Source organism: Dromiciops gliroides, chromosome 2, assembly GCF_019393635.1.
Source record: "Dromiciops gliroides isolate mDroGli1 chromosome 2, mDroGli1.pri, whole genome shotgun sequence".
Taxonomy (NCBI): Eukaryota; Metazoa; Chordata; class Mammalia; order Microbiotheria; family Microbiotheriidae; genus Dromiciops; species Dromiciops gliroides.
Genome location: NC_057862.1, coordinates 212,462,271 through 212,606,449, shown reverse-complemented (window position 1 = coordinate 212,606,449; position 144,179 = coordinate 212,462,271). Strand labels below are relative to the sequence as shown.

Below are 144,179 nucleotides of genomic sequence, written 5' to 3'. Positions count from 1 at the left end.
ATGTGTATGTGCATATACATATTTATTTTCATCTTTATATGTTGCATATAATATCAATATATAAATATATTTACATATTTAAGTGTGGAATACATATGAATACACATATACAGTCAATTTTCAACACTCTCAAGTTTAATTTTCACAACTTCAAGCATTTGGGTGATTTTATTAGCAACCTCATTTGCACTTTTGAGTTAGCAACCACACATATTTGTGGCTATGCGGAGGAGAGAAAAAAAAAATGAGAAGTTCCATGCAGGTAAGTTTGTGGACCAGCTGGTATCCTAGTAGGCACTTCACTGATCTTAATCACCTTACTCTTGTAAAGAACTCCCCCTGTATTCATTGTATATTTTTGTTTGTCTTTAAAACTCAAGTTTTGTTTTGCAATTATGTCCACAAAGCCTAGTGCAAGTCTTTTGGGCTCTAATCCCAAGAGAGCAAAGTCAGTGATATGACTTAGTGAGAAAATAAAAGTGTTAGAGAAACTTCACATCAGAATGTCTGTAGCTTTTGCAGGTCTAATCAATCAGCTGGCTAGAGACATCTAAGCTGCTGATCCCATCACCCATTACAGCCTCAAGGTTAAACAGCAACTCACCACTGCTATGCTCCCATACTCAGGGACCCTTAAGGATTTCAAACTGCTCAGGAAGCAGAAGTCACTGATGGATTATTTCAAGCTGGAACATCTTTCACAATCTCCAATGCCATCTACCCACCTTGAAGGACAGAGTATCGAGATCTCATCAATCTCGGTGTCTTCTAACAGTAGCCACTAAAGTCCCAGCAACCTCTCCCTTGGTTTTCAGAGGGCTGCCAAAATAGAGAGGTTTACAGCAGTATTGTATACAGTATAACATCCTTACACCACCATCTTACATAGTGGAAGATAAGATTCAGGTTAAAAAAATGTTTTAGTTTCTGGGGGGCAGCTAGGTGTTGCAATGGATAAAGCACCAGCCCTGGATTCAAGAGGACCTGAGTCCAAATTCGACCTCAGACATTTGACACTTACTAGCTGTGTGGCAAGTCACTTAACCCTCATTGCCCTGCGAAAAAAAATTTTTTTTAGTTTCAAGAATTATGTTTACTGTACAGTATTTATGGTACTATAGATTTCATGTGTTGTGAAAAGTGAATATTATCTGAAGAGAGTGTTTTATTATTGAGATGTTAGCACAAAAGGTCACAGAATCCTAGGGAATTACTAGTGAGAAAAGATGTTTTGCATGTTACCAATTTTATTTTGTGTACTACCCTTACTGTGTTAGAAAAAGTGCATGTTATCAGAATTCATGTTTTGTTATAAAGAATTGTATTCAGAAAAATAGTTATTTCTAGCAAAAGATTATGGTAGTCATGGGAACCTAACCCTCATTTCCCATAGAGTCAGACCCTTGACACTTACCAGCTATGTATGTGACCCTGGGCAAATCACTTAACTCCAATTGCCTCACACACACACACACACACACACACACACACAAAATTCTTATGTAATGGGGATTTGGTTCGTGCCTAGACCACCTAAAAGGATATCATTCATGTGGAAGACTCTGGGGAACTGCTTCTAGGAGACCAAGAGATAGCCTGGAACATGTGTGGACATTCCGTGTTAATGCACCAATTGGTTGGGGGAAGCTTTTTTCCATCGTCTATATGACCAGAAAGATCGACATCTTTAAAACGGAACGACTCAGCAACACAGTAGGCCTCACCTGCATTTGAGTCTGAGACTAAAGGATTCTACTCATAGTAGGTGACACCGGTGCAGTCAGTGGGGGAGGGTGACAATCACCTCCTTTTTCCCCCTTTAGGGAGTGTGGCCCCAAAAAACTTGGCTTTAACTCCCCAATCCTCTCAGGGTACCTAAAAACCCTGGGAGAGGAGAGGAAGAAAATGTAACAAACCTGATGCTGAGAGAGCAGAGCCAGAGTCAACCCATCTTACCAATACAATAGATAGGATTACAAAGAAAACCAAACATATTGAAATAAAGATGTAATTTTTTTTTTGGCTGTATTTTAACCATCCAAGTTCACAGATCTCTTGAAATCTATGTCAAGGATGAATTCCTGCCATAGGGGTTGGGGATCCAACATTCACCGCTTGGCAGGTTCTCTGGCAGACTTCTAGCACTCCAGCAACAGCTGAACCTGACCTCAGAATTGGCTATACTCTGAGAAACACTGAAAGCTTTGCAGGAAATAAAATCCTGGCTCTCAAAACAAACAATTGACTGCTACCTCCTGCTGGAATAATGAATGACCCTGACTTTTGTACCTGACAGGCAGAGGATGTCCCAGGGTTTCTGGTTTGAGAGAAACTATTTATGGACCTCCATCCCCAGGAACTCCCCATATCTAAGGCTAAGGAGGTCTTTGTAGTATCCCAGAAAATCAAAGGTTAGTACATACCAGGCATAGAGGGATGACCCAGGCAAATACATGGAAGTAATAAGGGGAATTCTTGATTTATTCCATCCTCACTTTCTTCACAGACAGCTGCTTGCTGCTTCATGAGAAATTAACTCTTATTGGATAATGTAAAGGATTTCCAACCGCCAAGGAAGCTTTTAACATCTCCCTTTCAGCCAAAATAGCTGACCACCACTTATTTGAGGTTCAGAGAGAGGCATGGAGCCATAGAGGAATCTGCCACCTTCTTCAGGAACCTAAACCAGACAAACCTTCCCTAATTGAATAACTTAAGCAGATTTTAACAGCATTTATTTGTGATGAATTAGCCTAAATGGAGGGAGCCATCAACATACCCATGATCATCCATAAATATACTACCCATATGGTGTACCAATCTTCTCTTATGGCCAAAGCTGTGATATCTCTGGCATTCTCTCAGTCCTCCTGCTGACTGTACAACATCTGACATGAACAAGCTTGTCTATTTCTCAAGGGTAGCAGGTCCAGACCAGTTCTGCTCCCTACGCCTAAAGACCACCCAAGAACAAATCAAGGAGGAATAACCCAGAGCTTACTGATCCACGGGTTCCTGCTACAGAGACTCAGGGAAACCTTTATGAATAGGTTAACAACCAGCTACTGATATTTTAACAATCAATTCCAAAGGAAACATGAAAAAAAATGGTTAAGATGATGGGTGGACATCTCTTCCAGGGAAAAGGGACTCAAAGATGTTGGGGAGGGTATTTTCTATTGACATACTGAATTATTTCCTCCAGTCAACATCTGAGGAATATTAGAATACTTGTAATATACCTAGTCTGACTGCCCATTTCTTGTACTTAGCACTGGTCAGAAACTAAGTCAGTGGAGTGCTGTCAGTCCAGGGGTATAGATTTGTGTTTCCACCAACCCTTTCATTTTACAGATGAAGAAACTAAAGCACAAAGATTAAGTGCCTTGCCCAAGTCTCTGAGGCAAGATTTGAACTCAAGATTGGACTCTAAGTCTACCTGCTGTACCACCTACTATTATTACTATATATTCGCATTGTTATATAAAGAAATTAGTAACCACTAAATCTTTTATATTAAATTTTAATCTGGCTCAATTTGAGGAAATTGGATGTTCTCAGAGAAAATAGAAGATGAAACACAGGATAAGAAGTGGTAGAATACTAACGTCTCTGCTTAAGGGTAGATGTCTCAATCCCGGTAGTACTGATCTGCTATAGGATTCCACAGATACTTCAAGGTGACAAGTAGAAGAAGTAGTAAGCAGAATGGGGATTTCAAATATGAAGTAAGCCATAATTTCCTAGATTAGAGACATTTTACATGTCATGGGAGATGCAGAGGAAAAGAAAAGTGACTTCCATAGAATTGAATCCTTTATTGGCTGCATACCTAGGATCCCCATCATATACCTGTCTCCAGTGGAATAATTTTAAATCCTTTTTAAGGATACTAATCTGTGCAAAACTTACATGCCAGAAATCAGGGACAAGTCTAACTATTCCCTCCCTCCCCCTCCATTCCACCCTATAATTCCTATTATAAGTGGGAAATAAAACCTCATATTAATGTTACACTAAGTTACTTTTCCAACCAACCACTCTATAAGAGAATACAATATAGAATAGTTATCAAGTGTTTGTAGAATCGTGGTAGAATACTGGGCAGTAAGAGAAAAGAAAGAAAGGTATCCAAATATAGATTTTCAGAGCAAATTCTGTGCTTCTGTATTCAGAGTATATGAGAAGCAAAGGGTATTGAGCACAGATCATCAGTGCCAATTATGTTTTGAGAGTGTATGGATTAGGTCAAAGGGGTAGGCAATTATTAATGCCCTTGCAGTTGGCTAGAGAAAGTAAGGCCCTAGGTCCTAGTGCTGATTCACAAAGAACCATATCAGCATTTTGGGAGCTCTGATTACCAACCTCTGGCAGACATAATATCAAGTTGGCATAAAATCCCAACTATTAATGATGGTAGATTTGCCTAAGGCCCCATAGTCTAAAGCAAAGGTGTCAAATTCAAAGCACTGAGCCAAAGTAGGGACAACACCAGATTAAAATATAATTGAAAATGTTTGACAAAATAAACAAAAATACAACATAACACATATGGGGGCAGCTAGGTGGCGAAGTGGATAAAGCACCAGCCCTGGATTCAGGGGTACCTGAGTTCAAATCCGGCCTCAGACACTTGACACTTACTAGCTGTGTGACCCTGGACAAGTCACTTAACCCCCATTGCCCCACCAAAAAAACAAAACAAAACAAAAAAACATAACACATATAATATTAATTTTTTATTTCCTAAGTCAATATATGGCCTTCATGATTTTTTTCTATTGGAGTTTGATACCACTGGTCTAATGTACCTAGCTCTAATTACAATGCCTTACTTGGCTTTAGCCTAGGGCACATTGGTCTTCATCCATGTGGGTCTTTCTGCTATTTTAGGAGGTTATAAATAAAGGTTATTAATTTTTTTTAATGACCAAAAGATTCTCTCACATACAGATCACGTCATTAGGAAAATAAAACCCCAATATTATGGACATAGATTTGGGCCTCTGCTGTAGCTAAACTATATGTATGTCACACAGAGACACTGGTCCTCTCCATTTGCCCTTCCCCAACACAGAATAAATATATAGGCATGCAACACATAACAGTTGTTATGGGAGAAATATTTCCTTTTGAACTCATGTGGTGGGTAACTGCTGCTGAAATAAACCTACCACAATGCAGAAATTATTGTACAAAAAATTAATTATTAATGACTATATCTAATCTGGAAAATTTTATAATTTTGGATTTATAAAAAATTATGATTATATGAAAAATGATAGGTTTAGGAAAATTATAATTGGGCTGTAAGTCCCTTCGTGGTCACCATTAAAATGTAGAATATTTTAAATGACTAGCCCTAATTTGGGGGGCTAATCTGACTGGAGGACTAATCTGGGGACCTTTGACTAACTGGCTATGTGACTTCGTTTAATTTAATGTGGGCCATTTATAAAGTTCCACCACACTGCTCTACTCCCAAATTGATAAACTAAAGTTAAGAAGGCTCTTAACTAAATAATCAAAACAGAGTTTATTTATGAGATACTATTGAAAATTAAGAATACAAAGAAATAAAATGTACAACCTGACTGCTTTCCTGCAGTCTCTTTCCACTGCCTCTCTTTCCCACCTGCTGCACTTCAAACTTCTTGAATACAATAAGGGCCTTAGCCTCTTGACTCAGGGCACTCAGGTACTTTATTCTAACTCCTCTTAATCTTCACTTTCTCCAACCTATACCCGGTGCTGACCACTTCTGTGCTCTCTGCTGCCTCCTGTTCAGTCTGTCTTCTGCCACCTTTGCTCCTAGTCCTGCATTGCTGTTCATCTCATCCCTGCCCCGTCTCTCCTTTCTAATCTTGTCAGCCACCACTTGACCTCTTCTCAGCCTCTCTCCCCCATCCTTGTCCAAACCTCTGAGTCTTGTCCGCAGGCCTCCAGTCCTCCTGCCAGCCCCCGTACCTTGTCAGCCTCTCTAATCTCCTCAGCCTCTCTCATCCGCCCCTGTCCGACTGAACCCTCTATCTGTCTAACTCCCAGGTCTATATATACCTTTCTTATCTCCACTCAAATCTAGGGGCTTTTTGCGCCCCCACAGACCAAGCTCATCCGCCTACCAGGGCTGCAGCTGGTGGGGGGGGGGGGTGTGCTCTCAAGCGTCATGCGCCCCAGCACAGGCCACGCCAGAGCCCAGCATCTCTCAGATACCTCTGCTCAGGTCGGAGGGAACTGGGGGCTTTTTTCCCCCCAGCTGTCTGACCTGGCGTCTTGTACAGCCCACAGGGCTTTTTGACTCAGCTGAAGCTGAGGGGGAGGGGAAGAGACCCTGAAGGCCTAAGGCTTTCTAATCTCAGCCTAAAGGTAGGGTCCCCAAATCAAAATAAATTTCCACATTATAGAGATTAAAAAATTAGGTTTTATTATGCTTAAGCACAAATTCAGATGGGTAGAAAAATAATACCTGAGCAGAGATTAGTATTTTCTGACAAACTTTTATAAAGAAAATTACATAAGAGAGACAAAGAACTAATTCTTTTACATATTGCAATCTCATAAATTCTCTTAGGCCATAAGAGTTTTTTAAAACATCCAAAGAAAGAATTTATATTGATTGAACACAGATTGAAACATGCTATTTTTCACTTTCTTTCATTTTTTTCTTTTATTTGAGTTTTCTTATACAAAATGACAAATATGGTAGTTTTACATGACTGCACATGTATAACCCATATCTGATTGTTTGCTGCCTCAGGGAGGAAGAAGGGGAGGGAGGAAAAGAGGAATAAAAATTGGAACCCAAAACTATAAATAAAAATGTTTATTTTTTTAAAGCCTAAAAAAAAAAGCATACATAAATCCATGCTTGCTTAAATGTTATAAAAATCAAACAAACTTATTTAAGCAAAGTAATAATCTCATACATTCCCTAAGGAAACAAACCAAGTTAAACAGATTCTTTAGGTAAATTAAGTCAGGTAATAGATTAAACTCTACCAAGAGGGTTCACATAGACTGAGGGAAGAGATTTACATGTCTTCAGAGTCAAAGTTAGTAGAATCCCTTCCTTAAATCAAATTACTTGGGAAGTCTTAACTCCTTTTTTGGCTTTTTATCTGAGGAATGTTAAATTGTCTTCCCTTAACACTATTATTCCAAGAGTCAGGTCTTGGTGAGGTGAGGTTAATATTGTAAACCCAGGCAAAAGCTCTCTTGATGGAATTTAGATTTAGATTTCTTTCCCCAAACCAGTGAATGCAAAGGCCAGTTCTCCTCTCTGAGATTTAAATCCCCTTCTTCCTAAAAGAGAAAGAAACCAGAGAAAGATAATGCCTATGAAAATTAAAGAAAGGTTTTATTTAGCAGGGAAGAACATTTAACACAATCATGGGTACTGTGCAGCTATTGCTGCATAAGGATGCCAGGTAACAGATTGCTAGGATTTACATACAAGTTTTTGTTTGTTTTTGTCAGGGCAATGAGGGTTAAGTGACTTGCCCAAGGTCACACAGCTAGTGTCAAGTTGATGTAGGATCCAAAAAGGGGTTAATAGAAAAACCTAAGACACAAGCTCTAATTCAGATATGAGCTCTAAGAGGAATTCAGACCCCAGTTAATGGATAACTTACAAGTCAGGATGCTAAGTTCTCTTACCCACATAAATCAGTACTCATAAAGGGAACAGAGGGAGAGAGGCCATGAAGACCTGAGACTATAACAATGATAAGATGATAGGCTATAGAAATGTAGACTAGAAATAAAAGAAAAATGAAGATGTTTTGAAACTAAGGATGGGAACCAGAAAGAGACATGTGCAGAAAAGATCAAATTTGTCCCCAAATTCACCTTATGACATGTAAAACCCAAAAACACACCTCCATGGGAAAAGGTACTCGCCTGGGGGGGGAGGTGGCTCAAGCCCCCAGGAACTCCAAATTAGGATAAACCCTCCCCTGTACCTCCCTAAGGTGGAGATTATTATAAGGAGATTGATAATCAATTTAGCCATACTATAAATATAACTATCTTTTTTTCCTTATTCGAGAGATACCTTTCCACTTTTCTGGTTCTCTCCCTGTGATCACTCACAGTATTACAATAAAACTTGGTAAACTGAGTCACTGAGTCTTGTAATTCTTTTGGGACGACTCATGATCAATTTGACCCCAAATTCCATCCTACATCAAAGTGTTTGACGTCAGATTTGAACTCAGGTCCTTCTGAATCCAGGCACCTAGCTGCCCCAGAGTTATATATAGTTTAAACAAAGGCAAGTGGATAGAGCACTGGCCCTGTAGTCAAGAGGACCTGATTTCAAGTCTCACCTCAGACAGTTACTAGCTGTGTGACCCTGGGCAACTCACTTAACCCCAATAGCCTCTGTTGAATATTAAAATATAGCTTTTGTATCTGCCTGCCTCCTACAAACAGATCAGAGGAAATAATGATTAATTTATCCTACAAATTAATAAACAGATCAGAGAAATGTTTAATTTCTCCTACAAATCAGAGACAGACAGAAAAAACATACCTGTCTTCCTACAAAAACAGATCAGAGACAGATAGAAAAAAATAATATCAGTTTAATATTTTATTGTCCCAAGAAGAAAGGTAACAAAATACATGATCATGTGGAGACTTCCCTCCTAAGAGAGAAGCTCAAAGGACTCCCCATTTCTGAGGGTATATATGGTTTTAGTCCACTGATTACAGGGCATTGTCAGTTTCAATAGTATGATACAGAAATCAACCCAGAAGCAAAAAGTAGTTTAACAATTTCAGTTATAATAAATATGGAGGAAATACAGAAGCCTCATGATAAGACTACAGGATTCCAAAAAGGGGTTTGGCAAGGATGAGGACACCCAGATGTTACCATAAGATAGGGACTTACTATCCTGAGGGAAAAGAAGTCACTAGGTAAGGTCTTTTATCGGCTGGCTATCTGGGTTCAGTTTGGAGTTCAGTTGAAGGACATTTTGCTCCTATTAATCCTATTAATCTGATGTAGGAGGCAAAAAAGGGTTAATAGAAAAACCTAAGACCTAAGCTCTAATACAGATATTAGCTCTAAAAGGGAGTCAGATCTCAGTTAACGGATAACTTATGTTAGGTTCTCATACCCATAGTGATCAACATCCATAGAGGTGATACCATAGGTAAATTAGGAGAAAAATAAATAGTCTACCTTTCAGATCTTTGGAAAGGAGAGCAGTTTATGATGAAACAAGAGATAGAGAATATTATGAAATACAAAATAGATGACTTTGATTACATTAAGTTAAAAAGTTTTTGTACAAACAGAAGTAATACATCCAAAATTAGAAGGGATACAGAAAGCTGGGAAACAATCTTTATGGCCAGTACCTCTGATAAAGGCCTCATTTCTAAAATATATAGGGAACTAAATCAAATTTATATGAATCCAAGTCATTCCCCAATTGAGAAATGGTCAAAAGATATGAACAGGTAGTTTTCTGATGAAGAAATCATATTCCCATATGAAAAAATGTTCTAAATCACTATTGATTAGAGAGATGCAAATTAAAACAACTCTAAGGTACCACCTAACACCAATCAGATTGGCTAAAATGACAAAAAAGGAAAATAATAAATGTTGGAGAAGCTGTGGGAAAATTGGAACACTAATGCATTGTTGGTGGAGCTGTGAACTGATCCAACCATTCTGGAGAGCAACATGGAATTATCCCCAAAGAGCTATAAAGCTGTGCATACCCTTTGACCCAGCAATACCACTCTTGGGTCTTTTTCCCAAAGAGATCATAAAAAAGGGAAAAGGACCCACATGTACAAAAATATTTATAGCTGCTCTTTTTGTGGTGGAAAGGAATTAGAAATCGAGGGGATGTCCATCAATTGAGGAATGGCTGAACAAGTTGTGGTATATGAATGTAATGGAATTCTATTGTGCTGTAAGAAATGATGAGCAGGTGGAGTTCAGAGAAACCTGGAAGGACTTGCACGAACTGATGATGAGTGAGATGAACAGAACCAGAAGAACATTATACACAGTATCATCAACACTATGTGTTGACCAGCTGTGATAGATTAGATTCTTCTCACCAATCCAATGGAACAAGAATGTTCCAAAGGACTCATGATGGAAAAAGCTCTCCAAATCCAGGGGGGAAAAAAAAAGGAACTGTGGGATATGGATGCTGATTGGACCATACTATTTCTTTTGTTTTTGATGCTGTTGGTTTTCTGATTTCAGGTTTTTCCTTTGTGCTCTGATCCTTCTCATATAACATGACTAATGCAGAAATATGTTTGATGTTATTGTGTATATTTAATCTATATCAGATTGCCTGCTGTCTAGGGGAGGGGGGGAGGGGGAGAGGGAGGGAGAAAAATTTGAAATTTGAAATCTTATATAAACAAATCTTGAAAACTATTTCTACATGTAACTGGAAAATAATAAAATACTTTTATTTTAATTTTTTAAAAATGAAAAAAATACAGATACTAGCTCTAAAAGGGAGTCAGATCCCAGTTAATGGATAACTTATGTTAGGTTCTCATACCCATAGTGATCAACATCCATAATGGACTAGAACGGGTCAGGTCAAAATAACAATAAAGGAAAAAGACAACCTATAGAAATTCTAATGAAAAATGATTATCTTTTGAAACTAGCCATGGGAATCAGAAAGAGACATGCGCAGAAAAGGCCAAATTTGTCCTCAGATTCACCTTATGATGTGTAAACCCCAAAAACACACCTCCACTGAAAAAGGTACCCGCCTCAGGGGTTGGCTTAGGACCCCCAGGAGCTCCAAATTAGGATAACACCCTAGGTGGAGAATATTATAATGAGTAGGACAGGCCCTCCCTTGTACCTCCCCAAGGTGGAGATTATTATAATGAGACTGATAATCAATTTATCCATACTATAAATATAACTGTCTTTCCTTTCACTATTCGAGAGATACCTTTCCAATATTTTGGTTCTCTCCCTGTGATCACTCACAGTATTGCAATAAAACTTGGTAAATTGAGTCACTGAGTCTTGTAATTCTTTTGGGACAACTTACAATCAGTTTGACCCCAAATTCCATCCCACATCAAATCCAGGGTTTCATAAAACTCCTCTTGGATAATAAGGTACTCCCATCAAATCCAGGTGATCCATATATTCATATTAACACCTCAAACATCCGGGGCCATCTCTAGTCATCCTGATCTATATCTTGCCACTGGACCCAGATTTCTCTGGAGAAGAGAATGATGTTGGTGAGCTTGAACAGCTCTGCCTCACTTAAATCCAATTCACTGCAAATCATGACATCACCTCCTGGTGTCATGATCCTCTCGGAGAATGAAGGACAAACAATAACAAAGGCAGGTAAGGAATTTGGAGAGAGAGGTGGAATTAGAAAAGCCCACTCCCAAGGGGAGGGGGGAAAGGGTGTGAGAAATTCCAAGGGTCAGGGAAATCAGAAGACATCCTTGGCTCAAGGCCTTATTAGGAGATAGCTAGATTTCTCAAAAAAAAAAAAATAAAAAGGATAATTTCAAAGTTAAGGGAGTCACTCACTGAAGATAAGGTTGTTTCCAAAAAGACCATAAACAGGCTATCCTGCAGTCTGATAAGTCTTTGACTGGCTTTAGAATGACTGCATGTCCAACTAGCTTTATTCTAGGTTTCATCACATAAAGGATTACTGGTGTGTTAGCCAATGTAGCCAGTCCTCATACAATTGTTCTGATTATCAGGGGACTCAAGCAAATTAAGGTATCCATTTTCACTATAGTTACAGAAGAGAGGCTTTCAATTAACCAAAAGTTGCAAGAGGGATGACTCTGTGAGGCCCCCAAATAAACATTAATAAAAGGAAATCAAAGATGAAAAATTACTATCACATAGTCCTCATCGATCATAAATTTGATATCAAAGAGAAAACATTTCAAAGATATGAATTAAGAGCAAAAGTTATAAACAAACTTAGAGAACAAAAGCAGAAGTCAAGACATCTACAGGCAGAGAGAAACAGGTCAAAAGAGTTGAAGAATTTCACTGGTTCAAGCAATCTTTTGGTGAACAATTCAGTACCTCTTAACTGCTACTCTGACACTACAGTTTAAATCTTTATTCAGAATGCTCATGCTCTGCCCAATTGTATAGTTTGCTTTTTGCATCAGACTCCCCTCCATCTACCATCCCATCGTTCAAAAAGACTGACTAATTCAAAGCTCCTGGTATAAACAAAATCCATGCTGCACACTCTTCCCAGTTTAGTGATCCTGATAGGTCCAGTCTCAGAGCAGAAAAGGAATAATCTTTCTTTAGGACTGCAAATCCCAGAATTTCATTCAAATCTCAAATACTCCACACTCAGGTCAGTAAATCTGCATGTATTCAAACACATTGTTATGCAATGATCTCATGTTTAGAGTAGCAATAATCCACTAAACTTTATACGCAATTGAAACATTAGGTGATTTTTAAAAAAAAATTTTTGCAGGGGAATGAGGGTTAAGTGACTTGCCCAGGGTCACACAGCTAGTAAGTGTCAAGTGTCTGAAACTGGATTTGAACTCAGGTCCTCTTGAATCCACTAGGTGATTTTTTAGCATTCTCTAATCTCCAATCCACCTTTTTGTCAATGCCACAGGAAGGTGGAAAGGGGTCACCAGGACAGAAGGTCATTACGTATTTTTCTTTGTTTCATGAGTAACCATGGCCACAGGATTCACCACCAGTAGTCAGCCTACATGCTTATCATGATTCTTCCTAAGAAGCAGATATTCTGTTGCTGAAACCATACTTGAAGCCTTTCCAACATGGTAGAACCTAGCAGGACTTGTTCTTCATTAGCATACTCAATTCTTAGAGAGTTCTGGATGACCCCGATGAGGAGATGAGGCATTGGAACCAGACTTGGTGGAAGACATTCTTCCCTATTTTTATTTCTATTATTAGTTCAAATTTAAATCCACTATAAGCAAAATTCTTGTCTTGTGCTAGTAACTATGTCACTTTATTTAACTTGGAATTTCCTTTTATCCAAAATAGTGGCTTCATTTTGAGATTACCCTGTCCTATTCCCAGCTCACTTCCCTCTTATTGTTCCCTTTTTTCCTTTGTTTACCTGAAACACCCATCTGAAACATTCAATGATCTAACCAATACAGTAATATAAGGATTCTCACATTTTGTTAGCAACTGCTTTATCTTGATTTGAGAAGTGTGAATATTTAAAAATACTTATCTTGTTTACTTAGAGTCTTGGCTGCTGTTCAAAGGCTTCCTTGAAGTGTATATGTATCTCTGCAAACTTTTTAGCATCTAAATGCTTTCTGAAAATTTTGTATCTCATCTTCATGTAGAATGATTAATTATGTTAGGGTGGTCAGTCCAGGTTTATGGCCTATCCTTCTCAAATGTTCCTTGATATGTCATTTTTTTCCTCCCTCCCTTGTTTCATAGTATAGTGTTTGAGTTTAACCATAATGTATCTAGGAAAGTTGGAACCTGGATTCTTTCTTCCTTGTTAAACTCCTGCAGATTTTTTCTAATTGTATATTTTCATTTGTTTTTATTAATTTGGGAAAGTATTATTGACTGATTTCCTGGAATATATTATTGAGATTCTTTTCTTTTCTTTTCTTTTCTTTTGCAGGGCAATGAGGGTTAAGCGATTTGCCCAGGGTCACACAGATAGTAAGTGTCACGTGTCTGAGGCTGAATTTGAACTCAAGTCCTACTGAATCCAGGGCCAGTGCTCTATCCACTGCCACCTAGCTGTGCTCTGAAGATTCTTTTCTTTTTCTAAATTTTCTGGAATGTCAATAATGCTGTGGTCACTTTAGTTTAACCTAATATGTCTGTTACTTGTATCTGCATGCTTTCCTTTTCTTTTAATAATCAGTCAGTCAATAAGCATTTATTAAGTGTCTACTGTGTACCAGGCACTGTGCTAAGTGCTGGAGATACAAAGAAAGGCAAAAGATAATCCTTGTTCACGGTCTAATGAAGGAGAAGCTATGCAAATAACTATGTACAAACAACCTTTAAGAGGATAAATTAGAAATAACAGAGGGAAGGCACACTAGACAAAAAAAATTTTCTTGAACTTTATGCAATGTATATTTTTTAAAATATGTTTTAAGTTAGCTTTAATTATTTTAACAATTTTAAATTGGGGCAGCTAGGTGGCACAGTGGATAGAGCACCAGCCCTGGAGTCAGGAGTACTTGAGTTCAAATCCAGCCTCAGACACTTGACAACTTACTAGCTGTGTGACCCTGGGTAAGTCACTTAACCCCAATTGCCTCACCAAAAATAAATAAAATAAAAATTTTAAATTGCACAATTCTTTTGCCAGTATAAAAAAAGTAAATCATTAATTTTTAAAAGCCACACTATTGCAATATTAATTCCATTTGGTTATTTTTTTACAGATCTGTACAATGGAATAGCAAAGAATTCCTCAATCCTTACCACATAGACATTCTGATCTATAGGAAAGGCATACTGTAAAAGGTAAGAGTTTAGCTGAAACTTGAAGGCAACTAAAGACGCTAGGAAACTGAGATGTGGGAGAACATTCCATTGTCAGGTGGTCACCCCACTATCCTCTATAAATGCTTTGGCTTTTCTTCTGTTAGAGGAGGAAAATGTCTCTAACCTGGGGCAGCTAGGTGGTGCAGTGGATAAAGCACCAGCCCTGGATTCAGGAGTACCTGAGTTCAAATCTGGCCTCAGACCCTTGACACTTATTAGCTGTGTGACCCTGGGCAAGTCACTTAACCCCAATTGCCTCATCAAAAAAAAATATATCTCTAAGCCATCTCTTCCCCTTGAGGTTAAGTCTTTGACTTCCCTCTAGGTCACTTTCTCTAGCACCAAATAAAGGACTGTTTTAATTCTAACTGGACTTCGTGCAAGAATGTAATTCTTTACAGAGGAATACCTAAGGACCCAGGACCCCCACACCTTTTCCACATGACAGAATGCCAACTATTCTTTTTTTTTTTTTTTTGCCAACTATCCTTTTTTTTGGGTGAGGCAATTGGGGGTTAAGTGACTTGCCCAGGGTCACACAGCTAGTAATTGTTAAGTGTCTGAGACTGGATTTGAACTCAGGTCCTCTTGACTCCGGGGCCGGTGCTCTATCCACTGCACCACCTAGCTGCCCCCTTTGCCAACTATTCTTAAGAGATATTATATTGGCCAGGAGATTGCCCAAGTTTTCACCTACTTTCCATGAGATAGCTTTGTGATGCTCTGCTATATGTTTTCTTTGGACAACAAAATTTGATAGCAAGAATTTTTCCTAGTTGGAGTTTCTAAGAGCAAACTTGAGAGTGTAAGGGGCTAAAATTCTAGCTAGAATATCTAAAATCTAATGAATGGTGGCCTTAAATTAGAAGCTTTAGAAAGAGTTTAGACTTTTAAGTATTTATTAAGGTACAATCAGAATCTAGTGATTAGAGAGAAAGAGGCCAAGATTCTTTCATCTATCTAAGGGAGCCAGCATCTCTGCTCCAGCCAAGCCAAGGGCCCGGGCAAAAAAGGCCTTGCTCCCTCCTTCCTCCTCCCAGAAGCCTCTTGTTAAACAGGAAACAGGGCCATCCACACACACAGCTCCATGCTAATTGATTGGAAGCCCTGATTGACAGAACTAACAGGAGGCTCTACAGATGCAAGTTCAGGATGCTGGCCAAAGTCACATGGCTTCCAAATCACATGCTCTCTCCTCATGGCGGAGCCTCCCCACAATATAGCCCCCCCAGCAGGGGGTGCCATTTCAATTCTCACAAGAGTCAGGCCATTGCCTGTTCCTCACTTTCTCTGGAATTCAAAATCATGACTTTACTGCTGTCTCATCCTAGAACTTCCTTCAGAGCTTGGGGTCTCCTCACTTGGAACATCCTACTATTCAACCTGGAATATCACTCCCCAATGTCCACCTTAACCCTTCTCCAAATGTTGATTTCCTTCTGGAATTTCCATTTTGTAAAGGGGTTTAGGCCATTCTGCCTTCATTCCCCTCCAAGCCCCAATCCTGACTTTCAGGACTTAAAAATCATGCCCTTATGATGGGTACCTTCATTCCCTTGTTCTCTTAACCCACTTTTCAAGTACCTTTTGTGTTGTCTTTCCCCATAAAAATAAGAGCTCCTTGAAGGTAGACTGTCTTTGTTTCTGCTTGTTTTTGTGTTTCCATTCCTTAGCACAGGGTTTGGTGCATAACAAATGCTTAATAAATATGTTTCTTTCCTTCCTTTCTCTAAGTATTTTTGAATGGAAAATCTAGCTACATAATTAGCCTCCTTCAACTAATCCCTCAGCAAAGCAATGTACTGTACAAGTCTATCCATCTTCTGAGACTTCAAAGTACAAGTCTTGTGTTCTCCTAGTGTTGGGGGAACTTGTGACCTGGATCAGGGGGCTAGCTCACCCAAGAATTGGAGGCTCATCTGTAAAATAAAAAGAGATTTATTAAGAGAGAGGAATATGGCTGGGCAACAGATCACCATGGTGACTATCCCACTGGAGTAAGAGAAAACCTGGACTTTTGTGTCTTTACAAAACAAAGGGGAGGGAAGGGCAAGATAACTTGGAGGGGATATTTGAATAATGGGGTATCAGTAGGATATGCAGCTTCTCTCCATATTCTGCATATCATCTTGCAGACCTTGATATTGTTTATGAACATAGCAGAGTCATGCTCAGTCACATGTTATTCTTGAGGTGCTTTTCCCTGGGGAAAGTTTTAGGGATTCCTTGGGGGTTGGGATCTTTAGGTGTGAGGAGATGGGGGTTGGGCTCCTCTCAGTTGCACTAAAGGTCTGTCTCTCCTCCCCCCCCCAACAAAATCACATGATTCAGGGAAACCCATGGCTGGTCATGTGGGGGAGGAGTTGAAAGGCTGTCCTTGTGTCACCTCCCCCATTGGCTACACTGTTCCAATTGACTAGTTTTTGGTGCATGGATTGTAATCCTTGAGTAATTGAGGAAGAAGGGGAGGGGCCAGTCGTGTTAAGAGATAAAAAGGCTTGTGAACCTCCATTTTGTTGCCCATTCCACTAGGGAATGGCCCGTTCTCACGAGAATGACAATAAATAAGCCTTTGACACATCACCAACACTGAGTTCCAGAAGTTTTTGGAGTTCTGTTTCCTCACATTAGGTTTCTTGGAGTCCCACTGCATTCCCACAACACTAGGGCATATATTGAAGACAGAGGAGAGGATTTCTCAAGATTTATACACACACACACACACACACACACACACACATACATACACATACACATTTGATGATTTACATGGTTACAAATGACACTACCAGAAGAAAACTGAAGTTTTGGGCAAGTTTATGAAATATGGGCAAGAAACTAAAGCCCATGAAGGCACCAGTTATTATTTTTCCTCACTCTTGTCAATTGAGGCAAGAAAGGTAGACAAGTAAAGTCAACTTAGGAAATGATCATCTGCCTAAGAAGATTGTCCTTGAGAATGGGATTTAGATTATGGTTAATACTATAGGGTCAAGGGGCAGCTAGGTGGCACAATGGATAAAGCACCAGCCCTAGATTCAGGAGGACCTAAGTTCAAATCCAGCCTCAGACACTTGACACTTACTAGCTGTGTGACCCTGGGCAAGTCATTTAACCCTCATTGCCCCACAAAAACAAACAAACAAACAAAAATAATATAGGGTCTATAGATTACTGCCTAGAGATACAGTATTCCTAATAAAGGCTGTTAAGAAAGTTTTTGTCAGATGTCTTACAAATCTAATTAAAGAAGCTTTAAACTAACAAGGAGAGAGGAGACTATGTGTACATACATACATATATTCATGTATGTATTGTGGTAATAATTATTTGTGGTAAAGATTAATATCGAAAATTTTAGCTGAATCATTTGGGAGGGGCCACACCTGGCCCACCCTGAGATTATATATACTACTGAGAAGTACCTCCCCTTTTGGGGAAGGAAAAAACGGAATGCGACCAGAATGGAGGGAACTTCTGGGAGGTGGGGCGTGTTCAAAGGTCTCTGGCGGCCTGGCAATCAGTCTGGTGGTGCTCGGTGTGACAGCGTCGTGTTAGCGGTCTGGGTCTCAGCTTGGCGCTGGAAAACTGTATACTGACCCTGGGGTCAGTGAGTCACTTATGGAAAACTCTAAATTCCTTTGAACTAGCTTAATTGGGAACTGTCTGGGAGTGAATAGGTTAAGTTTAGAATATTTCTCTGTATTTCTATTTTCCTATTTCCTTATCTTTGATGTTTATTAGTTTCCCTTTTGTTGTTTAATTAATTCCCAAGTAGTAAAACCTGATCCTTTAGGAACTAAAGCTCAGAGGCTCCTTTTCTTATGGGCCTGGGAGGAATATATAAAAAGGAAAGTTCAAAGGGTAGATTAAACCTAAAAGAGTCCTTCATGTTTCTGGGACCACAATATTAAGGCAAGTCACCCTAATAACGCTCTGTATGTCAAATTTTGGCCCTCACAGTATATATACATACATACATATATATATACATATACACAATACATATTCCCAAAGTTAGATACTTTAGAGAGCAGCCACAAAGAAAGAAGCAGAATATCAGCTAGATATTCCTAAGAGACAAAATTCAAAAAAGAAGTCAGTATTAGAATGTAGTATTAGATTGAATCTATACACAAATACCCAAAGTTTAGACAACAAAGAAGAAGATTTAGAAGTCCTAATGCAAAGGGGGACATTTGATCTCATAGTTACTACTAAGACTTTGTGAGATGCAAGGTATCACTTTCAAAAGAAACAGGATAGGTAAAAGGGGTAGCAGGTTAAGAAGCTATATTCATTTGAGCAAATCCAAGAACTCAAGTTAGGAAGCTTGTTGGAAAGTATTTGGATGGAGATCAAAGAAGGGAAAAACAAATGTGATTTGTCATTGGAGTATACTACTGAACACTTGGACTGAAAGAAATATATGCAAATTTTGGCTGTACTATATCTAGCCTGGCACCGAGGCATGATAGTGGTGATGGGAGACTTCAATCCAGATATCTGCTAGAGTTCTTGCCTTACCAATAACAAAGCAGTAAATAACTTCTTGACTTGCCTTTGTGATAATTCCATCCTTCAAAAGGTGAAGAAACCAAAAAGGGTATATTCTATTTTGAATCTGAGTCTCACTAATAGGAAAAACTGGTTACTGAAATGAAAATAATGGGAATTGGGGCAGCTAGGTGGCACAGTGGATAGAGCACCAGCCCTGGATTCAGGAGGACTTGAGTTCAAATCCGACCTCAAACACTTAACACTTACTAGCTGTGTGACCCTGGGCAAGTCACTTAACCCCAATTGCCTCACCAGAAAAAAAAAAGAAAGAAAGGAAGGAAGGAAGGAAGGAAGGAAGGAAGGAAGGAAGGAAGGAAGGAAGGAAGGAAGGAAGGAAGGAAGAAAGAAAGAAAGAAAGAAAGAAAGAAAGAAAGAAAGAAAGAAAGAAAGAAAGAAAGAAAGAACCTCAGGGTAAGACATCATTCCATGCAAGATTTTGTGACAGAGAAGGAAAAGGAATCAGAATATTTTCTGACACATACCCTAGATTTTAGGAAAAACACAATTTAAGGGGTTCAGAGGAAAAGTACATAAGACCACATGGATAACTAAAACAGTTATCCCTAGAGGCATGGAAGATGTTCAAGAATGAAATACTACAGACACAAAAGAAAACATTTCCTTTGGGGGGAAAAAAATGGGATTTGTCTGAACCATTTAGATTTTTTTTTTAAAAAGTATAGAAGATAGAAGTTTGAGTAACAAAATGAATATAAGAACATGTCATGGTACTGTAAAAATAGTATCATGATGTTAACTTTCAGAAATCAACTGAGGCAAAAGAGAGAAGATAAGGACGACAAAAAGGGGTATTTTGGTTTTTTAATTATCTTGGGAGGAAAAGGAAGCTCAAAGAAGGGATAGGACCTTAGCTTGGGGTAGATGGGATGATGGTAACTGATGTAGGAGGCAAAAAAGGGGTTAACAGAAAAACCTAAGACCCAAACTCTAATTCAGATATGAGCTCTAAAAGGGATTCAGACCCCAGTTAATGGATAACTTAAGACTTGAGAATTCATTAACACAAGTCAAGGCCTAATTTCTTGTTACCCACATTAGTCAGTATTCATAACAAGAACATAAAGAGACAGGTCATAGAGACCTTAACTATAACAATGATATATCAACAAGGCATAGAAACTGATAAATGAAGATATTTTGAAACTGGACATGAGAATCAAAAAGTGACATGCTCAGAAAAGGCCAAATTTGTCCCCAGATTCACCTTATGACGTGTAAACCCCAAAACCACACCTCCACGGAAAAAGGTACCACCTTGGGGGTTGTCTTAGGAGCCCAGAAACTCCAAATTAGGATAATCCCTCCCTGTACCTCCCTAAAGTGGAGATTATTATAATGAGACTGATAATCAATTTATCCATACTATAAATATAACTTTCAAGGCAGCTAGGTGGGGCAGTGAATAGAGTGCCAGCCCTGGAGTCAGGGCTCAGACATGTGACACTAGCTTTGTGACCCTGGGCAAGTCACTTAACCCCAATTGCCTCACCCCCCCAAAAAAATAATAATAACTCTCTATCTTTCCTTATTCGAGAGATACCTTTCTATATTTCTTTTGGTTCTCACCCTGTGGTTAACAGTCTTTCAATAAAACATGGGAAACAGTGTCACTGAGTCTTGTAATTCTTTTAGGACGCCTCACAATCAATTTGATCACCCTAAATCCAGCCCACATCAGTAACTAACAGCAGAAAAAAAAGTAGAAATTCTTATTTTGTTCCTCAATGTTATGGGGCCCCTGGGTACCTCAGAAGTTTTCTGTGGTACATCAAAGAACCTTCTCCTTGAGAACTAAACCAAAGGACAGATACATCTAAAGAGAGAAGTGGCACTGGAATGGAACTGAGTTAGCCCCAGGACCACCACCCTTCATTCCAGTCTCCCCCACCCCTCAGGGAGATAAGATTAGGTGTGGTTGCTGCCTTTGTGGCATGAGGAGGACAGAGATGGCTTGAGAGATCCAGAGCTGCGCCTCACCTACCTGTTTTCCTCATAACACTTTTTCTCTGCAAAGGAAAATAACCCTGGCACTAGAAATGACAGAACAAATATGACTAAACGGGAGATAATATACAGGAGAAGTCTGGAGATGGTAAGAGATCTTTTAGCTGCCCTTGATGAATTCAAGTCACCTCTTCTAGATGAGCTACATCACTGGGTCTTGAAAGAATTGGCAGCTATGATTGCTATGCCATCATCAGTGATGTATCAAAGCTTATGAAAAATGGGAGAGGTACCACAAGATTGAAGATGAGCAAATGTCCCAGTTTTCAAAATCAGGAAGAAAACTGGGTCTGTAAATTATAGGCTAATGAGCTTGACTTAAAATCCTAGGAAAATCCTAGAAAGCACCATTAAAGAGATGTTTGTGGGGGAGGGGGGATAGCTAGGCGGTATAGTGGATAAAACATTGGCCCTGGATTCAGGAGGACCTGAGTTCAAATCCAGCCTCAGACACTTGACACTTACTAGCTGTGTGACCCTGGGCAAGTCACTTAATCCTCATTGCCCCACAGAGAGAGAGAGAGAGAGAGAGAGAGAGAGAGAGAGAGAGAGGTGTTTAGCAAACATCTAGAAAGGTAAGTGAAGATTACATCAAGATTTCATCAAGAATAGGTCCATGTCATGTATAACCTATATTTAATTGCTTGCCTTCTCAATGAGTGGGGAGGGGAGGAAGGCAGGGAGAGAATTTAGAGCTCAAAATTTTTTAAAATAAATGTTTAGGGGCAGCTAGGTGGCACAGTGGATAGAGCACTGGCCCTGGATTCAGGAGGACCTGAGTTCAAATCCAGCCTCAGACACTTGACACGTACTAGCTACATGACCCTGGGCAAGTCACTTAACCCCAACTGCCTCACCAAAAAAAACAAACAAACAAAAAACAAAGGTTTAAAATTGTTTCAACATGTAATTAGGGAAAATATATTTTTTAAATGCCAGATTAACTTCATTACCTTTTTTGATAGGATTATTAACCTAATAGATGAGGGGAATTGTGTGGATATAGTTTACCAACACTTTAGGAAAGCTTTTAATAACGTAATATCTTCCTATTTAATATCTTTATATTTTATATTTAAATCAAACATTTAATAATTTATTTTTATTTCATATTTAAGCCAAATATTTAATATATTCATATTTAATATCTTCCTATTCTTATGGAGAAGATGGAGGTTAGATGATATAATCAGAAAGATTCTGAACTGGTTGAATAGTTGGACTCAAAGAGAAATTATTAATGGTTCAGTGTCAACATGGCAGGAGGTTTCTGGTGGAGATCCTCAGGGTTCTGTAATTGGCCCTATGCTGCATAACATTTTTATCAATGACTTGGGTAAAAGTATAGATGATACACTCATCAAATTTGCCGATGACACAAAGCAGAGAGGGCTAGCTAACACTGAATGACAGAGTCAGGATCCAAAAGTGTCTTGACAGGCTAGACTCTAGGCACTATAGCATTGAATTGAATCTAATAAGATAAATTTCAATAGGGATAAATGTAAAGTCTTACACCTGGATTAAAAAAAAAATCAATTTCTTAAGTGTAAGATGGAAAAAGCATGGATAAGTAACAGTTGTTCTGAAAAGGATCTGGCACGGTTTAATAGATTATAAGTTCAATATGAGCCAGCAGTATGATGTTGCAGTCCCAAAAAAGCTAATGCAATGTTGGGTTGCATTAAGAGAGGTACAAAAAAATTAATTAATTAAATTAAAATTAAAAAGAGAGAGAGATACAGATTCCAGTAATAGTAAGATTATATTCCTAACATACACTGCCCAAATCAAACCTCATATAGAGTACTGTATTCAGTTTTGAGAACCACAGTTTAAGAAGGACATTAATAAACTGGAGTGTCCAGTGGAAGACAATCAGGATGATGAAGGGCTTTGAATACATGTCATATAATGATTGGTTGAATGAATCAGATGTGTTTAGCCTGGAGAAAAGACTCAGAGGATCTATGATACAGTCTTCAAGTGTTTAAAGGACTGTCATGTGGAAGAAAGATTAGATTTGTTCTGTTTGGCCCTAAAGGACAGATTTAGGAGCAATGGGTGTAAATTGCAAAGAAGCCAAATTAGTCTTAATTTCAGGAAAAACTTCCTAACAATTTAGCTGCTTTAATATATAGTGAATTATAGGTCTTTGAGCAAAGACTACATGGCCACTTGTTGGGCATGTTATAGTAGAGATTCTTTGGGGATAAGAAACAATGAGGTTCCTTCCAGCACTGAAATTCTGTGGTTCTGTGATTGTGAGAATTCAATAGGTAGTGGTGGCTCCCTCCCAAACATCAATGGTTACAGAGTGAAGCCTATGGCATTATGTCTGATGGAAAGTTGTGTGCTGACTGAGCCTTCTACTTAAACCTCAGTGTTCCTAGAATATTTATCAATGGGTGATAAAATACTTGGCTGGAAATTTCCTTGAGGATATTGGAGTGAAGTTCTATGTTTCTTGATTCCCACTAAGACTAGCTCCTTCTTAAATAAATTGCTCACAAAATCTCAAAATTCATCTGAATTAATCTTGATAAACAAACTATATACAAAGTAATACTTCTTTAATACAAAGTACTTTTTTTTTTTTGCAGGGCAATGGGGGTTAAGTGACTTGCCCAGGGTCACACAACTGGCAAGTGTCAAGTGTCTGAGGCCGGATTTGAACTCAGGTACTCCTGAATCCAGGGCCAGTTTTTTATCCACTGTGCCACCTAGCCACCCCCCAAAGTACTTCTTTAAGGGGCTAAAATTCTAGCTATACTGTTGAAAATATCTATTGAGTGGTTGCCAATAAATTATAAGCTTTAGCAAAAGTTAGACTTTCAAGCATTTATTAAGGAGAATAAGAATTTGGTAAAGAGAGAGAGAAAGGCCTAGATTCATCTATCTATCTCGGGGAGCTACAGTTCTCCTGCTCCGCTATCCACGAGAGTCCTGGCGAAAGAGAGCGAGAGCCCCAGCCTTGCTCCCTCTTCCTCCCCCAAGCCAACATCACTTCCTGACACCAAAGAAAAGCTGCATGGTCTTGCCCTCAGAGGCCTTTTCCTCATGTTGGAGCTTTCCTACAGTAAGTCTCCAGCAGGTGGCGTCATTCCAATTGTTACACTTCTCTTACATCACCTTGGCTACTGCAGTATTCTTCCTGGCTCTTGAGAAGGTAGGACGTTGCATAACAGATAGTGCTCCATGATCCCTAGGATGTTGTTTATATTAAAGGAAAAAGAAGTTGATTCACAATAGCTCCAAGGGTTTATAGATATGTATGTGTATGTGTATGTGTGTGTGTGTGTGTGTGTGTGTGTGTGTGTGTGTGTGTGTGTGTGTGTATTCCACACACACACACACACATACACATACATATCTATAAACCCTTGGAGCTATTCCACACACACACACACCCTGGAAAGCAATTCAAGTTGAAAGCATATCTATTGTTGTCTTGGGTTATTAGAACCCATTTTATAACAGCGCTAGAGTGTTCTCTTAGTTCATGTCCCAAATCATATGGATTGGGGCAGCTGGGTGGCACAGTGGATAAAGCACCAGCCCTGGATTCAGGAAGACCTAAGTTCAAATCCAGCCTCAGAGACTTGACACTTACTAGCTGTGTGACCCTGGGCAAACCACTTAACCCTCATTGCCCTCCAAAAAAACAAACAAACAAACAAAAAAACATATGAATTGCTACTAAAGTCCTAAATGGGTGGCTTTGGGATAGTAGTTGCCTTCGCACATCTTACATAGGATTGATTATAATCTGGTGCAGTACTTCAATGTATACCTCCAACTTCTGTTACTTCCCTATGTTCTTAGGTTCAAGGAGCTAATTTCAGAAACTAGAAAAGAGAGATTCATCTCTCATGTCCATTCTTTACTTATTTATTAGTAGATGCTCTCAAAGTGATTATGTAGAAAATTTACTAGCATGAAGAAAAAACTGAAAAGAAAACCCACTTGAAAGACTTGCTGATCTTAGTGAAATTTTTTAAAGTATATAGGCTCAAAAAAAAAAAAAAGAGCTGTGCATACTAAGGTATACAAAATATGGTCCCTGAGCTCAAAGCCCCGCAAAAAAAAAAAAAGTATAAGGCTCGGGGCAGCTAGGTGGTGCAGTGGATAAAGCACCGGCCCTGGATTGAGGAGTACCTGAGTTCAAATCCGGCTTCAGACACTTGACACTTACTAGCTGTGTGACCCTGGGCAAGTCACTTAACCCCCATAGCCCCACCAAAAAAAAAAAAAAAAAAGGATATAGGCTCAGTCAACTGGGTTTTAGATGAAGAGGGAACAATAAGATCAGATCTGCCGTTTTCTTCAGGTGCTTCAGGATGAGCAATATGCCATTGTCAAACAAGTATAGTATGAACTATCAATAACTACATAAGGAGTGTAACGATTGGAATAACGCCACCTGCTGGATACTAACTGTAGAAGAGTTCTGGCCATGAAGGGAAGGTCTTTGAGGGCAAGACCAGGAGTCAGGAAGTGACGCGGGCTAGTGGGAGGAGGAAGGAAGAGACTGGCGCTGACTCTGGGGCTTTTTTCCTCTGGACTCTGGTGGAGAAGGGAGCTAGAAATGTGCTCTCCCTTTAATAGATAGAAATCTAGGCCTTTTTCTCTCTCTTTACCAAATTCTTATTCTCCTTAATAAATGCTTAAAAGTCTAACTCTTGCTAAAGCTTATAATTTATTGGCGACCACTCATTAGATATTTTAGACAGTTTAGCTAGAATTTTAGCCCTTAACAGATGGCAACCACGAAGGGATAAGCTAACCCTCAGTCTTCTGATCTGCTGGTTGGGTAAGAAATTTCCCCTCCCTCTCCCTTTAACTGCTAAGTACTGGCGCACTGGCTGTGTTTTCCTTTAAATTTTTTCGAATGGACCTTTTAAACTCCCTAATTACCCTATTTTTGATTTTAGTCTGTTTAACCAGACAAATGGGAGATAAGATCATGTTAATGCTTTGTTTTTGTGGATTTTCTATTTTTCTTTTTATTTTTGTTAAAAGAGCCAGCAACTTACTCACACAAGGAAATATCACTCCCTCTCCCAACCATGCTTTTTCAGAGAAACCTGAAGAGATTCCTGCAGCTTTTCCCAATTCTAACACTAATTGTGGCTCTAATTTTGCATGCCTGGAGGCAATGACCCACCCTCTAGAAGCTTTTAATCCCCTAGCACCTGGAGGCAAAGTGGGGAAAGAGGAATCCAGGCCTGAGTTCAAAATCAAGTCGGATTCAAATTGCGCTGGTCCCTCCCCTCCTCTCCAGACCCCACCCTCTACTCCTCCTATGGCCAAGCCCATAGCTTCCCCTGCCTGGGAAGTCCAGAGATCTGATGCGCATGCTCAACTTTTTCTACCTGCATTTGCAGCTTCAGGCTCAGCCCTTCCCCATCCTGGCTGTGCTTTTGAGACAACCTTAGAAAGCCCTTTAAATTCCAGATATGCTTGTTTTGTTCATAATTTTGCTAACCTGCTTTTGTCTTTAATTAGTAATCTTATAAAGCATTTGTATGGTGAAAAGACTGACAGACAATATAGAGGGGTTAAAGAAGAAAAACTTAAGCTGAATAAGAATGACAATCATCACCATAGTTCAAGACTCTGCTTCTTTTGCCATGGAAGGGTACATATTTTACAGAAATGTAGAAGTAAGCAGCAAGGTATTGATATGAGTATTGGGGATTTTAGATATCGGAATCAAAAGTGTTCTGAATTCACTCAGAGTAATAATGTCAGTTCAGAGGTTACATAGGATTTCTATGCTATTACATTTTGAAATTAATGGTATGGGTTTATTTTCATAGAGATTTTCATGCTTTTGAGATTGTGTCTTATACTTAGTTTCTAAAACAAGGAGAATATTTGTAACGCTTTTTATAGTCATATGATCAAGTTTATATTTTATAATACTCTTATTAATATTAAGTTCATATTCATTTAGATTTCCCTAGTTTGAATTTCATTGTCTTTTATTGTTCCATGTGTATTTTTTTCTATTTATTCATCTCTAATTTTGAAACATTGCAAGATGGTTTTGATTTCATAATACAATGTTAATTCTAGGAGTATTGTGCTCCCATATTCTGAGTTGTTTGTTTTTGTTATTTTTTCTCAACTGATTATTTGATCAAACTCTTTAAAGCATTTCCTTGGCAAATTGGTTGCCATGGCAAGTGTAAATTGATTCTAGAAGTATTATTTTTGATAAGCATATTCCAAAAAAAAAAAAAAAGAGGGGAACATTTGTAAAAGTTTTCTTTTTTTCAGAAAAAAGTTTTCTTTGATATTCTGTTGTACTTTAACTTGTATTTAAATATGTTCTGATTTTTCACAAAAGTAATTGTATACTAAGTGCAAAAAAGGGGTATTATTTGAAATTGTTGCATAATTATATATTGTGTTCTGAGTCAAGATGTATTCACATTTTTTGCAATCATTTATTATCCTCAATTTTTAAATTCATATGAGACTTGGATTATGGGAACTTATCATTTAAGACATTAATTGCCTTTATTCTGAGTTATCAGATGCCAGTTGGCCAAGATGCCATCCAATCACAAGAGGAATACATGCAAGAGCAGACACTGAACTGTCACATGAGGGGAGACATGCATGAAGTCAAGGTATGGCCAAGGGAACGGCTTTTGACAAATGTTGAGGTTGGATTCTCTTGGTTTAATATTTTATTTTATTTTTCCCCACAATATTGTACAGATGGCTGGAAGTATTCATCCCACCCATCTCACTTCTACACCTGGCTTCTATGCTCCCTCCTATATGCCTGATGCCATGGACCATCTCAATCCCATGCATCTGATTAAGTCTGACTCAGTTTCCTCCAATATGTTCGGTGGCATGGACGTATATTCCATCCACCTATTTTAAGCCTGGCATACTGTATGGGCAGTACATATTGCTCAAGTGTGGGAATGCTCATATCCCATCATTTCTCTGTTCTTTTATGGTAACCCCCATAATTATCTCAGGTGTCATGATAAATAACAGTGTTGAATTTGGCCTTGACATCTGTTACTAATTATATTAGATTTTAAAATTTCTCATAATGGCATGAGGATAATTAGGCAGATGATGCAAAAAGTGATGAAACAGATAAAAATTATTTTTAATAATTAATATTGCAGCAATTGTCTTCTCAATTACCCTCCATAAGGGGGGGGGACTATAGTAATATTATAATTTTAAAGAATGTTTCAATTTTTGTTTTATTATATGTTTCATGTGTAACAACTAAGATTCTGAATTCCCTTAGACATGTTTTTGAGAACTTTCATTGTTTGATTTGATTATTGACAAAGCTATTTTAAAGTTGTGTTAAGCTCAATTTTGTAGGAAATTTTCCTGGCTGATTACCAGCATCCACACATCAACCCCTGAAAAGACTTCCATTCCATGACTACACCTAGAGGACATCTAAGAAAAGACTTTCAGAGACTTTAAATGAACAGTTTTGATTTGTTGTTTTTGTTGTTTTTTTCTCTTTCTGTTATAATATACACAATCTGTAACATGTATTCTCTGCAGAGGCCCTCCCTTTGCAAGACTAATGTCAAAGCGTCGGTTCATGAGGACAAAAAAAATCGCCCCTCTGGACAAAACTTTCCTCTCTTCCTTTTCTATATTGTTGTTCACATATTATTAGTTAGCAATAGTTATCATATTGTTTTTACTGTTCCGTCAAGGAAACATTTTGTTTCTTGAGGAACAACAGGGGGGACTGTAACGATTGGAATAACGCCACCTGCTGGATACTAACTGTAGAAGAGTTCTGGCCATGAAGGGAAGGTCTTTGAGGGCAAGACCAGGAGTCAGGAAGTGACGCGGGCTAGTGGGAGGAGGAAGGAAGAGACTGGCGCTGACTCTGGGGCTTTTTTCCTCTGGACTCTGGTGGAGAAGGGAGCTAGAAATGTGCTCTCCCTTTAATAGATAGAAATCTAGGCCTTTTTCTCTCTCTTTACCAAATTCTTATTCTCCTTAATAAATGCTTAAAAGTCTAACTCTTGCTAAAGCTTATAATTTATTGGCGACCACTCATTAGATATTTTAGACAGTTTAGCTAGAATTTTAGCCCTTAACAGGAGGCAGCTAGATGGTGCAGTTGGATAAAGCACCAGCCCTGGATTCAGGAGGACCTGAGTTCAAATCTGGCCTCAGACACTTGACACTAGCTGTGTGACCCTGGGCAAGTCACTTAACCCTCATTGCCCTGCCCCCCCAAAAAAATTTGGTTTTGTATTACTATATTTCCCATTCATGGTAGGAGCAATATCCTATGGCCCTGATTCACCCAGGGTAGGTTAGTTTTATAGCAAAACCATCCTTGAGACTTAATTGGCTCAGGGAACTAAACGCTTTAGCTGTTGATGCTGCTTCCTAGTGGCCCAAGTACATAAAAAAAAACAAAACAGAAGGAGTTCCCTCAAGCTTCTGATTGGCAGATCATAGGCAACACAGAGGCCAAAAAGATGTACCCAGTTTGAATCAATGCTGTATCCTAGCTGAATATCCTTTCCTTGCCCTGAATATACTTCTGCTTTGGCTAAGCAAACTTCCATTTGTCAACTGTTAGATGTTCTTTAAGTTTCTTATTTCATTCTAATCTTCAACCTAACTTACCAAATTGTTCTGATAGGCTGGCCTACTAAACCTCCTACAACTCTCACTACTCTTAGGGAATAAGAAGATACATTAGGGGAAGTAGTTATCTGATAAAAACTTGTTCAGATAAGCTCTGCAAACAATTACTACAACAAACAAGATGTACAAGAGTTGGGTTTGGTCTCCTGGCCCTATCTTACCAGTGTCTGAAGTTTCACAGAAGTACCACTGTGTTTTCTGGTCCCATCCCATTTGTCTCATGTTCCTCCCTGGTTCCATCTTTGCTCTATGTCTGTCCTAATGCTATATGTGAGAATTATAGCTCTGCCCTGAGGAGAAAGCATGTGGCCTGGAGTCCTGAAGTTATGTCTGTAGAAACGCCTGTAGTCATGTCAGTCAAAGATACCAACCAATTAAATTGGAGCTGTGTGTGTGGATGGCCCTGCTTCCTGTTTCACAGAGGGCTTCTGGGAGAAACAGCTGAGAAGACGTCTTTTTGGTTCATTACTTCAGTTTGGGTGGCATACAGAGAACTTCATGTGGGCTGCTAGGGAAAGGCAAGATTTTATCTCAGGCTATCCCAAATAAATCCAAGCTAGAGTTTTCCATTCTATAAGAAATCTGTTCTTAATCTCTCTCTCTTCACTAAATTCTAATACACTTTAATAAATACTTAAAAGCCTAAACTCTTACTGAATTCATCAGTAAATCTTAGCTAGTTTCTCCCCAACACTGGGGTCAGGTCAGGCGACCATACATTAGATTTTAAACATCACAGCTAGAATTTTAGGCTTTACATATAACTCGCATTTCTAACACAATGGTAAATAATAGTGATGACAATGGACATACATGCTTTTTGTTGTGGTAGTAGTCACTTGTTTCAGTCATGTCTTTGTGACCCCATTTGGGGTTTTCTTGGCAAAGATACTAGAGTGTTTTGACATTTCTTTCTCCAGTTCATTTTACAGATGAGAAAACTAAGGCAAACAGGGGAAAGTAACTTGCCCAGAGTCACACATCTATTAAATGACTGAAGCCACATTTGAACTCAAGTCTTCCTGACTTCAGACCCAGTGCTCTATCTACCTAGCTACCTAGCCTACCACTACTAGTGTACCTAGAACCGACTACTACTAGGTGAACCACCTAGCTACCCCACATATTTGTTTTACCCCTTATTACTAGCTAGGCCTTGAGTTTCACTCTATTACCTATAATGCTGGCTCTTGATTTAAGAGATACTTTAGGAAAAAAAAAGAGAGAGATACTTTAGGAATAAAATTACTTACTTTAATTACAAAAGGTCCATTTATTCCTATGCTTTTTTGTATTTTCCACAGAAATAGGTATTAGCTGGGGTTCCTAATATAGTGCTACTTATAAATTAAAGGTTTTAGCACCAGTTTGGGGCATTAAGCATTTATTAAAGCATATTAAATATTAGTAAAGAGAGAACATGTGGCTCAGAAAGTTCAGAAGGGCCTATCTAGGAGATAGGAGAGCTAGAGCTCAGTGCGACTGCCTCCTCCAAGCTTCAGGCCAAGAGATTGTGATGGTGAGAGAGCAAAAGCTTCCTGCAGTCAGGAAAAGAGGCGGCCCTTCCACATTGCTCAAAGCTAATTGGCTAGCATCATTCAAATCTATTGGTTTACTGGACTTGAGGGTGGTCCATGAGCAGTACATGCTGATGTCAGAATAGGAGCCCTCTGAGGGGAAAAAGCCTTCAGGTAGGTGTGGTTTTGAATGAGGTAACTTCTACTGTCTGTATCAAAAGTTAAAAGTCCAACTACATTTCCTTTGAAATTCTCCTGACTTTGGATTGGCCTTAAGAAAGGTCTGGCCAAGCTCTCTGGGTCTCATAAAACCCCATTATTTTCTCACACTACAAAGAAATTATATGAGAAGATACCTTCCCTTGCTCCTTTGCAGAGGCCAGGGTAGAGAGTTGTGAAATTCCACATATATCCTCTCCAAAATTATGTTTCCTGATTTTGTTGACTCTTTCTCTTCTTTCTTTTAAAAACATATTTGTACTGTGTGACCCTGGACACAACCCCAATTGCCTCACCCCCCCCAAAAAAAAAAACAACAAATCATATTTGTAATTAGAGATATCTCTTAGAGAAGAAGGAGGGATGGGGAAAATATAAAACCTAAGTGGTACTGTGAATAGAAAGCTGGACCTAAAGTTAGGAAGACCTCAGTTTATAGATTGTCTTAGACGCTTATTATCTGTGTGACTTTCAGCAAGTTACTTAACCTTTCTCAGAATCAATTTCCTCAGATTTGAAATTAGGATAATAATAGCACTTAATAGCATAAGGTTTCTATAAACATCATATGAGATAATATGTGCAAATGCATTTTACAAGTCTAAAAGTCTTAATGTTAGCTACTATTTGTATTATTATATAGGTGATATAAAATATAAGAATTTTTTTTCACATTTTGGGTTGACATTAATTAGGGATATTGGTCTCTAGTTTTCTTTCTCTATTTTTTTCTTTCCCTCATTTAGCTTTCAAGACCATGGTGTTTTTTATAAGAAGGAATTTGTAGGATCCTTGCTTTTTTCTATTTTTGTAAAGGTTATGTAATATTGGAATTAATTGTTTCTTAAATCTTTGAAAGAATTCACTTATAAATTCATCTAGTCCTCATTTTTCTCTGGTAGATCATTTAGGACTTATCTGATTTCTTTTTCTGAAATTGAGTTATTTGAATTCTCTTTTTTATTCTATTAATCTCATTATTTTATTTTTTTCTAGCTATTTATCCATCTCATTTAAAATATCAGCTTTGTTGGGGGCAGCAAGGTGGTGCAGTGGATAAAGCACTGGCCCTGGATTCAGGAGGACCTCAGTTCAAATCCTGTCTCAGATACTTGACACTTACTAGCTGTGTGACCTTGAGCAAGTCACTTAGCTCTCATTGCCCTGCCCCCTGCCCCAAACATCAACTTCGTTAGCATGTAATTGGGCAAAATGATTTCCAATAATTTGGGGGGGAGGCAGGGCAAAACATGTCCAAAACAGAACTCATTTTCTTTTCCCCAAAACCATTCCCTCTTCCTACTTCCCTGTTACTGTTGAGGGTATCACTATCCTCCCAATGACCCAGACTCAAAGCCTGGGTGTTATCCTTGACCCCTCATTCTCTTTCACACCCAATATCCAATGTTACTAAGGCATGTTGATTTTACCTTTGTAATATCTCTTCTATATGTTTCCTTCTCTCCTCCACTATAGTCCAGGCTCACCTCAATCCTGGACTATTGCAATAGCCTTCTAGTTGTACTCTGAGATGAATGAAAACCCTGAGACAGAGTTTCTGGGTAATTAGTAATCAATTTATTGATTAAGCTAGCTGGTAACCAATGAACTGATGGTCAGTGATTTCTCTTGGTAAGCAAACACACCAAGGGAGACTCTGAAAAAGCCTTAAATCACTCCTGAAAGGGAACTCCCCGGACAAGTGAAATCAACTCTGATTATTGAATATCTAATGAGGAAGTGGACTAAAAGTCTCAGCTCCTCCAGCTGAGAATGTGGCTTGAGAATGCCTCAAGCCACCTGGGCAGGGAAAGCCATCTCTATCTGTACCTCTCTGGCTAATTTTCTTATTCATGAGATGGACTGCCCTAAACTCTAATAGAGGGGACCAAAGACAGGGGATTCCTCCTCCAGGTCAAGGCTTATCCAGACTGGATTCTGTTCATAGGTCTCCCAGTTGGGTGGGATCCCACCCAAAGGTAATGAGGATGTGCCTTGAGTACTAGCAACAATCTCATCACTTAGCCATACACTTCAGTGACTGACCTTTTAAGGAGTTGGGTTTTAACAGAAATAGAATGAAAAAGGTAAATCACAAATTAATAATTAGTTATTAACATAATAGTATAATATTAATTTCTCCCAACTTCCTTCCACAAGTCTCTTCATTCCAATCCATCCTCTTACTCATCTGTCAGTGATCTTCCTAAAGTGCACATCCGATAAGCACCTGTAGCTTTCTATCACCTCCAGGATCAAATATAAAATCTTCTGTTTGGCATTCAAAGATTCCCAACCTTCTTAGACCATACATCCCTGTACTCTTGACCTCCTTTTGTTCCTCAAACAAGAAACCCCATGTCCTCATTCCACTTTCCTTAGATGCCCTCCATGCATAAAATGCTCTCTGCACCTCTACCTCCTGGCTTCTCTGACTTTCTTCAAGTCCTAGCAAAAAATTCACCTTTTACAGGAACATTATGGGATCTCCCCTTAATTCCAGTGACTTCCCTCCATTATCTATCCTCTACATAGTTGTATCCCCAATTAGAGTGCTTATGAGAGCTGTATTTTTTTTTCTTTTTGTATCCTCATCATTCTCAGCACACTATACTTAGTGCCTCACATAGGGTGCTTAATAAATGTTTGTCACTGACAAAATATAAAATATATACAAGGAGATGGAAAATAACCTTAGAGGGGAAGACTCTAGTATCTGGGAGGTCCTGGAAAGGCTTACATTTTTGTTGTTTTAAGCCAGAGCTACAATTCCAGCTATAAGGAATTCCCATCAAGGAAGTCTCTTCCTTTAACCAATGAAGATCAATATCTGCCAGGCAATTTGCAGTTTTAGACAGTTGCCTGAGGCACTGTGAGGTTAAGTGATTTTCCCTGGATCACACAATCAGTGTTTGGCAGAGGCTTCCAAACAGATCTCTTCCTGACCCAAAGTGAGCCCTCTTTCCAGCAGGCCACATTTAATTATAGTATAACCCAAAGTTTCTTAAACTGCGGGTTACGACCCCATGTGGGATCGTGTAACAAGAATTTGGCAACAGTAAAAGGTTATACCTATTTTATATAACTATATACCCAGGGTCCAGTAAAAATTTCGAGAGTGAAAAGGGGTCACCTGTGGATAAAGTTTAAGAAGCTCTGGTTTAACCGACAGGAAAAAGCAGGTTATTAAAGGATGTTGGAGGGGAAATTAGGCATATTTTGAGCTCTGAATAATGAAGGATAACTATGCTCCCACACTAATATCGTGTCACTGAGAAAACCACTCTACAATTTTATGCTCTTTAATATATTCGATATTTGTTTAGGTGGGCAAATAGGGGAAATCCGCATCTTTGAAGATTCTACAAATGCAAGACATCTGAACAAGGAAAGGTCCCAGCGCCATATAATCTAAAGAGCATAGATCTTGGAATCAATAGATCTGGGTTTCTGTCCTAATTGGATCACTTCAGCTCTCTCCAGAGGCACACTGAAACCAGCTCAAACCGGTTTGCCTGAAAGCTGATTGTTAAAATTTTTCAGTGTGAGCATTAGCAGTCACACCTCTGAAATCTGCAAATCTGCTTCTTTGCTTAGATTTAATAAGTGGAGGATATGGGGGGGGGGGATATGTAAAGAATTCAGAATAAATTTAAACTCAAGTCGAGTAATTCTTTTTTTTCCCAGAGAGCAGGGCGTTAAACATAAAATGGCACAACCCTGTCTCTACCCTGACCCTTGGTTATCTCACAAGTAGTGGGATGGCACATTTATCACCTATGAGTATCAAACGACACAATGTATTTTTAGAGCGCTTGCTCTCTAAAATGTGACTGAACACATAGCTAAGTGCCTAAAAATCACTGCAGTCGAAATCTGTCTAGGAAGACTCCAAGGCTTCCTGTCCTTAAAAAGAAAGAAAAGTCACTTTTTCAAGGAAAGGCGGCGTCTTCCTTGACTAGGGTTCCCTGCACTTCATGAACGAGTGATCACGATAAATTAGCCGCTTCTAGGGGATAAAGCGTGAAGCGCCTGCTCTTGTGTTTAGTCAGCGTTCTACTTTTCGGCCTAGAGAAGCCAACTCGTGACGAGCACAGACTACAAACGAAGCGAGAGAAGAAGAAAGAGCTTGGTTCCGCCATCCGGCTCCCGCACACCTTCTTCTTCCCTTTCCCTGGAAAGCGCTCCCCGCCCCCTGGATGCCTCCCTTCTGCTACCAGAACGCGCTTCCCCCTCGCTGGGACGCGCCCGCCGGCGTCGTACCACGTGACGGCGACGGCATCGGGCGAACGGGGCGGGGGTGGCCTCTCCCTCCTCCCTCTGTCCCTCCTTCCCGGCCGGCTCCGCAGCGCCGCGCAGGCGCCCCAAGGGCCGCGCCGAGTGAGCCCCTCCTGCTCTCTCTCGAGGAGTCAAAATGGCGGCGAGGGGAACCCTCAGCAGTCGCGGATCCCGAGCTTGTGTGTGACAGGAGCGGAGAGGGCGGCGGCGGCGGCGGCGGGAGGAGGATGGCCGGGAGTGCCGGTGCTGGGGCGGACGGCGGCGCTGGGGGAGGCGGCGGCGGCGGCGGCGGGGGTGACGGCAGCGGGAGCAGCGGCAGCGGCGGGAGGAGCTTGCGGGGTAAGGGTCCTCTCTCGGTCGAGCTGAGGCGGAGAGCGGGGCCGGGGTGGGCGACGGGCGCTCGGACTCCCGGGGTAGGCGGGGGAGGGGGGGGCGTGCAGCAGCTAGGCTCTGGGGGGGGGGGGAGCGGGGCTGGGAACCGGTGCGGAGGGGGCGGCGCTGCCCGTCTGTGCCCTCGCCCGGCTCGGTGCCGTCGGGGTCCGGGGCTTGAGTTGGGGGGTGGAGAGGAGCGTGGTTCTCGCTGGCGGCCGTCCCCGTGGAGCTCGGCCGAGCGGGCAGGGCAGGGGGGGCGCGGGGGCCGGGGAGACGGAGCTGGACGAGCGTGGAAGTCCGGTCCAGCGAGAAGAGTGCGAGTGCCCGGGGGGAGGGGTGTGGACCCGGGAGCTTTCTTTGATCCTCCTAATAAAGGTGGTCCTTGGGACACTTGGAGGGGCGGGAGAAGGGCAGAAGTTGAATGCGAGTCCCCCTCGCGTTCCCACGGTGGGAGGGGGGTCCAGCTGGAGTTGGCCTTTGACAGGTGGGAGAGGGAGGAAGGAGGAGGAGTCCAGGTGAAGGTTTGAAGGCACCCAGGTAGCACTCGGGGTCTGTTACGTTCCAGTCTTTTATCGTTTAGGCAGCCCTGTGAGCCCAGGCTCTTCCAGAGAATAAGAACTTTCCCACCATTCCTGGAAGAGCCCTGAAAGCTGCTGGTGCTTCTGCTTTTACGTTGTCATAGCATGGCTCCGTGTTATCAGCATCCAGGCACTAAATATACCATGGTGATAGGTGCTGTTAGGCCTAATTTACAGAGGAAGAGCTCGGTAATCTATGTCTGAACACTCATATCCGTGCTGAGAATATTAACGTGACTAGAATTTGCCTGTTTCTCCGGGTCTTTAGCATTTTCAGTTAACTGGATCGTCATCTTTTGTTTCTAAATACCAACCATATATTTTAACTGGATGGAATTAATGGCTTTTTTCTCCCTAGAACTGAGAGAAATGCTTTCCAAACTTAAAGAATATATGAAAGGTAGTGAGTGGTAGGTACATAGTAGGATTTTTAAACTGGCTGAGACCTTTAATAGTCCACTCATCTCATTTTACAGATGAACTAGCCAAGTTCTCTATAGGTTGTGACTTGCCCAGGGTCACAAAGTTAGTAGTTTGCTTGGCAGGCACTAGAACCAGGTCCCCAGATTTCCACTTCAGTGTTCTTTCTATTCCACCACATTATCTTTGTGTTAAAAATATAACTTTTCCTTAATTTTTTTTTTACATCTTGGGGTATACAAGTAGAAAACTTGAAAATGGGGCATTCTTCACTTTTTTTTTTAATTCAGAAGTTCACCTTGTGGCCAAAAGAGTTACCAAACACTTAAAGTAACTAATGCTTTATATATCCTCTCTTATTAAACTTATCTCTTTACCTGAATTTTCTAAAAACCAAATTAATTTTCTTTCAAATATTTTATAGCTTCACAAGCATAGTCGGATAGTGTTTGTGATATGTATATATGTGTGTATATAAAAACTTAGCTTGCTATTACAATTAACCTTTAGTATTCATGAGTCCATATAGCCCCTAAACGATAACTATTTAGCCTGATAGAGTAAGTTAGACTGTTGACACAAATGTGTATGCTTTACCACAAAACCAACATTTAAAATCAGTTCTAAGTTGATTTTCCTCCAGTTTTTAAAATATACCTCTTCATAGTAGTTCATCATTGTGGATACTGATACAAATCACAGACCTCACCATGCCATAATAGATGGCTTTCATGCTTTGTTTTGGTCAAGAGACTAAGATACCTGGTCTCCAGTTTTCTACTGATAGATTTCGCTAAATTTACCTAGGCAGGCCATTGGCCAACATATGGAATCTGTTGCCAGGTTGGTACTCAAAGCCCTTTCAGTTTGGTGGCACTTGCCAGAACTTGTAATGGCACAGACTTTTGAGAACCCAACGTCATTTCCATTCCACCCTAGTGGAAGTTTAAGAGAGCATTGAATAATTTTAAGATATTCAATACCCCCTTCTCTTAGCTTACACTGACTAGCTTCATATGTATTTGTGCTGAGTCATAGCAACTCTCTTTATAGAAGTATAGCTTATATAGTGCCAATCACAGGTTGACCTACAGAAATACATTAGTGAAAGATGAAACTGGCTTTTCATAACATTGAGATATAATATTGCTTCTGTGTTTTGGGAGCTTACAAGTCATTGTAGCAAGTATTGAATGCATCCTGTGGGTTCAACAGCTTACTAAGTTCTGTGGCAGATAAGATGCACAAATTTTGACACAAATCTTCTTCTCGGGAGCTTCCTGTCTCATTGTGGGGATAGCGTACAGTATTGTAAGGAGGCATATTTTCATTGATATAAATACTTTTACTTCTTGCTTTTAGATCACAACAACCCTTCTGTACCTTAGTGATTTCACCACCTGATGGGTAACTACAGGTTTGACTGGAAGTAGAAGAGAGTAGAGTTAGCCTATAAGACTAATCTGTGCTTAAACTAATGGGGACCTGGACTAAGGTAGTAGCAATAAGAATGAAAAGAGGGGAGAGTTACTTTTTAAAAATGAACTGAAGCAACCTTTAAAACATTTACAATGTCTGTAACTCTGATTTTAGGGGACCCTCTGGGCCTTAGTTTCTCCATATATAAAATAAATAGTTCGGGCTAACTGGTCTCTGAGATCCCTTCTGGTACCAAACCTATGATCCTATGATATTTTCCCTCTCTTTGTGGTAGTACCTTTGTTTTGAGATGCTTGCATTTTGTCCACACTATTTTGAGCCCTGCTTTTTTTTTTCCAGTTAGCATTATTATTTGTGTTTTTCATGTATCAACAACTCATGCATTTGCTAGCTGCCAAATTCTATTGTTAATTTAAACTTCCTCTGCCTGGTTATTTGAATTGCTTGCAGTTGTTATTATAAATAATGAGAGGGGGAGCATGGCATGGTGCATAGAGGGCAGGTTCCAGAGTCAGGATGACCTGGATTCAAGACTTCTCTCAGATGCTAATTGGCTATGAGATCCTGAGCAAATTAGCCTTTCAGTGCTTCAAGCAGCTAAGATTACAAATAACAGACTAGTAATCTGAATTGTTTAAGAGAATATCCTTCTTGGGGAACCCTATGTGGCAGTAAAATCAAAAGTCCAGACAAAATAAAATGAGTGTGGAATTCTCTCTACAAGTTACCTTTTCTGAGTTGTTTCTTAGGGGTTTGTTCTTATTTTGTTTTTTCACTCATTTTAACACTGAACTAAAATACAAAGCCTCATTGAACAGGGTGTGTGTGTGTGTGTGTGTGTGTGTGTGTGTGTGTGTGTGTGTGTGTGTGTGTTGGGTTTGTTGTTTTTTTGTGGGGGAGTTGTGAATTCATTAGAGGGAGTGCCTAGTAAAGAACCCCCTGCCCAATGAAATTCAGCAGCTGCTCTGTAATTTATAGTCTTGGAGCACCCAAATGTTAAATATACTGCACAGACTTTTTAGCCCAGGGCTTCTTGACTCCAAAACCTGCTTTCTCTCTGTGTGTCCATTACAATCCTTCTGCTTTTCTCTAGAAGTTATATTGAGAGACAAAGTGTAGGAACTGAAGCTAATCATTGTCATTTTTTCCTTTTCATACACTAACTTTTCTATTCATGGAATTAGAGATGTGACTAAAAGTGCTACAACAGGGGCAGACAAAAAGCAATTTCTTTGATTCTTGTTGTCAAAATGATTTCTTGCTGACAATAATTTGAAAAGCACTTACATATGAAGTCTTTACAACAAAAAAGAAGCCTCTCAACATACTGGTAGATCCACTTACATAGCATTTCCAAAAAAACACGGATAAGAAGGCATGGAAAACTTAATAGTCCCCATTAGTGGAAAAATAAACATAAAATTAGAGGTTCCAAAGTAACAGATACTTGAAATGCCACAAAAGTAATGTTGACTTTTTAAAAAAACTAAAATAATTTTTTTATTGTAGAAGTTGGTTTTGTCTTTAAATGTTGAGATTTACTTTTTACAACCCACCAATGATCTAAGAAGGAGGGACAACACATGTAGATGAGGAACAAAGACCACCACAACAGACCAAAATCTTGGTAAGATTTATTATATCACGGAGTCACTTCACAGACACAGTGAAGAGAGATTGCATGCAGATCTCTGGGTTGGGGGAAAGAGATAGATAACAGTATCTCAAAGAAATAACAGCATTAGCCAACAATTGCTAAGCTTCTTGCTTCCCTGCAAGTCCTCCAGCAGGGGGCTCCAGAGGCCTTGGAGTCACAGCCCACTTTTGAGAAACTCCAAGCTTTACAAACCACCTTATAGAAGAAGCATGTCTTAGAGCTGGCAGGAAGGGTCCTTGGAAATCTTTTCATCTCTAACCCTCTCATTTTAAAGATGAAAATACTGGGGCCCAAAGAGGTTAAATAATTTGCCTAGATTTAATAACTAAGTCAGCATGCCTTCCCAGGATTTTTCACTAAATGGATAGAGATAACTCAAGAGTCCTCTGCACAGCGCATATTGTTCATCTAGCTTCATGCTTTGCACCATGACCAAGGCCAAGTCGGCCTTCATTATGTCCTCTCAGTAGGGGTGGCTGCCTGTTGAGCCAATCCTTGCTTCAATGGGAAAAAAAGAACCCTATTGGAGAGATTGCTATGAGAACTCAGGGACTTTTGATTACAGTTCCCATTACACTACATACAGTTCCACTGTGGGGAGGGAGACAGACCCCCAAATAGGGTTGCTAACCCAATGATTCATTGCCTTTGGAGGGACAAAACACTGGGGTAGATTACTCCAACTCTGTCTAGACCAGGAGTTCTTAACCTTTTTTGTGTGTGTCAGAGCACCTTTGGCAGTCTGGTGAAATAGATATATTGCTTCTCAGAATATTTTTGAATGCATAAAATAAAAATAGGGTAACAAAGGAAGCCAATTACACTGAAATTCAGTTTAAATTTTAAGAAATTCACAGATTCCAGGTTAAGAATCCCTTATCTAGGGGCAGCTAGATGGCACAGTGGATAAGCACCGGCTCTGGATTCGGGAGTACCTGAGTTCAAATCCGGCCTCAGACACTTACTAGCTGTGTGACCCTGGGCAAGTCACTTCACCCCAATTGCCTCACCAAAAAAAAAATTAAATTAAAAAAAAAAAAAGAATCCCTTATCTAGATTAAGAGGTGCTTGAATAGATTTCAGGGTATCTCGTGGTTTTTTCTCTTTTTTTTCTTTTCTTTTTTTTTTTTTTTTTTTTTTGGTGAGACAATTGGGGTTAAGTGATTTGTCCAGGGTTACACAGCTAGTGTCAAGTGTCTGGATTTGAACTCAGGTCCTCCTGAATCTGGGGCCAGTGCTTTATGCACTGTGCCACCTAGCTGCCCATATCTGAATTTTTTTTAATTGCCATGGGGTACATGTCATACAGAAATAAGTTAACTAATCATGAATAGTCATGACCAAACCATCCAAAAATTGATATATGAGAACAGGATTACTCCATATCAAGTTTTAATTTACAATCTAGGTCAGGGGTTCATGATTTTGTTGTGTCATAAAATACTTAGAAGAGTCTAGGATGGTTATTAACCACATTGACATATTCTAGTGGTGCATTCATATAGTTTTGTACCCCTGGTTATTATGGCTCTCACTAATATGCTAATCCCAGACATGAAGATTCCAGGAATCTTATGGATTTGGTTCTGACCTCAAAATCAAATTGTTTGGTCTAAGCAATTGAAAGTTTTCTACTTTGTTGCAGAGGGTCCAAGAGGCAAAACCTTGTGAAATATTCAGCTTCTCCTTCCCCTTCAAATAGTACCCTAGATCAGCTTGCTAACATTGCATAATTACAGTTGGGTGGGGCTTGGGATGATTCCATTCCAGACATTATGTTTGGGGTTTTTTTGTTTGTTTTTTGTTTTTAGTGAGGCAGTTGGGGTTAAGTGACTTGCCCAGGGTCACACAGCTAGTAAGTGTTAAGTGTCTGAGGCTGTATTTGAACTCAGGTACTCCTGACTCCAGGGCCAGTACTCTATCCACTGCACCACCTAGCTGCCCCTCATTCCAGACATTATGTAGAATAAATGTATGCTATGTCCAACCAGGGCCTTCAAATGACGATCAAGCCAGAGTTGCCTCCTTTGGCACCAGGACTCTCAGGATATGTTTGGTATGGGTGAGGCTAACCCTTCTGCTACCAAGCTGATTTGTTTTTTAACTACTTTATATTTGTATTCTTCATTTTACATTTGTACTACCCTTTTTTTAAACTACCTTTTAAAAAAAATGTTTACATGTTGTCTCCCCCCTTCAGGATATAAGCTTCTTGCAAGTTCATTGTTTCATTCCTATTGTGAGATTAAAATTGGATATTAGATCATAAATCTACCCTACTTAACCTTTCCCTTAATTTATCTCCCAGACTAGTAAATGGAAGAAGCTTCTGGTTTTCTAGATAGAGCTTTTATTGTATGGTAGTCACATGGTGATGTTGATTAGAAGGATAGGAAAGTAGAAATACAATACAAATTGTCTTAAGTCTAGGCTTAGTCTATATTCCGTATAAAACTCACCAAAAGCGGAAGGCCACCTTTGGGGCGAGAGACCAAGTCAAGCGCGTGCTGTTAACCGAGAGCCAGGCCGAGTCAAACTCCAGTCTGCGTCTGTCTGTGCAGCGCAGCCAGGAGACCAGCGGAGCAGGAAAAAAGGCCCCACTTCCGTTCTCTCCTTGCCTTTTAAGCTCGCACCCCGGAAGTCGAGTGCTCAGCAGGCAATCTGGCGTGCGTCGCAGGCAGACTGGTGTGTGTAGCTCGTGCTGTTGGTCTCCTCCCCAAAAGGGTGGTCCTAAAAAAAACTGGCGTCTCTCCATTATCTAACCGACTGTTAAAACTTTTTACCACACTATATACTTAAGACTTGTATTCCTAAAGCTTTGCATAGTGCCTGGAACATAGTTGTTGTGGTTTGTCTTTCATTCTCGGTCTCTGTAGCAGACTATGACATCAAGGTGATGTCCTGACCTCCAGTGAATTGGATTTAAGTGAGGCAGGGCAGTGCAAGCTCACCAACCTCTCCTCCAGAGCCATCTGGGTCTATTTGCAAGATATTTATCAGGATGACTGGAGATGGCCCTGGATATTTATGGCAGTTGGGGTTAAGTGACTTGCCCAGGGCTACAAAGCTAGTAAGTGTCTGAGTTGAGATTTGAACTCAGATCCTTTTGACTCCTGGGTAAGTGCTTTATCCACTACACCACCTAGCTACCCCAGGGTCATAGTAGGTGCTTCTTAAATACTGTGATTGATAAAGTCCAATGCAGAAGCCCCATCACCTATACTAGCACCAGTTAGTTACCAAATGGGAGAAATGTTCATTTAAGGAAAAGATGGATAATTACTAGCTGTGTGACCCTGGGCAAATCACTTAGCCCCAATTGCCTCCCCCTCCCCCCCCAAAAAAAAAAGAAGCATACCTTTTGTTCAGCTCTTGGCAACTGTGCACTGCCTGCTGTGTACTGGTTTCACAAGTTGATTGATATAGAAGAAAATGTGGTATATGAAAACATCAGGCCCAGCCTTATTTGAGATGTGGAGGTACTATATTGAAAGAGTATAGCATCCCATCATCACTAGTATGAGCCCTAAGAGCTTAGAGTATCTTGATCATCCTAATGTCAAAGCATTATTTATTAATAAGTTTAAACTTCACTACTATTATGTTCTCACATTTCACAATATATAGACAGATACACTCTAGCAAAAGCCCAAATTTTGGCAACTGAAAAATCAGTCCCCCTTGTAGGCCTTTCTAATAGACTACAAACTTTGTAGGTACTAAAACACAACCAGATCTATTAGTTAGTTCATCAGCATTCTGTTCAGAACTCTTATACATAGGTCCAACTATCTCCCCTCCAGATGACATGAAATCTTTATAGAAGGAAAGGTTAGTGCTTGTTGGATATCTGTCTGTCCTTTGTAAATAAGCCTTACTGAGCAGTGCTTCATGTTTGACATGACTGCCTGGTTGTGGGATGTAGGGGGAATCTATTCCAAGTTTCACCTAGCTATTTGAGACATTTGGTGACCATAAATTCCAGAATGTCCAGCCTTCTTTGCTAAGTGCTGGTCCTGGGGACCCACTGAAACCATCAACAGGCTTGTTTAAACCCTTACCCACTTTCTTCATCCTTGGATGCTATAATTCCCTCATCCTTAGGATAGGATGCCATCTCTCTTTTTTTTTTTTTAATAAAAGTATTTTATTATTTCCCAGTTACATATAAGGATAGTTTTTGGCATTTGTTTTCATAGGATTTTTAGTTCCAAATTTTTCTCCTTCCCTCCCTCTTCCCCAAGATGGAAAGCAATCTGATATAGGTTATACATGTGCAATCACATTTCTGCATTAGTCAATCATATTGTGAAAGAAGAATCAGAGCACAAGAGGGGGGAAACCTCAAAAAAGAAGGGAAAAAACAACCCAAAAGTAGAAACAATATGGTTCAATCTGCTTTCGTAATCCACAGGTTTTTTTCCTGGATGTTGAGAACATCTTCTTTCTTTCTTTCTTTCTTTCTTTCTTTCTTTTTTTTTTGGTAAGGCAATTGGGGTTAAGTGACTTGCCCAGGGTCACACAGCTAGTGTCAAGTGTCTGAGGCTGGATTTGAACTCAGGTTCTCCTGAATCCAGGGCCAGTGCTCTATCCACTGTGCCGCCTAGCTGCCCCAAGAACATTTTCTATCATGAAGTTCTTTGAAATTGTTTGATCATTTTACTGTTGAGAAGAGCCAAGTCTATCACCATTGTTCAGATAGGATGCCATCTTGATGGCAAAATTACAGTGATCAGTTTTATGGTTCCACAATTGATCTTTGCTCTTATCACAACTCAGTGGCAAAATGAGTAAAGTGTTGGACATGGAATTGGAAAGACCTGGATTCTAATTCTGCCTCAAATTGATTAGCAACATGACTTAAATCACTTACCCTCTTTATACTTCAGTTATTTCATATTGTGATTGGACTTGATAACCTCTTAAAGTCCCTTCCAGTTAAATCTGTGAACTTAAGATCTCCAGTCAGATTTCCATGTCTCACATTTTTGACTGAACTATTCATTACCTTTTTTTCTTTCTTTCTTTCTTTCTTTCTTTCTTTCTTTCTTTCTTTCTTTCTTTCTTTCTTTCTTTCTTTCTTTTTTTTTGCAGGGCAATGAGGGTTAAGTGACTTGCCCCAGGGTCATACAGCTAGTAAGTGTCAAGTGTCTGAGGTCAGATTTGAACTCAGGTCCTCCTGAATCCAGGGCCGGTGCTTTATCCACTGCGCCACCTAGTTGCCCCTATTCATTACCTTTTGGTAGAAATTCACCATTACATGGTATAGTACCCTCAAGCCTGGGCAGACAGAACAAGAACTAGTCTTTCCTGTCACTGCCTTACAAACAGCCTTCTCAGATGAGAAGACCTCAAACTACAGAAATGCTTTGTGCCTTCCATCTTTGCTGGGCACAGCATGTCCCCTGAAGAAAGGATACTACGGGCCAGGTCAGGTGTTTTCCATCTGCCCCAAAAGACTTCTCCCTGTGCAGTGTCTGCCATATCCTGCTGCCACCTCATTGCCATCCTCCTCAGGTGAGAAGAGGAGCTATAGCTCCTCAGACTGCATGAGCATCTTGTACCTTCTGTCTTCTGGGTGCAGTGTGTCCCTTGAAGAATGGCTTCAAGGGGCTGGGCCAGGCATCCGCCATCCACTCCAAAGCAGTGACTTCTGTCTGTGCCAGGACAGGGTAACTATCTCTTTTTGCCAGCCCAATTTCCCAAATGGGATGTGGTGAATGAATCTCCAGGTCACAGAGAAGCAACCACTTTTTGCCTTCAGGCCTTTTATCTCCTTCTATACCTGTCCTTGGAGGGAAGAGGAAGAGAACAGTTGATGGGGAACAGGACTTCTTTCTCCTGATGTGCAGGTTCAAATTCCATCTCCCACTGTGCCCCTTTTCTGCCTAATCTTCAGTCTTTGGAGGGAAGAGGGGTTGTGAAACAGGGCTTCCTATCTGACCATATTCTTACCTTATTTTTCGTTTGCCTCCAATGTGATCTTCAACCAACATTGGAAAGAGGAGTGGCACCCTTAATTCTATGATGAACATTCTGGAACCTAGTCATGACCTTCCAATCCCAATTACTCCAAACTCTTAAAGATCATAATCTAAATCCCATTGCCTCCTACTGTCCTCTATTTTTGGGGGTGGAGTGGGGGATGTGAGCTTTTATATTTAGGTCAATTATCCATTTAGAGGTTATTATAGAATACTGAGTGAAATATTTGTCTAAAGTCAGTTTCTGTCAAACTTCGTTATAGTTTTCCCAGAAGTATTTGTCACATAAGGAGTCTTTTCCCAGTAGTTTGTGTTCTTGGATTTATCAAACACTGGGCTACTCTGTTGCATTACTTCTGCATCATGCTTCTCTTGTCTGTACTCTACTGATCTACTTTTCTGTTTGTGTTTTATCCAATACAGAATAGCTTCAACAACTTACTTTATAATGTGATTTGAAATCTGATCATGGTATTTTCCCTTCCCCCTCATTCCTCCATTTTTTCATTATTTTCCTTGAAATTCCAGGCTTAATCTTTTTTTTTTTCTCATGTGTGTCATGGGCCCTTTGGCAATTTAGTAAAACCTATGGACCTTTCTCAGGATATTGTTTGTTATAAATTTATAATTGAAGGAAATGATGACCAAGTAGAAGTTAATAAAAATAAAGATGTAATTTGTTTTCCCCATCTAAGTTCATCCATATTCTGAATATATCTTTGGATTCCTTTCAGGGCTCAGTGGACCATGGTCATGAAATCACCATTCAAGATCTTTTTGTTCTTCCAAATGAATTTTGGTACTGTTTTATACTTAGTGTATTACTAAATCTATAAATTTATTTAGATAATGTAAAATTGCATTGTGTCAAGACAGATAAATAAGCTTGCTTAGTAACTGCTTACATTTAAATGAAATAATTTCAGTGCTTAAATTCTAACTTTTTTTCAGGCTTTAACTCTAAGCTATCATTTGTCACAGTTGTGAAAGGGCAGGGGAAGAATTTTTTTTCCCTCTTGTCAGTTGGAAGAAATTATTGGGGACAAAAGAAGTATGTACTTGAGTACATTAAAATGAAAAAAATTCTATACAACCAAAAATATAATTAAAAGAAAAAAAGATTGGGAAAATTTATGGCAGATAAAAACTTGACATCTAAAATATATGCTACAATCATCTTATTACATTTGGTATGGCCTATGAACAATAAATTTCTCAACTTAATTTATTTCTTTTAATTCCTGTGATAGAACTGATATTTACCAATGTTTCACTGAGACAGCTTTTCTGCCCCCACCAACCCCTCTTTGGACAAGGATTAGCTTCCCTTCAAGGCAGCTTCCTGGTCACTTCAAAGTATAAAAAGTCTCATCTATGTGGTTAGGACTCTTCCAACTTGGTAGATTTCTAAAGATCACAAGTCACCATGCCTTTCATTATCTTTTTTTCTTTAGTATTTTATTTTTCCCCAATTACATGTAAAAACAATTTTTTGCATTCATTTTTAAAACCGAGTTCTAAATTCTCTCCCTTCCTCCCTCCCCCCACCCCACAATGAGAAGGCAAGCAATTCAATATAGGATATACATGTGTAGTTATGCAATTAGTCTTGTGAAAGAAAACAGACCAAAAAAAACTGAGAAAAATCAAATAAAGTTTAAAAATTATGCTTCAATCTGTATTGAGACACCATCAGTTCTTTCTCTGGGGTTGTATAACATTTTTCATCATAAGTCATTCAGAACTGATCCAACCATTTTGGAGAGCAATTTGGAATTATGCCCAAAGGGCGATAAAGCTGTGCATACCCTTTGACCCCACGATACCACTTTTGGGTCTTCTGCCCAAAGAAATCCTGGAAAGGGGAAAGGGATCCACATGTACAAAAATATTTATAGCTGCTCTTTATGTGGTGGCAAGGAATTGGAAGTTATGGGGATGCCCATCAGTTGGGGAATGGCTGGACAAGTTGTGGTATATGAATACAATGGAATACTATTGTGCTGTAAGAAACAATGAGCGGGAGGAGTTCAGAGAAACTTGGAGGGTCTTGCATGGGCTGATGATGAGTGAGATGAGCAGAACCAGAAGAACATTGTACACAGTATCATCAGCATTGAGTGTTGATCTACTGTGATGGACTGTATTCTTCTCACCAATGCAAGGGTATAGAAGAGTTCCAGGGAACTCATGATAGAAGAGGATCTCCAAATCGGGGGGGGGGGGGGGGGGGGGGGGAAGAACTATGGAGTAGATGCTGAATGAACCATACTATTTCTTTTGTTTTTGGTGCTGATGGTTTTCTATTTTGAGGTTTGTCGTCATTGCTCTGATTTTTCTCTTATAACATGACTAATGCAGAAATAGGATTAATGTTAGTGTGTGTGTGTGTGTGTGTGTGTGTGTGTGTGTATAAAACCTATATCAGATTACCTGCTGTCTAGGGGAGGGGGGAGGGAGGGAGAAAAATCTGAAATTGGAAAGCTTGTATAAACAAAAGTTGAGAACTATCTTTACATGTAACGGGAAAAAAATAAAATACTTTATTTAAAAAAAATAAGTCATTCAGAGTTCTCTTGGATCATTATATTGCTGAGAATAACCAAGTCATTCACAATTGATCATATTATATTTGTTATTTTGTACACAGTACGTTTCACTTTGTATTAGCTCATGTAAGTCTTTCCAGGTTTTTCTGAGAGCATCCTGCTAACTTCTTATAACACAATAATATTCCATCATAATCACATAGTACAGTTTGTTCAGCCATTCCCCAGTTGATGGGCATACTCTCAATTTCCAATTCTTTGCCACCAGAAAAGAGATGCTATATTTTTGTACATGTAGATCTTTTCCCTTTATTTCTTTTTAGATGCTGACCTAATATAGTAGTATGGTTAGGTCAGAGTATGCATGGTTTTATAGCCCTTTGGGCATAGTTCCAAATTGCTCTACACAGTGGTTGAATCAGTTTACAACTCCACCAACAGTGCATCAATGTCTCATTTTCCCCTCATCCCTTCTAGTATTTGTCATTTTCCTCTTAATAGTAAGTATTACTTATTATTATTATTATGTATTACCAATCTTATAGGTTGTAGCCCAGATTTTTTTTATTTGTATTTCTCCAGTCAGTGAGTTAGAGCATTTTTAAAATATGGCTATAGATAGCTTTGATTACTTTATCTAAAAACTTCATATCTTTTGATCATTTATCAATTTGTGAATGCCTTTTTTTTTTTTTAATAAATTTGACTAAGTTCTCTATATGTTTGAGAAATGAGGCCTGGAACTTCAATTTTTTTTTTCACAATTACTATTGCTAAATGTGTTACCTTCCATACTGTTCTCCCCTCCCCCCATTCTCATTTATTCTATTCTCTCTCCTTTCAACTCGTACCTCTTCAAAAGTGTTTTGCTTTTCACTATTCCCTGTCCCCATGATCTTTATTATGATGACTAGAATAGATATATGATTCCATTTATAGACAAGGGGTACTAGGTTCAGAGAAACTAGGTGCCCTGTATCCCTGTTACATAGCCTTATTATGTTAGGGCAAAGTAATCTTGTTAAATGTTCAGCGACTTTTCAGTGCCTCTTTTCACCCCAACACCAAGCCAGAATTAAGATTGCTGGTATTAGAGCTTCCTCCAGTACCTCCCTACCCACTCCAGTGGCTCCCAATTACCTTTAGAATCAAATATAATCAGGCCAGCTGGGTGGCGCAGTGGATAGAGCACCGGCCCTGGATTCAGAAGGACCTGAGTTCAAATGTGACCTCAGGCACTTGACACATAGCTGTATGACCCTGGGCAAGTCACTTAACTCCAATTGCCTCACCAAAAAAAAAAAAGGAATAAAATATAATCTTTTTGTTTTCCATTTAAAGCTCTTCACACCCTATTCTTAACTTGTCTTGTCAGGCTTCTTACAATTCACTTCTTCACACAGCCATGTCTCCCCACTTGATCTGCACACACAGTACTCATTTCCTGTCCCTATACCTTTACAATTCATACTTGGTTTGCACTCTCTTGATTTCTGTCTAGACTCAGCTCAAGGTCCCCCTTCTGATTTCTCCAAGCTACTCAGATTCCTTCTCCAAAATACCAACTGCCTTGCATTCATTTGGTGTATATTTATATATACTTATATGTGCATGTTATCTTGTTCCCTTAAAATGTAAATTCCTTCAGGACAGAAACTACATCACTTTTATACTACCAGCTTTTATCAAGAAACCTGACATGTGAGGCTGGAGAAAAGAAGTGAACTGATTACTTCATTGGTATGGGAAATTCCTTCTACTAATACAGGGTAGTATCTTCTCACTAACTTACAGTATTAGAAAATTCCCTTAGGTACTGTTAATTTAAGTGACTTACTCAGGGTCATACAGTGAATATTGTATCAGAGACCAGACTTAAATCCAGGTCTTCTCAGTCACATAGGTTCTCAACTCAATTGTCATCTTCAACTCATCACTCACTCTAGTCTGTTGTCAAGTCTTGTTGATTCTACATTCACAACATTTCTTGTACACGTCCTCTTCTCTCCTCTGAAACTGCCACCTCTGGTGCAGTCCCACATAATTTCACCTGGGCTATTGTAGTAACCTGGCAGTCACTCCCTGCTTCAGGTCTCTCCCCACTGTAGTCTATCCTCCACTCATTTGTCAAATACACACACACACACACACACACACACACACACACACACCCTGTTCAATGAACTCTGGCAACTCCTTGTTACATCCAGGATCAAGTATAAAATCCTCTTGTCTTTTAAGAACCCTTCATAACCCGAGTCCTTCCTACCTTTCCATTCTTACTCTTTTCCCTGTATTCTATGATTCAGTGACCTTGGTCTCTTTGTCATTCCTGAAAGCCACTCCATCTCCAAACTGGGCATTTTAACTGGCTTTCCTTATGCTTAGAATTCTTTCCCTTCTCTCCATCTCCTGACTTCCCTGGCTTCCTTCAAATCTCAACTAAAATTCCCACCTTCAGCAAGAAGCCCCCCCCCTTAATGCAAGTGCCTTTCTTCTGTTGATGATGTCCAATTTTATTTATGTATCTCTTGCTTGTAATTGTACATAGTTATTTATATGTTGTCTCCCTCATTAAACTGAGCTCCTTGAAGGCAGAGACAAATTTTGTCTTTATATCCCCAGTGCTTCATACATTGCCTGTCATATACCAGATACTTAATAAATATTTCTTCTATTTTTTTTTAAATAAATACTTCTTGACTTCTGCCTTTGAGCCTGGATCTCTGTCTAGTATGCCACTTAGACTCTCTTTTCTTAACAAATGCTTATTGATTAGAATTAAGTCAATAAGCATTTATTAAACCCTTACAATGTGCCAGGCACTGTGCTAAGTATTATAGGCACATGGGGAAAAACAAAAACAAATCCTGCTTTCTAGGAGTTAATACTCTAATAGGGGAGATAAATATCTAAGTACATAAAAGCTACATACTGTATAGTAGACGTGCATCTGAAATCGAAGGCATTAGTACCTGGGAGGCCTGGGAAAGTCCTGCAGAAAGTCAGATTTGTGCTGAGTCGTGAAGGAAGCCAGGGAAACTTGCATTGGAGGTGAGGAGGTAAAGCATTCCAGGCAGAGGAGATAGCCAGTGCAAAGGTGCAGAGTTTGGGGAGGGCAGTAAAGTGTAAGAAGACTGGAAAGGTCTGAGAGGCCAGCTCATGAAGATCTTTAAAACCAAACAGAAGACGTTATATTTGATCCCCAGAGCAATGGGGAGCCACTGGAGTTTGTTTGACTGGAGAGTGGCATGATCTGATCTGTGCTTTTGTATAGTCAGTTTGGCAGCTGTGTGAAGGATCAGTTAGAATGAAGTGAAAACTTGAGGTTGGGAGACTAATTAGAAGACTAGTCCAGGCAAGGGGGCCCAGATGAGAGTTGTGGCTTCATAAATGAAGAGAAGGGGATATACAAGAGATGCTATAGAGAAAGAAATGACAATATTTGGCAACTAAGGATGATAGCAGGTGAGTAATGTGGATAATGGTGGTAGCCTGTATGGTAATAGGGAAGTTAGGAAGATAGGGAAAAGTGAAGTGAAGATAAAGGATTCTTTTTGGCGATCATATTAATTTTAAGGAGCCTACTGGATATGTAGTTGTTAGTGCAAGACTTGAGGTCAGGAAAGAAACTAGGACTGGATATATAGGAATTGTCTATAAATAGATGATTGAATCCATTGGAATTGAAGAAATCATCAAGTAAGATGGGAGAAAAGAAGCAAAAATGAGGACCCAGGATAGAACCTTGGAAGACTCCCATCAGTGAACAGCAAAGAAGACTGAGAAGGAACTATCAAACAGGTAGAAAGAGAACTAGGAATGAACAGTATCACCAGCACTCAGGAGAAAGTATCCAGTAAGAGAATGGGAACAATAATGTCATGATGCAGTGATGTCAAGAAGAATGAGGATTGAGAAGAGGCCATTGGATTTGGCAGTTAAGAAAGAAATCATTGATACCTTTGGAAAGAGCAAAATGATAAAATTGAAAGCTTTATTTCAGGAGGTTTAGAAGAGAGTGAGAAGGGGCAGCTAGGTGGCGCAGTGGATAGAGCACCAGCCCTGGAGTCAGGAGTACCTGAGTTCAAATCCGGCCTCAGACACTTAACACTTACTACTTACTAGCTGTGTGACCCATGGCAAGTCACTTAACCTCAATTGCCTCACTTTAAAAAAGAGAGAGAGAGAGTGAGAGGATAAAAATGAAGGTACTAAATGTATACAACTTTCCCAGGCAGTTTATCTAAGAACTAATAGATCACCTGAGAATTTTTTTTTAAGGCTAGAAGAGATATGAGACTGTTTGTAGACATCCCAGAAAGAGGCATAGTTAGGGAGAATTTAAAGATAAAAAAGAGAGTAGGAATGATAGATGGACTAGTCTGCTAGAGAAGACAGAGATGGGATCAAAAGTATCTGGAGAGAGGTTGGTTTTGGCAAGAAGGATCCCTCTTCACTGAAACTGGAGTGAAGGAGACAATGGGGAGGGAGTGATGTGAAATAAGACAGAAGGGGGAAGCTCATGGTGAAATACCCTCAGTTTGGGGGAGAATTTTAAGGTGAGACTCTCACCTGAGAGAGCTTTTCATCAATGGCAGCCCCCCAAATCCCAGTATTCTAAGGAACAGGATTATTTCCAAACTCAGGCTTGCCACGGTAGCAATGGGGCACTATGGATGATGTATTAGAGCAGATGAGTGGGGTGGGTAATATTAGTAGCCCCCACAGGGAAGGTGAATTTCAGTAGACAGCTAGTCTTTCTCCCAAGGCCTCTAGTAATGTGCCTCCTGTCCTTATGAATTGTGAAATCTGCTATGGACCAGACTTTCAACTTCTATTTATGCCCTTTTAGATTTTTGGCATTCTTGAAAAGACCTGGTTCCTGATCCATCCCTGTCCTCAGGTTTGTATTTGTTTCCTGATGTCAATCTCAACCTCTTTTTCTTTCCCATAGGAGAGAGTGGTTTACCCATAACCCGAGTAATTACCCCAGTTGCCCCATATATTTCCTGTATTTGCAAGAGATATTATGTTCTTGCCTTTTCCTGATCCAAGCTAAACATTGAACTAAACTTTAAAATAATCGACATTATACCTCCATATAAAACCTAACTTTTTTTTCAGTTTGATAGTCTAGTTTTACTTCATTTTTGTCAGAGAAGTCTGAAATATTTGATTCATTGGTTTTGCTAGAAAAATGCAGGAGGCATCCCATATTTTTTCCATTCATCTAAAGATCACTCTCATATTTTATTAATATTTGGTACCCAAAAGAATACAGATACTGGAGATACAGTGCAAACATAGACTTTAAAAGTGTTTGCTCCCCTTCAGGGGTGTTGTTGAAATAGCTTTCCACCTTAGAAATTGATAAAAAGGGCTATTTACAATGACCATATCAAGTTATCTTTATCAGTTTATAAGTTTTAAAGAAAAGCTTTGGTACTAAAATTTTTGTGGATTTGTTTTGGGAAATGCTACTTCAGAAGAATTAATAAGATGAATTAACTGATTATATTTAGGGGAAAAGCAAAGGGAAAAAAATTTAACCATGTCACCTAAGGTTTCTGACCTTCAATATTGGTATAATATTGGTTTCCTTAGTCAAAGTGCTTTTAGACTGCAGAATGAGTAAATTCCTGCTGTTCTATTGAATTGAAAATAATTTTCCCCAAAATCTGTCCATTTGAAGCCAGATATTGATAGCTTTCTGAAAAAGTAGATTTCATCAATATATATATAGTATTTCTGAAGCTTTCCCAGTTCTCCTTAATCTTAGTGACTTCCCTCTGAGATTGCCCCCAATTTATCCTCTGTATGTATCTTGTTTATTCATCTTTGTTTGCATTTGTCTCCCAATCAGACTGAGCTCTGGTGAACTGGTTTTTTTCCCTTTTTGAATCCTCAGAACTTAACACTAATGCACTTAAATAAGTCCTAGTTGACTAAGGATTTTTTTGTTTGTTTGTTTTGGGTTTCTTTACAGGGCAATGAGGGTTAAGTGACTTGCCCGGGGTCACACAGCTAGTTAAGTGTCAAGTGTCTGAGGCTGAATTTGAACTCAGGTCCTCCTGAATCCAAGGCCAGTGCTTTATCCGCTGCGCCACCTAGCTGCCCCCTAAGGATTTTGATAATGCTATGAATAGTGGGTTCATAACCTGGTTCTACTACTTGTGTGATCTTGAACAAGTCATTTAGCTTTTCAGCTCTCACTTTCTGCTTCATTCCCCATTCTTCATAAAGGAATTGGACTAGATGATCTCTCTTCCATATATATATATATATATATATAATCCTAAAATACCCATCTTCATTTTTTTCAGGTTTTTTGATATTTACTACAGTTGTATTTATAGTCTTGGAAACTGGAACTGCTTCCCTATATCTTGAGTCCTTAAAAAAAAAACAAAAGAGCTCTTTATAACAATATATATAGGTAATAAAATGAACAAAATTAACTTTTTTTCCTACCTTCCTGGCATAAAGATGGATTTTTTTGCAGCTACATTCTGATGGAAGTTAGCAAGGAAAATTCACATGTTAAAGTTAAGCATATGTTATAAAAGAGCTCTCAGTACTCCTATATTTTTAGCAAAAAATATTCAGTTATTTGAAGACTTTCTTTAATTCCCACTTTTATAATGAAAACTCATGATCTTAGTATCTAATTTAATTTTTAATTTAAAAGTTAAGATTGAGTTAACACTTAATCAGATACCAAGTACAGATAACCTCATTATCTTCTCTAATAACCTATCTGGAATTGCTTTAAAACATTTTCTGCTAGAAGTTTGCATACTGTTTGGTTTCATCTCTTCGTATTATCCTGAGAACCAGGTGTAATGTGGTAGAAAGCATTGGGCTCAGATTGAGGTAATAACTTTGCCACTTGTAACCTTAGGCAAGTCCCTTAACCTATCTAGAAGTTGTGAGGGCCAAAATTGGATACATGGAGCATTAATCTCCCCTTTAAACTTTCCCTTTTATATATACCTCCCAGGCCAATAAGAAAAGGAGCCTCTGAGCTTCAGTTCATAAAGGATCAGGTTTTATTGCTTGGGAATTAATTAGACCACAAAGGTGAAACCAATTAGGGAAATAAGGAAGTAGAAATACAGATTTTAGCTCTAAGATTAGCCTATGTGATCCCAGAGATTAAGCTAGTTCAAAGGAATTTAGGATTTTCCTTCATAAAACTCACCAATCCCAAACTGCCCACCAGGCCGAGAATGCCCAAGACTGAGCATGAAATACACCACCCACCACCATGAGCACCACCAGAAACTCCTCTCCAGGCCGAAAAAGCTTGAAAAAGTTCGACCTTTTGAATGCCATGCCCACCGGAAGTTGCCTCCCTTCTGGTGGATTTTTCCTCTACAAAAGGGGAGGTCCTTCAAAAGCTGCTTAGTAGCATGTGCAATCTCAGGGTGGGCTAGGTGTGGCCCCTTCCAAATGATTCAGCTAAAATTTTCGATATTAATTTTTACCACAAAGTTATAATAATAAATGTAAAAGGTTTCATATTTTATATGGAGATGATACAGGTTGTTCCCCGCCCCCCCCCCTAGAATATTAAGGTAGAAAATTAAAATACGAACCTCATTCTGAAGATGCTTAGCATCTCTTAAGTATCACACAGAGTTGGTCTCATAAGAAAACAATAATTCTGTGGAAGGAGAGATCACATCTAGTTTGCAAGGCTTGGGGTTCAGCAAGAAAGACATCATGAAGGAATTCAGATGGCCTATAAAGAAATGCTACAGTTTTCATAAATGGAGCAATAGTGGCCTTGCCTTGGGATTTGAACACAGTTTTGTGGTTTCAGCTTGTGAGATTTCATGGGCCTGATGTTAAAAGGGTTTATTTTCAACCTGTTATGCCATTATTATTGAGATTAGTATATATTTATGTTTTGAAAGGCATAATAGTAAGAATGTATCCTCTCATAAATTTATTTTTGGACCTATGAATATGTAAATATTTTAACAGATCATCATTATAAAATATTTAATGTGCCTAGATTAAAAAATACTTATTTCCTTCTCTATTACCACATCCCCAATATCTTTTGCCTGGCTGTTGTCTCCTTCACTCCAGTTGCAGTGAAGAGGGATCTTTCTTGCCAAAACCAACCTCTCTCCAGATACTTTTTTTTTTTTTTTTGCGGGGCAGTGGGGGTTAAGTGACTTGCCCAGGGTCACACAGCTAGTGTCAAGTGTCTGAGACCGGATTTGAACTCGGGTACTCCTGAGTCCAGGGCCAGTGCTTTATCCGCTGCACCACCTAGCTGCCCCTCTCCAGATACTTTTGATTCCATCTCTGTCTTCTCTAGCAGACTAGTCCATCTATCATTCCTACTCTCTTTTTTATCTTTAAGTTCTCCCTAACTATGCCTCTTTCCGGGATGTCTGCAAACAGTCTCATATAAGAGCTTCAGTATAAGCAAAAGATTTTTTGGAGGAAGGTGATGAGTTTTTGAGGATTGTCAGTAATCACTGATGACAGAATTCTAATTATATCATTCATTGTGGAAAAATTATTTTCTCACTTGTGTTAACAAGGAAATTTACAGGGTTGAAAAGAAGAAGAGTAGAATTGGAGTTTTGAATTTGAATATTTTAACATTTGTTGGCTTAAATAAGTAAAATTTCCACTGGAATTTTGTGATTTATTTTTTAAGCAAACATAAAGAAAAAGTGGAATGGAGTGCTCACTTAGAAATTTAATGTATTTATGAAAAAGGAGATGCATTTATTTTTAGTTATGAAATTATATCTTGAGTTTCTGCTTTTTTTAATTAAACACGTGCTTTTATAGATTTATACTAGATTTCAACTAAGAAGAATATTAATAATCATACAGTAACATACAACCTGGAGTTCAGAATCAATGGAATGAAGTATGGTATGAAGTGAAGTATGTTAACTATTACACTGAGGAAGGCAGGTGATAAGTCTGTTTAAGGTCCTTCCTCAAGATCCAGCCTTGTGACAGATGGTGTCATGTTCTGTGAGGCTCAGGCTGCCTACCTCATATAGGCAGAAACAAGTGAAAGTATGAACTAGAGTAATCTAATCTGGAGCAGGAGATGTAGTGGGAGTATTGTCCTGCAAGGTGCTGGATAAAGCTGTGGGGTGATAAGTAAAATTTCATAACCTAACCCCCTCCTACTTCTCCAGTCTAATTACATCTTATTCCCCAACACATACTCTTAGATCCAGTAACACTGGCCACTTAACTGTTCCATGAACCAGATACTCATCTCTTTACTCCTGGCATTTTCTCTTCCTGTCCCCCATGCCTGAAATGCTCTCACTGCTGACCTTCCTAGCTTCCTTTAATTTTCAACTATAAAATCTGATCTCCTACAGGAAGCCTTCTCCAACCCCTCTTAATTCCAGTGCCTTCAGTCTTTTAATTATTTCCTATTTGTTCTATATATAGCTTGCTTTATATATATATATATTTTGTGTATTATCTTCCCAGCAGATTGTAAGCCCCTTCAGGTCAGCGGCTCTTTTCCCTCTTTTTGTATCCCTGGCCCTTAGCACTGTGCCTGGCAGATAGTAGGCTTGGGGGGGGGGGATTAAGAATTTATTAAATCATATTAAATGCTAGTAAAAAGAGCACATTGCTCAGAATTAAAATCCCTATATACCTAGTTAGAGAGAGAAGAGGTGGGGCTGCATGGCTGCCTCCTTCAATGTTCCAGCTGAGAGAGCATAAGCATCCTGAGGTCTGGAGGAAAGGCAGCCCTTACACACTGCTCCAAGCTAATTGGCTAATATTCAAATCTGTTGGTTTACTGGACTTGAGGGTGAGCCATATTAAAATGAGCAGTACATGCTGAGGTCACAGTCCTGAGGACAGACCCTCCATCCACCACCCCCACCCCCGGGGGGCAATGAGTGTTAAGTGACTTGCCCAGGGTCTCATAGCTACTGTTAGGTGTCTGAGGCTGGATTTGAACTCGGGTGCTCTTGAATCCAGGGCCAATGCTTAATCCACTGCACCACCTAACTGCCCCATAGGCCTTTTAATAAATGTTTATTGATTGGTTATCTGCAATAAAATTGTGTTTTACATCTACCCCCTTTAAGAAATCACTATGGGGCGGCTAGGTGGCGCAGTGGATAAAGCACCGGCCCTGGATTCAGGAGTACCTGAGTTCAAATCCGGCCTCAGACAACTTGACACTTACTAGCTGTGTGACCCTGGGCAAGTCACTTAACCCCCATTGCCCTGCAGAAAAAAAGAAATCACTATATCCAAGGGTAGAACTAAGAGCAGTAGGTGAAAGTTACAGAGAGGCAGATTTACTAGAGCTAAACAAGTGGAATTGACTGCCTATAGCAACTGAGTTTTTTCCTCCTTGGAAATCTTTAGCAGACTATATGACCTTTTTAAGGTATGTTTTAGAAGTATAGCTTGTGGGGCAGCTAGGTGGTGCAGTGGATAAAGCACTGGCCTTGGATTCAGGAGGATCTGAGTTCAAATCCAGCCTCAGACACTAGACACTTAACTAACTAGCTGTGTGACCCTGGGCAAGTCACTTAACCCTCATTGCCCTGCAAAAAAAAAACCCAAAAAAACAGAAGTATAGCTTGTTATAGGAGTAGAAATGTCGTTAGAGGTTCAGGTAGGCTGTTCTAATTGGCTTCCCAGATCTATATACAGTTCTAAGATCCTGTGATTTTTAAGGTTATTGTTGCCGCTTTTTTTTTTAAACAAATTTTTTCTTTTTTTCTTTTTTTTGGTGGGACAATGAGGGTTAAGTGATTTGCCCATGGTCACACAGCTAATAAGTGCCAAGTGTCTGAGGCCAGACTTGAACTCAGGTTCTCCTGAATCCAGGGCCAGTGCTTTATCCACTGTGCCACCTAGCTGCCCCTGCCACTTGTAATAGTCTCCTTCAGTTGCTCGTGAATTGTTAACTTTGTGTGGGCTTCTCCCTAATAACTAAGAGCTAAATTCAAAATGATGAAGGGTCCACATTTGTAAGTAGGTAACTGTCTACATGTTGTAATTTATTTTTTTAATCATAAAATTATTTTATTATTTTCCAGTTACATGTAAAGATCGTTTTCAACGTTTGTTTTTATAAGATTTTTAGTTTCAAATTTTTCTCCCTTCCCTCTCCCCTTCCCCCCCTCCCCAGGACAGAAAGCAATATGATATAGGTTTTATATGTACGATCACATTAAACATATTTCTGCATTTACATGTTGTAATTTAAAGGGTTCTGAGGCTAGCTGCCCCCAAAATATTTTCCCCACATGTCAGAAGTAAGTGGATATTCATTCCTCACAGTCTTCTCCCCCCCCCCCAATTCCTTTATTAAAGTACAGATACTACTCTTAGAGGCAAATAGGTGGCTCAGTGGATAGAGCATTGAACCTGGAGTCAAGAACTGAGTTCAAATGTAGCTTCACATAATTATTAGCTGTGTGACCCTAGGCAAATCAGTTAACCTGTTTATCTTTGGGGGGGGTAAATGAGGGTTAAGTGACTTACCCAGGGTCACACAGCTAGTAAGTGTCAAGTGTCTGAGGCCGGATTTGAACGAACTCACGTCCTCCTGAATCCAGGGCCAGTGCTTAATCCACTGCACCACCTAACTGCCCCTACATATGTTTTTAAAATTAAATTTCATCTTCATTTCCAAATTATCTTCCTTCCCCCTCTGCCTCCTGTACCCATTGATAAGGCAAAAAAAAAAAAACAACCAAACTCATTACAACTATGTATACTCATGTAAAATAAATCCCTGAAAATGATGCTGAGTGAAGTAAGCAGAACCAGAACATTGTACACAGTAACAGCAACATTGTGTGATGATTAACGGTGATAGACTTAGCTCTTCTCAACAGTACAATGATCCAAGACATTCGAAAGAACTCATGATAGAAAATGCTCGGGGGCAGCTACGTGGCACAGTGGATAGAGCACCGGCCCTGGATTCAGAAGGCCCTGAATTCAAATCCGGCCTCAGACACTTGACACTTACTAGCTGTATGACCTTGGGCAGGTCACTTAACCCTCATTGCCCTGCCAAAAGAAAAGAAAAAAAGAAAATGCTCTCCACATCCAGAAAAAAAGAACTGTGGATTCTGAATGCAGATTGAACCATATTGTTTCTACTTTTTTGGGTTTTTTTTGTTTTTTGAGGTTTTTCACTTGTGTTCTGATTGTTCTTTCACAATGTGACTAATGCAGAAATATGTTTAATGTGATTGTACATATATAACATATATCAGATTACTTTCTGTCTTGGGGAGGGGGGAGGGAGAAAAATTTGGAACTAAAAATCTTATGAAAACAAATGTTGAAACCAATCTTTACATGTAACTGGAAAATAATAAAATACTTTTATAATTAAAAAAAATAGATCCCTGCAGTTGCCACACTAAAAAAAGAAAGAAAGGAAAATATGCTTTAGTTTGTGTTCTGAATCCATCAGTTCTCTATGTGGAGATGAGTAATATGTTTTATCATTTATCATTTATTTTTTGAAATTGTGGTTAGTAATTGTATTGATCATAGTACTGTCTTTCACAATTAGTTATCTTTACAGTATTACTGTGATTGTATTAATTGTTCTCCTAGTTTTACTCATTTCACTTTGCATTAGTTCATGCAAGTTTTCCCCAGGTTTTTCTGAAACTGTCTCCTTCTACAGCACAACAGTTTTCCATCACATTCATCTGCCAGAACTTGTTCAGCCATTCCCCAATTTATAGACGTCCTTGTAGTTTCCAATTCTTTGCCACTACAGAAAGAACTGTTATATTTTTATATCTGTGGTCCTTTCTTTCTTTCTTGGATCTCTTTGCAGTATATAGATGTAGTGGTATGCACAGTTTAATAGTTTTTTAGGCATAGTTCCAAAGCTTTTCATATTAGTTCATAGCTGCACCAACAGTGCATTATTGTACCTACCTGTTTTCCCATAGCCCCTCCAGAATTTGTGATTTTTCTTTTTGTCATCTTTGCTAGAATGATAGGTATGAGAACCATTTTTAATGTGCATATCTCTAATTATTAATGACTTTGAGTATTCTTTTATATATAACTTGGATTTCTTCCTCATATCCTTTGACCATTTATCAGTTGAGGAATGGCTCTTGTAAATTTGACTCAGTTCCCTTTATATCTTAGAAAATGAGACCTTTCTCAGAGAAATTTGTTGCAAAGATTTTTTCCTAATTTCCTGCTTTTCTTCTAATTTTAGCTGCATTATTTTTTTTTAAGTTTCAGTTGTAAACTCTTTTTCCTTCCATCAATGACAATGATTTTAGGAAACTTCTCTTTTTAGAAAAAACCTTTAAGTTCCATATTCTCTCTCCCATCACCCATCAAAGGCAAGAAATGCAATACCCATCATACATATGAAGTCATGCAAAACATTGCCACATTATATATGTCAGTCTTCACTCCATCAGTTCTTTCTCTGGAGGTGGATAGCATTTCTCATCATGATTCCTTGGGAATTGTCATGCATTATGTTGATCAAAATCTTTCACACTTGATTGTCATTACAATATTGCTATTAATGTGCACAGTGTTTTTGTTTTTCTCACTTCAGTTTGCATCAGTTTATATATCTTTCAGGTTTTTTCTGAAACCATCTCCATCATTTCTTACAGCCCAATAGTATTCTATCACAATCATGGCACAACTTGTTCAATCATTCTACAACTGATGAATGTCCCCTCAGTTTTCAGTTTTTGCCACTACAAAAAGCTGCTATAAATACTTTTGTACATATGATCCTTTCCTTTTGTCTTTGATCTCTTTGGGTTGCAGATCTAGTAGCAGTATTGCTACATCAAAGGATATATGCACAGTTATGTGGCCCTTTGGACATAGTTCCAAATTGTTCTCCAGAATGGTTGGAACAAGTTCACAACTCCCCCAACAGGGTATTAGCATCCCACTTTTTCTACATCTCCTCTAGTATTTGCCATTTTCCTTTTCAGCCATGTTAACCAATCTGATAGATAGGAAGTGGTATCTCAGAGTTGTTTAATTTTCATTTCTCTATTAGTGATGTAGCATTTTTTTTGTATGACTATTGATTACAAGACTCAGTGACTCAGTTTCCCAAGTTTTATTGCAATACTGTGGGTGACCACAGGGAGATATCCAGAATAGTGGAAAGGTATCTCTCAAATAGTGAAAGAAAAGACAGTTATATTTATAATTTATAGTATGGATAAATTGTTTTATCAGTCTCATTAAAATAATCTCCACCTTGGGGAGGTACAGGGGAGGGCTTATCCTAATCTGGGGTTCCTCGGGTCCTAAGCCAACCCCCAAGGCAGGGACCTTTTTTGGGGTTTACATGTCATAAGGTGAATCTGGGGGCAAATTTGGCCTTTTTGGCACATGTCTCTGATTCCCATGCTTAGTTTCAAAACATCTTCATTTCTTCATTGATTTCTAGTCTAAATTTCTATAGCCTGTCAGTTTTTCATTGTTATATTCTCAGATCTTTATGGCCTCCCTCCCTCTGTTCCCATTATGGGTACTGATTTATGTGGGTAAGAGAACTTAGCATCCTGACTTGTAAGTTATCCATTAACTGGGGTTTGAATCCCAAGAGCTCATATCTGAATTACACCTTGGTTCTTAGGTTTTTCTGTTAACCCCTTTTTGCCTCCTACGTCAATTTCATGCTTCACTAATTGCTTATGATGCCATCCTTTATGTCTACATCAGGTACTCATTTTGAACTTATCTTGGTATATGGTATGAGGTGTTTATACCTAGTTTCTGCCAAATGATTTTCCAGTTTTCTTGCAAGTTTTGCTGAATAATTAGTTCTTGCCCCAAATAGCTAAGATCTTTGGGTTTATCAAACACTAGGTTACTGTGCTTATTTGCTTCTGTGTATTATATACCTAATGTGTTCTACCAGTTGATCTCTCTTACTACAAAATCCTAGTTAGACCCATATTTTTAGCATTTGAATTCTTGACATAATTTTTTTCATCTTTCCTAAAATTTTTGTCTCCCAAAATGTTTTTTCTGTGGCTGAGATTAAACATGAGAACTTTCATATAAACAGAATGTTTTATTGAAGAGTATGATGAATTTTCAGGATTGTCAGTAATAGCTTATGGCAGGAATCTACTTTTTGTACCTTTCAAAGGTTATCATGGCCAGAATATTTTCAGAAGTTTTCAAACTTAGACAGCAGACCTTTTCAGCTTTGTGGGACTTAATGGAACACAACTTGCTTATGCCTTGAGAACCTAGGACTCACCACCAATCAAAAATAAAGCATGGGGGCAGCTAGGTGGCAAAGTGGATAGAGCACAGGCTCTGGAGTTAGGAGGACCTGAGTTCAAATCCAGCCTCAGACACGTACCACTTACTAGCTGTGTGACCCTGGTCAAGTCACTTAACCCCAATTGCCTCACCAAAAAAAAAGAAAAAAAAGATAAAGCATGAATAGGCCTTATTAAATAGAATTAAAGGATACTTAGTAATAATTCCTTGGCTAAAACATCTTAAAAGAAATCTCATCTAATATGGAGAAGAAAATAAACTAAGACAAACTGAAAATAATTTATCTAAAATCTTAACCTGAATTGAATAGTATGTAAAAGTTGCTTTTAAGGTCAGATAAATTATTTGTGCTTTTTCTAGGCCTTCTGGGTTTTGTCTGGTTAAAAAAATTCCTGCTGCCAGCCTTTTGCCTTAATTCATATTCCTTAACAATACTCTTAAGTCTAAGAGGTAGGGGAAAGGTGAAAATTCATATGAATTCTTTGTGCCACTTATCACATGAGTTGGTGGAGAACCCCATGATTTGTGATATCAGGCAGCAATTGGAGAGACTTACTATTTTTTCTTGATCCCCCTCCCCACACACACATACACACCCAGCCTTTTAACACTACTAAAATGGAAATACATACATTATTCAAAACAAGAACCTGGATGTGACCAAAATTTTAATTTCCCCGCCCCCCCAAAAAAATTACCAAAATTTTACTCAGATTTTTAAATTTTTCCCAAAACTTGACATTTGAAAATCATAGCATCTTTGAGATCATTTTAATGTAAAGAACATGAGACAAAGAAAGATAAAGACCAAAAAAATTGCAAACTATGACACATTCTAGGAATTTGGTTTTTGAAAATTTGTATTTATCTGCCTTGACAGAAGCCTTAAAAATATTTCATTACTCACAAATGAAGATGAATTATGAATTTGGGGACAAAAAGAGACATTGCAAATATAGGCATTCCCCAGTCCCCAGAGTTCTAGGAGCCTTTACAAGTATTAGAAATTACAAAATAACCACCAGCTAAAGCAGCAGTTTAACCTTTCCAGGTCATGCATGTTTCATGGAGCTAGCAGAAATAGGGTTTTATAAGACTGAGGGTTGCAGAAAAAAGTAGGAAAAAGAAAGCAATGGGCCATGATTATAAATTATGTGCATTTTGTATTAAATATTTGCAGATCCAAATAAACAAATATTTGTGTACTTACTATGTACAAAGCACTGGCTTTGCCCAGGGAATAATGGCCATAGGGTCTGGTTGGGGACATATGACTCAAAAGCATAAACTTATATCAAAAAGAAGCATTAAAAACAAGAATACAAGCTCTCTCACTCTCAAGGTTAATAGTAACTTAAAGTGATACACCCCTTTATAATTTGCAAAATATATGTTACCTCATTTGATTCTGACAACATCCCTATCAGTCAAACAAATATTATTTAGGATTTGGTATGTGCCAGACACAAGAGATACAAGTATCGAGAATGAAACAATCACTAAATGGTAAAAAGGTTGCATTCTGATGGGAGAGACAACAAGCACATATATTGTGAGTTTTTTCATCTAATATTAGTGGCTACTATGAGACCTTCTGCTAGACACTGGGGATACAAGGATGGAAAATGGCAATCTCTGCCCCCGTGGGTCCAATCCTTTTTTTGGTTTGGTTTGGTTTGGTTTGGTTTTTTGGTGGGGCAAGGACAGTGTAGTGACTTGCCCAAGGTCACACAGCTAGTAAGTGTCAAATGTCTGAGGCTGGATTTGAACTCAGATCCTCCTGAATCCAGGGTCGGTACTCTATCCACTGCACCACTTAGCTGCCCCTTTAATATATTTCTATAGCAAATTCAGGGAGGGTGCATGTATGCATACACCAGTTTTAGGAAAAAAGTGAAACTCATGAAAATCTGCTCTCCTTAAGCCTTCTGATGTACTTTAATTATCGTTAAGTTCTGCACCCATTACTAATAAAAACACCAGAGAGTTTAGGAATAGGTGGAGCTTTCCTTAAAATAATAAGCAGTATCTACCTAAAACCATCAGCAAGTATTATATGTAATGGAGATAAGTTAGAGGCCTTCTCAATAAGATCAGGGGTGAAACAGGGATGTCCATTATCACCTCTGTTATTTAATATTGTACTAAAAATGTTAGCTTTAGCAATAAGAGAAGAAAAAGGAATTAAAGGAATTAGAATAGGCAAGGAGGAAACAAAACTTTCACTCTTTGCAGATGATATGATGGTATACTTAGAGAATCAACTAAAAAATTAATTGATACAATTAACAACTTTAGCAAAGTTGTAGAATATAAAATAAATCCACATAAATCATCATTATTTCTATACATGACCAACATAGTCCAGCAGCAAGAGATAGAAAGAGAAATTCCATTTAAAGTAACGGCAGACAATATAAAATACTTGGGAGTCTACTTGCCAAGACAAACCCAGGATCGACTCTATGAACACAATTATAAAACACTTTTCACACAAATCAAATCAGATCTAAATAATTGGAAAGATATCAATTGCTCATGGATAGGCCAAGCTAATATAATAAAAATGGCAATTCTACCTAAATTAATTTACTTATTCAGTGCTATACCAATCAGACAACCTAAAAATTATTTTATAGAGCTAGAAAAAATAATAACAAAATTCATCTGGAAAAACAAAAGGTCAAGAATATCTAGGGGGGCAGCTAGGTGGCGCAGTGGATAGAGCACCAGCCGTGGAGTCAGGAGTACCTGAGTTCAAATCTGGCCTCAGACACTTAACACTTACTAGCTGTGTGACCCTGGGCAAGTCACTTAACCCCAATTGCCTCGCCCAAAAAAAAGAATATCTAGGGAACTAATGAAAAAAAAAAATGCACAGGAAGGTGGACTAGCTGTACCATATCTGAAACTTAAGTCATCAAAACTATTTGATACTGGCTAAGAAATAGAGTGGTGGATCAATAGAATAGATTAGGCACAGGAGACACAGTAGTAAATGACTTTAGTAATATACTGTTTGATAAACCCAAAGACTCCAGCTTCTGGGATAGGAATTCAGTATTTTCGAAAACTGGAAGATAGTATGGGAAAAACTAGGCATAGACCAACATCTTTTTTTTTTTTTTTTTTTTTTTTAGTGAGGCAATTGGGGTTAAGTGACTTGCCCAGGGTCACACAACTAGTAAGTATTAAGTGTCTGAGGCCGGATTTGTACTCAGGTCCTCCTGAATTCAGGGCTGGTGCTCTATCCACTGCGCCACCTAGCTGCCCCCAACATCTTACACCTTATACTAAAATAAGGTCAAAATGGGTACATGATTTAGACATAAAAGGCAATACCATAGGTAAATTAAGAGGAATGAATAGTTTACCTCTCAGATCTTTGGAAAGAAGAACAGTTTATGACCAAACAAAAAATAGAGAATATTATGAAGTACAAAATGAATGATTTTGATTAAATTTAAAAGTTTTTGTACAAACAGAAGCAATGCATACAAAATTAGAAGGGAGATAGAAAGCTGGGAAACAATTTTGATAGCCAGTATTTCTGATAAAGGCCTCGTTTCTAAAATATATAGGGAACTAAATCAAATTTATAAGAATCCAAGTCATTCCCCAATTGAGAAATGGTCAAAGGATATGAACAGGCAGTTTTCTGATGAAGAAATCAAAGCTATCTATTCCCATATGAAAAAAAAATGCTCTAAATCACTATTGATTAGAGAAATGCAAATTAAAACAACTCTGAGATACCACCTGACACCTATCAGATTGGCTAATATGACAAAAAAGGAAAATAATAAATGTTGGAGAAGCTGTGGGAAAATTGGAACACTAATGCATTGTTGGTGGAGCTGTGAACTGATCCAACCATTCTGGAGAGCAACTTGGAATTATGCCCAAAGGGCTATGAAGCTGTGCATACCCTTTGACCCAGCAATACCACTTTGGGGTCTTTTTCCCAAAGAGATCATAAAAAAGGGAAAAGGACCCACATGTACAAAAATGTTTATAGCTGCTCTTTGTGGTGGCAAGGAATTGGAAATTGAGGAGTTGCCCATCAATTGGAGAATGGCTGAACAAGTTGTGGTATATGATTGTAATGGAATTCTATTGTGCCATAAGAAAAAATGAGCAGGAGGAGTTCAGAGAAACCTGGAAGGACTTACATGAACTAATGCTGAGTGAGATGAGCAAAACCAGGAGAACATTGTACACAGTATCAACATTACGTGTTGATCAACTGTGATAGACTTGATTCTTCTCAGCAATACAATGGTCCAAGATATTTCCAAAGGGCTCATGATGGAAAATGTTCTTCAAGTCCAGAAAAAAAGAACTGTGGAATATAGATGCAGATTGAACCATATTATCTCAATTTTTTTAATTTTTATTTTTTGAGGTTTTTCCTTTTTGTTCTGATTCTCCTTTCACAGCATGACTAATATAGAAATATGCTTAATGTGATTGTACAAATGTTGGAAACTACCTCTATATGTAACTGGAAAAAAATTATGCTTAAGTTCTTCCTCTTTATTTCTTACCTAGTATATTCCTTTTTTGTTTTTCTTTTCAGAACAAACAAAATAGAACAAAACTATATCCAGGTCCTTATTTCAGGCCTCTGATCTTTGAATAATGGAGTTTTAAAGGAGCTTTTTGTAATCTCCCCCATTAGAATATAAGCTCTTTTGAGCTTATATGTTTATCTTTCTTGGTTTCTCTTGTCTCTTGTATTTTCCTTTCAAAGATTCTACCCAGTAAAGTTCTTCCCATCAGGTATACTGGAAAGTCCTCTATTTCATGAAAGGCTCATTTTTAAACCCTGTTTGCAAGATAAACATTTCTTGGTTGTAAGCCTTTTTCCCTTTTGGTCTTATATATTCAAAGGTTTCCTTTAGTATTATAGCATAGTCTTCTGTGATCTTGATAATTGAACTCTTTTTTTTCCTGCCTGTTTTCACAAGGTTGTTTTTTTTGTTTTTGTTTTTTTTACCTAGACCCTCTGGATTTTTCCCCAGGTGTTCTGGGTATTTTCGATTTGAAATGTCTTTGGGGGCAGCTAGGTGGCACAGTAGATAAAGCATCGGTCCTGGATTCAGGAGGACCTGAGTTCAAATTTGGCCTCAGACACTTAACACTTTCTGGGCAAGTCACTTAATGATACATCATTGCCTCACAAGAAAGAAAAGATCTGTCTTTAATATAGTTACCTATTGTGGATTCTTTCTATTTTTACTTTGAGCATATGGATATGGGCAGATTTTATGAATTTCTTTAAAATATGTTATCCTGCTTTTAAAAAAAAATTGATCATGGTTTTGGGGAAATCTGATTCTTTTATTTATTTGTTTGTTTGTTTGTTTATTGTGGGGCAGTGGGGTTAAGTGACCAGGGTCACACAGCTAGTAAGTGTCAAGTGTCTGAGGCTAGATTTGAACTCCTGAATCCAGGGCCGATGCTTTATCCACTGCGCCACCTAGCTGCCCTATTCATTCATTCATTCATTCATTTATTTATTATTTACTTACTTGTTTATTTATTTACTTATTTATAAATAATCTGATTCTTAAATGATCATGTTCTGTTGTTCAATATTTCAGCCCTTTTCATTTTTCTAGTATCATGGAATCATTGAATTCTGTTTGCTCCATTCTGTTTTTTATTTATTTGGGCAGTTTTTTGCTTCTATTCTACTTCCAGTTCTATTCTACATCTCTAATTCAGTTTCTTTGATCTATTCTTGGAGTCCCTGTAGCCAAGCTATTTTTTTTTTCTGAGACTCTGCTTGTATTTATTGTTATTCTCATCTTCTTGGTTTAGCACTTGGGTTTCTCTTAACCTGTTGCATTTTTTCATTAGATTTGGAATTTTCTGTCCATTAATGATAAAGCCAGGTACTACCTTCTCACGTTTCTTAGGTTGTATGGAAGGAAGGAAGGAAACAAGTGATTAATAAGTACCTTCTATGTGACAGGTACTGTAACAAATATTATCACATTTGAGCCTTACAACAACCCTGGGAGGAAGATGCTTTTTTTTTCTTTTGGTGAGGCAGTTAGGATTAAATGACTTGCTCAGGGTCACACAGCTAGTAAGTGTCAAGTGTCTGAAGCCAGATTTGAATTAAGGTTCTCCTGAATCCAGGGCCAGTGCTCTATCCACTGAGCTACCTAGCTGCCCCAAAGATATTTTTTGAGTTCCAAATTTTTCTTCCACCCTTCCCCCTCCCAAGGCCAGCAAGCAGTTTGATATAGGTTATACATTACAATCATATTAAACATATTTCCACATTAATCAGAACAAAAGGGAAAAGAATAAACAAGAACAATAGCAAAAAAGCAACAACAAAAGTGAAATTAGTATGCTTCAATCTGCATTCAGACTCCATAGTTCTTTTCCTGAGTGTGGAGAGTATTTCCCACCATAAGCCTTTTGGCATTGTCTTGGATCATGGTATTGCTGAGAAGTGTGAAATCTATCACAGCTAATCATCACAAAATGTTGATACTGTGTACAATGTTCTCAGTTCTGGTCATTTCACTCAGCATCAATTTATTTAAGTCTTTCCAGGTTTTTCTGAAATTCATCTGCTTATCATTTCAAAGACACAGCACAATAGTATTCCATTACATTCATATACCACAACTTGTTTAGCCATTCCCTAATTGATGGGCATCCCCTCAATTTCCAATTCTTTTCTACCACAAAAAGAGCAGCTACAAATGTTTTTTGTACATGTGGGTCCTTTTCCCTTTTTTATGATCTCTTTGGGATATAGACCTAGTAGTGGTATAGCTAGGTCAAAGGGTATGCACAATTTTAAAGCCTTTTGGACATGGTTCCAAATTGTTCTCCAGAATGGTTGGATCCATTCACAGCTCCAACAACAATGCATTAGTGTTCCAGTTTTCCCCCATGGAAAATGCCATTATCCCCATTTTATAATTATTAAACAGAGGTTAAGTGACTTGCCCAGAGTCACACAGTTAGTGTCTGAGGATAGATTTGAATTCAAGTCTTCTTGATTCCAAGACCTAATGTTCAAACCACTGTGCCACCTATCTGCCTGGTGAGACCTTGTTCTCGCTCTGGAGTCTTGTGCATTTTCAGATGATGCTTCTTTCCTGTCCTGCCTCTCTGATATTTTTCTGGACCCTGCTGTGGCACAGAGAATTAGGCTCAGAACTGAGAGCAAGCTCTACCATTTTCTTCTGTCCTTTGTCTCATGATCATCCAACATGATCATCGACCCTCTCTCAGTCTCCTCCTGATATAGCTACCCAATATCAGATATTTCAGGCCTCTGAATGAAGGTATTGGACTAGATGACCTGCAGATCCTCTGATCTGGTACATACTCCCTTAGCTCACTTCCTTCACAACTCAAAACTTTATATTCTTCTTGTGCCTATCCCTGTTTACATCTTTACTTTCTCTTTGTCTGCTTAACAGCTCTTTCACTGCTCTTACTCTTTTCTCTGCAAACCTACTTATTATATCCTTCCAAAATAAAAATAAAAAGCAAAAAGTCCCCTTGAGCAACTGTTGGCCCAGCCAAAATGAACTATTAACCCTGTTTAAGGACACAGCCCAAGCTTAGTTGCCTAGCTTATATCATTCCCTTTGCCTTTATTCTTTCAGCTCTATTCCCTTTATCAATGAGGGATAAAGCACTTTTAAACTATATGCTACCTATTGAAATCAAGACCTGCCATTCAAGATCTGGTTCAAATGCTATGTCTGTCATAAAGCCCAATTCTCCCCTTAACAGAACCTGACCTTCCCTTCCTATGATAGTTCTTTGTCACATTTTAATTTTAATTATATTTGTTCTTGTTCACATGGTCTTTCCTGCTTTAGTAAACTCCTTGAGGGCAGTAATTATATCTTTTTTATTTTTATATCTTCCTCAGTACCTAGTAGCAAGTAGCTTTCAAATAGTAGGAACTCAGTAAATTTTTGCTAAATAAATGAAATTCCATTTGTCATACTGCTATTTCTGGGTTACTAGGTTACTTCTATTCATGAAAAGTAATTGTGATGCAGTTCCTATTTTGTAGACTTAACAGTATTCTGTTTCTCACAAAACCTTTCGTCTTTTTTTTCCAATTTCAAGTACAGCCAGAAAGTAAGAAACATTGCTTTATATTTGGAATTATTTGGGGGGGAAAGGAATGCATTTTGTGTATATTACAAAATCTCCTCTAACAAGGATCTGCTGTAAGGTTATACGCACACATACATGTGTGTATAAAAAAACCCAGTATTTTAAATGTCTGCAGTATATGTAGATATATATGGTGTGAAATGTGCAAAGCTTTAGTGAAAATGTGTTTTTTTGATGGTGGTAATTGAGAATTCTTGGAGAGAGAAACCCAGTTTTATGTCTAATCCAATTTGCCTCCATTCCGAAGACAACTCTCTGTATTTTGCCTCATTCTTTTTTTTATTTTTTTTTAATTTGCCTCATTCTTGCATGCTGTGTATATTCATTTCAGTTCAACATGTATTCAGTAGAGCACCTACACTCATCCAGGTAGGGAATAAAAAAACAAAAACTAAAAGATCCTCACTCTACTGAAGTAAACCAAATGTACATAGAATACAAAATATACACAAAAAGTAAATTTGGGTTGAGTTATGCAATTAAGAGAGCACAAACAACTGATAGGATCAGGAAAGGTCTCCTCTAGAGAGCTAGAGATTTCAAGAGACAGTTGGGTGATACAATGGATAGAGGATTAGATCAGCAGTTAGGAAGGCTTGAGTCCAAAATCTAGTCTCAGGCACTTACTTTGTGACCTAGACAAGTCATTTAACCTCTGCCTGCCTCATTTTCCTAAACTGTAAAATATATTGTAAAGCACCTAGGGTTGTGAGGATCAAATCAAACAATATTTGTAAAGCACTTACTCAGTACATGACACATAGTAGATACTTAATACATGCTTGTTTCCTTCCTTCTTCCTTCAAGAAGCAGATGTAAGGAAAAAAAAGTATTCAAAGCATGGAGGATAGACTGTGCAAAGGCACCATATTAGGAGACGTAATGTCATATGCTGGGAATATCAAATAGGCCAACTTGGCTGGATCATTGTAGAGTGCATAGAGGGAAGTCATATGTAATCAACCTGAAAAGATGGGTTGGAGTTAGATTGTGAAGAACTTTAATTGCTAGAGGAGTTTTCATTTTTATCTTTGAATCAGTAGGGAAGCTGCTAAGGCTTTCTGAGCAAGGAATGACAAAGATCTGTGCTTTGGGAATATCAATTTGGCAGCTGTTTGAAAAATGGATTAGAAGGGTGGGGAGATCAATTAGGTGGCTATTGAAGTAGTTTAGGCAAGAAATGATGAGAACTTGAAATAGAGTGTGATACCGTGTGAGTGGAGAGAAAAAAAAAATGGGTGTAAAAGATGTTAAGAGGTAGACCCAACTTGATTTTGAAACTGAATTATAAATTACATGGAGAAAAGTAAAGTGTAAGAAGATTGGAAAGGTAGGAAAGAATCAGGTTATGAAGAGCTTTAAATGTCAAATAGAAGACTTTATTTTTGATCTTGTAATAAGTAAGGGCAGCTAGATGGTGTAGTGGGTAAAGCACCAGCCCTGGATTCAGGAGGACCTGAGTTCAAATGTGATCTCAGACACTTGACACTTACTAGCTCTGTGACCCTGGGCAAGTCACTTAACTCTCATTGCCCCGCCCCCCAAAAGAAAGAAAGTAATAGGTAGCCACTGTTGTTGTTTGTCCTTTGTTTTTGAAGAGGAAGGGTGACGTGGGAAGATTAATTTGACATCTTAGTGGAAGATATGGAGTGGGGAAAGACTTGAGGCAGCTAGAACGAGTAGAAGGCTATTTTTTTAATTATAAAAGTATTTTATTATTTTCCAGTTACATGTAAAGATAGTTTTAACATTTGTTTTCATAATATTTTTAGTTCCAGATTTTTCTCCTTCCCTCCTTGCCCAAGATAGAAAGCAATCTGATATAAGTTATATATGTAAAATCACATTACACATATTTATGCATTAGTCATATTGTGAAAGAAGAATCAGAACACAAGGGGAAAACCTCAAAAAAGGAAAAAAAATCAACCAAAAAGTAGAAACAGTATGGTTCAATCTGCATTCAGAATCCACAATTCTTTTTTCTGAATGTGGAGAACATTTTTGATCATGAGTTCTTTGGAATTGTCTTAGATCATTGTATTGCTGAGAAGAGCTAAATCTATCACAGTTGATCATCATACGGTGTTGCTGTTACTGTGTACAATGTTCTCCTGGTTCTGCTTACTTCACTTAGTATCAGTCCACTTCAGTCTTTCCAGGTTTTTCTGAAATCTGCCTGCTCAACATTTCTTACAGCACAATAGTATTCCATTGCATTAATATACAACAATTTGTTCAGCCATTCCCCCATTGATGGGTATTCCCTTGATTTCCAATTCTTTGCCACCACAAAGAGAGCTGCTAGAAATATTTTTGTACATGTGGGTCCTTTCCCTTTTCTATGATCTCTTTGGGATACAAATCTAGTAGTGGTATTACTAGGTTAAAGGGTATGTACAGTCCCATAGCCCTTTGGGCATAGTTCCAAATTGCTCTTCAGAATGGTTGGATCAGTTCACGACTCCACCAACAATGCATTAGTTTTCCAATTTTTCCACAGCTTCTCCAACATATTAGCCAATCTGATAGGTGTGAGGTGGTACCTCAGAATTGTTTTAATTTGCATTTCCCTAATCAATAGTGATTTAGAGGGGGCAACTAGGTGGTGCAGTGGATAGAGCACTGGTCCTGGATGCAGGAGGACCCAAGTTCAAATTTGGCCTCAGACACTTGACACTTACTAGCTGTATGACCGTAGGCAAGTCATTTAACCCTCATTGCCCTGTCCCCCTCACCACCCCCAAAAGTGATTTAGAGCATTTTTCCATTTGGCAGTAGATAGTTTTTATTTCTTCATCTGAAAACTGTCTGTTCATATCCTTTGACCATTTCTCAATTGGGGAATGATTTGCATAAGTAGAAGGCTATTGTAATAGGTTAGGAGAGTGATGAGGTCTACTACAGTTATGGCTTTTATGAATGGAGAAAAAGAATTATATAATACAAATCTTGTGAAAATATGAAAGAAGTTGACAACATATTGGCTATGTAACGGTGAGAGTAAATAAGTAGATTGCAAACCTAGGTGACTTTGAAGGTGGTAGTACTCTTGACAGTATTAGAAAAGTCTGGAAAGAGAAGTAGGAATGGAGATGAGTCTAGTTTTGTTCATGTTGAGTTTGAAATATCTTCCAGGCAAGGCAGTTAATAATGTTGGATTAGAGCTCAGGAGAGAGGGCTAAGTCATTTGCATGGACATGTTAATTGAACCTGTGAAGAAAAGATGAGATCACTCAGCAAGATAATGTAGAATGACAAAATAAGTGGGCCCAAGACCAATCCTTACAAGATAGCCATGATATGGTGAGTGTAACTTGGGTGAAGATATAGCAAATGAAAGTTGGAGGAGCAGTCAGATGGGAAGGAGAATTAGAATAGTGTTTCATGATGGAAGGATTTACATTACTATGTGCCAAGACATGCTGAGGATATAAATACAGGCAAAAAGAAAGTTGCTGCCCTCAGAGTGCTTACATTCTAATAGGAGAAGACAATACACCAGAGGAACCTGAAAAGAGGAAGGAATGAAGTTACCTGGGCAGGAACATGATTTCAGGGTCAGAATAGAGCCAGCCAGGGAATGAAGGTAGTCTGGGCTGGACCCCTTCACAAAATGGAGGCTTCAGAAAGAACTCACCAGTGGGAAAGGGTGCAGTGCTAGATCTTGCAGGAGAATATTCCAGGGTGAGCACAACAGTAGAAGTATGATTTTGAAGTCCAGAGAAAATCAGGAACAGGACTGGGAGAGGAATGAAGGGGAAAGAAACCTAGAAGGGAGAGATTATCTAGGAGGAGAAGACAATCAACAGTGTCAAAGGATTCAGAGGGATCACAAATTGAGACAAGGCCATTGGATATAGCAGTCATCCTCATATGATATGGGTAGTAGTCCAAGTCTACTGTTCTGGAAGTTCAGGTTCAAAATTAGAAAGAAATAAGACATATGGAATATTTAGTAGTTCATAATGGAGGCTTACTTGCCATAGCATGAAAGGATAATCAATAGTAATATAGCATTCGACTTGGTTAAGCACATCCACTTTAATCTCCAAATAGAAATGGATCTGCTCATGGGGCAAGATGTGGTGACTCACAGCTCTGAGAGAGCTCAGAAGGGCACTCTGTACTTCGGTTGACCCTTTTAATACCCTTAGTCAACCAGGCGGCGGCACTGGTGCCAAAGTGTATTGGCTCTGCCTTTCCTTTGGATCCACCAATGTCACGGAGAGGGAAAACCTGCTGCATGGGCAACAGCTTGTTTTCCAATTGATCCACCCAGGCCAGGGCCCTGGAGAGGACACTCCAGCTACTCCTCATGGGGTAGATACAACACGGGATGCCGCAGTTACCAGTTATAAGTCACTCAGGAGCTGCGGCTCCCGTATCGGACTGCACAGCCACACTGTGGTCTGTGGCTCTTCAAGGCGCTGATCCATGGTCATCAGCGACTGGTGAAGGCCTACTACTACTACTAGTAGTCAACCAGGAATCTTCATCAACTTCTGCATAGTTTCATTTTGGGCCCCTTAGGGCCAATCAAGTCTTAGAGTCAGCTTCCATGTTTTTTAGGGAGACACCTAGCCCTAGTATTCCTTTGGAGGCAAATCACCTCAATATACTTAGAAGGATATAAATATGAGGGCAGCTAGGTAGTATAGTGGACAAAGCACCAGCCGTGGATTCAGAAGGACCTGAGTTCAAGTCCGGCCTCAGATGTTTGACAATAGCTGTGTGACCCTGGGCAAGTCACTTAACCCTCATTGCCCCACCAAAAAAAAAAAAAAAGAGGGATATAAGTATGCAACATGGCATCAAAGCCCTTCATTTTCTTGGTTAGACATTTACTAGCTATGTAACCATGACATCCTCAACTTCCTTGATCATCAGTTTCCTTATTTGTAAAATGGCAGTAATACCTGTTGTTACCTACCTCGCAGGATATTTGTGAGGCTCGACGAGATACGTATGTGCAGTGCTTTGCAAACTTCACAGCAATACACACATGTAAATATATACATAAATAATCAGCTATTTTATCATTATGTTGTTTCATTTAACTCAGTAAGCATTTATTAAGCACCCATTATATGCCAGGGACTATGCTAGGCAGTGAAGATACAAAAGCAATTGTCCTAGCCCTCAAAGTGCTTACATTCTATTAGGAGAATATAGTGTGTATAAGTAAAATATATACATATTAAATAAAAAGAAAATAAGACAATAACTCAGGAGATAGTGGTGCTATCAATAAAAAATACCTTCTATTTCCCAAGAGTAGCATCCCTTTGAGGCAAATCACCTTAATATACTTAGAATGTATGCAAGAAGTACTCCTCATCCAAAAAAAATGGTTTTTTTCTTAAGTGGGGATAATTATATAAATAAATAAATTATAAAGATATGATGCTGATATCCACTAAAATCTATTCAGATGTCTTGTGGAGAGGTCTTGAATGCCATCCAACCAACCTGGAAAGGCTTTGGAATATGGTCTTGGAGACAAACTGTGTCTGTACTCTGAAGAGCAGCCTAGCTAAATTAGAGGCTCAAATTTATGGGTCTGACAACTCCCAAACCACCTGCCCACCCAGGCATAGAGGCTTTGCAATCTTCCTCTGTGGAGGAGGCATCTGCATCAATGAAACCATAGGTATTTAAAGCATAGGATTTCTTAATAGAAAGTCTGTAACACAAAAAGCTCAGAGGTTTAGAGTTCACTATCTCAAACACTCTTTCCTTCCCTGCTCTTCTAACAAAAAGCCTAAAGACATAGATGACAGATTATTTTAAACATATGTGTGTTCATGTTTGAAAATCTATTATTAATGCTTAATTGTATTTATGGTTAGAAATTCTGAAGTGTTTTCCATATTGCTTGGAATTGTAATATTTTTAGTTGGGGGCTGTAAAACTTCAGGGAACATTTCTATGAATCCACAAAATTGTTTTCTTGTTGCTTTTAGACCAAGTAATTGTTTTCCTGAAATTTCAAACATACCCACAAAAATGTAACTCATTACTCTTCACTAACTTAACATTGGTTTGTTTTGCATCTTGAAAAAAAAATGCAGTTAGCATGGATTTTTATGTTTGCTTTTAACTTCTAGCCCTTTCCTATTATATTGTAATACTGTAACTATACTATATGCTGTAACTGTAATTTTCCCCCAAGTGCAGGTACTTGTAACTTTATGCTTTTTTCCTGGCAAATGTTTATATTTTCTCTCAAGTGCAATTTTAAATATGATTTTGTAAAAATTAATGTAATGACTTTTGTTTGATTTTTAAGAAATGGATGAAAAGAGGCTTTTGGATCCTGGGTTGAAGGCTCAAAATGGATTGTGGGATTGTCCTCTGAAGAGCCAGCAGGTGAAATGCCTGAGTGACTGAAGAAAATGGGTGCTAATGCATCTAACTATCCCCATTCGTGTTCCCCAAGGGTAGGGGGAAATTCACAGACCCAACAAACATTTATAGGTAACTTCATCAATTTTTTCCCAAGTGTTCTTTAGTGAATTTAATAGAACTGTGTTTAATGGAGACTGAATAGATGAGTATTGAGTTATAAAAATGTTTTCCTCTTTCTGTATGATTTTTACACTAGCTGGACTGCTGGAACATAGCTAGCCATTTGTATTCATTTTGACTATTTTCACTGTAATTGCAAGTCATTGCCACATTTATGCTGTAAAAATCTCCAATGATATTTTATCTACATAGACATACCCCTACAAATGAAGCCTTTATTAATTACACACATGTAGAGCTGTTTATATCTTAAATTTCATAATAAACATTTTTTTAAAGTTTTTAATTCCAAATTTTATTCCTTGAAAGTCAACCCAATAGCATCTGCCCAATCAGAGATTAGAAAATATGCTGATGATTTATTGAAAAAAAATTAATTGCTAGTGACTAAAAGAAATAGAAAAGTTGTCATTAGAATGAAGTATACATTCTTCCCCCAAAAGCCACTATTATTACTAAAAATAAGATTTGGTTTACTTTTTAATTTTTTTTATTTGTTTTAAATGCAGATGATATGAATTATATTATGAAAGAGGTTAATAATTGAAAAGGCTACTGAAAATAAGATTATATTGGAAAAGAAAGAGGAAGAGAGCTTTCATTAATTGTTTATTTTCTGCTTTAGGAACATCATCCTATTCTCATCAAGGCTATGGATGTGAATCAAAATTATATAGTCTTGACCATGGCCATGAGAAGCCACAAGACAAGAAAAAGAAAACTTCTGGCCTTGCCACCCTCAAGAAGAAATTTATTAAACGTCGGAAATCCAGCCGCTCTGCTGACCACGCTAAGCAGATGCGAGAACTCCTTTCTGGGTGGGATGTAAGAGATGTCAATGCATTAGTAGAGGAATACGAGGGAACGTCAGCCTTAAAGGAGCTTTCTCTGCAAGCCAGCTTGGCCCGACCAGAAGCTCGAACACTGCAAAAAGATATGGCTGATCTTTATGAGTACAAGTATTGTACGGATGTAGATTTAATATTTCAAGAAACTTGCTTTCCTGTGCACCGGGCCATTTTAGCAGCAAGGTGTCCATTCTTTAAGACCCTGCTTTCTTCTTCCCCAGAGTATGGAGCAGAGATAATAATGGACATCAATACAGCAGGTATAGATATGCCCATGTTCTCTGCCTTGTTACACTATCTTTACACAGGAGAATTTGGCGTGGAGGACTCGAGATTTCAGAATGTTGATATACTAGTACAGCTCACTGAAGAATTTGGAACACCAAATTCCCTTGATGTAGATATGCGTGGACTGTTTGATTATATGTGTTACTATGATGTTGTCCTCAGTTTTTCGTCTGACTCTGAACTAGTTGAAGCCTTTGTCGGAAATCAGAACTGTTTAGATGAAGAACTTAGAGCTCACAAGGCTGTTATTTCAGCACGGTCCCCATTTTTTCGAAATTTATTACAAAGGAGGATACGGACTGGTGAAGAAATTACAGACCGAACGTTGCGGACTCCCACTAGAATTATACTAGATGAGTCCATCATACCAAAAAAATATGCTAAAGTTATTTTAAACTGTATGTATACTGATGTAGTTGACCTCTCAGTTTTGCACTGCAGCCCTTCTGTGGGGAGTCTGAGTGAAGTTCAGGCTCTGGTAGCAGGAAAGCCAAATTTGACTAGGGCTGAAGAAGCAATGGAGCTTTATCACATAGCACTGTTCTTGGAATTTAACATGCTTGCACAAGGTATGAAATACATTTAATTTTCCATAAATATTCCTTGAAATATAGATTTTTATCAGAATCAGTAGTTGCATATATTTTTCTTTTTAATTTGGATATTTAACTATAGTTAAAATGATTGCAATTCCAGGAAATTCTTTTTGGGACATTTAGGACTGTGGTTTGGCCTGGTCATCTATAACTTTGTCATCTGCAACCATTATGAAGGCTGAGAATGGTCTTTGGTATGATTAAGCAGGAGGGAATATTCAGCTTCAATGTAAAACTAAAGTTTAACATATCCAAAGTTCCAAAAACTTGTTATAGTATTTCTTGTGAATGCCCCTGGCCTATATCTGTTTATGTTTTCATCTAAGCCATTACTTCATGTTTCTTTTTTAAGGGAGTGTCATGGTGCAGGATAGTAATAGAGCTTAATTTATATTAATTAGAGATTTTTGGATAGAAGTCTGACCTAAGTTTACACTTAAATTCCTTTTGTAATACGAAGGGTTTTGGGGTTTTTTTTAAATAACTATTTATTTGAACACTTAATATGGGCAAGGGACTATACTAGAAGCACCTGCCATCTTTTATCTATACCAAAAGGATTTTGAATAAACATTTATGGTGTATTGGAGGTTTGGGGAGGTTTTGTGAGGTAATTGGGATTAATTGACTTTCCCAGGGTCACACAGCTAGCTGCCCCAATGGTATATTGTTAAAATTTTTAGCTCTATACATGAATGGATGAGGGAAAATTAAAAATTTGATGTCATCCCATAGAATTAAAGAGACTCTTGAATTTTACTAAAGATTATATGTTTATATTTCCATAACCACATTGTGTTTTGAAAAGTTTTTGAAAGCCACCCTAATGACATTTGTGGAAAGCACTAAAGAAGCAGAGATTTAAACAAAATCAGATTTCCCAACATAAATTTAAGTGACTATAGATATATTTTGTGGTTAAGATTGAGGAGGAGGGGGTAGCTGGGTGGCGCAGTGAATAAAGCGTGGGCCCTGGATTCAGGAGGACTTGAGTTCAAATGCGGCCTCAGATACTTGACACTTACTAGCTGTGTGACCCTGGGCAAGTCACTTAACCCTCATTGCCCCACCACAAAAAAAAAAAAAAAAAAAAAAAAAGATTGAGGAGGAAAGAATATTATTGAAATTAGAAAGGCTACTTCGAGTTCTTAAATAGGAATAATTTGTATTAAGTTTATAAATTGTTATGTATGAATAAAATTGAGATAAATGCCCTAGACAAGAACTAGGAGCAATAGAAAGAAGTTGAAGGCAGGTTAATTTTGTCTCTATGAGGGAAACATTTCCTGACAATTACAGATTGTTAAGAAGCTAGCAATACATATTAGAATGAACCTCTTCAATAAGTAATGAGTTCCCATAATAGGAAATTTTCAAGCAGACCAACAATGACTACTTACTTTTAGGCATTATTTTGTTTTGTTTTGTTTGGGGTTTTTTTGGTGGGGCAAGGAGGGTTAAGTGACTTGCCCAGGGTCACAGCTAGTGTTAATTGTCTGAGGCCAGATTTGAATTCAGGTCCTTCTGAATCCAGGACTGGTGCTTTATCCACTGTGCCACCTAGCTGCCTCTGGCATTTTTTAAGAAAGGGGATTCCTGTTCCAGATACATTGGATTAGATTGATCTCCAAAGGCATTTCCAACTCGGATTATATGATAGCATCAAAATATCAGTAACAATAGGAGAGAAGTTATCCCCCAAAAAAAGGACATAAGAAATTGGAAGAATAAAAGTGGCTAAGCAAATTTGTTCATGGAGAGGTTTAAAATACTGATTTTTAAACTTTATTATTAGGCTTAGCAGTTAATCTTTTAAAAAAAAATATTTCCACAATATAATATGCCAAACTCGAAGTGTTCTGAAATTAAAGCTTTTACTTTTTTTTTTTTTTAAAGAATTCGGGGGGGGGGCAGCTAGGTGGCGCAGTGGTTAAAGCACTGGCCCTGGGTTCAGAAGGACCAGAGTTCAAACCCGGCCTCAAACACTTGACACTTAGTAGCTGTGTGACCCTGGGCAAGTCACTTAACCCTCATTGCCCTGGGGAAAAAAAAAATCCAACACCTCCAGGGTCCAGTTGGGTCCCACTCTACTTTATTTCAGGGCAGCTAGATGGTGCAGTGGATAGAGCACCAGCCCTGGAGTCAGGAGTACCTGAGTTTGAATCTGGCCTCAGACACTTAACACTTACTAGCTGTGTGACCCTGGGCAAGTCACTTAATCCCAATTGCCTCACTAAAAAAGAAAAGAAAAAAAAAAGAATTCAGTTCTTTTAGCAGCACTGAAATGGTTCTTTTTCAGAAGAACATAGAAAAATATTGCTAATTCTTCAGGAAATAAGCTACCTCAGTAGATTGCACTACAAAATAAAATTGAGAATCTTGAGTGCAGCATGAAAGATTTTAAGTTTGTGTTATTATCAGAAAGACAAAGTATTACATTTCTAAAGTCTTTGAGATTTTTAAGTAAAAGAGTAAAACCCAAGCACTTTTTTTACATTTACAATTTGCTGTTTTCAAAAATGAGAAAAGAAGCCCCAAATTACAATAATTTTTAAAATAAAATTGTAGCTTAGCTACAATTCTTGGTAAATGCTTTGACCAAGTATCCCTTGATCTAATTCCTTTATTAATATTCTTCTCTTTTGTTTTCAACCAGAGTGTTTAATGTCCTAGAATATAATAAAGCAAGATATGACACCAGTGGATGGTCTTAAAATCTTAACTGCTGCTAAAACAATTTCCAGAGTTTCTTGTGTATATGGTATAATTACCATGGACTGCTGTTTTCTTCATTTGGGTCTCTTTTAAAAAGGATAGGAAATTATTTAGGACTCTTTCCCTTCCTTCCCCCTCCATTCCCCAGTAGCTGTGATGGAACACATACTTAATTTTTACAAGCAAAAAACTTGACTCTTAATTTTTTCGCTGGGAAAATATCAAATCACAATACATTTATTTAAGCTGTCTACGAAAACTCACCAATATGTTTTCAAGCTTTCTTATAGTGGATTTAATGACAAATACATTAAAAAGATGTGTAATAGATTGAACAGCTTGGCTTTACAAGACTCTTAAGTTCCATCTTCATGTAACAGTTTGCCATAAAACAGTTTTAAAGATATTCAGCTAGTAGTAAGTATCATTGTAAAAGTGAAAATTACTTCTAATTTCTTAACTGTACTGAAACTATTTTTCATTAAGGATTTGTTGAATGAAAAATGGAAAATTCGTCAGTCAAAAGTTTTGCCCACCCCCATTGATACTGGTTAAGTATTATATTTAAAAACCCAAACCCATAAAACTAATTATTGGATATATCATCTTAGCTAAACTGTCAGGGTGATGGTTGGGGAGAGACAAACATCATGAAGACACTAAAATACCCAGATGTACGGAACAAGCACCAAAAATGTCAACTGTGTATATATACATATTCTGGTATCAAACATTTTACATTGATTGCTTTTATATATTTATACATAAGTTTATTTACTTTATTTAATATGAGCTTTATCATTAAGCAAATTTATTTTCTTTATCTTTTTTCATTTTTCTTTCTGCGGAAAGAGAAGTGACAGAGTATAAAGAGGTGGCCTTAGAGCTAGAATGACCTCATTCCAGCCCCACCTCTGACATATACTTGCTATGTGATCCTGGGCAGGTCAGTTAACTTTTCAGAGGCACAAACTCATGGTAACCAAACTTTTTTTTTTTTTAATAAGGAAATTGGGGTTAAGTGTCTGAAGCTGCATTTGAACACAGGTCCTCCTGAATCCAGGGCCGGGTGCTTTATCTACTGCGCCACCTAGCTGCCCCCACCAAACATTTTACCTTCCCCAAAGTGTGCTTGTTTATTTGTAAATTACATCCATGTGCTATTTGAATAAAGCTGTCAACTTAGGAGTCAGGAAGCCTTGAGTTTAAATCCTGCCTTCAACTAACTAAATAGCTGTGTTACCCTAGGCACACAGGTCATTTATCCTCTCTTGGCCTCAGTATTCTCATCTGTAAAATGGAGATAATACAAACACTTACATCAAAGTTGTTGTGAGGATCAAATAAGATCACTTTGCAGATAGTAAATCACCATATAAATGTTAGCTCCTAGCCATGTAATTATAAAATCGGAGAACTTGGCCATTATATTAGATCTATTTTCCCTCTTGACTATATGGTGAGAGTGAGTTTTAAATCCCCTTTATTTAAGGTATGCTTAAGCAGTAAAGAATCTAGAGAATAATAATCTTCTGAGTTGATGAAACTATTAGTTCTTCAGAGTTGTCTAGTATTACTGAGAAGAGCCAGGTCATTCACAGTTAATCATCATACAGTGTTGCTGTTACTGTGTAAATGCTCTCCTGGTTCTGCTCATTCCACTTTGCATCAGTTCATATAAGTCTTTCCAGATTTTTCTAAGAGCATCCTGCTCATCATTTCTTATATCACAATAGTATTCCATCACAATCATATACAACTTGTTCAGCCATTCTCTAATTGATGAACATTCCCTCAATTTCCAGTTCTTTGCCTCCATTAAAAGAGCTGCTATAAATATTTTTGTACATGTAGGTCCTTTTCCTTTTTGTTTTTATCTCTTCGGGATACAGCCCTAATAGTGGTATTGCTTGGTCAAAGGGTATACATGGTTTTATTGAATGGTTCTAAATTTAAGCATTATCTTTTTTTTTCTTTTCTTTTCTTTTTTAGTGAGGCAATTGGGGTTAAGTGACTTGCCCAGGGTCACACAGCTAGTAAGTGTTAAGTGTCTGAGGCCGGATTTGAACTCAGATACTCCTGACTCCAGGGCTGGTGCTCTATCCATTGCGCCACCTAGCTGCCCCCCAAGAGCAATATTTTTTCAACTAGTGTTTGGAGACACACCCATATGGCCTGTTACTTAGCTTCCTGGTGTGCTGCATCTTATTTAGAATCATTGTTATCCTGTTCTGCAAATTGTGTCAGAATCAATTTTTTTGTCATTTCTTTCCCATGCTTCCTAAAATAAGTGAGTTGAAAACTCCTATCATGAGAGGAATACACAGAGACAGAGAGGGTTGTAGAAATAAATACAATAGACTAAACCTCACTTCGTTTCTTCCCCCCCCCCCCCCCATTTATAAACGGTGCTATATTTGCAAAACATTCATTAGAGGCTTTCTAAACATTATTTTGGCTAATGTTGGTATCACACAATCGATTGTGAGGGTTCTTTATAATCGAGTCAGCACAGCTTCCTTCTGCTTTTTTAGTCATCTGCAAACGGCGACTCCACCAGCTTCTGGGGCATCCCATACTTGAGCAGGGTTGGCACTACAGTCAAGTTTAGCTTCTTCTTGAACTCATTGTTGACATCTTTCCGGTAGGGCTGGTCCCTGACCTGGCAGTAGATGAACATGGTATCCTGGGGTGGGGTGTGGGGGTGGTGCTTGAGGGCCTCTAGGACCACAGTCTCGGCCTCCATGCAGTCCAGGCACCAGCTGCAGCCCTTGGTGTCCTTGTCGTCTGTGAAGTAGGCGAAAATGGTCTCGTCCCTGTGTTGCTCCGCTGCCTGGCAGAAGTCGCCGTAGCCGACACACACACACCCCCTCATAGTGGGCCATACCAGGCTTAGCAAACCTGGGACTGTCCTAGGTTTCTAGAAACAAAAGACCCTGCCTTTAAATCAAAATCTGCCCTTGGTTCCTTAACATACCCAAAATGAATGTTAGGACCCAAAAGAAATCTAGATTGCATCTGGCTTTAGTAATGGCTAGGAATGAAAGGAATAGGGACAAAGGTAGAATTATATATTTTCCAAATCAAATGGCTGGCTTGTGAACTAAAGTGGGCAAAAATAAGCATGTTGCATAGCCTTGTTGCAAGAATGCTAAAGACTAATTTTGTAAAATGTGTTATGACTATTATCTCTTGCTGACAAGCGATCATGCTGGCATTAGCCGTGGTGTGGGATAGTTCAGTAAGATAGTAAAAAACAACACAACATTCACATGGCCCAAGAGATAAAAGTTCACAGTGACAAAATTGGCTACTACTGAAGTTCACTTAGCTGAAGTTGTTTACTGTTGCCTATATCAATACACATTTATTCACAAGGGATATGTAGTAGAAGGTCATGTGAGATTGTCAGTAGTAGAGGCAATATTTAAACCCAGCCCTAGATGAAAAAACTAAGCTATGAAAATGATAAATAAAATTGACTTCTTCTTTAAACAGCCTAATTTTGTAAAGGGTATATAAGAGTCATTAAATACTATGCCTAGGTATGCAGCAGAGTAAAAATTGTGGGGTCCAGGTTGGACTAGATGATCTCTGGGATCCCTTCTAAACCTGAAATTCTATGATTCTATGAACTTGTATTCAAATAAGTATAATACAAGGCCATATGGGATAGGGACAGAAGGGATCGCTTTTAGCTGGAGAGAGCAGGCAAGAGTTATTGTAAGAGGAAGATTTGGAGCTGGGCCTTATAAGAGAAATTATTATTACAATAGGCAGAGAAAAGGAAGAAATGTATTCCAGGCCTGGGAAGGAAGTCAAGGGGAATACAAAGACCTGACAAAATATGGGAAACTTAGTACAAAACTGCACTCTTCAGAGCTACTAGTGATACTCCCTTAATCCTCCTGTTCAGAATTTGACACTATTGACCACTCTATTCTCCTGAATACTCTTTCATATTTAGGTTTTTATAATGCTGATCTCTTGGTTCTCTTCTTCCTATTCTGACTGCTTCTCAGGTGTCTTTGCTGGATCATCATTAATATCCCATCTCTTATCTGTGTGTCGAACTTAAGACTTCTATTGTGGGCCCTCTTCTCCTCCACACTGTTTTGCTGTTTTCAACAGTTCTCATGAGTGTAATTATCTTTATGTAGATATCAGATAGATAGATATCCTTTCCTTTAAAATGTATATTAAAATCATATGTTATTAATAAGTTATTATTTTCCATGAGGGCACTTGAAGAATTACAGCGTAGGCTTTCCCCTTGCCTTTTTAACCCAATACTAAGAGAACCTTAATTAAAACTAACTCACTTATCAGTGCAATTAAACCAATATTCTTTGTTCCAAAATTGCCCCAATATATTTAAAAATATGTTCTAGCACTTTTGTAATGAATAGCATAATAATTGTATAATAAACACAATCATTTTTAAATAAAAATCTAGTGAAACAGATTGCAAATTAGACCATTACAATCACCAGAATAGTATGAAATAATGAATTAAAATAAGCTAATAAAAATGGACCATAGTTTTGCATCCCTCCATAAAGCCAGTATCTTGACAAAGAAAAGATTGAAGAATCTAATCAATAATAGATGACTTTTACATTACACTTTACAGTGCACTAAGAAATAATTAAGATGCTCTAATATTAATAAGCAGTTCTGTTCCAACAAATCTCTCACAGCTTGTAATCACATGCTATAGATATCTCTTTGCAAGTAAAAATCTGAGAATAATTCTCACATTACTATTAAATCATACCAAGGGCTATTTATAGTTTCACTGATAGTTCCTTGAATTTGAAAGTCCAACTGATAGCTTTCCTTATGTGGCATTTAAAATTATATGGGGTGCCTGTCTATGTCCCAAGTTTAGGGAACTTAGCTGGGGTTTCTAATTTATTGCTACTTATAAATTAGAAGCTATAGCACCAGTTTTGGGCATTAAGCATTTATTAAAGCATATTAAATATTAATAAAGAGAGAACATGTGGCTCTGAAAGTTCAGAAGCCCTATGTACCTAGGATAGAAGAGCGAGAGAGAGCAAGGCACAGCCGCGTTCTCTGAGTCTCAGGCCAAGAGAGCCTGAGTGAGTGGAAGCTTCCTGTGGGTCCGGAGGAGAGATGGCCTTTCCACATTGCTCAAAGCTAATTGGCTAGCATCATTCAAATCTATTGGTTTACTGGACTTGAGGGTGGTCCATAAACAATGTGTGCTGATGTCAGAGTACGAAGCCCTCCAAGGGGAAAAAGCCTTCAGGTAGGTGTGATTTTTAGTGAGGTAAATTCTATTGCCTGTATTCACAGTCCAAAGTCCAACTACATTTGCTTTGAAATTCTCCTAACTCTGGGCTGGCCATTAGAAAGGTCTGGCCAGGCTCTCTGGGTCTCATAGGATCCCATTATTTTTCTCACACTTATATCAGAGGTTGACTGGGGATGTGCGTCTTAGTCTTTCTGCTGAACCCCTATATGAGTTGTAGAGATGAGTGATTGGAATTCACAAAGTACATGTCCTATAGGCATCTCAAATTCAACAAATCCAAAATAGAACTGATTATCATTTCCCTAAATCCATCCTTCTTTCAAACTTCCCTGTTTTGATTAGACATCTGGGAACTGGATACCTTGTAGACATCTTAAATTCAACATGTCCAATACTGAACTCATTTTCTTTCTCTTTAAACCCTGTTCCCTTCTAAACTTTCTTATCACTGTATAAAGGCACTACCATCCTCCTTCAAGGCCTTAAACTCACAACCTCGGTGTCATCCTGGACTTTTCACTAACTCTCACTACCATACTTCGTTACTCCAACCCCATATTCAATATTTTGTGAAGCCTTGTCTATTTAACCTTTGTAGCATCTCTTGATAATGGTTCCATTTCTCTTCTAATACTGCTCCTACGCCAGGACAGGCCTTCATCTCCTCAAACCTTACAACAGCCTCCTGGTTGGTCTGCCAGCCACAAAATCTCTCCTCACTCGGGTCCATCCTCCATTCAGCCACCAAAGTGATTTTCCTAAAGCACACATATGATCTTGTTATCCTCCTACTCAGTAACTCCAGCAGCTTCCTTTCACCTCCAAGGTTAAATGTAAAATCCTTGCTAACATTCAGAGCCTTTCATAATTTAGCCTCTTCCCCACCTCCCACCTTTCCAGTCTTCTTACATCTTACCTATTCCCTCTACTTCTATCCAGTGGAGTCTGTCCCTAGCTTCCTTGCTGTTGTAGGAACAAGACACTCCACCTCTCAACTCCAGGCATTTTCTCTGGCTGTCCTCTGTACCTGGAAGGCTCACCTCTTGGACCTTCGCCCTGGCTTCCTTCAAGTCCCAGCTAAAATCTTACCTTCTATAGAAAGCTTTTTTTTTTTAAGTAAGTCTTAATTCTAGTACCTTCTCTCTGTTAATTATTTCCTACTTGACCTATATATAATGTTTGTACATTGCTTTTCATCTTATCTACCCCCATTAGATTACTAGCTCCTTGAGTGCAGGGGCTTTCTTTTTGCCTACTTTTGTATCCTCAGCATTTAGCTCAGTGCCTGAAACATAGCAGGTGCTTAGTGATGGACTGGCTTTCTGTTGAGAGCATCTCTCTGGGAGCTTGGATTCATAACCTTAGAGTCATCCTTGACTCCTCACTCTGTTTTATGCCTATATCAAATTAGTTGCCAAATCTTCCTCCACAAAATTTTTCTCCATTCACATACCTTGTGCCGTGGTTAACAACTTCCCTCTTACCTCCAGGATCAAATACAACATTAAAGCCTTTCTCAACTAGGCTGCACCTTATTTTTTCCAACCTTATTATAATTTTTTTCACATACTTTATATTGCAGCCAGACTGACATTCATGCTGCTCATCATTCATGGTATTGTATTTCCTATGTCTGTGCCTTTACACAGGCTGCCCCTCATGGCTGGGCTGCATCACCTCTTTTACTCCTCCTAGAATCTTGAGTTTCCTTTAAGCCTTAGCTTAGACACTACCTGCCTGCAGCCTTTCCTCATCCTCTCAGCTTCTAATTCCTACACCTCCCCCTGAATTGCCTTCTAATTACTTGTACGTATTAGGGACTGCAAAATAAATGATTTTACAAAAAAAAAAAGATTTGTAGATCTAAAGCTGGAAGGAATCTCAGGAGACTTAGTATAGTCATCTCGTTTTACAGAAGAGGTGGCCCAGGGAAATTAAGGCATTAGCCCAAAGTCACACGGGTGGTGCCAGATGCTACTCACCACTTAATGTCATAGTGCCTGCATTTCAGGTGAATTGGACAACTAAAATCAGCAAACATTTAAATTTATTATGTATTAGGTGCTGTGGCTACACACCAACAAAATATGAAACAGTCCCATGCCTCAGAGAGCCTACATTTTATCAGGAGAGACTACATATATATGTATAAGAATATACAAAATATTTGAATTTAAATTCAGCAAAACCATCTTCAGGACCGTGTCAATTTTTCTCACACGTCTCGCTTGTCTTTCCAATTAAATTACTTGATTCTTGGGACTTTGGTGATTTTTATGTGACTACATATTATGCTCAACATTATGCATAGGCACCAGAGATACAAATACAAAAGTGAGGCAGGTCTTACCCATAAGGAATTTACATCCTACTCAGGAAATAGAACATAGTCATGGATAAACAGATACAGGATATATGGACAAAAAGGTACAGTGATCAGGCAAGGTTGGTGAGAATCGGCAAAGGCCTTATGAGCTAAAACTTGAGGCAGGTATTCCAGGAGGCCTAGGTGATGAAGGAGAGTCACAAAGGCTGAAAGGCTGAAGAGTATGAGGAACAATAACTATGCCATTTGGGGTAGAGTTGAGAGAATTTAAGAGGGAGTAATATATGATAAGCTAGGAAAAATAGGCAAAAGCCACATGGTAAATGTCTCCAAATGCCAGACTGAAGAGTTTGTATTTTATCCTAAAGACAGTGATGAGCCACTGAATCTTCTTGAGCAGAGAGGTTATACAGTCAGACTTGTGCTTTAGAAGTATCATTTTGGTACTAGTGTGGAGGCTTGGTTGTTAAAGGCAAAGATTGGATCCAGGTAGATGCGATAGTTGTTAATTTTTACATTTTGAGACTGTGGATTTTTAGTTATTTAACTGTAGCTACCTAACACCAGCTAAGTTTTCTCCCACTAGAATCTATTATTTTAATGCATCTAAAAATAAATCAGAATAAGGTTACAGATCTTCCACAAAGGCATTTTTGGCCAGAACTGCAGTGTTGTTTGAGATTTTAAAATCTTTCACATACAGTTAAGCCAGAGCTTCTAACATCTGTTTTATGGAGATTTGGAGGAAGAAGAGGGGAATGATTTAGGGACTTTTTTATCACATCAGTCACCAGATATTTGAGGCCCTACCATGTACCTCCAACTTCATAATACAGTGTTAATGTGTAAATTATTGACCCTGTTAATAAGAAATTTATTTAAATCTTTATTTTTATAAACAGATTTTATTTATTTTAAAGTCGTAAAGGACCTCATAGGTGATAACAGTCATTAAAGCTGTCTATAATTCTCAGAGCCTCTATTTGAAGACTTCCAATGCTAGGGAACTTGTTTCTCTCATCCCACCCATAGTAACCCATTCCATTTTGGGACAGTTCCTATTTTTAGAAACCTTTTATTCACATTGAGCCAATATATGCATTATTGAATCTATTTTCTCCTTTTAGTTGGGGGCAAAAAAAATCTTAAGAAAGATGGATAGTCAAGCAAAACAAACTCACATTGACTCTATTTAGAAATCTGTCTCCTACATTTTGAATCTGTTACTTCTTTTAGAATTGGGAATCATGGTTTGTCATTACATTGATCAGTTCTTAAAATTCTTTCAAAGTTGTTTCCCCTTTAGATTGTTATTATTGTATCTGTTCTTCTGGTTCTTTTCATTTTACTCTGCATCAGTTTATATGAATTATACTTAACCTTTTACTGTTGCCACATTTTTTGCAAACCCCCCCTCCCCCATTCAGTTAGGGGTCATGATCCACAATTTAAGAAGCTTTGATATATATATCTTAGGACATTTGATGGTCAGACTTTTTTTTTTTCCGAGTCATACATTTCTCTGATGATGTCCTTTATGCAACTTCTTTGCAATTCTTCATTTGGAATACATATGTATAGTGCTTTACAGCCACAGAATTATTTATAACCATTTTCTTAGTGATTACTCCTAACAATACTATACAAATAAATGCAGAGAGTTATTAATTTATTCTTTTTTTTAAAAGTATATTTTGGTTTTTTGGTTTTTTGCCAGGCAGTGAGGGTTAAGTAACTTGCCCAGGGTCACACAGCTAGTCAGTGTCAAGTGTCTGAGTCTGGATTTGAACTCAGGTCCTCATGAATCAAGAGCCAGTGCATTATCCACTACACCACCTAGCTGCCCCGTATTACTTTATTCTTAACGTGTGAGAAAATAAATAGCATATAGGAGACCTGAAACTTGAACTGAGATCTCTGAAATCCCAAATCTAGTCATCATTCTACCATGATGTACATCAGGGTCTCTGATTTCTTCTTGGTGGGTATTTTATCTACTGATACAGTTTAGAAACCCTCCTCCCAATGACCTTTTACATAGTAGATCTTAAGTCTAGGGTAGTCTTTACCCTTCTTATCTTGTGATTCTTCCCCTTGTGACTCCATGCTTGTGATTTGAGCCGTCATCTCTCTTACCGCAAGGGAAAAGGATTCTGGGACCTTCCAGCTGTGGGAAGGGGTCACTTAGAGCTGTCATACCTATTTCCCATTGCCATTTTCTCTCTACAGCATAAAGAGCTAGAGTACATGCCGTTCCAAGAGAATACTAAGAGGCAGCTACTAGGCACCAGAGCTGCTATGTTCCATAGGCCTCTCCATTACTATACTACTTTGTCACAGTAAAGAACCTTCTTTCCCACCACCAGGTCCTCAGGCAGATAGCCCTGTGCCTCTATCTAACCCCTGTTTTTAGGGAGAGTGACCCCCTTGAAAGTTTCCTGCTTTATCTCTGGAGGGCAGTATTGTATATTTGAAAGTACATAATGGATCAGAAAGCCTCGGTTCAGATCCTGACTCTACCAGTTACTGTCCATGTGATCCTGAGCAAGTCACTTAGACTCTCTGGACCTCAGTCTTCTCAACTGTAAAGTGATGAGGTTGTCTTAGTAGATAACCTCCATCCCTTCCACCTCTAAATATGTAATCCTTTGATCTGAAGACAATGAATGCAACAGTACAATTATTTATATCGTTTCATGTTATTTCATGGAAGGGCATGTTGCTGCTACATCAAGATCTGAAACTGTTACCCTAAGATAATAAGTGTAAACATTCATGAATAACAAAATAATTGTCTTCCTCTTTGCTTGATCATAGGCAAAGGTAAGAGGGCTGAATTTTGATAGAATCATGGAGTTTGTCTTTAGGGCCTCCTGCTTTCCTTTTCTTAGACCTTTTAACCCTCTTCCTGTGGAACACCTCAGGCTCCCTTCCCCCGTCAGGGGTTTAGTAACATATGGATATATTACTACATCTATTTATATGTGCATGTGCCTCACACACACAGACACCCTATTAAGTACAAACAGCAAAGAGAAGAAAAACTGATAAAATACATATATACATTTTTAAAAATCAACCAAAAATTTTAAATTAGCAAAATATTAATGCAATTTTAAAATACGACAGAACTGAATCAACTCAGTACCCAAACCAACAAAAATGAACAAATAAACAAAACACAGTATATGTCCTCATTAAAAAATATCAAGCGGGGGGGGGGGGGGGGGGCAGCTAGGTGGCATAGTAGATAAAGCACCGGCCCTGGATTCAGGAGTACCTGAGTTCAAATCTGGCCTCAGACACTTGACACTTACTAGCTGTGTGACCCTGGGCAAGTCACTTAACCCCCATTGCCCTACAAAAAAAAAAAATATATATATATATATATATCAAGCGGGGGCAGCTAGGTGGCACAGTGGATAAAGCACCAGCCCTGGATTCAGGAGTTCCTGAGTTCAAATCTGGCCTCAGACACTTGACACTTACTAGCTGTGTGACCCTGGGCAAGTCACTTAACCCCATTGCCCCGTTTAATATATATATATATCAAGCAGGGGCAGCTAGGTGGCACAGTGGATACAGCACTGGCCCTGGAGTCAGGAGGACCTGAGTTCAATTCTGGCCTCAGACACTTAACACTTACTAGCTGTATGACCCTGGGCAAGTCACTTAACCCCAATTGCCTCACTAAAATATATATATATATATATCAAGCAGAATTGATTTTTTTTAAGGCCTTAGAAGGAAAAAAAAATCAAGGAACTCGGGTAATACAGAAAATGGTCATTATGGAAAATATAGAAACAACAACAACACCACCACTGCTGCCACCAACAACAGTCCATGGAAGCAATCAATAGCTAACTCAATACAGTGAAAAAAAAATTACATACTATGCACAACAGCTAAAATACAAACTTAAGTCATTATTATGCACACCACTTGGAAAACACAGAGACAAGAGGCAGTATCGTTTAGTGGTTGGAGAACTGGCCACAGGAAGTCAGGAAGACTAGGCTTCAATTCTCATTTCTTAACATATACTGACTTTATAACCCACAGTAAATTATTTAATGTCTCAGTTCTTAAGGCAACACTGCAAGACTACAAGTTGCAAAGCAAGTTCTGATCTGCATTGATAGAGGAAGTTCTTCACTAAGAGTTCCTTCTTTCAATGAAATCACAGGTCGAGGTCAAAGGACATGAATTGGAAATTTAAGAACACTGAATCAGTCACAACTCCAGAAAACTGATGATGCATCATAGAGAAACATAAATATATGGCAGTATCAGAAAAGGCCCCATATAAAAGGTAGTACTTGACCTGAATTTTATGTTTTGTTTTTGTTTTTGTTGGGGCAATGAGGGTTAAGTGACTTGCCCAGGGTCACACAGCTAGTCAGTGTCAAGTGTCTGAGGCTGTATTTGAACTCAGGTCCTCCTGAATCCAGGGCCAGTGTTTTATCCACTGCACCACCTAGCTGCCCCCTTTACCTGAATTTTAAAGGGATTACAAGATACAGAGATAAAGAGGGAAGTCATGCCAGTCATGGAATGTGTAAAAGGCAGAGAGGGAGCCAGCAAGGGTGGTCTGTTTGGTGTCAGGAATGTGGAATATGTGGTATATTCCACTGTCAAATAAATGTAGAAATGGGCAACTAGGTGGCACAGTGGATAAAGCACCCGCCCTGGATTCAGAAAAGTTCAAATGAGGCTTCAAAACACTTGACACTCACTAGCTGTGTAACCCTGGGCAAGTCACTTAACCCTCATTGCCCTGCCCCCCCAAAAAATAGTCTAGAAAGAAAGATCACAGCTGTATTACAAAGAACTTTAAAATACCAAGTACAGGAGTTTGAATTTTATTTTAGATGCAAGAAGGAGTCAGCAAAGTTTCTTTTGAAGGGAAATTATTGGTCATATGTATATATTAGGAGTATCAATTTGGAAATCATATGGAGGACAGATTGGAGAGCAAAGAGATGTAGGCAGTTATGAGGCTGTTGTAGAAATCCAGGTTTAAAATGATGAGGCAAAAACAGGAATACAAATAGAATCCATAAGACTGAGCAGGAAGAACTCAAAATTCGATACACTTATACCTGTAATTGTGTAAGAAAATAATGGGCTTTGCCCACACTCAAAGGCCCCACCTGGGATTGATTTGGACTGATTGGATTGACTGACTTCCCTGATTAACTCACTTAAAGTTAATTCAATTGAAGCCATACTTGCCTGACTGAAGAGGGTATTCTCAGAAGCTGTGGACTCTAACCTCAACATGGGACCACCCTCAAGTCTAGTGAACCATTGGATTTGGATAATGCTAGCCAATTAGCTTGAAGCAGGGTGGAAGGACCGCCTCTCCTTGGGACACAGAATATAATATACAGTAATTCCAAATAATAACTTTTTTTAAGTATACAATTACCTTTGTGAAAAATCAGAAAATATTTTAATACAAGTTACAACACCATCTTAAAAGAATGAAAAAATCTATGAAAAAAGGCCATATGGGGCAGCTAGGTGGCACAGTGGATAAAGCACTGGCCTAGGATTCAGGAGTACCTGAGTTCAAATCTGGCCTCAGACACTTGACACTTACTAGCTGTGTGACCCAGGGCAAGTCACTTAACCCTCATTGCCCCGCCCCCCCAAAAATTTTCAAATAAGGCCATACTATTAATTTCAAAATGTAGATGCAATAGCATAAAAAAGAAACCCTTACGTAACATTTGAACTGACATTATTATTCATTATTATATAATTTCCATGAATGCATTATACCAACTAGGAGGTCTAGTTGGGTAGGGGCTCTCCAGTGCCCAAAAAGAGGCTATCTGCCAGCCAAAAGTATCCAATTATCCTAGACTATGCTGGGGTTCTACCAGACCCATACCAGTCCACCACCATGGGGACAGCAACTGGGTTGGCATTCTTTCTAGTTCTGGGTCACAGATCCAAGAGAGAGTAGGGAAGGAGACCTCTGGTGGTGTACCATAAGTTCAGAAGCCAGTAGCAATGTGGCTCATACCCTAAGCTCAGAGGCAGGGTCTCACTTCGAGCATCTTGCCCTGTCTGCAGAAGAATAAGTAAGACTAATCCCAGACCAAAGGGGAGCCTGCAATTCTTCTACTCTAAACCAACAGAGCTTGCCAACTGACTGAAAGGGGCAGAATCTCCAGCAACAGTGTACTCTCATATTGGCCCAAAGCCAGGTCAGAAACTTTCAGAGCTCAGACCAAAGGTATAGCAGCCAGACTGCCCTGGATCAGATCACTTTGGGAGCACTAGAAGAATGGGCAAAGAAAAAAAAGAAAACACCCATCCTCCTAATGAGCTATTATGGTACAGAGATGCTTAAGATACAAATGCAAAGAAAAGAATGACTCCAAAATATCAACAAACAGTATTTCAGAAAAAAACAGTTTGGGCACAAACCCAACCAGAATTCCTGGAAGATAATGAAATAAGAGTTCGAAAAAAATTTTTTTAATATTTTTTATAAATGGAATGAGAGAGAATACCTGAGAGAAAAAATGGAAAAGAAATGAGAGCTATGAAAAAAGAATTGGAAAGGGAATTAACAGCTTGGCACAAGAGATACAAAACTTTGCCCAAGCAACAAAACTCTCTGAAAATTAGAGAAACCAGTGACTTCATGGGACAACAAAAAACATTAAAAGCAAAATGCTTGGGGGGGAGAAGGAGGGAGATAGAAGAATCTAAAGTATCTCATAGGAAAAAACTGACAGGAAGGAGGAAACAAATTTGTCCAGATCTCTTAGAGCCAGAGGGAAAAATGGAGATTGAAAAAGTCCTCCAATAGGGGCAGATAGGTGGCACAGTGGATAAAGCACCAGCCCTGGATTCAGGAGAGTACCTGAGTTCAAATCTGGCCTCAGACACTTGACACTTATTAGCTGTGTGACCCTGGGCAAGTCACTTAACCCCCGTTGCCCTGCAAAAAAAAAAAAAAATCCACCAATTGCCTCCTGAAAGAAACTCCAAAATGAAGAAGACTCCCGGGTATGTCATAGCCAAAATCCAGAGTTTACAGGTTAAAGAAAATATAACCAAAAGCAGCCAGAAAGAAAGAATTCAAATACTGAGGAGCCCCAGTCAGGATCACGCATGATTTTGCAGTCACCACTATGGAATGTTTGGAATATGATATTCCAAAGAGCAAAGTATATAGGCTTACAGCCAAGAACTTATCTAGGCTACAGAAGGAAAAGAACAGCTGTGGAGAAACTTTGAAGTTCAAATGTAAGAAGGAAGAGAAGTATACACAAAGGTATACACAAAGGTATACATATATAAACAAGATAGAGAACCAAGAAAGGATAAACTGCTTACATTCTAATATGGGGAGATGAAACATGTTCCCTCTGACCCCTATTGTCATCAGGGTTCATAGGAGTTCAATTAGACAAGGCCAAGGAGTGATTCTGTTATGTCTTGATGATCTTAAGAAAAGAGAGGGAAAGAGGAATACATTGCCCGGGGGAGGGGGGGGGTGATTACCTCATATAACCAGGGTGCACACGTAGACTTCTAAGCAAATAAAGGAGTGGGTTTTATTAGGGAGCAGCTGACTGTTGAACCTCACTCTCATCTGAACTGGGCAAAAGACAGAAGAATACACAGACTCAGACACGTGTATACACACACTCAATTGTGTACAACAGTACATTTCATTCAAAAGAAAAGAGGGAAACAGGAAGAAGAATTAGAAGGATGGTAGATTAAGGGAGGGATTAGTCCTAAACAAAACAAACTTAAAGATGTACAAAAATATTTGTAAGCTCTTTTTTTGAGGTGGCAAACAATGGGAATTTGAGGGGTTACCCGTAAATTGGAGAATTGCTGAATAAGTTACAGTGATGGAATACTTTCATACTGAACTCTTACCAACAGAATGACCAACCAATATTCTAGAGTACTAATGATGAAATGTGCTACCTATTTTCTGTTTTGGGGGGTTTTTTGGTTTGGTTTGGTTTGGTTTTGGTGAGGCGATTGGGGTTAAGTGACTTGCCCAGGGTCACACAGCTAGTAAATGTTAAGTTTCTGAGGCCGGATTTAAATCCAGGGCCGGTGCTCTATCCACTGTGCCACCTAGTGCCTCCCCCCCCCCATTTTCTAATAGAAAGGTGAAGGCCTCGGAATGCAGAATGAGACAATTATTTTTTTATATAGTCAAATGTGGAAATTTGTTTTGATTTAACTATGCATGATTGTAGAGGGTTTTGTTCTTATGTTCTCATGTGGGGCAGGGTAGGAAGGTGAGAAGATGGATATTGGTTGATTAAAACTATGTAAGTATGTATACATATGGATGGATGGATGGATGGATGGATGGATGGATGGATGGATGGATGGATGGATGGATGGATGGATGGATGTGGCACAAATATATAACAGAGAGCATTCCCCAAGAAATTTCTTAATTCTTTGTTTCACCAGGCATCTTCCCCCAAACACATTCGGACTCTTTCTATGTGTCTCTTGTTTTGACAATAAATAGGTCTCCCCTAGCCTACAAAAATTTTTTACTGTTAACTTTTTTAAATTGCTTTTTTTGGTAGCTGTTTTGTTGCATTCATTTCCAAATAAATCAAAGCAGTTAAACAAACATCCCCTCTGTAACTCTACAGTCTAGCTTTCAACCTCATCATTCAACTGAAGTTACTCTGCCAAGTTATCAGTGATCTCTTAATCTCCAAATCTAATGGCCTCTTCTCAATCCTCATCCTTCTTGACCCTTCTTCAAGCCTTAACATTGTCAGTGACTCCCTTCCTCTTTTAAATAATAGAGACCTGCTTGAATTTATTGAGTGTGGGGTGGTGAACAGGGTCAGACCTACTCTTTTTTTTTTAACTCCCTTCCTCTTGATACTGTCTTCTCCCTAGTTTTTTGTGACACTACTCTCTTCCAGTTCTCCTACCTGTCTGAGCACTCCTCCTACCTCTTTACTGGTTCAAAGCTTCTTAAACTGTGGGTCTGAATGTGGGGATCACGAAATATGGTTAACAGTTAAAGGTTATATATACCTATTTTATATACCTGGGATCGCATAAAAATTTCTAGCACAAAAAGGGGTCATGGGTGGAAAAAATTTAAGAAGCTCTGGTCTAGGTCATGCCTATTCACTATGGGTTTCTCCCCAAGGCTCTGTCCTTCTTTCATTCTCTTGGTAATATTATTGGCTCCTATGGATTCAGTTATCTATATGTAGATAATCCTCAGATCTCTTCGTTCACTTTTTTCCTGATTTCCAGTTGCCTCTTGGGTATTTGTAACTGTGTCCTATAGACATTTTATTTTTTCTCTCTTTTTTTTTTTTTGTGAGGCAGTTGGGGTTAAGTGACTTGCCCAGTGTCACACAGCTAGTAAGTGTCAAATGTCTGAGGCCAGATTTGAAGTCAAGTCCTCCTGAATCCAGGACCAGTGCTCTATCCACCGCGCAACCTAGCTGCCCCCCTATAGACATTTTAAACATAACATCCAAAATTCAACTCATTATCTATCCCCCTAAGCCTTCACCCTTCCTAACTTTGCTTTTACTGTTAATGACACCACCATTCTCCCAGTCCCCTTGGCTCACAAATTAGTTGTCGTCCTTGACTCCTCACTGTCTTTCACGTCCATACCCAATCAGCTCCCAAGTCTTATTTTTCCTTTACACTCCCTTCTTTCCTCTGGTACTGCCACTACACTGGTGAAAGTCCTCATCTTACTCCATGACTCCTGCTTCATGTCTCTCCCATTCCAGTCCATCCTCTAGTCAGCTAGCAAATTGGTTTTTCTAAAATGCAGGTCTGATCATGTTACCACTTCCCCCATTCAGTAAATTCCAGTGCCTTCCTATCACTTCCAGGATCAAATAAAAATTCCTATTTGGCTTTGAAAGTCATTTATATGTAACCTGATCACTTTCTTTTTTTTTGTTTTTTTTGGTGGGTCAATGGGAGTTAAGTGACTTGCCCAGGGTCACACAGCTAGTAAGTGTCAAGTGTCTGAGGCCTGATTTGAACTCAGGTACTCCTGAATCCAGGGCCGGTGCTTTATCCACTGCGCCACCTAGCTGCCCCCTAATTTTCCATTCTTATTAAACCTTAATCTCCTTCCACGTACTTCCATGATCCAGTGACACTGGCCTCCTAGCTGTTCCTTTAACTGTCTCCTGACCATGCATTTTCACTGGCTATCTCCCATTCCTAGAATACTCTTCCTCCTCTTCTCCACCTCCTAGTTTCCATGGCTTCCTTCAAATCCCAGCTAAAGTCCTACCTTCTACAGGAAGCCGAATCCCCCTTTATGCTAGTGCCTTACCTCTATTGATTATCTCCAATTTGTTCTGTATATTTGTTAAGACCAGAAACTTTTGGGGACCATTCTTTGTGTGCCCAGCCCCTAACACAATGCTAGGCACTAAGTAAGCACTAAATGAATAATGCATATAGATTGACTGACTGATCTTTGACAGTTTATTCTACATTCCTCACCCCTGAGCCTCCATCTCTACAAAGAATGGAAAATGTTGTATTTTCTCCTTGATTATCCAGGGCCTGGCTTATACTTACAGAACATTCATGTTTCTTTATTAGTTTCATTACATTGTTTAAACATTCTGTAAATTGTTTTCAAGGTTCTGCTTTTTTTACTCTGCAACATTTCTCACATTTTTCTGTATTTTCTATATTTATATTTTACAACTCAGTAATATTCACTTACATTGATGTACCGCATTTGTTTGTCATTCCTTAATCAGTGATCACTCACCCTATTTCTAGCTCTTTGCTACCATGAATATTTTGATATAGAGATTTTTACCATGTATAGGATACACAAAGGACCTTTTTGTCTGACTTTGACCTCCTTAGTACAGGGTGCAGCATGGAATTGTGACAAGAGCACTCAACTGTAGTAGGAATATTTGGGTTCAAATCTTACCTTACAAGAAGACACTGAGAAAATCAGCTTTTCCTCATCTATAATATGACTGGAGAAAACACATCTATCTCATAGAGTTGTTGTGTGGATCAAAATAAGATAATATATATATAAAAGCACCCCGCCCCTGCCCTGTATTGCCTGTGTCTGTTTTTATCACCTTTATCAGTTTGCCATGACTGTTAATTTTTTTTTTAAGATAACTATTTCTCCTCCTCTTAAGCTGGCCTACACTTTACTCACACTACTACTGAAACTGCTTCCTTGAAGGTCATCAGAAGCTTCCCAATTGTCAATTCCAATGGTCTCCCTCATGTTCTCATTCATTTGCCTTTACTTATCATTAGTATTTGACACTTGTCACCCCTTTCTCTGTGTGTGTGTGTGTGTGTGTGTGTGTGTGTGTGCGTGCACGCATGCATTTAATTACTTAATTTTGGAAATTTTTAAATTTTCAGTCCTAAATTCTCTTCCCCACCCATTAAGACAAGAAATATGATACCCATTATACATATGTAGTCATGAAAACACTTTCCACATTATTGTCCCTCCATTTTTATGGAAATTTTACTCTCTTGGCTTCCATGACACTGTATGTAATATGCCATGCCAGTTCTTCATCTTCTCTTGATATAACCCTTCTATGGCCTTTGGTGACTCTCATTCACTTGTCTTTTGCATATGAACACTTCCTAACATTCTGACTTCATTTTTTTTCTCTCTCTCTCAGCGCGCGCGCACACACACACACACACACACACACACACACCCCCTCTTACTCCCCATCCCCTTTCCTTTTAATGATACCATACATTCTTAGAGCTACCACTATTACCCTGGGTTAGGGGCAACTCGGTGGATAGAGCACTGGCCCTGAAGTTGGGAGGACCTGATTTCAAGTCTCACCTCAGACACTTACTAGCTGTGTGACCCTGGGCAAATCACTTAACCCCAATTGCCTTTAAAAAAACATCCAGGGCTATCTCCAATCATCCTGATATATATCTTCCCACTGGACCCAAATGATTCTGGAGGAGAGAAGGAGGTTGGTAACCCTGCACAGCCCTCCCTCACTTAAATCCAGTTTGCTGCAAGTCATGATATCACCTCCCCGATGTCATGGTCCTCTTTGAGAACCAAGGACTAACAACAATATCCACTATTACCCATATTCAGATAACTCCCCTCCAAGTCATTATTAGTGGTCCTAATCCTCCATTTTCAACAGGACAATTGAATTTGACTTTCCTACCAGCATTCCAATCAACAAATTCAAAACCAAAATCCTACTCCTTTCCTTCTTCCTCCCCAATCCAACTCCTTCTTTCTCATATCTTTTCTATCTTTGTTAATGATGCCATCCCTGACTATAAACCCTCCATTCTTCAAAGCCCAACTAAATACCTAATCCTTCCTGAAACCTGATCTAATCTCTTCCCACCAGCTGAAAGTAATCTTACCCTCCTCTAAACTTCTAGAGTACTATACTCTGTATCTCTTAATAACATGTTTTATTCTTCCTTTATTGTAAATACAGTCCTCCACTACATTATAGGCCTTTTGAGAGGAGGGATATTTTCTTCATTTTTGCATTTCCACTGTGCCTTTGCACAAGAAGGCATTTAGTAGATTTGTTAAATTAAATGGTCTTTGAATCTAAAATCTTAACCTATCTTTCAGAACTTTTTGAAAACTAAGGTATACATACACATACATATATACATATATTTGACCATGCTCTTCCTCCAACTGTTGGGGATATGGCCATTTCTTCCCCCCCATTTCTTTTAAATTATATTTTTCCACCAGTTTTAATCATATTTTCTCTTTTCTGATTTATCTTACCAATAATTTGGTTTCTCAGAAGTTACCAGACACTACAGCAGATGTCCAGATACTGTCATTCCCTTAACACTATCATAGCTTTTATTTTTATTGATTTTATAATCGGTTTTCATAAAGTAAAATCTATTTCATCTTCATAGCCAAATACTGACTTTCCCAAAGACTAACTTCTTTCTTTCTTTCTTTCTTTCTTTCTTTCTTTCTTTCTTTCTTTCTTTCTTTCTTTCTTTCTTTCTTTCTTTTTTCAGGACAGTGAGGGTTAAGTGACTTGCCCAGGGTCACTCAGGTCCTCCTGAATCCAGGGCTGGTGCTTTATCCACTGCACCACCTAGCTGCCCCCCACCCCCCACCCCACCCCCGGACTAACTTATTTCTGTTAAATACTTTACAACATGTTCTGCCCTCAGGTTTGTATACTTCTAGAGAAGAGGATCCCTTCTTGACATATAGTGTTATTCTCCTTTCCCTTTCTGTTTTTCTTGTAAACAAGTAATGAGACCTATCATCAGATTTAGTTGGTACTTTTTGACTTATGTTATATTAACAGTTTTAAAGGTTCTACTCTTATGTACAGTACCTGTTCAATGATAAATATTTGCATTTTCTTTTAGGCTGTGAGGATATTATTGCTGAGAGCATCTCATTAGATACCTTAATTGCTATCCTAAAGTGGAGTTCTCATCCATATGGCTCTAAGTGGGTTCACAGACAAGCTTTACATTTCCTCTGTGAGGAATTTACTCAAGTCATGACTTCGGATGTTTTTTATGAACTCAGCAAAGACCATCTTCTTACTGCTATTCAGTCTGACTACTTACAGGTAATTGATTATTCTCTTATCATTATAAAGTTCTCTTCAGAAACTGTCCTACCCTACCTAATTCATCCTCCTTTTGCAATAACACATGGAATGTTAGAACTAGAAGAATAATCTAGTCCAACCATGCTTATTTTGAAGATGGGGAAAAAGGTTAAAAAGGTAAAGTGTTGGGGTAGCTAGATGGCGCAGTGGATAAAGCTCGGGCCCCGGATTCAGGAGTACCTGAGTTCAAATCCAGCCCCAGACACTTACCACTTGCTAGCTGTGTGACCCTGGGCAAGTCACTTAACCCCAATTGCCTCACCAAAAAAAAGGTAAATTGTTTTGCCATGTGGCAGGACCTAGATTAGAAACCTGGTATACAGATACCCCATCCAGTGTTCTCTGCACCACCAGCTATCACCAACAAAGAAATACCCTTAGCAGATTTATACGAAGAGGAGAGTATTCTATCAGTTGCCAAGGTACAGCCTTGTGCACAGGAACCCTAAAAGTAGTTGTGGCGTGTGTGTGTTCAGCAACACACTCAATTGTTGTTTTCCATAATTACAAAATTACAATATGTCAGTTTCCTATTTTTAGAGTACTGTGGGAACTTTTTAGTGGATTAAGACAAAAGGAAGATTTAGACTTAATATGTGATTATTATTGGTTTAGAAGAGATCGAGGTGATTAAATCAATTAATGACAAAAATTCCAAATTTATTCAAGTTTGCTAAAATATAAAATTTTCTATTTGCCTTACTTTATCCTAATAATACTTTTAAGTTTGTCTTTTTTGGAGGTACCTAGGTGGCCCAGTGGATAGAGCACTGGCCCTGGATTCAGGAGTTCAAATCTGGCCTCAGACAATTGACACCTAACTGTGTGACCCTGGGGAAATCACTTAATCCTCATTCTCCCCCTCCCCCCCCCCCCAAAAAAAAGGTTTGTCATTTTAACAAAATTTTAACCATGTAGGTAGTGATTAAGCAAATATTCAGAGGTTTTTTTCCCTTGTACCCCATCCCATACTGACAGTACATAGATACTATTTCACCGTGTGTTGCTAACTAGTTTTATTAATTTTACTGAAATTTTATATTGAGTCATCTGATATTTGCTGTGTATTTGTACTAGGTCTGTAAACTTGCCTTGTTGTAGTCAACTATTCGTTGGTCTTGAATCTGTGTTATTCTCTCTTAAACAAATATCACCTCTAATATAAAGCAGATCCTTTCTTATTTGTGCCCCATACCTTCTTATTGAAAATTCTAATCAGTAACTTCTTGATCCATTGATGTTTTGTACAAACCATATGGAGGTATATGAGAGGTAAGAATGTTTGGTTTTAGAGTGAGTTGTTTTTCCTAGAGAGTACAAAAATTGGGAAACAGGTTGAACTTTTCATAAATTATACAATGTTGGTCCATTCCTGTGAAACACCCAGTACATGAAGGGCGTTTTACCAGTGATCAGATTAGAGTACCTTTTTGGAGTGCAGTCTCTACTACTCAGGATGAAAAAAGTAAAGTCAGCAATAACAGTTAAGTGACTGCTATGAGGACCTTTTTTTCTTCTAATCTCTATACATATGACCATATCTTTCTGGGATTGATTATTTTCTCAAAACATTTGTTTTACCTTAGTTCAAATCTTGACTTTCTATTCATTCATTTCTTTTTGTCTGTGATGGCATATATGCCATAAAAAGATGGAATGTATATTTCTTAAGAATAAACTTAGATGAAAATACTATTTATATTTGCATTGTAGGCAAGTGAACAAGATATCCTTAAATATCTTATTAAATGGGGTGAGCATCAGTTGATGAAAAGAATAGCAGACAGAGGTAAGAGGTTTTTTGTTTTTAAGAAAATATGCTCACAAAATACTTTTTATTTTCTATTCAGAAATATACTTACATGTGATTCTGTATATAAGTCTTTAATACAGGCACTAATATATTTGTCCATCACAAAGAATTTGTCAGAAAATAGAGAAATTGCTTATATTTTCAGTGATGGGCAGGTAGGTAAGCTCTATTTAGTAATTTAGAAGGTTTTTTTAATATGGTCCTGTACACCCTCTAGGTCCTCTAGACCTAGTAAATATTGATTTGCTTGTTCAGATGTACTGTGAGAGTATCCTATATAAAAGTATATAACCAGGTATAGTCATCATTTTCTAAGTGTTTGATGTCTGTTCACCTTTCAAGCAAGTAGTATCCTACATGTACTATCTTAGAGAAATAAACAAATATTTGTTAAGCAGTTATTATATATCCAGGCATTTATTTTGCTAAGCAAAGAAAAAGAAAAACCAGTTCCTACCAATTATAAATCAGAACATACAAGATAAATACAGAGTAGATGGAAGGTAACCTTCCCTTTACGCATGGAAATTGGATTGTTTTGTCTTAGGGAAAATGATAGAAAAAATATTAATAATGCAGTTTAAACATAAAGGTGTGTTAGTGCATACATTTCTAGCTACCGACAGTGGGGAGCTCCCCTTCCTACACACACACACACCCCCAGCCCAGTCAACAACTGGTGGTTAAGCATTTACTATCATACCCCTAAATTATGTGAGATATAATGTAGAGAAAGAAAGTACAAGATTTGGCAACTTGTTGGGATATGTGGAGTGATCAAGAGGAAAAAAGTCATAAATTACACCAAATTGCAAAACTTGATGACTAGAAGGATGGTGAGGACAGCTTAGCAGCACAGTGGATAAAACACTGGGCTTAGCATCAGGAAGACTTATCTTCCTGAGTTCAGATCTGGCCTCCCACACACTTAATAGTTGTGTGACCCTAGGCAGGTCACTTTTAACCCTGCTTGCCTCAGTTCCTCATTTATAAAAATGAGCTGGAGAAGGAAATGGTAAACTATTCAGGTATCTTTGCCAAGAAAACCCCAAATGGACCCCAAAAGAGTTGGGCATGACTAAAAGAACTGAACAACAATGAAAAAGAATGATGGTAGGGGGAAGCTAGGTGATGCAGTGGATAAAGCACGGGCCCTGGATTCAGGAGTACCTGAGTTCAAATCTGACCTCAGACACTTGACACTTACTAGCTATGTGATCCTGGGCAAATCACTTAACCCCCATAGCCCAGAAATAATAAAAATAATAAAAAACCAAAAATATTTAGGGCAGCTGGGTGGTGCAGTGGATAGAGTACCGGCCCTGGATTCAGGAGGACCTGAGTTCAAATATGGCCTCAGACACTTGACACTTACTAGCTGTGTGACCCTGGGCAAGTCACTTAACCCCAATTGCCCCACAAAAAAGAAAAGAAAAAGAATGATGGTATCCTCAAAAGTAATGGGAAGTTGGGAAAGGGAGTTTGAAGGCAGGGCATAATCTCTTGTGGACATGTTGAGTTTGAGATACATCAGGATATCTATTTCAAGATGTCTAAAAGGCAGTGGTGATTTGGGTGATTTGTGACTGGACCTAAGGAGAGAAACTCAGGCTGGATATAAAGATTTGTGACTCACCTGCAAGAGAAGATTGTTAAACCCAAAGGAACTAATGAGATCATCAACAGGGAGAAAGTATAGAAAGAAAAGAGAGCCCAGGATATTATCACAGGTCATTTACATAGTTAGTTGAGGGGGGATGATGTCAGAATAATGTGAGAGAGAGAGATGAGTGTCATGGCTTTTTACTCCTTAAAGTGTAGCGCTGCTTCCCGGACACACTGTTCGTGCTACAGCGTGGCCCAGGGGGTGATTGGTCTTCTTCTCAGCCTGCCTGGCTTGTGAGTAATCACAGCTGCTTTCTCTTTGACCCGGAAACAGAAGTCTGATTGTACTCTGATTCTCTATGGTCGGAAGCTTGGCGTGCTTTTACCCCTCCCCCACTGGGCCACCACCACTCGATTCAGCCCACTGGTTCAGACCCAGGGCGCTTTGCCCCAACTCCAGCAGATACTGCCTCCACTTCACCCCGGCCTACCTCCGAACCCCCTCACCAGTCCGTGATCGGAGCCTCAGAAGCTGCTGGTGCTGAAGACTCTGACGTGTTGTAGGCACTGTCCCTGGCTGGGTCCGGACCACGCGCTGAGCTGTTCAGCCTGATCAGTAGGTGATCAGAATTGCCCTCTTTTGCGGAGAAACAGTCTCACTCTGTTCCTATGTGCATTAGGCTGTTCTGGGTTTTGATTTTTACCGCATTATTTGGGCGTGAATGGACGGGTTTATCTGGAGCTTGTGGGAGTCACAGCCTCTCCTCTGCCATCTTGGCTCCGCCCCTGAGATGAGTGTCATGGAAGGCTTAGGGAGAGGAGTAAAGGTTTAGACCAACTGTTGTGTTGAGTGGGATTGAGGGGTCAGTCACATGACCAAGATAGACATTTCTCAAATCTCAGATCAGATCAACTGCTTAAACTCCAAAATAGGAATTATACCCAAGAGATAAAGCAATTTCATCTGCCTCCACTGCCTGGGATACAAAGCCAGAGGAGATAACAATATGATAAATTAGCAGAAAAAGCTAATCACTAACCCCTAACATGCTTATTCAACAATACCTCCACTTACCATGCTCTCTAGCAGGAGAGCCAATCCATATATTGGCACAACACTCCCCCGCCAAAAAACAAACAAACAAACAAACAAACAAACAAACAAACAAAAACCACTAAACCTCCACCTATACCTCCAGATCATGGAAAACCAAAATGCAGAAGCTTATTCAGGCTAGGAGAGCAATATGGTAGTTCTCTGTGCTACAACAGAAAACTGAGGAACAGAAAGAAATAGGGCAGGATTCGTGTGGAAGAAAGGGAGTAGTTACGTAGCACTTCATCATGCCTGAGGAATAAAGGCCACCATCTAGCTGGGGCCAGTTTTGTCCCCCAAAAAACTCAATTGGGACAGAGACTGAGGCCAGTGAAATATGAATTGCCCAGTGTGAAAAGAGGGTGAGACATCCTCTAGGGGGAAGGTATGTCAAAGGGTAAGTAGTCTGAAAGTGAGTAAATAAGGTAACATAAGGGGGAAAAAACTGAAATTAACAAATATCTCAAGTGGAAGAAAACACAGTTAAAGATCTTGAACATACACAAGTAAACTTCTGTAATAGTCCTCTGCCATAAGGGAGTCCCTCCTGGGAGGACATAGGGTTCTCCTAGTGACCTTCACTTTCTGTGACACAGAAAGTGTCATACTCCCCCATTATAGATGCAGCTGTCAATAGGTTAAGTGTTTGTCCAGGTACTCAAGTTTATATCTAAGGAGAAGCCAGTGAGCCAGCCAGAGACACAGGGGAAAACAATCCCTTAATGAGTTTGGATGATGAGAATAACATGCGAAACAGTGGGAAGCAGTTCAGTGCAGAGCTTTACTGCAAACAGTGAAGAGGGGGAAGAGAAGAGAGAAAAGGGAGCCCAGTATACAACTCATACATATACACTAACATAGAAAATAATGGATGGAAGGGCAGTGCTGGATTGAGCATGGAGACATGGGTCCATTCATCAGAAAGGAGGTTCTCCAGCAGGAAGTTATGATACTTTGATTTGGGGTGTCCCCCTTGCAGGTGGCCACTAGGCTATCCATGGCCTGGGGAAAATGTTATTTAGGGGATTTGTTACCAGGGAGAAAAACTAGTGGTTCACAGTGTTATTTGGGGGCCACAGCTTTACCATGAGTATTTTCCCATGAGTGTGTGTTCTATAAGCTTACAGCTTTCCTTAAGGGGAGACCATCTTAATGACCTCATGACCATCAGGCCCAATCTTAAAACATTGGTTTCCATGCATAGATTTTATAAGTTACAGTCCCCCTTATGGGGAAATTGTCATGGTAATCCTAAGACCATCAGGCCCAATCTTAGGATGAAAACCAACAGGAGAGATGACGAAAGGGAATATGGCCTCCAAATCAGGTTAAAAAAAAGTTCACACATCTCTAAATATATCAGGACAAAGGAAAATTAATCAACATCTGATGAGATATAAGACCCTGTATATTCTCAGCAGAGAATGGAACCACAACAGTGTATTCCAGAATGTTTTTTTGGTTTTGGTTTTGGTTTTGGTTTTTGCAAGGCAATGAAGGTTAAGTGACTTGCCCAGGGTCCCTTGTAAGTGTTATGTGTCTGGGGTCATATTTGAACTCAGGTCCTCCTGAATCCAAAGCCGGTGCTTTATCCACTACACCACCTAGCTGCCCCCCAGAATGGTTTTAAAAAGAAGTAAAAATTGTGAAAGCAGAATTTTATGACCGGCACAGCAGAAAAAAATGGCAGAATAGAAAAATTTGAATCCAGGGTTGGCAGGTCTCACGATAGAAACAAAAAAGATAACTGTTTGGAAATGCAGTCAGGAAGAAGTAAAGTAAAAGGCAATAATGTCAAAAGGAATCATCTCCATACAAACAAAACATATTGATCTCAAACACAGGATGTGTTTAGAGGTCATTTAAAAATTATAGATATCTCAGAAGCCTCCAAAAAAAGAGAAGAAAAATTCTTTGCTGTAAACTCCAAGATACACAGTGGTTAAATTTAACAATTCCACTGATAGCAACTTCAGTAAGCAAGTAGGAGAAAGATCTTCAGATGTAAAGGAAAGGAAATTCAAATAACACAAAATTAGTTGGCACTCACCAGAAACTGCAGGAAAGAATGAAATAATATATTCTGAAAAACAAAGGACCTCAAGATGTAACCCAGGGTGGCCTAACCTTTAATGATACAAACAAATGTTTTTAATTTTTTAAAAGGCACTTGAGTGTGGGGCAGCTAGATGGCACAGTGGTTAAAGCACCGGCTCTGGAGTCGGGAGTGCCTGAGTTCGAATCTGGCCTCAGACACTTAACATTTACTAGCTGTGTGACCCTGGGCAAGTCACTTAACCCCCATTGTCCTGCAAACAAAACAAAACAAAAAATTCTATGTAAAAGGCACTTGAAGCATTCCTAGAAAGAAAACCAGACCTGAACAAATTTTTTGCTTTGTAAATATCTCAGAGGATAGAAATATTTAAAAAGATAAACAAATCCAGCAACTGAAGATAACAGGGATTCAGAGATTTCTTTCTAAAAGTACAGGAGGAGATAAGGGTGGAAATATAAGTGATAGTATAGAAACAGGTCTGAAACATGGGCTAATACTCAAAACACCTTTACCTACAGGTGGACCAATGCTTTTGAGGGCCTAAATTGTAGAACTAGAGGGCACATAAAAAAGTAGGGACCATGTACTCAGGCAAGTGAATTCATGGCAGGGGTGGGGGAGGGGAATACCATAGGGAGGGCAAAAGGTTAATAATAAAATAAACTGTATAATCAAGGACATAGGAAAAACTCCTACCATGAGGCAATATTCTGGTAATGGTTGAGGGGAAGAGAGCCTTTGGGAATAGGGTTGCCTTAAAGTAGATTTAACTAAAATAATAGAAAAGACAAAAAGACTTTATTTACAGAGGAAAAGGGGGGAAATCTTAATTTGAGAAAAAAATTGATAAAGTAATTTTAAATGCAAATGGATTAAACAATTGAATAAAACAAAAGTGACCAGCTGGATAAGAAAATTAAATCTCACAGCCTGTTGCTTACAGTAACAAACCTAAAAAAAAAAATATGGGGCAGCTAGATGGCATAGTGGATAGAGCACCAGCCCTGAATTCAGGAGGACCTGAGTCCAAATCCAGCCTTAGACACTTATAACTTCCTAGCTGTGTGACCCTGGGCAAGTCACTTAACCCCAACTGCCCTGCAAAAAAAAAAAAAAAGACTTTAAAAAAATACATACACAGTAAAATTGAATGGATGGGGGTGCGGAATTACTGTGGCTCAAGTGAACTCAAAAAAAGCAGAAGCATTCATGCTTTCAGACAAAGCAAAAATGAACATTCACAACATAAAGATAAATAAGAAAACTATACTGAAAGGAACCACAGACAACAAAAGCAATATTAAACTCAAATGCTGCAAATGCCTTAACTTCTAAATTTACAAAGAAAAAGAAAAACTGAACTACAAGAAGACATAATAATGCAATAGTTGGGATTTCAGTGGCCTCTCAGTTTTGGTTAAGTCTAGCAGAAAAATAAATGAAAATACAGAGTTCAACAAATTGCTGGAGAAGCTAGAGCCAAAAGACTTAAGGTATCTTCTAAATGGAGCTGCTAAAAGAATACATATTTCTTACCACCACTTTTATAAAAGTGGTTACTTTTTTATCAGCTTTAAAAATTAAAAGTTTAGCAAACTTTTACAAAAAATGGTTACCCAGCAGGACATGAAAATGTTGCAAAGATATGTAAAAAGACAGGAATGGTAAATATATATCCTTTACTGACCTATACACAATAAAAACAATCATCAGTTCAGGTAATACAAATAAAGACTTAATAATGATATCCTAAACAATGAATGAGTCAAAGAACACATCATAGAAACTAATGATATGAAAAAAATACCAAAGAGCATACCAATATTGAATATACATTTTAAAAATTAGAAAGCCAACAAACAAACCTAAAATAAGTACAAAGGAAAGAGACATTAAAAGTTAGAGGAGAGGGGGCAGCTAGGTGGTGTAGTGGATAAAGCACTGGCCCTGGATTCAGGAGTACCTGGGTTCAAATCCTGCCTCAGACACTTCACACTTACTAGCTGTGTGACCCTGGGCAAGTCATTTAACCTTCATTGCCCCTCAAAAAAAAACAAAAAAAAGTTAGAGGAGAAATAAATTGGAAACAAAAAAAGTATAGAAATGATAAAGCTAAAAGAAGTCAATTACAAGAGAATAGTAGGATTGTTTTGCTGAAGTCAGATCCCATTTGAGATTAGTTAGCATAAAATTATAGTGTACCTAGTCGGAGTAATCCAGGTTTGGGGCTTGGTAAATTGTTATCAGCAGTAATGGACAAAGAAACCAAGGATTCAAAAATAGAGTTGAACTAGTTCTCCTAAAAGTCAAGATTGGAAAGGGAAAAGAATGTAGTCAGAGCAGTGGCAATAACCTGGTAGTCCTAAGAGATGGAGGGATTGGAGATCACTTTGAAGGGTTAATAGTAGGTTTAGAAGGAATAAGTCATGGGGAGAGATGGAAAGAAAAGATTATGATGATGTGATGGAAATTCAGAGTTATTGAACAAGAATATAAAACACTCATGAGTAAAGGCAAAATCAAATGTATGACCATCCCCGTGTGTATGTAGCTAAGGTGGAGGAGGTGAGGAATTAATTGAATAGAGTGAGAAATTAAAATATTTGAGAAAACAACAGGACAGATAGAGGAGATGGATGTCCAGTAGAATGAACCAAGAAGTCAGAGTAGAGAGGAAAACTGAGCAAGGCAGTGAAGTGATTGGAAAAGGAGGGGAAATGTCCTGGGTGTTAGTAAAGAACAGCTACTAGAGTCTGGACTGGGTGATAGTCAGATTTTATCAAACCTCCCACCCCTGTTCCTTTCTCTCCCCTTCCCCCCCCCCCCGGAAAAAAAAACCATCCCCTGGATCACTTGCCACAATTTTATATTAAAGGATCTTAAGAAAGATAAAGGCTGAAAACAAACTGTCTCTTTTTTATAATAAACATACTTTTTAAAAATTGGGGTTTTGCTATTTGCCAAAGCCCTAAAAGGCAAAGATCCTGTTAAATTAATATTTTTCCTTTTATAGGAAAAAAAAAAAAAAACGGGGTCCTAGATTAAAAACACCAAGTTCAAGTTTCCCAAACTTGTTGTAATTTTTTTTAACCTCTCCTGAATTTTGTATGGTCAGATATTCTTAGAATACTCATTTTGTCATGATGGGGAAAGGAAAACCTTTTTTTTCCTACTCATTCCATATCGCATTTTATAAAGCGAAGAGTTCTGTTCATAGAGTAACACATTTTACAACACTGTAGAGTAAACATTTATTAAGTATCTAAGTACAGATCGCTATGCTATACACTGATGGAGATTCAAAGTTCAACATCCCTGACCTCAAAGGAGCTTGTAGCCTAGTAGGAAAATCAGATACTTCTAACTTTTCCTGATAAACACATTAGAAGTTACAAACAGTTCTGTGTGATTTCTGAGGAGGGGCGGGGTTTCCTGGAAGAGATTGCATTTGAGGTGATCTTTTAAAAATGAATAAGATATCAGTAGATTAAAGTAAGAGGGGACAGGGATAAATGAATGAACAGTATGAGCTAAGACATGGACAGTGTAAGAATAGTGTATTTCTTGGAACCAGAGACTGTACCATAAACTGTAAAAGGTGATAATGTGTAATTAGACTGGAAAGGCCAATAGGATTGCTTCAGATTGTGGAAAGGTTTGAATACCAGGCAGAAGAGCTTGAACTTGACTTAAGTGGCAGTAGCTGACAATAAATATTTTTGAAAACAGGAGTTACATGACCAAATCGGTTTTAAAAAGACTCTTCTAGAAGCAGTTGGCATGAATAAAAGAAAGAAAAGACATTTACTAAGCACTTAATATGAGCCAACCAGTTCAGAGCTCACTGGTAGTTTATATTCAATAGTTGAACAAAATGAAACATTCATTGGTCATTTTGTAGTTGGGAAAAAGAGATTTAATTAACTATAGCTAGAGAATAGTATTCAACAAGGATATGCTTTGAGAATTCCTCAGAGTGATTCAGTTGAGTAAAGCCCCCTTGCCTAAGTTGCCTGTCATAGTTCAACAAGCATCAGAGGTCTCCTGGAGCTCCTTATAACTGTTTTGTAGTTAGGTGACCATGAAATGATGTCACTACCCTGATCCCCCCCTGGAAGCTGGGGAATGGTTTCAAAACCTTTTAAGAAAAAACTAGCTTAACTTGCTTGGGAATATGGGTTAGGATACTTGGGATGTAAATAAAAAAGCAAAACAGCCCGTGCTTCTTCTACTTTGAGGAAATAATATATAGAAGAAGGCACAGCAGGGCCAGTGGCCCAGTGCTCCTGTAGGTGCATTGGCAAAACATATGGCAATGCCCACGGGTTTGGAGGGTGTAGTGGCAAGGCAGGTGATGGTAAGAAGTGTGACAGTAGAGACAGTAAGACCCTATTGCAGTATAATCCATAGAGGTGATAATGAAGTCTTGTTTTAGGATTGTAGTAAGAGGACAAATTATGAATTGTTGCAAAATTGAAATCATTAGACGTTATTATTCAATATGAGAAATGAAAATTCAAATAACACCAAACTTAGAGACTAGGTGAATAAATAGTGGTGCCATAGCTCAGAAAAAGGAACCATTTTAGAGTGATAGATAACTAACCAAGTTTGGGAAATGAGGTGTCTTGTAGACATTTGCAGAATCATATCTAGTGTTTAGAAAAGATGTCAGGTTTGGATATTGAGATTTAAATGCCAATGAAGATGTTTTTGTTCCAGTTGGCATAAGTGGTTAATGTATATCTTATTACTATTAAATATTTATTAACTAAAGCAAGCTAAGAATTATGTTGATACAACTACAGTGACCAAAAATAATCAGTCAAAAAGCATCTTAATTAAACACCTACCTAGTGTCAGACACTGAGCTAGGTGCTAGGGATACAAAACCAAAGAAAGAAGTAATCTCTGTTCTCAAGAAACTTAAACATACCATTTCACCAAAACTCAGATACAAAAATGGGGAGGACCCTAACCAGAATAGTGGGGTTTTTGCCTTTTGTGTTGATAGCTCTTTACTTTCCTAAATGGAATCAAAGAAAAAAAATCTGTATAAAATATAAAATGATCTTTAAAAGATGTTTTTACTATTCACACTTTTGAGCTTTTTCTTTTCGTAAAATGCTTTGTTGACATGTTTTTTGTAAATTAAAAGTCCTAGAAAATAAATTGAATCTCACCTCTTGAAAACCTTAATTTATTTTAATACTACTTTAATTGTCCTCCTCTATCTCTCCTACAGAACCAAACTTAATAAGTGGTACTGCTCATAGTGTGAACAAGAGAGGAGTGAAGAGGCGAGACCTAGACATTGAGGAACTTAGAGAGATACTCTCTTCCCTCTTACCCTTTGTCCGAATTGAACATATTTTACCTATGAACAGTGAAATTTTGAGTGATGCGGTAAGTGGTTTTTCTTTTCCTTGATCCATTCGTTGGGAAAAAATATATATGAACCATAAAAACAAGTTAATCTAGGTGGCGCAGTGGATAAAGCACCGGCCCTGGATTCAGGAGGACCTGAGTTCAAATCCAGCCTCAGACACTTACTAGCTGTGTGACCCTGGGCAAGTCACTTAACCCTCATTACCCCACCAAAAAAAAAGACAAGTTAATCTCTTCAAGTGAATAGAATTCCTCTTACTAACATGGGTCATAAGGTGTTGTGTAATCAATTAAAATATAGCTTGAGCATGCTTTTCAAAAGTATGTGTTCTGTTGTACATTAATTTATTAGTGTACATTAAGACTCAAGTCTCAATTCATGGAGAAATATTGGGGTCAGTTTAAGAAAAAAATGAAGGAAATTTCATTACATTTTCAGCTCTCATTGAAGACTTAACAAACTATAGAAAGAAAAAGACATGTTTTCATACTGTCAGTTGACTCTGATCCTGAATGAGTCACTTTCTTTTTCTGTACCTTAGTTTCCTTATCTGTAAGATGTAATTGACTAGATAATTGCTGAAATGATATCAACTCTGCTGAATGAACCATACTATTTCTTTTGCTTTTGGTGCTGCTGTTTTTCTATTTTGAGGTTTTTTCTCATTGCTCTGATTTTTCTCTTATAACATGACAAATGCAGAAATGTGTTTAATGTTATTTATATATATATATATATAACCTATATCAGATTACCTGCTGTCTAGGGGAGGGGGGGGAGGGGGAAAAATCTGAAACTGAAAAGCTTGTATAAACAAAAGTTGAGAACTATCTTTACATGTAACAGGAAAAAATAAATAAATAAAATACTTTATTTTTTTTAAAAGAAATTATATCAACTCAAAATCTATGAATACTAAACCCAAAGTCATATATAAATATTATTTTGTTATTATATTACTATGACCTACTACTACCACCACCCCATTTGTATGATGCTTTACAGCTTAGGAAAACACATTTTGAAATAGATAAAAATTCGTTTTTCATGTGTAGCAAAAGGATTTCTTTTTCTTTAATCCACTTTGGAGGACAGGGATATAAAAGAGAAAGAAGATTGATTTTTCTCTTTTTGTTTGTTTGTTTTTAATTAAGTAAACTAAAAGAAACTTCTTTCCAAGGACTGCTTAGTAGGATTAAGTTATATTTGTTATTCCAATTTATCTTTGCTTAGAGTTCACCTCCCTGATTTTAAAAGGACTATACTTGGGCAGCTAGGTGGCACAGTGGATAGAGCACCAGCCCTGGAGTCAGGAGGACCTGAGTTCAAATCCGGCCTCAGACACTTAACACTTACTAGCTGTGTGACCCTGGGCAAGTCACTTAACCCCAATTGCTTCACTAAAAAAAATTAAAAGGACTATACTTATTGGAAGAAAAATTCACAGGTCCAATGAACTGTTTTTGGATTTGTTTGGTTTTTTCCAAGCTGCATCCTTTGCCTGTTAGAAAATATTTTTAAATTGTAAACATTTTATCTATGTGGCTGAATTTTTATTCGTTTTAATGATTCAGAAATAGTTCATTCATATGGTACATTTGCAGTACCTGTGATTTATCTAAGTCTCTCTAATCTTCTTATTAAAAAGCTGAAGAGAAGCTTGATTAGTACTCCTCCATCTGATATGCTACCTACAGCTGAAGGTGGAAAGTCAAATGCATGGTTACGACAAAAAAATGCTGGAATATACGTTCGACCAAGACTCTTCTCTCCTTATGTTGATGAAGCAAAGGTAATGAAAATCTTTTTAGATGCTGGATTACTTAATTATTGGTGGAAACATTTAATTATAAAAGATGTTTTTAAAAGTTCAGTCTCTGTTAGGCAATTATAATGCTTTGATTGATCAAAAACCATTTTTTTCTAACTATAACACTAGTTACTTTGTAAATTATTATCTTTAAGAAAATTACATTCAGGGGCAGCTATGTGGCATAGTGGATAGAGCACCAGCCCTGGAATCAGGAGGACCTGAGTTCAAATCCGGCCTCAAACCCTTGACAACTTACCAACTGTGTGACCCTGGGCAAGTCACTTAAACCCAATTGCCTCACCAAAAAGAAAGAAAGAAAAAAGGAAAATTACATTTTAATAAACTTCTTTTTGTCTTATAGTCTTTCAACATGGGGAAAATATTTTGAAAGATTATTTCATTTTTCTTCCTTTTTGAAAAGTTGAACTTGTAATTTTATTGGTATAAGAACTCCCAATGAAGAACTTTCTCTGTAAGTGCAGATCTTTCTGTGTAAGTTACAGAGTTGACTGAGGTCCAAAGGTAAGTGACTATCTAAGAGTCATAGTCACTATGGATGAGATATAGTACTTGAACCTACGTCTTCTTAACTATGAATCAGGCTCCCCATTCAGTATGTTTTCCTTCGTTAAACTAAGAAAATAAATTGCTAATACTTGTTCATAAAGTTTTCCTTAAAAAGCCAGCCACTTATCATTTCTTATTCCCCAAATACCCAAAATAGGAAAGAATTTCCGTTTTGTCAAATAGTTATTATGGGCAATACATAATAAAAAATAAAATGAAATACTGTAATGAGTAGAAAACATATAAGTTTACCTCTTTAAATAAGAGTCATTAAGCTGTCTGAACCAAAGTAAGAAAACATAACATATATATATATATATATATATATATATATATATATATATATATATATATATATATATATATATATATATACACATGTGTGTGTGTGTGTGTATATGTATAAAACCTATATCAGATTACCTGCTGTCTAGGGGAGGGAGGAGAGAGGGAGAAAAATCTGAAATTGGAAAGCTTGTATAAACAAAAGTTGAGAACTATCTTTACATGTAACGGGGAAAAAAAATAAAATACTTTATTAATTTAAAAAAAAAGAAAACATAACCTTTTATTTGAAAGTACATTTTTTGTGCTTTTATAAAAAACTATTCTCAGTACTCATTATCAGAGTTCTTAGCATATTATCAAAAGAGAATTTCCATTTGGCAAATTATAGGTAGTATTAGATATTGGAAAGCATTCGGAGTCAAAGGCCTTGGCTTCATATCCTGGCTCTGCCACTTATTACCATGTGGGACAAGTCAGTTAACCTCTCTGGGCCTCAGCTCCCTCATCTAGAAAATGAGGGGATTGGACTAAAGGACCTCCAAGTTTACTGCTAGCTCTAAATCTATGATTGACTAGAGTTTAAAAAAAAATAGTATTGATGGCATAGTTTAGTTTTGTGGTGGTTGTTGTTTTGGTTTGGTTTTTTGAAGCAATTAGTAACTTGTCCAAGGTGACCAAGGTTGGATTTTAACTCAGGGCCTCCTGTTCTATCCACTGCACCACTTAGCTACTCCATAGTTTAACATTTTCAAAATAGATAAGGAAATTGTTCCATCTGATCCATTGCAGAAAAAGCAAGATGGTATGGTTTTGTATGGTTTTCTTTGAGCCTTTCAAAAGATACTCCATCACTTAAGAGGAATTCCTATCTGGAATTGAAAGGTCAATATAGCACAGATTTTTCTAGATCCTTCTCTGTCTCAGAAATAGACAATAGTGCAACCAGATGCTGTCTTCTACGGTCTTAGTATTATCCATAGGGTATAGTAAAATAAATGTCCCTAAAAATGAAGATGACTTCGATGTAACTACTTATTCTGGCCATTTCTGGGGGTTTAGACTGAATTATGTTCAATTTCTAATTTTGTTAACTTTGATAAGAAATTTTATTTTGTATTGTGACAGTTTTTATTTAAATTTGAAAAACAACACAAAAAGTATTATTTTCTTTATAGTAATTTTATGTACATGTTCCTAGTCCTGATTACTGTGTTAGGTATGGGGGGGTGAGTATTTGTATAATGGAAAGAGCCCTAGATTTAGAATCATAGGACATGTATTTGAATCCAAGCCCTGCCATTTATTCTCTTTGTGACCTTGGGCAAGTCACTTAACCTCTCTGGGGCACAGTTTCTTCATCTGTAAAATAAGAGCATTGGACTAGATGAACTCCAAGGCCCTTTCCAGTTAATTTTCATCTATGCTTCAAAGGCCTTTTATTGAATGTACTTTTTTTTTTGAGGCAGTTGGGGTTAAGTGACTTTGCTCAGGGTCACACAGCTAGTAAGTGTCAAGTGTCTGAGGCCGGACTTGAACTCAGGTCCTCCTGACTCCAGGGCTGGTGCTCTATCCACTGCACCACCTAGCTGCTCCTGAATCTACTTTTTATTGCAAAAGTGGCCAGAACGGGGGCAGCTAGGTGGTGCAGTGGATAGAGCACCAGCCCTGGAATCAGGAGGACCTGAGTTCAAGTCCAGCCTCAGACACAACACTTACTAGCTGTGTGACCCTGGGCAAGTCACTTAACCCCAATTGCCTCACTAAAAAAATAAAAATAAAAAAGTGGCCAGAAGAAGATGGCTTTAACATATCTGCTTTTCTGCATTTCTTTGTGAGGTTTTTATGCCCTAATACATGGTCATTTTTTGTGATGGTGTCATACACAGCTGAGAATAGGCATACTCCTTTCTATTCCCATTCAGTTTTCTACAAATGTCTGTAATAGCTCATTTTTCTAAAAAATCTGCTCATTTCCTTAACTTCTTGTTTCTTTTATGATAAGCTTTATCTTTCTGAAAGGAGCAAATTGAGGCCCCTTGCTGTTACAGTTTCATTGTCTATTTCTTTCTGTAACTTATTTAACTTTTCTGTCAAGAATTTAGATGCTGTGCCATTTTTGCTTTTTCTGAGATCATGATTGCTACCCCTGCCTTTTTTACTTAGGCAAAAGTATAGTAGTTTCCGCTCTAGCTCTTTATTTTAACTCCATGTATATCATTTATGCTTCTCTTAAGTTTTGTGTTTGAATGTCAGATTTTCTGTTCATTTCTGGTCTTTTTATCAGAAAATTTCTAATTTTTCCCCCTGTACAATTATACTCAGTTTTGTTGGGTAGATTATTCTTGGTTCCAATCCTAGGTCCTCTGCCTTCCAAAATATCATTCCAAGCCTTCCATTTCTTTGTAGTGGTAGCTGCTAAATCTTATATGATCCGACCTTGACTCCATGATATTTGAATTCTTTCTCTTTGGCTGCTTTCAGAGTTTTCTTCTTGATCTGGATTTCTAGATTTTGTCTATATTGTTGCTGGGAATTTTCATTTTGTGATTTCTTTCAGGAGGTAGCCAGTGGATTTTTTCAGTTTCTACTTTACCTTCTGGTTTAAAGATACCTGGTTAGTTTTCCGTTATAATTTTTGAACAAGAAGATTGAGGAGAGGGCAGCTAGGTGGCGCAGTGGATAACTGGCCCTGGATTCAGGAGGACCTGAGTTCAAAACCAGCCTCAGACACTTAACACTTACTAGCTGTGTGACCCTGGGCAAGTCACTTAACATCATTGCCCTGCAAAAAAAAAAAGAAGAAGAAGAAGATTGAGAGAATATCTACAGAGCTTTCTGTTTTTCTGAGTTGCCTTTAGGCTTGGGAAATGGCTCACTATGACTTTTTTCTTCACTTTCTCAATTAGAATTCAGTCTGGCATGCTTTTCTAGTTCATTGTGGAAGAGCTAAGGTAAAAATATTACCTATGACTCCACCATCTGGATTCTGGCCACTGTTTTAAGGCCTTTTCTAGTTAAAAAAATCTACAGTCATGATTGATCCTATTTATATATATCCTATTCATTAATTTTATTTTATTCTTTCATCAGTCAGTATTCAGATTCTTACAGTATAACTCATGCTTGGGGGGAAAATAGAATTTAAAATTTTATTCTCTAAGCCATAACAAAAGGGTTGTTTTAAAATGAAGGAAATTGGGGTTATTTTTTCCTTTCAGTGAAGTTGTAAAACTTCATAAACTAGAAACAAATTCTTTGTCCTTTTTTATGTAATGGAGGTAATTGCATTCCAGGAAATATGATTAAGTGGTAATAATGTTTTGACTAATTCTGATTCGTTGTGAATGATTTATTTCAGTCAGTGCTAGATGAAATGATGGTGGAACAAACAGACCTTGTTCGATTACGGATGGTTAGAATGTCCAATGTTCCTGATACGCTTTATATGGTAAACAATGCAGTACCACAGTGTTGTCATATGATCAGTCACCAGCAAATAAGCAGTAACCAGTCCAGTCCTCCTTCAGTTGTAGCCAATGAAATTCCAGGTGAGTCTTTTATGCTTCACTGTATATATGTAACTAAATATATTATTTATCCATTTCTTAATAATATCTCTTTAAGGGGGCAGCTAGGTGGTGCAGTAGATAGAGCACCGGCCCTGGCTTCAGGAGGACCTGAGTTCAAATCCAGCCTCAGACACTTGATACTTACTAGCTGTGTGACCGTGGGCAAGTCACTTAACCCCCATTGCCCCCCAAAAACAAAAAAAAATAATAATATCTCTTTAAGCCATTTTCCCTCTTTATCATCCATTGTTCTATTCTGTCTTTTAACCAATTTTAATTTTAGCATGAATATTTTTACCCCAGTGAAATTGCCCACTTTCTAAATTCAAGGTGATTGGCGTTGGAAAGAACAAGGGAATACTGGAGTGCAGAGGTGGGTTTTGATGTAAGGTTGTGTTGGGTCCTTGGATCTACTAGTGAAGCCTCACTACTAGGAGAGAGGGGTATGGAGAGAGCTCAGGGTTAGGGAGCATCATGTCCTGGATTGGATTTGTTGTTTCCTTTGACACTTAATTTCTGTTTTGGAGGGGTTTGAGATGTCCTGGGCATTGGAGAAAATATATAGTGCCCACCCTTCCTATTCTACCTCCTGGAGCTACAAATTGCTCAGAAACCAGAATTTATTAACTACAGTCGTATTCATATATTCAGAATGTCAACCAAAAAAGTATATTCCTAGGCATTTACTTAGTGTCCATACTGTGTTAGATGTTCTATACAACTAGCCATGCTAGCATATTAGTTGTCTTTCCTGGAATCACCCTGTTTTGGATTTTATCAGTAATTCTTTTTGGCTATGTCATTTATAAGTTTAGCCAGACTAGTTTTGAACTCTTATATTTCTTTGACTATACAAGTTTCCTTTTTATTGTCAGTGGCTTTCTTAGATAGTTCCTAGGACATCTATTATGCACCTCCTGTGTGTCTGATACTGTTATGCACTGTGAATACAAAAAGCAAAACCAAAACCGTCCCTGCCCTCAAGCTTAAATTCTTTGGGAGATCAAGTAACATTTGGTATTCATTTTGTAGAATGGTAGTTCTACAACTGTATGGATAGCTATTTATTTTAAGGCTTGATTCAGAAATAAATCCATAAAATTGTTGTCTGTTCTTTGTAGGAGTCGAATAATGATAACAATTTGGCAAGAACTTATAAGATCATAACTCATAGAATCCTAGATGGAGAGCTGGAAGAAATTTTAGGGATCATCTATCTCTCTAGTCTAACCCCTTAATTTTACAGGGTAGGAAACTGAAGTCCACAGAAGTTAAGTGATTTGCCTAAGGTCATATAGGCTTTAAGTGACAGAGAGGGATTTGTTCTTGAGTCCTGTGACTCCAAGTTTAGCCTATTTTCTACTTCACCATGTTGTTTCCTTCTAATTTGATGTCTACATTTTAATCCAGGATTGCTATAAAGATGTCATATTCTGAGAGTACAAAATAAGTTAATAATATAAAATAAAATCTTAATTCCTTTAGCTAATTTAACTATGCATTTTGAAGACATCATATTAGACTTCTATTTCTGTTACTGAAAAATTGCCTTAAAGTGTTTTTAATGCCTAGGAATCTTCAAGAATAGGTGTGCCCAGAAATTAATTGTTCATATGTTTCACATTTTAATAAAAACATAGAATTGGAAGATAGCTAAAATAGCTAGGTTCTCATTAGTATGAATAATGAATCCTGGGAATGAATGGTCTTATATAAAATATTGTAATGGAAATATATAGTACAAATTTGAACGATGAGACTAATTCCCAACATTCATTATCCACACTAACGAGAATCTAGCTATAATGTTTTGGTTAGATATTTTGTGTTGCTGTAGATGAAAGTAATGACACAACTAAGGAGCCATTTTAGTATGCTTTTTAAAAATTGCACATGTTAAATGGCTCAATAAGTAAATTCATATAAAAATATTTTATTTTTTGACAACCACAAATTACAAAACATAGTCTTAATTGGACACTATTTTTGAATGGAGAATTAATGTAAAATGTGTTTACTCACTATATACAAATTTTCTTTTGTTTTCAGTTCCTCGTCTCCTTGTCATGAAAGAGATGGTCAAACGTCTGCAGGAGCTACGTCACACTGAACAAGTGCAGAGAGCCTATGCTCTAAACTGTGGAGAAGGCGCTACTGTCAGTTATGAAATTCAGATTAGAGTGTTACGAGAGTTTGGTCTTGCAGATGCTGCTGCAGAGCTTCTGCAGGTAGGAAGCAATATTTTAGATATTTTTTAAAATAGAAAACTATAGTAATTATTATAATAAGTTTTAGGTATTAGGGTATCATTTCCAAATATTGACTAGTTTTCCTAGAAAACTTTATGATTTATTTTGTTTTTCCTGTCTGTCATATGTTGGGACAATAGCTAAGAGAGCTAAGTGCAGCAAAGTTATTAATATCAAGAACTTCCTCAGAATCACTCAGCTAGTAAGTGTCTGAAGTTGGATTTGAAAATTGGTCTTCCTGATTCCAGGTCCAGTACTCCATCCACTAAAGCCACCTAGATGCCTTATCTGTGAGTAACAGACTCTGGGTATTTTATCCAAAGATCAGCCTATTTAAGAGTGGAAAGAGGCTTGTTACCAGAAGGTTGGCTACCAGATGATGAATTTATTTGGCCACAGGAACTCCTCAGTCTATTTACTAATGTATAAAGGAATTGAGATTTTCTGCTTTGCAACTTCTACCCATTATATTCTGTTCAAGGGGCCAAGCAGAACATGTCTTAATCTTTCTTCCAAATACTCAAATCTTGTCTCAGGATAAACATCCCCAGTTATTTCAATGAGGCCCTTCAGCATCTTAGTTACTTTGCCCTCTCCAGCTTATTATTTTCCTTCCCAAAATGGAGCTTCTGGAACTGAATACCATGTGGCAGATGTGATCTGACCAAAACAGAGGGCAGGAGAAGCATTCCCTCCCTCACCCTACATACTACATCTTTTTTATGTAGCCCAAGGTTTCAGTGGTTCTTTTGGCTGCTGCATCTCATAGTCACTTGATAGTACAAGAAAGTTTCTGGCTCTTTTTCAGATGAACTAACAGTACCTCACCCAACTTATCCAGTTGATTTTTTTTCTTATCTAAGACTTTGTTTCTCCCCAAATATTTTCTTCTCCCCCCTTCCCCCCCCCATATTTTCATCTTATTAGATTCACTCCAACATCTTAACCTGTCAGGATCATTTTGGATCCTGAATGTGCTATCCAGTGTAGTATCTTTCTTTCTAACTTTGTATTATTAAGCAAACTTGATAAGAGTGCCTTTGTGCAAGTCACAAGAAAAACCTCAGAGACTTTGTCCAATGCTTTCCTAAAACATTGGTTAACTATATCTTTAGCATTTCTCTGGTATCCCAGAACATTGGCCCTTTCAGTATGTTGGGACTAGTAATTTTAACAGCTATAAGCCTCTATTACTGTCTTCCAGCATTTTTTGTGTTTCAAATCCCTTTAAACTACTTTTGCTCTATCATTTCCAATATAAAGATCAACCTCTTCATTACAGAAATTTTTTTTTAAAAAAGAATAAAAGAAAGTAAGTCTTGAGTAGTTCTTGCTCTATCCACCTCAAGTAGCTATCCTATCCTTCTTTGATCTTTTCCCTAGTACCACCCCTTTGTTGTCCTTAACATTCTTCAGCCTTCCTCTAATTCATTCTGAGTTTCAGCATTCTTCTACCCATTACTCTTTTTTTTTTTTTTTTTTTGATGAGGCAATTGAGGTTAAGTGACTTGCCCAGGGTCATACAACTAGTAATTGTTAAATGTCTGAGGTCGGATTTGAACTCAGGTCCTCCTGAATCCAGGGCCAGTGCTCTATCCACTGCGCCACCTAGCTGCCCCTGAGTTTCAGCATTCTTGACACTATTCTTAATGTTGCACTTCTACATTCACCTTGCTTCTGTCTTCTGTTCATGTTTTTTATATAGCACCTACTTTGTGCAAGGTTAAGTGACTAGCTCCAGATCACACAGCTACTAAGTATTTAAGTCATATTTGAAGTTAGGTCTTCCTGACTCCAGGCTTTTTTAAGGTGGTCATTGAGTTCCTATGTGTACATATTATTAGTCTACTCACCTTTTTCCTTCCCGTTGTAATTATTTATCTTTCTGTCTTCAGAGTTTTATTCTTTAGAACTTGTCATTGTCTTAAGATGATTTTCCTCTACAGAATTTTAATCCATGGGGTCCTACCTCTAATTTCTCTGAACCCTTTGAAAACTGATCTCTAAAAATCTAGGGAGCCTAGCTAACCGATTATTACCTTTCTTCTATGACAAATTCTGAGGAGTAATCACATTCCCAATGGTTACCATCATGTCTACTTTAGAAACAAGTTCTTCCTCATTGTTGAGAATAAGATCTAGAATAGCAGTGCCCCTCATTGATGCCTCCACCACATGAGGAATGAAATTATTAAGGCAAGCCAGAAAACAATTAGCTACTCCATTTTTGGCAGAAAGAGCACTCTAGCAGCTTCCTTAAACTGGTTTGTGAATGAAGAACAGTAGTATTGTTTTTTATATATAAAAAGCATCCTGACCATAGCCCCCTCATTAGAACCTGAAGGAAAATTATATTTGATCTCTTTTCCCAGCCTGTCTTTTGGTAGCTAAATTGTTGGTTTTCTCTGTCCTTGAATTATGAAACTCTAGGACCTAAATCCTTAAATGGAAAAACAGGATTGGCCCAAGATGATAGGGGGAAAAAGCTCCTCAATTCTTTTGGAGGGTCTGTGCTCCATCTTAAATGCACTATATGGTTTCCTATTCATTTAATGGCATAATCTGTTACTGTTTGTGAGGCTTTAAACAAAAGTTGTACACTGGAAATTTTGAAAACATGTTCAGAAGAGCAGCATTCCCATCCTTTATCAAAATGTTAGTCCAGGGGGCAGCTAGGTGGCGCAGTGGATAAAGCACCGGCCTTGGATTCAGGAGGACCTGAGTTCAAACGTGGCCTCAGACAGTTGACACTTACTAGCTGTGTGACCCTGAACAAGTCACTTAACCATCGTTGCCCCACCAAAAAAAAAGTTAGTCCAGACCAGTTAAAGGAAATTGGTATAGAATGCCATATTTGTGCTTTTTCTATGTCATTCTGAAGTACATATCAGAGGGGCCCAGTTTAGAGAGAGTTTTAGAACAACCTTCATTTTGTTTTTTTCTTTATTGTAACAGTATCTTAGTTTTCTTATCTTTGCAAAAATTATTATATTGGAATGTGAACTGCTTGTTTTTGAATGAGTCAAAATTCTCATAAGATCTTTATATCTTGCTACAACAACAAAAATAGCTGGTTTATTTGCCACAATATTCAGTGTAGTTGACCTTGGGGGGGGGGGCGGGTATCTTTAGCTGCACAGTGTTCCCTCTTGTTCCTCTTATTGATACTTTTTCTTAGGGTTTTGACCTAGAAAATCATGTTTTGTTTTGTTATGCTTGTTTTTCATTCTTATTTATGATAGTTTTGTGCTTTTTGGTGTGTTTCTGTGGATGTCTAGTAAATGATCTTTAGCAGTTTGTTTTTATAATTTGATGTGTAACACTCTTCCAGAAATCTAGTAATTACCAGACAATTTTTAGCTTTTTTTTTTTCTTTTGTAGAATCCTCACAAGTTCTTTCCGGATGAACGTTTTGGGGATGAAAGTCCACTCTTGACCGTGAAACAGTCTGGGCGATGTCGAGTCAACAGTACTCCAACTGCAGAAACCATGTTTACAGATCTAGACACTTTTGTGGCCTTCCATCCACCCTTGCCTCCTCCACCACCCCCCTACCATCCTCCAGCTACTCCACTTCACAGCCAGTTCAAAGTTGGTTGGAAACAAAGAGCTCCCAGTCAGCATCCTTCACGTTCTTTTTCTTATCCGTGCAACCATTCGCTATTTCATACAAGAACAGCTCCCAAAGCTGTCCCTCCTCCAGTCTATTTACCTGGTATCAAAGCAGAGCCACCTGATTGCACTAATACTACAGGATCAGGGAGACAAACAGTTGCTGCAACTGCAACAATGATGACAGCTGAGAAACAGGTAAGTCAATGTTTAAGTAACCTCCTGAAGTGGATAGGTTTAAAAGAATGCCAAAAGTCCTTTTTAGGCCCCACAGGCAAACACTAGTGCTTAAAAACAGTACTGTTAAGGGAAAATGGAAAAAGAGAAGAAGAAAGGGAATGGGTAAAGAAAGCAAAGGAATTTTTTTTTTTTTTTAGTGAGGCAGTTGGGGTTAAGTGACTTGCCCAGGGTCACACAGCTAGTAAGTGTTAAGTGTCTGAGGCCGGATTTGAACTCAGGTACTCCTGACTCCAGGGCTGGTGCTCTATCCACTGAGCCACCTAGCTGCCCCACAAAGGAAAATTTAAAGAAAATAAGATGTATTTAGTTAGAATAGAAGAGGGGCACTAGTTTCATGCCCCTAGTTAAAAGAAAGCAACAGCTTTACAGTTTGACCTAAAAGGAGCAAAAAATGAACCTGCATATATTTTTGTAATGATCTGTTCATGCATACTTTAAAATTTTTAAACACAATTTGAATCTATTATTCTGTACTTACACTTCAGAAGGATGTGATTTCACATAATTTAGGATGAAACCATATATGTCTTTGATGTTTTGTCCAAAAGACTACCCATACATTACTTTTACCAGCTCTTCCTTCTTTATTGTTGTTTGTGGTGAGGCAATTGGGGTTAAGTCACTTGCCCAGGGTCACACAGCTACTAAGTTGTCAAGGGTCTGAGGCTGGATTTGAACTCAGGTCCTCCTGAATCCAGGGCCAGAGCTCTATCCACTGCACCACCTAGCTGCCCCTAGCTCTTCCTTCTAATACATTAAAATCCTCAGGCATATTTTTTCATCAGCAAGATCAATTTGCTTTGAAAACTTAAAGTAGTTGAAGCTGTTAGCTGTATTGAGAAATGAGACCTTTTTTGATTTTGTACTGTAATAGTCTAATTGATTTTACTTTAGGTCATACTATGAGGAAAACTTTTCTAAATATTGCCTCTTACTGTCACAATATCAGTAAAATTGAATTCAAAGAGGTGGTTATACATGTATTTGACAGAGAACCACATTATAATTTGGCTCAATAGGCTTTTGAATTTAATTAGAATATTTAGTGAGAGAAAACATGATTCTCTGCCCCACAAAAGAAAATTCCATACAGAAAAAAGTAAGATATAATACAGATAGCTTGTGGTGTGTCTTCCCTTCAGTTCTAAACCTATAAAAAGGATTCCTCTATTTCAATCCTTCTTTTTAGACCATAGAATCATAATCAGATGTCACAAATTTTAATCCCATATTTCCATCAGTGTCATAAAATTGACTAAACTTAAATAATAGAACATAGAGTCATTGAATTTTTTGAGTTGGAAAAAAACCTTGGTCATATAAGCCAAGCTTCCCATTGGAAGAAAGAAATTGAGATGCACAGAGCTTAAATGATTTATGCAGTATCACATATTTAGCACAGCTGTCTTTTAAGGATAGTTCTAATATGATCATTTCTTTGGGCTTTTTCCTCCTCTTTCCTGCAGTGTACTCAGCCTATGCTCAATGAGCTGATGCCAGATATTGCCATGGGCGTGTCAACAATATCACTCAAGGACAGGAGGCTGCCTGAACTTGCTGTTGACACAGAATTAAGCCAACCAGTTTCCGAGGTAGGATCAGGACCTCCCCAACACATATCATGTATCCAGCAGAGGCACATGAACACTTCTCGAAAGAAACACACACTAGAGCAAAAAACGGATGTTAGAGAAAATCAGCAAGAATACCCAGATTTCTATGATTTCTCAAATGCTGCTTGCAGACCTTCTACTCCAGCTCCTACCAGGCATTCCCCTTCGCCTCCACAAGGTGTATATTTTGGTCCAGATTTATATAGCCACAGTAAGGCATCACCAAGTGGCTTAAAGTCAGCATACCTACCTAACCAGATCTCCCCTAAAAAGCAAGAAGAAACTAGGAGAGAACATATGCTTTCTCAAGATGGGCATCAACAGAGACAAAAGAATGAGCCAGTACACCTTGATGTTGTTGAACAACCATCCCAACGGTTGGATTTGGCATTAGCTGTCCAGGAAAACGCTAGTAATGGTCCAGCTCATGTCAGGGGACGAACAAAAATGGAAACTGATTTGACATATGGGCTTACTTCTAATAGAACTTCACTCTCTGCATGTAGCTCTGAAACTCCAGAAGAGAGGTCCAGGAGGAGACTGGCAGATGGTGAGTCCTTGGAACATGGAGCCCAGAGAAATACAGAGTTGGAAAGGGAAGATTCAGTAAGCAGAGGAAGGAGGTCTCCAAGCAAACCAGACTTTTTATACAAAAAGTCTGCCCTCTAAAAGTAACCTCCAAACGGTCTGTGCCTGAGATGTGGAACATCCCATTTTATGACACAACCGGACAACTTTCAGACAAATTTCTTAAAGCCAGCAGATAACTCAGTTTCACTTTATTTTGCTCAAGTTTTTGTATATACGATGTTGATTAGACATAGCATGCTGTGAGGGTTTGTTTTTGAAATGCTGCATCTGGTTTTATTTTGTGTTTTGAGCAATTGTGTTGAGGAAGCCTTTTTAAGAGAAACCAAGCTGGCACTTTTTTTAAACAAATCAATAGTTTTTGCACCTCTACATTTATTTTACCCACATTAATTTTTGTATCACCTTGTTAAACTTTATCGCCACATTTAAAGGACTGTATTTTCATATTTTTTTTTGCATTTCACCTTTCACCTACCAATTTCCATGTGCAGTGGGTTGCACACTGAAATGTATTTTCTTATGAAATAGTTATAATGTGTTTATTTTTTAATTATAGGAATTCCAAAGAACAGCACATCAAAATGCTCCTCTCTTTTTAGTGCTAGTACTAGTTTTAGTTCAGAAATCTGCCTGGTCAGTCTCTGCTAAAAGAATCTGTTGTCATCCTTTTTTAATTAAGTCGTGGGAGCTAGTATCTCCAGCTAGTGTCCACCCAGGATCCTGAAGTTTTCTGGTTTAGTGAAGAATGCTGAAGAAAAAAGCTTTCCTTGCCCAATCTAAAATTATTAATTTATTTACAGTGTGAACTCTTAAGTTTGAATTGCTGTAAATTCAAGTAGCAGATGAGCATTTCACAAAATAGGATCTTAATCAAATCAAAGTCCTTCTAATTTTGAAACATTGAAAATGTCAGATTAACATGAGACATACTAACTAGATTTCTGATTCTGAGAGCAAATTCTTCAGCTGAGAGGGGTGAGATGACTGCTTATTGCCTTCAGTGGTCTTGCTGCCTATTGGGGAACAAATAAAAGGGCTTCAGTCTTAAGGATGTCATTTGATGTTTGTAAGAATATGTATACTTTTAAATGTTTTTAATGTATGTCTAATGAATTTTGATGTCATGTGAAGGAAGTTGTGTGATGCATAATGCTTTAAATCACCAAAAAAAGAAAAAAAAAAGTTACACACTACATGTCCTACTTGAACTCCTCTGGGGATGCTGGTTTGGGCATTTACCAAACTATTGCAGCACATAGGATATTTTAAGATCCTCTCCCTAGGAAGAGCAGTACATGAGCTAAGGACTGTTTTTCCCCCTAACCTTACATGTAAATATACTGATGTTTTAGGGTTTTTTTTTTTAATCAATTCTTCAACATTATTTGTGTCAGTTTTGTATTTCACACATACATATATCCAACAGTAGTACTTGGATAAATAAAAGAGGCTTCCTGAATATTCCATCATATATTAATGTTATACAAATATGAATCCTCTCATTCACACTCACTCTTAAACTATGCAGGGCTAGGGGGCCTTTACAAGCTACCATGTAAATTACTTACATGCACTTTTAAGTACATACATTTTTATTGGGTGACAACAGCTCTGATTTTTCCTGATTAACTGTAGTTCTTCCTGCAGATTTTTTCCTACTATATACCCTGTGGATGTACACTCAGGAATATCTCTTGACATTTTTTTAATGCTAACAATAGATAGTCACAAAGACAGGAACGTGTGCTTATACTATACCCAGATAAAACGCTGCCAAGTTGTTTTGCTGTCTTGTTGACTGCTCCTATTAAATTTTGATTTAGGTCATGTTGTATATTTCGTTTGAGAGATCCAAGGGTAAACACTAACAGCATACTTATAAGGTAGACCTACTCATTGCCTTAAAGGCTTTTTTTTTTTTTTTAAGATAGAGAATTATAACAATTCATTCTTACTTAAGGATCTAAACCATATAATAGATGATATAATCTTTAGAGGCCTGACAAGTCTGATTTTAATCCAAAAACAGGAGTTAATGATTCCAGTCTATTCTCTAGTGTGTATTCATATATATTAACATTAATCAGTTGGATACAGTTATAAATTGCTTCTCTGGATCAGACCAGAGTTTTACTGGTAATGCAAATGAGAGTTCCATTTCCTTGATTTTTTTTTTTAATCTTCCTTGTCTCTATTCAGATTATGAATTATTTTGGCTGGTACTATTGAAACCTGCACATTCACTTTTAATAAGAATTAATAAATTTTCCTTCCACATTACCCAAATTATTTTAAAATGACCACTGCTCATAATTTGATTTACTTACAAAATCTACATTTTCAGCTAAGAATTAGTTTGAATAACTGACTAAAATATTGATATGGGGAAAAACCGCTTTAGTGTATGGCACTATAGACTGATAACATGCAGAAGGATACTATGTCTGTGATGCATGTGTCTTATTAGATTAATTATCAGTTATCTTGCTGTATTTTATGGTATGTAATTTGTAAATTGAATAGCTGTGTGCCAATGGCTTTTAAACACATCTATTAAATCTTTGTATGCTGTGATAAGATAAATGAGATTACTGCAGAAGGTTGTTTTTGGAAAACAGTGTATATTTAAGGGCCACAGACAATGGTATTTTATATGATACAAAAGCATTTTAAAATAACCAAATCACAAAAATACCAGATCTCCATGAGACAATCGGCTGCTCAGACAATCTCCATTTTCAGTACTCATAGCGTGTTAGAGTGGGTAGACAACTCATGTTGCTCTCACTATGGAAGAAGAAAAGATACTACCTTCCTGAAAGTGCTGTTAGTATTTGTTTCCTTTTTAGTTTAGTTTTATAATTTTATTAAACAATGATTGGGGGGGGGTAAATGTATGGTGGCATAAAAATTGTTTGTGGAACTTAATGTTTTTAAAATCTTGGTATAATGTAGTCTTCACACCATGCCCATTAGCTTTCCCCAAGTAAATCTTGGGCCTAAACTCTTGCAACACTTCATTTATCAATTAAACATTAAGGGCTTTGCTAGGATCTCTTTGTAATTAAGTCCTTCTGTAGAAATTATGTATGAAACTTTGCCAGACTCTTGTAATTCTTGTAGTATGAGCTTCCCCCAAGTTTTTATTCACTTTTTATTATCACAGTGATCTTTTATGGTATTTTCTTTTTGTTTATTGGAGAGGCTTTTCAGTAAAGTTGAGTGGGCACAGTATTTGTATTAACTGGAAACAATGTAATGGGGTGGGGAAGACTGGTATCCCTCTACAGAAACTTAGGTTAATAAGTCTCTTAATACATCTATCTCTAGAGGCAAAGAATTGCTTCCTCAATAACTATTCTTTATTAAACATAATGGTTTCATTACAAAAGAAACAAGTTTGCCTATTTTGGGGGGCAGGAAGAGAAAACTTTTTTTTCTGAAGCACATATGAGATGGCTTAGTTATTCTAAGATTTCAATCTGATATTGAATTCAAAGGGGAGAAATGCTTTGTTTTCTTTTTTTTTTTTTTAATCAGAGTGCGTGATGGGTGCTAATTCCCCTTCTTTCATGGTTTGCTCTGTGTGGTAATTATTTTAAAACTTCATCACAAATAAGCTCATGAAAATAGCTGGAGTACACACTACTTAAAAGTATTTTTCTTATTTTGTTAATGCCCTAAAAATAATTTTTTTCTGAAGTTGTAACTGTCTATCTTTTCTGTCCCATACATTACAATAGTTATTTTGTAATTATTGTATCGGCAGGACCCTTAATGATTCCCCTTTGGTCTAATCCCCCCATCTCCCCTTCCCACCAAAAAATCCTGTCATTTATTCCCTAGTCTGAATATTATGATGCTGTGGCCCTTGTTATAGAAAGGATACATACAAGTATTCTATTTGTCTTGAAAGTAATTTCTTGTCTTTATGTGGTTCTTTTTAAGAGATTAGACATGATGTGGAAACATCATTTGTGTGGCTATTCATGACCGTGTATCTGTTTTAAAATGTGCAGGTGGTGGGAAAACCTGCCCGTGGATATGGGGTACCTGAAAGATCAAGAAGGTAAATCTGCAGTTGGCATATAGTAATCCACCTGTATTTCTGAAAGGTGGTATCTTCTACAATACTGCATTTTCTTGGTGTTGTGCTGTATGGTAATAAAGTCCAAGTGCCTTCAATGTTAAGGCTCAGAAAATTTTTCTTAAACCGATTTCATGTCCTATGCAAGTGTTTTCTACAACCTGCATAACCAGTACTTTGTAAAACTTGTTTACGCTTCAATTGTACATAGTGTTTTTTAAAAATATATATATATATAGTATTTTTATTTAGGTACCTCCAAACTTGAATTCCAGTCTGTGTGATGCATTGTAAAACAATACATTTCTCTTTTGAGTACCATTACAGTTGTACAAAGGTTTTCACTGGTTCTATTTTTCTACTGTTACTGAAAAGCATGTAACACTGACTTTATCCTACATATAGTTGGCATTTCAAATAAATGGATTGTATAGAAATTTACTGAGTTGGATAGTCTTTTTGAGCAGTTAACCTGAGTATATCATACTGCAATAGAAGAGTCATCCCAGTCTTTGAAGATAGACTAAAGGATTGTTAGTTTGCCCTTCTCTGGGTTTGGAATTGCAACAAGCATATTAATATGGGGTATCTTACATGTCATTGCACTGATGACATTCAAATATAAAATTCATTATTCTCCACACATCATCAAAACATTTCTAAGATTGACATTCCCTGTTTTACAAATTTGGGAAAAGACTCATGACTTGTATAGATGACATCATTCATTCAACAAACATGTGCAGGACATTGGCTGAGGTATCACTGGATGCTAAAAGATTTCCTTTCTTCCAGTTGCTTATAGTGTTAGATCTAGCATTTCTATCTTTTGAACCTAGGCTGAGAAATAAAGACACTTTAATACTTTTAAGTTTTTACTTAGCAATGTAAGTACAAATAAATAAGATTTAGGTGCTTCAAAGATATATAATTTCATAACACTAGACAGTCATCCAGAGTTGATGTGCTCAAAATTATGAACCTCGGGGGCAGGTAGGTGGTGCAGTAGATAAAGCTTCAGCCCTGGATTCAGGAGGACCTGAGTTCAAATCTAGCCTCAGACACTTGACACTAACTAGCTGTGTGACCCTGAGCAAGTCACTTAGCCCTCCTTGCCCCACAAAAAAAAAAAAGGCTATTTTCTTCCCGGTGTACAGTTATGGAAGCTGTGTTTTTCAGTGTTTTGTTTAATTATTGTATTGGCAAACCCTTAATTGATTATCAGGAAGGAGAAAGTCTACTTCAGGCATAGAAGGCACCATGAACAAAGATCCTAAGACTGGACAGTATAGGATGAGGAATAAAATGTCCAAACTGAACTGTAGATTTTGTGGAGGGGAAAGTTACAATTCCAACACATGTGACAAATAATCAACTAGTCTTTACTTGAAGACTTGAAGGATAATCCACTTATTACTACCTTGGACAGTCACTTCCACTTTTGGAAATTTGTAATTGTTAGGAAGCTTTTCCTTATATCAAGCCTAAATCTGATTCTTTGCAACTTCTACCCACTACCACCAAATTTGCCTTCTGAGGCCAATCAAAATAATTCACATCCATTTTCCACACAATAACCTTTCAGATACTTGTTGATAGCTATTATGACTCCTCAAAGTCATCTCCAGGCTAAACATCTCAGATTCCTATAAATAACCCGCAATACTGTATGAACTCAAAACCTTTCACCATCCTAGTTGCCTTCCTCAAAGGATCATCGATTTAGAACTGAAAAGGACCTCAGAGGCCTTCTCATCTAATCCCCTAGTTTTATAGATGAGGAAACCGAGGCCTAGGGAACTTAAGTAATTTGCCCAAAATCATACAAGTGATAAGCATCAGAAATAAAATTTAAACCCAGATCCTCTGACTCCACAGCAAATGCTCATTCTATTAAGAACCATCTTCATGGGGCAGCTAGATGGCGCAGTGGTTAAAGCACCGGCCCTGAATTCAGGAGTACCTGAGTTCAAATCCGGCCTCAGACACTTGACACTTACTAGCTGTGTGACCCTGGGCAAGTCACTTAACCCCCATTGCCTGCAAAAAAAAAAAAAAAAAGAACCATCTTCATGGGGCAGCTAGGTGGCGCAGTGGATAGAGCACTGGCCCTGGATTCAGGAGGAACTGAGTTCAAATCTGCCCTCAGACACTTAACACTTACTAGCTGTGTGACCCTGGGCAAGTCACTCAACCCCAGTTGCCTCACCAAAAAAAGAACCATCTTCAGGAAGTGTGTGTGTGTGTGTGTGCATGTGCATGTGTATGCTTTGTCTAACTCAAAAATGCCATACCTCATAGTAGTCTATTGAAACTAAATAAAACTTTGGTTTTGGATCAGATGCTGTTTTGACAGTGAAGGATAACCTTCCCCAAGCAGAAACAACAGGCACTGACCAAAATTTCCCTCAAAATTTCTTCAGTGAGATCAGCAATAAGACATTGGTGAAAAGAGCCTAACAGTGGTGTTGGGTTGTCTTTCTGATGGGTCCTGGTATTCCTATATGTTAGTGATAGTCTGGCTGGATATTCTCCTGCTTACTAGTGACCTCACTAAAGTGTAACACAACCCTATCCACCCACCACCCACCCAATGATACTCAAGATACATTCCGACCAGATTCTAAGGTCATGAAAGGGAATATAACCTCCCTAGCCCCTGGACACTACATTTTCTTAATGTAGCTGAACACATTGGGGTTGGGGGGGGGGGTGCTACTATATCATACTATTGTCTCATATTGAACTTATACACATAGACCCACAGATTTTTTTAGGGGTAAACTGCTAATCTAAATGTGGAGGGGGGGGGGACAGTGAATCTGTGATTTCAACCTGTATAAATATATATATAAGGAGGCAGCTAGATGGCGCAGTGGATAGAGCACCGGCCCTGGAGTCAGGAGTACCTGAGTTCAAATCCGGCCTCAGACACTTAACACTTACTAGCTGTGTGACCCTGGGCAAGTCACTTAACCCCAATTGCCTCACTAAAAAAATATATATATATATATTTATACATATACATACACACATACATCCAAGTAAGGAAATTCCCTCTACCAATGCAGATTAGAAACTATTTCATGTTTTAAGCAAGGTGCCTGAGAATTGCCCAGGATTACATAGTCAATATGTATGAGAAGCGGACCTTAAACCCAGGTTTTGCTGAGCCTGAAACCTACTCTATCCCACTGAGACATGCCATTTCATTTTATGAGATTCAACCCAACATGCTAGCTTGTTGAGATGGGAGGTTTTGGATCCTCACCGTGTTCCATCATATTTACTTACTCATCCTAATTTTGTATCATCTGCAAGTTGTTGGGGTTTTTTAATCTTTTTTTTTCATCAGCAAGTTTTATAAAGATGGCCTCAATCCAAAGCAGTGACAAGACAGTTAACCAGCCATGGCCAAATATGGATTCCTGGGTACTCTAGAGACATTTTTCCAAGTTGACGTTGAGCCATTTAATGACCATTCTTGGTCCGGACATTTAGCCAATACATCATTCACCAAACTGTACTTTTGTCTAACCCACATACCTCTTTTCCATAAGAATAGCCTAATGCTTTGCTAAAATCAAGATTAATTATACTACCAGCATTTCATTGCTCTACCAGTTTAGTCAAGTACAAAGGTATGTTGGATACAATTCACCTATCTTGGCAAGAGTCTCTAGTATAGGTCTGGTGATGGAGAAGATGAAGTAACCTGACCTACAAGGCCTAAGCTTGGGGTGGGGCCCAAATCAAGCATAGGCAGTGTTCAGTGTGACCTAGGAGGCACTGCACATTCCAAAGGAAAATGCTGAGTGTGTTATCTGAAGACCAAAACAAAAGCTGTTGGTGATGACATCAGGAACAAGGGAAGGAATTAGGTGTTAGAACTGTAATAAAGTTACTTATACTTTCATACCACAAAAAATCCACAATTTCATCTGTAGATCACAACTCACCCTTATCTTATAAGGAAGTCTTCATGAGTTGTCTTGGCTGAAAAATTCATTGCTCTGCATCCACCTGCTGGTAAGGTTGATGTTTGTTATGCTAAAAGTTCCTCTCCAGTTCTCTACTCATAGTCTTTTGGTCCGATCTACCTGGCATAGCACTAAAGAACCCAAGGTAATCTCCATACCATACTTAGACAGCAGAGGAAGACTCATGGAGAATGTTTGCAACTCCCTAAATTCCCCAACTTGAGGACCCTACTCCATGCTCATGGCATGTAAGATATATGTCTAGAGGGACAGCTAGGTGGCGCAGTGGATAAAGCACCAGCCCTGGATTCAGAAAGACCTGAGTTCAAATCCGGCCTCAGACACTTGACACTTACTAGCTGTGTGACCCTGGGCAAGTCACTTAACCCTCATTGCCCAGCAAAAAAAAAAATTTTTTTAAAGCAGACACTAAGATAAGATTCTTTTTTTAAAAGGGGGTTATCAAGGACAAGGATGCTCAGATATTTTTACAAGGCTGGCTCCAACAGAAGGTGTTTCTCAGAGAGGCATAAAGTCTACTTATTATTCTAGGGAAGTAGATCAGTAGATAGGGACTTATTTGCTGTCCCAGACATTTGGAGAAACAATTGATACATAGCACCCAAATGGTTCTGAGGTTTTCCTTACATGCACTAGCACATTGTTTGGCTTTAGTTTGAAGTTCAGTTGGAGGGCATTTTGATCTCATTAATTCAGGGTTTCATAAAATTCTTTTGAAAAATAAGGCAGTTCCATCAAATCCAAGCATTTTATATATTAATAAAACATAGTTTGCTTATCATCATCATTATTACTACCATTACCCCACCATATTGGATAGAGCACTAGACTTAGCATCAATAAGGTCAAATCCTGCCTTGATATTTACTACCTGTGTTACTTTGGGCAAGTTGCTTAATCCCTTTCAGCCTCAGTTTCCTCATCTGTAAAATAAAGATGATAAAAAGAGTACCTACATCCCAGGGTTAATGATCAAATGAGAAAAGTGCTTTGCGAATCTTCCCGCACTATATAAACATTAGCTTTCTTTACTACTCTCTCCAGTAATTCAGAACTTTAGTTGTTGCTCTCCATGAATTGCAGTGGCCAAGGGTTGCTTCTCTGTACACATAGCTAGTTTAAGCCTCAGATAAAAGACCACTTATTTCAGGCTCAACCTTTTCAGTATAAGTCCTGCTAAAGCATGCCTTCCAATGGCTTTTAAGAGCTCAGGGTCAGGGGCAGCTAGGTGGCGCAGTGGATAGAGCACTGGCCCTAGAGTCAGGAGGACCTGAGTTCAAATGTGGCCTCAGACAATTGACACTAGCTGTGTGACCTGGGCAAGTCACTGTGGAAATTTATTTTGATTTGGGGACCCTACCTTTGGGCTGAGGTTAGAAAGCCTTAGGCCCTCAGGGTCTCTTCTGTGTGGGAGGTGCTGGTGCCCCTCCCCCTCAGCTTCAGCTGAGCCAAAAAGCCCCGTGGACTGTACAAGACACCAGGTCAGATATCTGGGGGGAAAAAGCCCCCAGCTCCCTCCACCCTGAGCAGAGCTATCCCAGAGATCCTGGACTTGTCCAGGCCGGGCTCTGGTATAGCCTGTGCTGAGGCACGGGATGCTCGAGCATCTCCCCAGCCACAGCCACAGCCCTGACTGGTGGATTGGCTTGGTGTGTGGGCGCAGGAAGCCCCGAGATTTGAGCAGAGAGAAGGAAAGATATATATAGACCTGGGGGTTAGACTCAGAGGCATGCAGAGAAGAAAACTGGAGGCTGGCTGACAAGATTAGAAGAAGGGTGGCAGACAAGAGACAGGGGCTACAAGGATGCAGGAGAAGGCTAAAGGACTAGGAGCAGAGAAAAGAGAGGCCCGAAGGGCAGACTGACGGAGCAGACAGACAGAAGGTCGGTGAGAGAGAAACACAGGGGTTCAGAGGTGGCAGTAAGGAGAGGAAAGTTAAAAGCACTGGGATTTACAAAGTGAAAGGGATTCAGAAATAGAATAAAGGACCTGAGTGCCCTAAGGCAAGACACAGCTAAGGCCCTTATTGTAATAAAGAAGTTCCAGGGGGCAGCTAGGTGGTGCAGTGGATAGAGCACCGGCCCTGGAGTCAGGAGGACCTGAGTTCCAATCCGGCCTCAGACACTTAACACTTACTAGCTGTGTGGCCCTGGGCAAGTCACTTAACCCCAATTGCCTCACTTAAAAAAAAAAAAAAAGAAGTTCCAGGTGCAGCACGTGGGAAAGAGACACAGTAGAAAGAGACTCACTGCAATGAAGTCAGGTTGTACATTTTATTTCCCTGTATTCTGAAGTTTAAATAGTATCTCATAAATAAACTCTTGTTTTGATTATTTAGTTAAGAGGCTTCTTAATATTTTGCTTATCAATTTGGGGAGTGGAGCAGTGTGGTGGAACTTTATAAAGGGCCCATGCTAAATTAATAGGAGTCAGATAGCCAGTAAGTCAAAAGTCCCCAGATTAGTCATCCACAGATTAGTCCCCCCAAATTAGCCACAGTCATTCAAAAATATTCTTACATTTGAATGGCAACCACGGCAGGACTTACGAACCAATTTTAATTTTTCTAAACTTATCATTTTCATATACTTATAATTTTTCATAAGTCCAAAATTATAAAATTTTCCAAATTAGATATAGTTATTAATAATTAATTGTTTTATATCACTTAACCCTCATTGCCCTGCAAAAAATAAATAAATAAATAAATAAATAAAAGAGTTCAGGGTAAAAAAAAAAGTTCAGGGTCAACTTGATGTGAGATGGATTTAGGGTCAAATTGATCATAGGTCACCCCAAAAGAATTACAAGACTCAGTGACTCAGTTTCCCAAGTTTTATTGAAATACTGTGAGTGTGGGGCAGCTAGGTGGTGCAGTGGATAGAGCACCGGCCCTGGAGTCAGGAGAACCTGAGTTCAAATCCAGCCTCAGACACAACACTTACTAGCTGTGTGACCCTGGGCAAGTCACAACCCCAATTGCCTCACTAAAAATTAATTAATTTTTTAAAAATAAAGAACTGGACCTTATTAACCTGGAAATTAAGGAAACAGTCAATATAAGAGAAAATAAAGTCTTTAATCGGGGCAGAGGAACTATAGCTCGTGGTTTCGCAAAGCTCAGAAGCTAGGAATACCCAAAGATGGGAAAAGAGGACAGGGTTTTTATGGGGTAACAGAAAAAAGGGAACCAAAAGATTGCTCCAGAGTGAAGTATAGCTACTTAATGTAAATGAACCTTTAACAAAAGAAATAATAGAACTGCTCCTAAATTAAGTATAGGCATTACTGACTCTGAATAAAAACTGCTTAATGTAGGTGGACTCTTTTTACATAATAACATAAAGTCCAGGGAGTAAGGTAGGGAAACATTGGGAGGGGATAAGTTGCTTGGGGGAAGGTCCATAAGTCCATCAAGAGTCTGGAAATGACAAAGACAGTCAGCCCCAGGCAATTCATTTGTCTAGGAAAGAGGGGACTGGGTGGGGAATCAGTTCTCAGTAAATTTTGTAGTTCTCAACCTCATTCTACTTCATAGGATCATAAGATCTTAGATTTAGAGCTTCAAGGAACCCTGGAAGTCAATTAATTCAGTTCTTTTACATTGAGTCATTGAGTTTCAATCCATTTACAATCCAGGAAACTGAAACTCTGAGAGTTTAAATAACTTGTCCAGGTTCACATAGCTAGTAAGTAATTGTTTCAGGATTCAAATTCATGGGTTTAATTGTTGTTCTTCCTATCTGGTATAGACATTACTTTGTAATCAAACTATCACAATGAGAAAAGTAAGAGAAAAAGAGACAGAAAGAGGTGAGAAAAGAGAAGAGAGGATAGGACAGAACAGAGATAATAAATAAATTCTGGGGGCAACTGGCCTGTGTTCCTTAGATGATGCATTCTTTGTGTAAAACAGCTTAGTTACGAGAGTTTGAGGCTAGGCTTAGCTTCTCTTGTTCAATCATTTTTCATTCATGTCTGACCACATTTGGGGTTTTCTTGACAAAGATACTGGAGTGGTTTGCCAAGTCTTTCTCCAGCACATTTTACAGATGAGGAAACTGAGGCAAATAGGGTTAAGTGACTTGCCCAGGGCCACACAGCTAGTAAGTGTCAGAGGAAAGATTTAAACTCATTGATAACCACAAATTTACTGAGAATTGACTGATCCCCATCTACTCTCCATTCCCAGGCCAGTGAATTGCCTGGGGCTAACCAATCTTTGTCAATTCCAGACTTTTGACTTATGAATCTCCCCTAAATAAACTATCCCCTCCCAAAGATGCCCCACCTTACTCCCTGGACTTGAGTTTATCATGTAAAAGGATCTACTTACATTAAGTACTTTCTATTTAGAGTTAAGTAATTTTGTTTTCTGTTGTTTTGGGGGTTTTTTTCAGGGCAACAAGGATGAAGTGACTTGCACTGGGTCACACAGCTAATAAGTGTCAAGTGTCTGAGGACAGATTTGAACTCAGGTCCTCCTGAATCCAGAGTCTGTGTTTTATCCACTGTGCTACCTATCTGCCCCTAGAGTTAAGTATTTTCTATACTTAACTCAAGAGCAGTCTTATAGTCCCCTTTGTTAAAGGTTCATTTACATTAAGTAGTGTAATGGGGGAAATGGGGTAGGGGTTGGGTTAGGGTTGGGGTTCTTAGGAATTCCTCTTTAAAGAATTAGACCCTCTTGCACACAAAAGTAGTTAGAATAAGGTGGTAGTTTATTTAGTAACCCATTTGGGATCCTAGAAGTCTGCACCCACTGCCTGAAAAGAACCTAAAGATCCAAGTTTTTCCTCCTCTTTGCCAACATTAAAATTCTTTTATCACAGCCTCAAGGAGTAGGGAGGAGAGGGAGGGAGGGAAGGAAAGAGAGAGGGATAGAATTTGGAACTCAAAACTGTAAACAAATAAACAAAACAAATAAAAAAATGAATGAATGAATGGAAATTCTTTTATCTTCCCCTATGAGGAATGAATTAAAGAAATACAGAATGCCATTGTTGAGACAGACCTTAAACATCCTATTGTTATGGGCCCAGAGCAGCCCAGAAGTTTTCT

At 38.4% G+C, this 144,179-nt stretch overlaps 1 protein-coding gene across 1 annotated transcript; it reads left to right on the top strand.

Moving 5' to 3' along the window:
- Positions 1-36,096: 36,096 nt before the first annotated feature.
- On the top strand, positions 36,097-135,537 carry BTBD7 (BTB domain containing 7). Its single transcript, XM_043987962.1, has 11 exons — positions 36,097-36,141; positions 78,564-78,751; positions 79,428-80,507; positions 104,276-104,484; positions 106,240-106,315; positions 116,345-116,505; positions 118,137-118,280; positions 122,515-122,704; positions 124,775-124,953; positions 128,356-128,784; positions 130,293-135,537. The coding sequence occupies exons 2-11, from the start codon at positions 78,670-78,672 to the stop codon at positions 131,106-131,108; spliced, it is 3,366 nt and encodes a 1,121-aa protein (XP_043843897.1). The 5' UTR covers positions 36,097-36,141; positions 78,564-78,669; the 3' UTR covers positions 131,109-135,537.
- The last annotated feature ends 8,642 nt before the right edge of the window (positions 135,538-144,179 follow it).

Coding starts and splice junctions, on each gene's coding strand:
- BTBD7 (XM_043987962.1), top strand. CDS start 78,670: ATGGGTGCTAATGCATCTAACTATCCCCATTCGTGTTCCCCAAGGGTA. Junction 122,705..124,774: donor TGTAGCCAATGAAATTCCAG/GTGAGTCTTTTA, acceptor TTTTGTTTTCAG/TTCCTCGTCTCCTTGTCATG. Junction 128,785..130,292: donor TGATGACAGCTGAGAAACAG/GTAAGTCAATGT, acceptor TCTTTCCTGCAG/TGTACTCAGCCTATGCTCAA.